General features: G+C 44.9%; 3 protein-coding genes across 13 annotated transcripts in view; 1 reads left to right on the top strand and 2 right to left on the bottom strand.

The window, feature by feature from the left end:
• LOC121543902 (serine/threonine-protein kinase ULK4-like) overlaps positions 1–12,858 on the bottom strand; it is a 142,450-nt gene extending 129,592 nt beyond the window's left edge. The window contains 13 exon segments of the mRNA XM_045225985.1: positions 2,689–2,793; positions 3,877–3,943; positions 4,915–4,984; positions 5,085–5,254; positions 6,327–6,428; positions 8,898–8,973; positions 9,026–9,109; positions 9,331–9,432; positions 10,565–10,730; positions 11,826–11,965; positions 12,107–12,206; positions 12,291–12,428; positions 12,782–12,858. Of these exon segments, the coding sequence (XP_045081920.1) occupies positions 2,689–2,793; positions 3,877–3,943; positions 4,915–4,984; positions 5,085–5,254; positions 6,327–6,428; positions 8,898–8,973; positions 9,026–9,109; positions 9,331–9,432; positions 10,565–10,730; positions 11,826–11,965; positions 12,107–12,206; positions 12,291–12,428 (1,320 nt within the window). The 5' untranslated portion in view covers positions 12,782–12,858.
• Positions 12,859–36,672: 23,814 nt separating this feature from the next.
• Positions 36,673–97,021, top strand: LOC121543298 (trafficking kinesin-binding protein 1). 11 transcript variants are annotated; one of them, XM_041853073.2, is made up of 18 exons: positions 45,590–47,044; positions 49,630–49,824; positions 76,098–76,174; positions 76,415–76,531; positions 76,739–76,839; positions 78,354–78,462; positions 79,033–79,111; positions 79,442–79,572; positions 79,852–79,926; positions 80,772–80,909; positions 81,898–81,933; positions 83,153–83,229; positions 83,369–83,602; positions 85,561–85,868; positions 89,101–89,565; positions 91,246–91,348; positions 91,811–91,901; positions 95,955–96,042. In XM_041853073.2, exons 1-17 carry the CDS (start codon positions 47,029–47,031, stop codon positions 91,860–91,862), a joined length of 2,313 nt encoding a protein of 770 aa, XP_041709007.2. In that variant the 5' UTR covers positions 45,590–47,028; the 3' UTR covers positions 91,863–91,901; positions 95,955–96,042. The 11 variants fall into 11 exon arrangements, with proteins under 11 accessions (XP_041709006.2, XP_045082196.1, XP_041708999.2 ...); XM_041853072.2 differs by lacking the exons at positions 45,590–47,044; positions 91,811–91,901 and adding an exon at positions 36,673–36,861 and having other exon boundaries at positions 95,955–97,021; XM_045226261.1 differs by lacking the exons at positions 45,590–47,044; positions 91,811–91,901 and adding an exon at positions 42,433–42,455 and having other exon boundaries at positions 95,955–97,021.
• A 5,638-nt stretch (positions 97,022–102,659) lies between these two features.
• On the bottom strand, positions 102,660–109,256 carry ccka (cholecystokinin a). Its single transcript, XM_041851826.2, has 3 exons — positions 108,982–109,256; positions 107,763–108,023; positions 102,660–103,094 (listed from the first exon to the last, which is right to left on the bottom strand). The coding sequence occupies exons 2-3, from the start codon at positions 108,019–108,021 to the stop codon at positions 102,955–102,957; spliced, it is 399 nt and encodes a 132-aa protein (XP_041707760.2). The 5' UTR covers positions 108,022–108,023; positions 108,982–109,256; the 3' UTR covers positions 102,660–102,954.
• Between the last annotated feature and the right edge of the window lie 34,923 nt (positions 109,257–144,179).

Here is a 144,179-nt window from a genome sequence, read left to right on the forward strand (position 1 = left end):
AAGATGGAGGTTGACCGTGTAGTGGCCGTGCGTAATTGGCAAACTCCAACCACTGTTAAAGAGGTGCAGCGGTTCTTGGGCTTTGCGAATTACTACAGGAGGTTTATCCGGGGTTTTGGACAGGTGGCAGCTCCCATAACGTCTCTTCTAAAGGGAGGTCCGGTGCGCTTGCAGTGGTCTGCTGAGGCTGATAGGGCTTTTGGGAGACTGAAGGACCTGTTTACCTCGGCGCCGGTGCTGGCGCATCCGGATCCCGCGCTACCATTCCAGGTCGAGGTAGACGCGTCTGAAGCCGGTATAGGGGCCGTGCTCTCGCAACGGTCTGGCACGCCACCGAAACTCCGCCCCTGTGCTTTTTACTCTAAAAAGCTCAGTCCGGCGGAGCAAAATTATGCCGTGGGGGACAGGGAGCTGCTAGCCGTGGTCCAGGCCCTAAATGTGTGGAGGCATTGGCTTGAGGGGGCTCAACACCCTTTCCTCATTTTGACTGACCACCGAAACCTGGAGTACATCTGGGCAGCTAGGAGACTGAACCCTCGCCAGGCTAGGTGGAACATGTTTCTGGCCCGGTTCGTTTTTAAGATCACGCACATCCCTGGGTCCCAGAACGGTAAGGCAGATGCCCTGTCCCGGCGGTATGACACGGAGGAGAGGTCTGTTGAGCCCACGCCCATACTACCGCCGTCTTGCCTGGTGGCACCGGTGGTGTGGGAGGTCGATTCCGAAATCGAGCGGGCGTTGCGTACCGATCCTAGCCCTCCACAGTGTCCTGTGGGTCGGACGTACGTTCCGCTCGAGGTTCGGGATCGACTTATATATTGGGCTCACACATCACCCTCCTCTGGACATCCAGGGATTGGCCGGACGGTGCACTGCCTTACCACTAAATACTGGTGGCCAACGTTAGCCAGGGATGTGAGGGTTTATGTTTCCTCCTGCTCGGTGTGTGCCCAGTGTAAGGCACCCAGACACCTGCCCCGGGGTAAGCTACAACCCCTGCCCGTTCCACAACGACCCTGGTCTCACCTCTCGGTGGATTTTGTTACTGACCTTCCCCCCTCCCAGGGAAATACCACCATCCTGGTCGTTGTGGATCGGTTCTCGAAGGCCTGTCGTCTCCTTCCCATGCCGGGTCTCCCCACTGCCCTACAGACCGCTGAGGCACTATTCACTCACGTCTTCCGGCATTACGGGGTACCCGAGGATATAGTGTCTGATCGAGGCCCCCAGTTTACCTCTCGAGTCTGGAGAGCGTTCATGGAGCGCTTGGGGGTCTCGGTGAGCCTTACCTCAGGGTACCACCCGGAAAGCAATGGGCAGGTTGAACGGGTAAACCAGGATGTGGGTAGGTTTCTGAGGTCGTATTGCCAGGGCCGGCCGGAGGAGTGGGCGAGGTATGTTTCCTGGGTCGAGATGGCCCAGAACTCCCTTCGCCACTCCTCCACCAGACTAACTCCTTTCCAATGTGTATTAGAGTACCAGCCGGCTCTGGCACCTTGGCATCAGAGCCAGATCGAGGCCCCTGCGGTGGATGAGTGGGTGTGGCGCTCGGAGGAGACGTGGAACGCTGCTCACGTACATCTGCAGCGGGCCATCAGTCGACACAAGGCGAGCGCCGATCTCCACCGCAGTGAGGGACCGGTGTACGCACCGGGAGTTCGAGTCTGGCTCTCGACCAGAAACCTGCCCCTCCGCCTGCCCTGCCGGAAGCTAGGTCGGCGGTTTGTGGGGCCTTTTAAAGTCCTGAGGAGGTTGAACGAGGTGTGTTACAGATTACAACTACCTATTGATTATAAGAATATTAACCCCTCGTTCCATGTGTCTCTCCTCAGGCCGGTGGTAGCTGGTCCACTCCAGGACTGTGAGATAGCAGAGACTCCTCCGCCCCCGCTGGATATCGAGGGGGCTCCGGCGTACACAGTTCGGTCCATCCTGGATTCGAGACGCCGGATGGGGGGTCTCCAATATCTCGTGGAGTGGGAGGGGTACGGTCCGGAGGAGCGTGTTGGGTGCGGTGTTGGGTGCCGAGGAGAGATATCTTAGACCCGTCCCTTCTGACTGAGTTCCATCGTGGTCATCCCACGCGCCCTGCTCCGCGTCCTCCTGGTCGTCCCCGAGGCCGGGGTCGGCGCACGGCTGGAGCCGCGCGTCAAGGGGGGGGTACTGTCACGTTTTCTGCCGAGGCTGCTCCTTCTCCTTGTTCGGGTAGGCTTTGGCGGTCGTCGTCCCCGGAGTACTAGCTGCCACCGTTCGTTGTTTCTGTGTTTGTTTGGTCTGGTCTGTTTTGGTACACCTGTTTCTCATTTTGTCTTGATTATGTGTCCTTTAAGTTCTCGTTGTTTCTGTCTTGTGGTTGTGTGTAGTTGTTCCTTGTCAGCAGGTGTTTCCAGTCAGTTTGTGCTCTATTTCTGTTTTAGATAGAGAGTCCGCACTTGTTGTGCGTGTTTTGCATTTATACGCTGAGTGCGTTATTTTTCTCGTGCCTCCGGCTCTGTTTGTAGCCGTTCATTCTGTGGACTTTACTAAAGTATTTTGGACTAGCATCTGTGTCCTGCATCTGATTCCTACACCACACCTACGCCCGCTCTGACAAAACCCAACAATGCAATAATTAATAACAATGTATTACTAGAAAGAAAACTAGAAAAAAAACACGAGAAATAAGAGCAGTTACATGATTTATGGTACCTTTGGGTTGTCCATAATAGGTGTGACTGCCAGGTCAGAGTCAGTGTACACCAGGTCCTTTATACAGTAACTGACGTCATTCAGACCACTGACCACCACACTGTCCTGAAGATGACAACAACCAGAGTGATGTCATCATTACAAATGAGCACAATTACAGTATGTGATAATTATTAACATCAAATCAAATTGTATTTGTCACATGCTTCGTAAACAACAGGTGTAGACTAACAGTGAAATGCTTACTTACGGGCCCTTCCCAACAATGCAGAGACATGTTTTGAAATAATATAAAAATAATAACACAAGGAATAAATACACAATTAACCAATAGCTACCCGGACTAACTATTTAGCAGTCTTATGGCTTGGGGGTAGAAGCTGTTCAGGGTCCTGTTGGTTCCAGACTTGGTGCATCGGTACCGCTTGCCGTGCGGTAGCAGAGAGAACAGTCTATGACTTGTGTGGCTGGAGTCTTTGACAATTTCTAGGGCCTTCCTCTGACACTGCCTGGTATAGAGGTCCTGGATAGCAGGGAGCTTGGCCCCAGTGATGTACTGGGTCGTACGCACTACCCTCTGTAGCGCCTTGCGGTTGGATGCCAAGCAGTTGCCATACCAAGCGGTGAACTTTTTGAGGATCTGAGGGCCCATGCCGAATATTTTCAGCCTCGAGGGGGAAGAGGCATTGTCGTGCCTTCTTCACGACTGTGTTGGTGTGTGTGTCATTCCTTCGCAATGTGGACACCGAGGTACTTGAAGCTCTTGACCCGCTCCACTACAGCCCAATAATCGAACATCATTCACACACCAGACTTGCAGAGATCTCATAAATGAAAGTGGCTAAAGCGGCTAAATGAAAGTGAAGTTTATAATACATAAGAATGTCCAATGTCCTTATGTATACAGTCAATTCACCTGGGAAAAAATGATAAGTGAAAAGTGGCACTTCACTGAGAATGTTGTAGAGGGCGCCAAAGGTTAACAAACAACTGTAACTGAGAATAACCTTTGAAAACAATGAATTCTTAACTACCAGTTTCTGCAGTGTACAGGCGCGCCGTGGTAATAGTCTATGTTTCTGACTAAAGACAGCTCACAGAAAGATTACACTTAAAATGTAATTGTGGAGAAAGTTGCAGAGGTATGGGAGTGCTCTCCTTTGGCTCTTTGATAAGAGAAGAACTCACTTGAGGTAATGGTGTCCTGTTGGGTGTATCTCTTGCAGTGCAACTCATTCTTGGAGATGGACGAGAGCTGATTGATGAAAAATATCACATAAAACATGCTTCATTTTGAGATTTAAAAAACATTCAGGAAAAAAAAAAATATATATATATATATATATATTAGGGCTGTCAAAAATAGCACGTTAACGACGTTAATTAGTTGTTTGCTGTTAATTACGTCAATTTTTTTAACGCATTTCACGCATGCGCAGTGTGACAAATTATTCAGGTCAGGAAAGTGGTTGGGAGCTAGAGGCGAGATGGAGCAAGGTGAGCAAAGTGGGCCTATTGACGGATTCAAATATAAAAAGAATGATGATGGTACAGTTAACAAGTACAAGGTTATTTGCAAGATTTGTAAGAAGGAGTTTCAATTTCACCGGAGCTGTTCAAGCTTGAAGTACCATGTCAACGCCAAACATGCGTTTGCTGGGCCGTCAGATTCAGCAAGTGGTTTGCGCCAGACCACGCTGAATGTTTGCAGGCAATTAACAAAATCAACCTCAGATAATTTGACCAACACAATAGCAAAATGGATTGCAAAGGATTGTAGACCCATTAGCATTGTAGAAGACTCAGGTTTCCTTGATGTTTTGCAAGTGGCGTCTCAAGACTCATTCTATAAGCCACCGTCAAGAGCCACAGCCAAAGACAAATATTATGGTGTGTAGTATGTTTCAGCTTGATTTAAAACACCATTATTTGGCTGTGTTAATAAACAGACATAATATGAAAATTATGTATCTGTGTCCTGTTATTTATCTTTTGGTATGCATTTCAGAAAAAAAATGGTTAGGATTCAGGTGTAATTGCAAATAGTGATTAATCATGATTAATCCACTGAAAATTCTGATTAATTTGATTAAAAATTTTAATCATTTGACAGCCCTAATATATATATATGAAATTAGTATTTTCCAGTTTTACTTACTCAAGCTGTTGATCCAACACAATGTTTAGTAAATGATCAGAACAACTGGAGTTGAACACTGATCGTACCTGAGGAGGAATATGGACTCCCTGGTATCTTTGTCCAGCGCAATCTTTGGTCTAAGCTCTGTCACGTTGTCTAGAAGAAGAAGAAGAAGAAGACTATGTTCAGACACACCACCTACACTGTCATCAACTGTCATCAACATGTCTGCTTCCACCTTCCCAGAAAGCATTACCTAATCGGAATGATTTGTTGGGGTGCATGCAGACAGGCTCCTCTGCCCCGGCGGCCCCTGCTGCCTCTCCCTGTACGATTCTGTGTCCCCCTCCTGGTCCCTGGGAGGTCACTGAGACAGGTGTCACTGCTGATGACTGGCTAGAGGAACAGACACCACTCCTCCCCACACTGCAGCCAAAAGACAGGTCAGATATCAGTTAGTGCGCATCAACTACATTAAAACATCACCAGACTACAAACAGAAAGGAAACATGACCTTCTACCTATGTAACTACACAGTAATATGACACCTGTAGTAGCAACACTGTAGTTACATAGAACCTGTTGTCTTATTAAATAGTTATAGAGTTTAGAGGTATAGGTTATTACACAATTGAAACAAGGACTGTTATCTTATTCTCATATTGCAGTTAGTAAATCATATTCAACTTCAGCTCTGTGAAGGCCTTGTCTTCCTCCCACTAACACCTCACAGCACAACCCATCTGATTGGACAGGTCCCAGGCTCCATCCTGAACACACAGGTATGGTTTATGATAACATCAGACCAACATGCATTCTCAAGAAGTTATGTCATGAGAAAAGGCCGGGGAGGGAGATATGCAATTCCAAAACAGTGTTTGGCATTGAAACAGGTGAGACAGAGCTTCTCAAACAGTTTATAAATGACCTGTCTATGTACATTAAACTAACATTGGCAGACACATGCTTGCTGTACAAGTCCATTTGTCCATTTCCTACAATTGCAGAACAAAGGTTAAGACTTTAAAGGGATACTTTGGGATTTTGGCAATGAGGCCCTTTACTGTCTACTTTCCCAGAGTCAGATGAACTTGTGGATACCATTTTATTGTGTCGGCGTCCAGTATGAAGGAAGTTAGAGGTAGTTTCGCGAACCAATGCTAACAAGCAATGACTCTAAGTCTATGGTGTCTGCTAGCATGCTAGCAGATACCATAGACTTCCAGTCATTGCGCTAACGCTAGTTAGCAATTGCGCTAGCGCTAGTTAGTAACTTCCTTCAAACTTCCTAAAGTATCCCTTTAAGGGGATCAATAAAAAGCTCAAATATTCACAAAGCATCTCAGAATAAGTGTACTGACCTAGGACCAGGTCCCTGCTGTCCACGTAATCTTATTCATTGTGATTTAAAAAGGCAAAACAGATCCTATATCAGCACTCCTTCTCTGATACGCTTTTGAATAAAGGCCCTGATTGTAATATGAAACATAAACATTACCTGGAGCTGGATGAGATATCTTCTTCTTCCTCCTTGCTGGTGTAGACCTCAGAGAACACTCCTCTCCAGAATGGGTGGGCCAGTAACTGAGTCCAGTTTATCCTGAGGAGAACAGTTCAATGCTGAAGTCTAATAAAGCACTCTCTTTCTGACCAAACTTATGTCGGCCTACTTGTCCTACACAGGTAGCCTAGCGGTTATGAGCGTTGGGCCGGTCACCGAAAGGTCGATGGTTTGAATGCCCGAGCCAGCAAGGTGGAAAAATCTGCCGTTCTGCTCTTGAGCAAGGCAATTAAACCCCAACAACAACTGCTCCTCGGGCTCTGATGACGTCGATTAAGGCAGCCCCCTACACCTCTCTAATTTAAAGGGGTTTGGTTAAATGGGCTCCCAAGTGGCACAGCGGTCTAAGGCACTGCATCTCAGTGCTTGAGGCGTCACTACAGACCCCCTGGTTCGATTCCAGGCTGTATCACAACGGGCCGTGATTGGGAGTCCCATAGGGCAGCGCACAATTGGCCCAGCGTCGTCTGGGTTTGGCCGGTGTAGGCCGTCATTGTAAATAAGAATTTGTTCTTAACTGACTTGCCTAGTTAAATAAAGGTTAAATAAATAAATAAATGCGGAAAACACAATTCTGTTGAAGGCATTCAGTTGTGCAACTGACTAGGTATCCCCCTTTTCATAGGTTATACAGTGGGGGGAAAAAAGTATTTAGTCAGCCACCAATTGTGCAAGTTCTCCCACTTAAAAAGATGAGAGAGGCCTGTAATTTTCATCATAGGTACACGTCAACTATGACAGACAAAAGGAGAAAAAATAATCCAGAAAATCACATTGTAGGATTTTTAATTAATTTATTTGCAAACTATGGTGGAAAATAAGTATTTGGTCACCTACAAACAAGCAAGATTTTTGGCTCTCACAGACCTGTAACTTCTTCTTTAAGAGGCTCCTCTGTCCTTAAATAATTAAATAAATAATTAGTCATTTAGCAGACGCTCTTATCCAGAGCGACTTACAGGAGCAATTAGGGTTAAGTGCCTTGCTCAAGGGCACATCGACAGATTTTTCACCTAGTCGGTTCGGGGATTAGAACCAGCGACCTTTCGGTTACTGGCACAACGCTCTTAACCACTAAGCTACCTGCCGTCCTTCACTCGTTACCTGTATTAATGGCACCTGTTTGAACTTGTTATCAGTATAAAAAGACACCTGTCCACAACCTCAAACAGTCACACTCCAAACTCCACTATGGCCAAGACCAAAGAGCTGTCAAAGGACACCAGAAACAAAAGTGTAGACCTGCACCAGGCTGGGAAGACTGAATCTGCAATAGGTAAGCAGCTTGGTTTGAAGAAATCAACTGTGGGAGCAATTATTAGGAAATGGAAGACATACAAGACCACTGATAATCTCCCTCGATCTGGGGCTCCACGCAAGATCTCACCCCGTGGGGTCAAAATGATCACAAGAACGGTGAGCAAAAATCCCATAACCACACGGGGGGACCTAGTGAATGACCTGCAGAGAGCTGGGACCAAAGTAACAAAGCCTACCATCAGTAACACACTACGCCGCCAAGGACTCAAATCCTGCAGTGCCAGATGTGTCCCCCTGCTTAAGCCAGTACATGTCCAGGCCCGTCTGAAGTTTGCTAGAGTGCATTTGGATGATCCAGAAGAGGATTGGGAGAATGTCATATGGTCAGATGAAACCAAATATAACTTTTTGGTAAAAACTCAACTCTCGTTTTGGAGGACAAAGAATGCTGAGTTGCATCCAAAGAACACCATACCTACTGTGAAGCATGGGGGTGGAAACATCATGCTTTGGGGCTGTTTTTCTGCAAAGGGACCAGGACGACTGATCCGTGTAAAGGAAATAATGAATGGGGCCATGTATCGTGAGATTTTGAGTGAAAACCTCCTTCCATCAGCAAGGGCATTGAAGATGAAACGTGGCTGGGTCTTTCAGCATGACAATGATCCCAAACACACCGCCCGGCAACGAAGGAGTGGCTTCGTAAGAAGCATTTCAAGGTCCTGGAGTGGCCTAGCCAGTCTCCAGATCTCAACCCCATAGAAAATCTTTGGAGGGAGTTGAAAGTCTGTGTTGGCCAGCGACAGCCCCAAAACATCACTGCTCTAGAGGAGATCTGCATGGAGGAATGGGCCAAAATACCAGCAACAGTGTGTGAAAACCTTGTGAAGACTTACAGAAAACGTTTGACCTGTGTCATTGCCAACAAAGGGTATATAACAAAGTATTGAGAAACTTTTGTTATTGACCAAATACTTATTTTCCACCATAATTTGCAAATATATTCATTAAAAATCCTACAATGTGATATTCTGGAGAAAAAAAAATCTCATTTTGTCTGTCATAGTTCACGTGTACCTGTGATGAAAATTACAGGCCTCTCTCATCTTTTTAAGTGGGAGAACTTGCACAATTGGTGGCTGACTAAATACTTTTTTTCCCCACTGTATGTCAAACGGATAATATTAATTATCCGTCATGGAAACTTCAAACCAAGAACCTGATTTGGTGCAGGGAGTACGGACGTACCTCTTCTGAGGGTCTTTCTGAAGCAAACCTTTAAGCAGGCTTTGGAACTCTTGTGTAGGCTTGCAGGAAGAAGTCCCTTTAACAACAAAGACGATATGGACTATAAGCAATAGAAATGACTGTTTTACCCCTTTGCCTTGGAGATGGAGGATCTTCAAGTAATATCAGCTCAATCAACTCAGAGAAGGTCTCGGAGAAGAATGGTGGTTTTCCTGAGAAATGACCGCAAAACAAGACAGAAGTATTTATGTATGAGATGAGTACTGTTATTCTGTAATCAATGTCAATAAATCAAGTGATTTGATAGCCTGAGTGCCAGTCTGTTTGTGCTACAGTGCCAACTACTTGTCACTAATTGAAAATGGCAATGAGCAAAGGAGTTGGCAAGAGGACAAACAGATCTGGTCCACAGCCCAAGTGATTTGATGAGTACCTGAAAACATCTCATAGAATATACAGCCCAGGGCCCACAGATCACTACTGGTACTGGGGTCTCCTCCTTTGACCACCTCTGGTGCACAGTATACTGGAGACCCTGAAGAAAGACAAAGACATCTCCATTACTGCAATATATTGAAAACCATGATATGATATAACATGATATGATATATAACATTTACATTTTACATTTACATTTTAGTCATTTAGCAGACGCTCTTATCCAGAGCGACTTACAGGAGCAATTAGGGTTAAGTGCCTTGCTCATAATGTGATAATGTAGCGACCCTGTTTTTTGTGTGTTTCTTTTGGGGGGTAAATCAGCTTTAATATTGCAGATTGATTATAGTTTCCATCAATGCATCATTACCAATCCCCCATATATTTTCTGGGGGGGTAAATACATATATAGCGACCCTGTGTTTATGCGCGGATATCGACTCTGCCACTTGAGCATGCTTTTGTGGCTTTGGGCCAGAAGGTTGAGGGTTCATCGACCACTGAGGACAAGCTCACTCTCCCTGCCTGTTCCATTACACTGGTGTCAGAAGTTGGACCCCACTTCTCTTCTGACACCAGTGTAATGAAACAGGCAGGGAGAGTGAGTTTGTCCGCGGTGGTCTGCGAACAATGTCGCTACACAGGGTCGTTACAATAGGATATGTGATATAACTTTCTGGTATACATCCAATAAGTAAGGGATAATCAACGAGGGGCTATGCATTCTATAGAAAATAATGAACAACGTGGAACTGACCTTCCACGGAGTTGCATTATTTTCCAGAGAACACATAGAGCCCCAAGTTGATTATCCCTTTTATACCATGGCTATAATTTAACATATTTGCCACTAGAAATGTGTTCATTTGCCAGTAGAAATGTGTTCAACATACACTGAAGTAGCTAGCAGGTTTACTAGATAGCTACAGTAGTTGCCTTGGAAACCAAACAAACAGACTTCCTAGTTTAGCTAACCAACCCATCAGTCCTAGCTTGCTATTATGAAAATCGAATACAACAATGCCAATAATGTTTTCAATTTGACTTTTGCTTTCAAAAGCAGCTCAAACATAGAACATGTAAGAATAAACTATAGCCATTGAATTGTACCATGTGGCTATACCATGCGTTATAGGCAAATTAGGCACGCTCTAAAATGCCCTTCAAGCCAATCAGATACGAGTATTCAATAATGCCATGGTATAGCAATATTATCTGTAAAGGATCACCTTGGATTCTGTTCTTGATATTTCTTCTTGATGTGTTTTCTTTGCCATCCCCTCCACCTGTTTCCTCTGCTGTGACTAAAGTGAAAAACTCCTCCAGATTCTCCCCCTCAGCTTTAGACAGGCAGAAGTTAGAGTACTTCAATGTGCCAGGGCCATACAGCAAGATCTATAGGGGGAAAAAAACAAAAGTCATAATCAAATGACATTGATTTCATGAAATCAAAACTGAGACAGAGAATAAATGTTGGCTAGAAATATGTCTCTAAGGCGTGGTCTAAGGCACTGCATCGCTGTCGTAGCCGGCCGTGACCGGGAGACCCATGGGGCGGCGCGCAATTGGCCCAGCGTCGTCCAGGGTAGGGGAGGGAATGGCCGGCAGGGATGTAGCTCAGTTGATAGAGCATGGCGTTTGCAACGCCAGGGTTGTGGGTTCGATTCCCACAGGGGGTATGAAAAATAATAATAATAATGTAAGTCGCTCTGGATAAGAGCGTCTGCTAAATGACGTAAATGTAAATGTAAATAATCAGCATTGCTTAGTTGACAAAAGGAGCTCATTGGATGTAATGTGTTAGGTTGGTTTGATCTATAGAGTGTGTTAAATGTCAGATGTGCCTCGATATATAGAGTTTGTTGATTTTTTAAATTAAATCAAACTTTATTTGTCACATGCGCCGAATACAACAGGTGTATACCTTACATTGAAATGCTTACTTACAAGCCCTTAACCAACAATGAATTCAAGAAAGAGTTAAGAAAATATTTACCTAATCAAATAAAAAATAGTCAATGTAAATAGTCCAGGTGGCCATTTGATTAATTGTTCAGCAGTCATATGGCTTAGGGGTAGAAGCTGTTAAGGAGCCTTTTGGTCCTAGACTTGGCGCTCCGGTACCGCTTGCCGTGCGGTAGCAGAGAGAACAGTCTATGACTAGGGTGACTGGAGACTTTGACAATTTTTTGGCCTTTCCTCTGACACCGCCTAGTACAAGGTTCTTCAACTCCGGTCCTGGAGGGCCGAAACACCTCTGTTTTTCATCCTCTCCTTCTAATCAGGGGCTAATTCAGACCTGGGACACCAGGTGAGTGCAATTAACTACCAGGTAGAAATAAAAAACAGAAGTGTTTCGGCCCTCCAGGACCGGAATTGAAGAACCCTGGCCTAGTATATAGGTCCTGGATGGCAGGAAGCTTGGCCCTAGTGATGTACTGGGCCGTACGCACTAAATTATAGAGTCAGGACATCTATACTGTACCGCACCTTGGAGGGAGTGAGATCGGAGAACACGATACCAGCATCATGGATGTATCTCAAGCCTTTGACCAGATCAATGGCAAATTCCCTCACTACATCTTCTGACAGGCACTCATCCTGGGTGATGACTGACTCCAGTGAACCCCCTAAAATCTAGAGAAATTATGAATGATTATTATTATCCTACCATTATACACTATCAAATCACATTCATACTTTGTGAAACGTAAAGGTAAAAGGTTGACATACGGTAACAATGGTATTGTATATATAAATAAGCATCTCACCTGTGCACAGTTCCACTACAAGCCAAAGATGGTTGCTGGTTTCATACCACTCATAGAAGGTTACCACATTCTCATGTTTTATGTCGTGAGTTAGCCGTACCTGCGGATACACCAGTCAGTGTTACTCAGTCAAATCAGTTGAAAGGGATGTGTGTACTACTAGGAAGTGATGCTGGATACTTACGTGGTTTGTAATTTCAGGTCTTTTTGATTTGTCACTGCAAATAATTGCAACAAAATGTATGCTCCCTTTCCTCCTGCCCTTATAAACCACTGACTTGCGTCCTGTTCCAATTTCCTCATACAGGACGAAGTTTTCCATCTGCACAGAAGGTTCTCAAGTTAGGGACTGTGGTTGGTCACTTGCTGGGGGTGAATAGCACATTTGTATAGGTTGAAACTAGAAAGTAGTAAATGGCATTTGCATGTAGCTAGTTAAACTAGGTCGCTAACTGCTAGCTAATTTGCTAGCTAACTGTTTTACTGACAGAAGCAAGCTGTGCAGACCAACAACTGTCCTGTCCATGCAAGTTCAATCACAAAACCTAACAGCCAATTCCAATATAAACAGGTTAATACATGCAAGAATCCACAGACTAACTGTAACCATATCACGAATTAGTGAAATTGCTTCATAATTTAAAAAAATATATTATTAAAAATCGCTGTTTTTACCTTCAAATCCCCCCACGAACAAACTCAAAGCGCGAAGTTTGTTACCGCATATCACATTTGGATCATTTCATTCCGACTGTAGGGGGGTAGTAATACATGCTTTTAAGAAAAATGTAGCTAATAATAAAACTAAAAAAAGGTTTTACATTTGATACATGTTACATTTTTTTATATGACTAAAGGTTGAATGAAAGAGATCCATAACAAGCATGTACATGTGTCTTATTGTATTTCATTATTTTGCTTGAATACCTCTGACTGTGAGCTATTCCTTGGTTACTAGGATACAAGGAAAGACGCGGCAGTGGTACACACACACACACTCAGTGCAAGGTACAGGGTCTTCTTGTGCGCAGAGACGGACAAAGTTTTCGTACTAAAACATCTTTGGACAGAGCAGGCCCACATAATGTTGACTGCCTACTCAAACTGTGAATATAGGTCTAGCTAGCATTCGCACATATGGTGATAATTATTGGATCCATCCCTCCAACCTGGGTTAAACCCGTAGCCTAAAATATGCTATTCTATTCTATATTACTTGTATATTTTATTTTATTATATTCTGTTATATTATATCCTGTGTAAAATAAATCCATGGAATATGATAGATTGTATATCGTAGCTAACTCTCCGTCTCCCTTTCTTTCTCTAGCACTCTGTCTGTTTGTCTGTCTGTCTGTCTGCCTGTCCCCACCCACTTGCTGCCCCCTCCCTTGTTCCCAGAAAACTCCAAAACGTGGCTTTGATAGCTATTGAGGGAAAACTGTAGAGGGGCAAGCATGGTTAAATGCACAGGGCAGTGCAATTCAATCTGAACTGTTACTGAAGTGGTGTGAAGACATTAAGTGAAGCTTGTTGCAGGGCAGAGCAAGCAGATAAAGGGCAGATTTTCTTTTGAGTGGTCAAAGGGCCTTTTATTCTCTTGTGTTTTCAGACAAAACACATAGGCATACTCTCTCTCCTCTTTGTGTGTGTGTGTGTGAGTGAGTGAGTGAGTGAGTGAGTGAGTGAGTGAGTGAGTGAGTGAGTGAGAGAGAGAGAATGCACATGCTTGCATGTGTGACAGATACAGATGAGATCAATGAAATCAAAATATTGTCACATGCATATAATCTAATGTCAGGTGAATGTCAGGTGCCACTGCCAACAAGGCATGACAGTAGCTAACATGCTCTAACATGCTCCAGGTAGGGCCTACGCTGCTCTATGGTTGACCCCTGTGTGTGTGAGAATGTGAGTATGAGCGTGAGTGTGTGATATAAGAAGTTATGATCTATTCTATTCTACTCTGTCTTCAAGGTCTAGTCTGGTCCCATACTATACAGATGGAATGTAGAAGTTTAATTTGATAGGCCTACCACCCTGCCATTAGCCAGAGAACTAGTCTGTAGCCGCCTCCCTTCACTCCAGCACATAACCATTCATAGATGCTAGCTGCTTTAGCGCCTATTGATGATAGTATCTTCTGGTCAGGGGAGTTTTGTTAAGATCCTCGACACTCGTTAGGACATAAGAAACTTATATTTCATATCAGCGAGAAATAATAGTAATAATAATAAAGGTTAAATTACTACACACCTTTATAGGGTTAGGTTTCGTGTTCCCACACGACCATATCTCCATGTTACATTGCTTGTTTACGGAAGACAGATGGAAGACATAGCCGGCCACCTGTGCTAATTAGCTATCTAGAGTGCTCTGAACACCTGTGTGTAAGTGTAACTGTGGGGGAAGTGTAGTTCGTCAACTGGCACACACATCTTATGGATCTGTGCAGTAGGCTGTGTTTCTTTTTTTATTTGAAAGATTATTTCTCGCTGATATAAAAGATAAGGGGCATATCAGCATATGTTTTGAAAACCGTTTTGCAAGAAATGATTAGTGATGCTTCTAAACGTTAAAACACAGTGTCGGAATTGTAGTTCACACACAGCCAACCATGTGCGAAGCTAACTGCTGAAAGGCCTACAGATAATAAAAAGGGTTTTCGAGAGCTATAGCACCCTCCAGCTGTGAGAAAAGTGATGTCATCATGTTCGATGCATTCAAGTGGAGTGTGACACCGTAGCGAGCGAGCAGCGTGGATGTTGAACACACTCACACCCGGCTTTCTGTACAACAGTTCCAAATTGATTAAATCTACTCGAATCCGATTCTGTGTTATCGTACTGCACTCTTCTTATTATTTCGCCGTAACTTGTAGGCTTCTCTGAGACAGTGTAGTCTAAACGCGGATGCTGAACGAACCAAGAGGAAACGTAGCATGCTGCGTGCGCTACTTTTCTTTCATCCATAGGCTACATTTGCTTCAGAAGTTTTCTCGCCAAAATTAAGCGACGGCAACAGCTTTTTTTTGTACGTTTCTTTGGTTGTTCATGCACTTTAATTGTTTGTGCTATTTAGTCTTTTTTTCTACAAAATAGACCAACCGTTCCATTGACAATATTTTAGAAAAGCGGATGGTCTCCACGACGGAATACAATTGGCGACTGAATGAATTGAGGCCATACGACTGAAAGGAAAGTTGATTCTGCACCACGACCTGAATGAATTAGGATTCTTTATCGCTATTCACGTGGTAAGTGTCATCGCAGCTCATTGAGTATCAGCTACAAGTGGAAACATTGTATCAATGTAAATAAATACTGATTATTATGTAGCATATGCACATCTTATGTTACACCCCTCGCTCACTGACCGACATTCTGACAAGTTACTTTACCTGCACGAGAGTGCCCTATCTTCGTTATCAGTAGAACGTGATGATGTGAAATTGATTCCCATCTCTCTCCCTCCTTAAATCAAAGCCGTGTATTTAGAGACAGGGTTTAAGCTTTCTTATACCAAGCAGATTAATGTGGTTCGATTACATTAAAGCTTTCTTAACGTTTAACTGAACCAAACACTTAGGCCTATTGACATGCTGTCTTCAAGGTGTATTTGGTCAGTTTCTCACGCTGTGGCTGGTGGACTGGGATCCTCTTCTTGGCCACAATTACAATTTAGTCATTTAGCAGACGCTCTTATCCATAGCAATTAGGGTTAAGTGCCTTGCTCAAGGGCACGTCGACAGATTTTTCACCTAGTCGGCTCGGGGATTAGAACCAGCGACCTTTCGGTTACTGGCACTACGCTCTTAACCACTAAGCTACCTGCCGCCCTATGGACTATAAATGAAGTAATGGACTATAAATGAAGTAATTGAGAAGGCACATGATCTGCCTGTTAACATAGGCCATCACAAATTCCCTATTAGGCAATTTCATTCCTAACGTGTTTTTAAACATTTGGAACATTGTGTTTTGTATCACAATGACACCTTCCTTTATCACAAACACACACTTCAAATCAAATCAAATTGTATTTGTCACATGCGCCGAATACAACCGGTATAGACCTTACTGTGAAATGCATACTTACAAGCCCTTAACCAACAATGCAGTTCAAGAAAGAGTTAAGAAAATATTTACTAAATAAACTAAAGTAAAAAATAAAAAGTAACACAGTAAAGTAACAGTAACGAGGCTATATACCGGGGGTACCGAGTCAATGAGCTGGGGTGCAGGTTTGTCGAGGTAATTTGTACATGTAGGTAGGGGTAAAGAGACTAAGCACTTGGGTCTGTGGTGGCGTTTCCATCTGATACGCTGGCACTTTGAGATCTAATATTCAAGGCTACATTAAATTCAAACATAATCATGTGTGTCATAATCCTAATCATGCTCTATTGCCCTTTGTGCTGCTGAGTGTGACTCAGGCCAGCTGTGTGAAACACGTGTCACGTAGGTGCCCTTACTAAAGCATCCTGGTGTCTGAAAGTGAAAGCAGCCTATACTCTAGTGACTGTGTGTGTGTCTATTCAGGATCAGCCGGGGCCATGCTATCCATGCGTGATTTATAATCCCTGTGTTTTAACAGATTGCATCCGAGCAGCTCAATAATTGCGCCATCCCATTCCCTGCAGCAGAGAGAGAGAGAGATGTTGGGTTGAATAACCAACCATACTGCTGAGCATTAGGATGGGGTTATATATTGTTCTTAGACATAGTTTGTTGATCCCACTATGATTTATTTTATTTATTTTTCACTGGAGAGGCTTTCGAGGGACACATGGGTCCATTGCTTTCCTACTAATTTCACAATCTCTGGGGAAAAGTGACGGCCTTATTACGGTTTCTTGCATTTTCTCATCCTGTTGATGCATGAGTGATTTCTTCTGCTCTGCTCTTCTGTGTGTTTTGGTCTGAACGCCTGGAGAGCTTGGTCATGTTCCCCTGCTCAGACGTTGCATGCATCAACCAATGGTTGCGTACCACATCATCCACTGTGCTGTTGGGCACCAGATTGCTATAACATATGTGGTAAGCTGATGCCTATCCAGGCGTTGTAAGATCTGGCATGCTTCAGCAACACCTGGGCAGAGCAACGCTCCCCTTATCTCTCACTCGCTCTCTTGCTCTCTCTCTTTTAACCCCTCTCCCCTAACCTCTCCTCTCTCTCGCTCATCCCTAACCCCCCTCTCTCGCTACTCCTCTTTATGGCAACCAGTATCACTCACTATAATTAGGTGGTTGATGTTGTGTCCGTTTGTACAGTCCAATCCTGCTAATGCAAATGTGTTGGGCTAGATTTGTGTGGCCTATCCTATTCTAACCTGCCTACAGCTGAGGCATAGACATGGTTAATGGACTGATGAAAATAAGAGGATCCACTCTCGCTCTTGCAGTCACTTCTCTCTAATCTTACATACAGTAATTATGAAGCATGTTTTACTAGTTGAACACCTACTACCTACGTAACCTACACTTACTGTGCCTTTACAGTTCATATCTATTTCTGCTGTCAATCAAGCACTACATCCGCTTCATTCTGCCTAATAACATCAATATCCTGTCCCTCTTTTTTCACCAGTTGTGCAACATGCATAAAGGGGCAGTTTCGTCATTAAAAGAAGTGAAGCAAAGCAACCCCCCCAGATGACCACATATTTTGTAACAATTCACTCATCCCTAGTATAAATGTTTTCTACAGTTGAAGTTGAAGTGTTTTTTTGTTTTTTTAATCAAATGAGATCACATTTTCTGTCTAATCTGACAAGCATTCACGTGGGAAATATAAATGCATGCTTTTCTAATGTTGATAGTTGATATCCTGAAGAACACTAGCTAGCATTAGCCATGGCAGAAAGACATGGAGACTCCTCCTTTCAGTAACTCCAGATAACTGCCTGCCTCACAATAGTGTGTCTGAGTGTCCTGCTGGAATGAGGCATGCAGGGGCTCTGAGCTCCGCTCCATTCTTTGGCCTCTCCTTTGTAAATAAAGCTTTTGTTTTGTTGGAGCAATGGGCATCCCACTTTCTGCCTTTCTACCCAATCACAGCTACAGACAGCAGCTTCAAATATTGCTCAACACACAGATGACTGCTAGAACAGGAGGGACAACCTTTTTCCTCTAGTTGTTGGGAAATGTAGGCCCAGTGTCGTAGTAGTTGGCTGCTGGCAGCATAACACTGTCTGAGGGCCCAATTAGAATTAGCAGGTATAATTTCTAGTTGACCTCTTCCCCCACTTGTGTAAAACAGATTCAGCGCAACATTTATTCCATGCCAAACAAGGTAGGGGGACAAGTGGGGGACACAAAGTGATTATTAATCATAGCAGAATGAGCAGTTTGTTCACTGTAAGACTCTACACAGCCACAGATAAAGGTGTGCCCCATCCCATCCCACCACCATTCCTCAGAAAGTGTTTGTGTGTGACTGAGGCGGTCAACAGAAACAGGGCTCTGAGGTGATCCCATAATGCCGCCACTCTCCACTGTGCTCTCCTTTGTTCAGTTAGTTTAAGGGGGACTTTTAACAAAGAGTTGCATTACTTTGGAGACGTGCCCTGAAATATAATGGGAGAGAGAGCAGACCAGAGTTCCTGTGGAAAGTGTGAGACCTCGGAATGAGCTGGCGGAGGAAAGAAAAACATTGAAGAAACTACGTATGGCCATTTTGAGTTCAGCTAGCTATTAATAGTCAGGCAGGGTAATGGTGTCTAGCTCAATGTATTGTTTTTCTGGTGATATAAGTAGCTCTAGGCTACTTGGTCATCAGGTCAGACCGGTGTCCCTGTTGAGGTACAGACCGGTGTCTCAAATGGCACCCTTTTCCCTATAGGGCCCATAGTGCTCTGGTCAAAAGTAGTGCACTATATAGGGAATAGGGTGCCATTTGGAACGCAACCCAGGTGCTAGTAGGAAAAGCAATTGATTGTTAGTGTCTGACTATGGGTCAGTATGTGTTTGTTTGTTTGTTTCCAGTGAGGGTCAGTGGAAGACATTATTGGATTTAGGCCTACTGTAGACGTGACAGTAAATTGAATAGATTGTGCTGACCTCAGGTGGTCCTGTAGTGTTGCTAGAGGGAGTCCACTTTACTCGTAAGGTAATTATACTGAAAGGCTGTTAGGTGCATAGTCAGGTTCAGATAGAGACCTCTGGTATGTATGTATATCATTTATCAAGTGAATGTCTGTTAATCAAGATAACTGGTGTTTATTAGTGGAATGGTCTCAGGGTAGCCTTGTTCTAGATAATGCTGGTGTTTATTAGTGGAATGGTCTCAGGGTAGCCTTGTTCTAGATAATGCTGGTGTTTATTAGTGGAATGGTCTCAGGGTAGCCTTGTTCTAGATAATGCTGGTGTTTATTAGTGGAATGGTCTCAGGGTAGCCTTGTTCTAGATGTGCTTTTCTATTCAGCCAACTTCTCTGACTATCGTTCCATCAGATATGGGACCAGGCTAGTCTCAGAGTGCATTTAAAACGTATAGATCAGGGGTGTCAAACGTCCAGCCCGCAAACGGGTTTAATCCGGCCCGCGAGATGATAAAAAAAAAAATATATATATTAATAATTTTGTAAAGTATAAAAATGCGCTGCAATTTTTCAATAAAATAAACTGCTGTTCCAATTGCGTCCACTGGATGGCGCAATAGCAATTGTGTTAAGCAAGCAAACTGTTTATACCGGGGCAGAGCAAGTAGGTCAAGCACGTGCAGCCAATGAGCTACTTTGTTTTGCCCGCGATATTTATTACGGCTTCTACTTTTAACATTATGTGCTTTGGCACCCTCATTGCCCCAATATGTCTCTGTCAAAAAAGAGAAAAGTGGACGCAGAGTGCAGAGTGTTCCAAGAAAAATGGTCATCCTATTTATTCACTGAATTGAATGGGAAAGCTGTATGTTTGGTGTGTTCAGAGCATGTTGCAGTGCTGAAAGAATATAACCTTCGTCGCCACTATGTGAGTCTTCATGCTGACAAATATGACAACTTTCAAGGACAGCGGAGATGAGAGAAGGTGAATGAACTGTTGGCGGGTCTGAAGAAACAGCAGTCTGTGTTTACTCACAGCTAGCTACCTCATTGCTAATGAAATCGCAGTGGCTTCAAAACCATTTAGTGAGGGTGAATTTGTAAAAACATGCATGATGAAGGCAGCGGAGATTGTGTGCCCTGAAAAGCGGCAGGCTTTTGCAAATATCAGCCTGACAAGAAACACAGTTGCAGACAGGATTTCCGATCTTTCAGTGGATTTGGACAGCCAGTTGAAGCAAAAAGTAAAGTCATTTATTGCGTTTTCGGTTGCAATTGATGAAAGCACGGACATTACAGATGTTTCACAACTGGCCATTTTCATCCGCGGAGTTGATGACACATTGACCGTCACCGAGGAGTTCGTGGAGTTGGTGCCGATGACAGATACAACGACAGCAGCTGATATTTTTACCGCACTCGTCGGCGCGCTGGACAGGGTCGGAGTGGACTGGTCCCGCGCTGTCAGCCTGGCTACAGATGGTGCGCCCTCAATGATCGGGAAAAAAGCAGGCGTTGTGAGAAAGTGCAATCTGCAAATGGAGGACGTGATTTTTTGACTTTTCACTGTATTTTGCACCAGGAGGCTTTGTGTTGCAAGTCATTAAAGATGGATAACGTCATGAAGGTGGTCATCCAAACTGTTAATTTCATCCGATCCAGAAGCCTGAATCACCGTCAGTTTGACAGCCTTCTCAGAGAGAAAGACCACATCTATGGCCTGCCATACCACACTGAGGTAAGATGGTTAAGCCGAGGTGCTGTGCTGAGGCGTTTCTTTGATTTACGAGAAGAAATTGAACAGTTCATGGAAGAAAAGGGCAAACCAGTGTTAGAATTTCATTCCGCAGAAACGATGCAGGACCTTGCATTTATGGTGGATGTTACAGAGCACCTGAATAACTTGAACAAACAGCTGCAAGGGCGCAACAAAGTTGTCACGCAGTATTATGACAGCATACGTTCTTTCAAGTTGAAGCTGTCATTGTGGGAGACGCAACTTGCCGGTGGTGATGCAGCTCACTTCCTCTGTCTGAAAAATGTGTGCGCGACCCAACATGTGGCAGACATGAAGCGGTTCAAAGATAAAATAACGGGACTGTTACGGGAGTTTGAGCAACGCTTTCAGATTTATGTTTATATGTTTTTATGTTGATGTGCTATTGTTTTTAATTGATTTTATTTTATTTGTATATTTAACCTATTCTTGACTCTGTGGTTCTTGCACTTGTTTGGGGAACAGGATTTCATTATTTTTATCTACATTTCTGCCTGAGAAATGACACCCTGATATAGTTCTGTGATCTGTGAAACAGTTCTGTTAATCACTGAGGCATTGTGTGTTTGTGTGTTCTTTGTCCTCAGAACTTTCAAATAACTTGAGGTGTTTTATGATTAATAGTGATGTTGTGCTTTTGGACACTGTCCTCAGGCTCCAGCTTTATGTTTTTATGTTTTTATGTTGATGTGCTATTGTTTTTAATTGATTTTATTTTATTTGTATATTTAACCTATTCTTGACTCTGTGGTTCTTGCACTTGTTTGGGGAACAGGATTTCATTATTTTTATCTACATTTCTGCCTGAGAAATGACACCCTGATATAGTTCTGTGATCTGTGAAACAGTTCTGTTAATCACTGAGGCATTGTGTGTTTGTGTGTTCTTTTTCTTTAGAATTTTCAAATAAACTTGACGTGTTTTATGATTAATAGTGATGTTGTGCTTGTACTATTTTGGACACACTGTCCTCAGGCTCCAGCTTTATGTTGTATGTTGATCGTATTAAAACAAAGAAAACAATCTGAAGTTGTTGTTTTTAAGTTATATATACCATGATTTTTCCGGTCCGGCCCACTTGGGAATATATTTTCCTCCATGTGGCCCCTGAGCTAAAATGAGTTTGACACCCCTGTTCTAGATGATCATTTTAGGAACTCATTATGTTCTATCCTTCTAGTTGCCAGTGTCTGTCTCATTTGAGGACCGGTAGGCACATTTAGTCCTGAAAGACGAACACAAGTGGTATCAGAAGAGGTCAATAACGTTGTCACAATGTGTTGTGAGTGTGTTCAAATCAAATGTATTTATAAATCCCTTTTTACATCAGCAGTTGTCACAAAGTGCTTATATAGAAACCCAGCCTAAAACCACAAACAGCAAGCAATGCAGATGTAGAAGCACGGTGGCTAGAAAAAAATCCCTAGAAAGGCAGAAACCTAGAGAGGAACCAGGCTCTAAGGGGTGGCCAGTTCTTTTCTGGCTGTGCCAGGTGGAGATTATAAGTGTACATGGCCATTAAGGCCAGATCGTTCTTCAAGATGTTCAAACGTATAGATGACCAGCAGGGCCAAATAATAATCACAGTGGTTGTGACTGTGTTCAGCTGTTCTCTAGTGTGTTGTGACCCTTGTTTAGATAAAACACAATGCCCTTGTGACACTTTGGAGAGTTTCCCCTACAGTGCACTCAGGACCTGGTTGGCTGCCAGGTAGTGTCCTGCACGGGTCAGTTTTTTGGAGCCGCACCCGCCCTACGCCGGCCACATCAATTCCTAGCCCCACCCGATATCCGACATAAGGTGGTCCTCTGTAGCTCAGCTGGTAGAGCACGGTGCTTGTAACGCCAAGGTAGTGGGTTCGATCCCCGGGACCACCCATACACAAAAAATGTATGCACGCATGACTGTAAGTCGCTTTGGATAAAAGCGTCTGCTAAATGGCATATTATTATTATTATTATTATTATTATTATTATTATTATTATTATTATTATTATAAGGATAGATTTGTCTCCGCAACACGACCCACATGCATAGAATTGTTCCGAGAGCTGATCCATGACCCGCCAAATAACATCCATTTATTTCATTGTTTTTATTACTCCAGAGTAGTAGGTTATTGTTCCCTTCCCTGCATGAAATGAATTTGTGTGCATGTCTATTCAACATTTGGATAAAAGGAAACCATGCCATGCCAGGTACATAGTCCAAAATCAGTTCCCTGACAGGCAGTGCTGATGTCTTGATCCTGATCCTGTATCTCTAGAACTGACACAATCCGATTCATTCAGAATCACTAGGAGACTTTGCAGCATGACTTAAAGCAACAGCTGACAGTGTCCTCAGGGGGTGTGGTTTCTATGAGTGTAATTCCTCCATGAAATAGCCTGCTGTGTCTTTGAGTCCACAGCAGGGTTGAGCTCAATTTGAATTGAAGGCAGTCAATTCAGGAAGTAAACTGAAATTCCAATTCAATGATTGAAAAAGGGGCATCTAATTTTAATGACCTCAGTAAGTTGAAAAGGAGAAGCTATTTATGTCAAAAGTTTTTTCAATTTTGGGTTTTAAACTCAAATCACTGAAATGACTGCCTTCGATTCGAATTGACCCCAACCCTGGTCCACAGTGCAATTTACGAGAGGGTTGAAGGGAAATATATTTTGTGATCACGAGACCTTTCTGAGAAGCTCTGTCTATGGATTTGTATTGATTTTATGTCTAGGGAGTGTCATGGGGGCAGGGTGTAACCACTCGGCACCAGATGGGAGATGGTCATTGGTTATCATATGACATATGACCCATTTAAGGTCATAAAACACAATACAACCCCTGGTGGGGAGGAAGCCTTTGTCTCCCGGACCTTCATTTTAGTGTTGTCACGATACCAGTATCGCGATCCTCGGAAGTATTGTGGCAAGGAAACAAAGCATGAAGCGTATTTAATTTCTTGGGAAAACAGTCCTAATGTTAGAAACAAACAGCATGATGTTGTCACCAATAGTCACATTTTGTTTATTTTGCAAGCTATAGCACCCACAATTTACATAAAGTAGGGTTTTATAGGACCATAGAGTTTAGTCTAATTTCTGTTTTATTTTTTGCCATAGAAAATCTGGTATCGTAGTACCACCCTACTTAATTTCACCTTCTAGATTTATCTCAGGGATGTTTGCTGTGTCTACATAAACCATCTGTCTGGACTAGATCAATCCAGGTATGGGGGAGGGCACAGCCATAGAAATAAACTCAGCAAAAAAAGAAACGTCCCTTTTTCAGGACCCTGATAATTCGTAAAATTTCAAATAACTTCACAGATCTTCATTGTAAAGGGTTTGAACACTGTTTCCCATGCTTGTTCAATGAACCATAAACAATTAATGAACATGCACCTGTGGAACGGTCGTTAAGACACTAACAGCTTACAGACGGTAGGTAATTAAGGTTACAGTTATGAAAATGTAGGACACTAAAGAGGCCTTTCTACTGACTCTGAAAAACATCAAAAGAAAGATGCCCAGTGTCCCTGCTCATCTGCGTGAACGTGCCGTAGGCATACTGCAAGGAGGCATGAGGACTGCAGATGTGGCCAGGGCAATAAAAGTAGTAGCCAACTGTCTACTACTCAGAATATATATCCTCCTCCAGTCATGTTGGTGTGTCATGGTGTGAGCAGCATTCTGTCATGGGTCATAGCCTAAGGAACCTTATGGGTGGGGTTTTAGACACACTTCCGTGTTCTAGTTGAATCACCGTCATTGGACTGGTTGAGCTAAAAAGAGAATGATTGTTCAGCCGCTGTATCTAGTTGGTGTGAGAGACCCATCTATTTTCAGACATGTTTTATAAAGTCTTATACACCAGATGAAAGGGTTAGCTGGGCATGGTGTGAAGACCTGGGTTGGTGTGCTGTGAAGACCTGGGTTGGTGTGGTGTGGTGTGAAGACCTGGGTTGGTGTGGTGTGGTGTGAAGACCTGGGTTGGTGTGGTGTGGTGTGAAGACCTGGGTTGGTGTGGTGTGGTGTGGTGTGAAGACCTGGGCTGGTGTGGTGTGGTGTGGTGTGAAGACCTGGGTTGGTGTGGTGTGGTGTGGTGTGGTGTGAAGACCTGGGTTGGTGTGGTGTGGTGTGGTGTGGTGTGAAGACCTGGGTTGGTGTGGTGTGAAGACCTGGGTTGGTGTGGTGTGAAGACCTGGGTTGGTGTGGTGTGAAGACCTGGGTTGGTGTGGTGTGGTGTGAAGACCTGGGTTGGTGTGGTGTGAAGACCTGGGTTGGTGTGGTGTGAAGACCTGGGTTGGTGTGGTGTGGTGTGAAGACCTGGGTTGCAAATACTTTATCTGTGTCTATTAGAGCTTTCCTGGCTTAATGAACCAACAGAAAAAGTCCCAGAACTGCAAACCCCGCCCTCGTGGCACTCCAGGCAGAACCCAGGTCTTAACTTTAGGGCTAAATGGTGATGTCAAAGACTGGGCTTGGGTTTACGTCCCAAATGGTACAATGCCCTGGTCAAGGTGCCATTTGGGACGCACACATGTGGATTAGAATGGACTGGGCCAGATCATCAGTTTTTTATTTACTCTGTAATCTAAAGATATTGGACCCTTCTGTTTTCATTATTTAGACACACAGTGGTGTGGATCCTGAGCAATGGCCTCAGGTGACGTGTCTGCCATCATTAGTAAGCTCTTTATTTAGCCATATGAAAAGTACCAGGATGTAACTGAACTGGCAAATGGAAGGCAAAAATGGCCCATGATTATGTCTACTTTACAAAACGTATATTATAAGCCTAATTAGTGTTACATAGTAGTAACAATTAAATGAAAACACTTGAAAGATGCTTGCGTGTCTTCCATTGGAATGCATACACTATAATAATTATAATTACCTGTGGATGACATTTACTTTACAGATGAATGTCTATTTTTAGCAGCTGAGGCCACATATATAAACAATCTCAACATGAAGAGAAGACTCACTCTGGAGTCTGCGTGCTGTGGGCTGTTTCATAAGATGAGAAGATGAAAAATGTTGGATTATGAGACAATGAATGGATGATGAAAATCATCTCTTCCCACTCAGTTTTGACCTCTCTTGTTCTCCAAACAACACATAGGAATGGTGTGCCTGTGTCAGAAAACAAGAATATCTCATGTGCCATTCTTCCTCCATATACTGAAACATTTACCTGTCAGGTGTTCGCTGGGCTTAATGCAGTAAGTGCAGCTGTGTCAGCAGCAGCAGCTATAGCTATTAGAAAGTGATGCTGCCTTGGAGTAGGCCCAGGGGTCATGACCTGACACATGACATGGGCCCTGAACCTAATGGGTTATCTCAGGTGTTCCAGAGTCAGTGGGGAATATGAGTGACTGAGGCCTGTCTCTTCTTGGGTTTCAGTTCTACCACTGATATCTCAAAAACCTCAGGCTAGAGTTCAGCATAGGGAACAGGTTACTGACACCGGTTATGTCCCAAATGGCACCCTGTTCCCTATGTGGTGCACTACTTTTGACCAGTGCACTATATAGGGAATAGGGTGCCATTTGGGACACAGCCCTAGTTTCCTCCCCAGCAGCGCTACATGTCACCACTCTCACTAGGGGTCATCAGGGTGTTCTTAATGCATATCTGTGTCTCTTATGTTACTAAGTGTGCTCTGAGGTAACAGTCAAAAAAGTACGGCCTTGCAACTCCCAATGTGCTTTTCAGCTATTGCTAAGTGGTGCCGGGCTGGTCAATGGAATGCTAATGTGGAGCACTTAGTTTCTGTAACACAGAGAAGTGAAGTCAGTGTACTTTATGGGCCGTGTGTCCTGTTGGTGAGTTATTGGGTGGGTGCTGATGTTCCAGAATCATCAGACTGGAACAAATCCTCTCACTAAAGAAACAGCACGGTGTGGAACACACTTTTTCTGAGAGAATTCCTGTACTGATCTCTATCTCTCTGCACTCTTGATAACAATCCTGACCTTGAGTCTGTGATCTGAGCTGCCTGACCCATGTCCTGAGAGTCAGTCAGTCACAGTAACTGACAGAGAGGTCTCTTTAAAGTGCCAGGCTTGGCCATCCAACTGTGTAATGTCCCTGGGGTTGTCATAAAAGGTAATGGACTGGGAGAATGTGACAATGTGTTTACAGGTGAGTAGATGGGGTGCTGGCACCACCACATGAAAACAGGGCATTGAGTTGAATATTGATTCATTGAGCAGAGCAGACCTTTCCCCCTGTGTTTTGTGTGTGTACCACTGTGTTTTGTTGATGACGTCTACACTAAAGAGGCAGCTGCAAGATCGTTTTGCTGTGCACAAACGCTCTCACGTGTGTGTGTGTGTGTGTGTGTGTGTGTGTGTGTGTGTGTATAGTGTGTGTACAGCTATAGCAGCAGCAGGAACGCCTGGCACAGCAGCACCCGCCCTCTGAGCTCACGGCCCCCTAGCCTACAGGCTGATGATGCCATGGTGATGTGATCAGTGTGCGCTTGGCTTGGCTTTCCCCACGTGGAGCCTGGTCTCAGTGTGGCTGATGACGAGGGGAGGGGAACAGGGTGTGCATCCCAGATAGCACCCTATTCACTATGTAGTACACTACTTTTGACCAGAGCCCTATGGACCCTACATGCACTACTATGATTAAATGGGGAATAGAGTGCTATTGGGGACAGTTGTACATTACATCGCCCTCCAACCAAGTTGTGTGTGGTATGGTATGGTGTGTTTGGTATGGTGTTTGGTATGGTGTGTGTGGTATGATGTTTGATATGGTGTGTGTGGTGTGGTGTGTGGTACGGTGTGTGGTACGTTGTGTGGTATGGTGTGTGTGGTACGTTGTGTGGTAAGGTGTTTGGAATGGTATGGTGTGGTGTGTGGTACGTTGTGTGGTATGGTGTTTGGTATGGTGTGTGTGTGTCCATTCCCCCTCCCCGGCACGTGTAAATATCCTCCTGTAGATGAGTTTGAGTGCCTCCCTGTATTTATATTTCGGGTAAATTTACTGATTTTATTTCATTATTTATTTTTCTTATTATGCAGCATTGTCAAGAGTGAACCTGCAAGTAAGCATTTCATTGTACTGTGTACCATGTTTATCCTGTGCATATGACAAATAGACTTGACGTGTGTGAAGTGCGCACAGGGGCAGATCATCTCTCCTGTTATTGGTGGTCTCTTGGGGATCTATTCAGAGGTTTCTTAGGTTGTACTCTTGTCTGGCACTAGGTCAGTAACCTAAGCCACCACGCTGACTCCACAGTTCGATCAGGTCAGTAACCTAACCCACCACGCTGACTCCACAATTCGATCAGGTCAGTAACCTAAGCCACCACGCTGACTCCACAGTTCGATCAGGTCAGTAACCTAAGCCACCACGCTGACTCCACGGTTCGATCAGGTCAATAACCTAAGCCACCACGCTGACTCCACAGTTCGATCAGGTCAGTAACCTAACCCACCACGCTGACTCCACAATTCGATCAGGTCAGTAACCTAAGCCACCACGCTGACTCCACAGTTCGATCAGGTCAGTAACCTAAGCCACCACGCTGACTCCACAGTTCGATCAGGTCAGTAACATAAGCCACCACGCTGACTCCACAGTTCGATCAGGTCAGTAACCTAAGCCACCACGCTGACTCCACAGTTCGATCAGGTCAGTAACCTAAGCCACCACGCTGACTCCACAGTTCGATCAGGTCAGTAACCTAAGCCACCACGCTGACTCCACGGTTCGATCAGGTCAGTAACCTAAGCCACCACGCTGACTCCACAGTTCGATCAGGTCAGTAACCTAAGCCACCACGCTGACTCCACAATTCGATCAGGTCAGTAACCTAAGCCACCACGCTGACTCCACAGTTCGATCAGGTCAGTAACCTAAGCCACCACTCTGACTCCACAGTTCTATCAGTTCCAGGTCAGCTTCTCAGACATCTGCTATGGGAACACTGTGAATATACACAGCGCCAATATGACCCACCCATCACTCGTGTGGACCCTGGATGCCAGACATCTACATCAAAGACTAATCAGAGCTGTGCTTTTATTGGTCACATTGTTAGGTTAATGGCTCTATAACCAAATGGTCTTAAAGAGGTAATAAACATACAGTAGGATTTTAATGTGAATTATATTGAAAAAAGGCCCTCCAACTGTCATGTGTTGTCCAGTATGTTAGATGTGTAATGTATTATGACTGGTGTGTCCATTAGTAACGCTCAGGCACTTCAACCTATTGTAGTAGGTTTTTTGTGATGTTGCGTCATATCACGTGACATGTGAGATGTAGAATAAAATAAATAAATAAAAATAAATTGGTCATTTAGCAGACGCTCTTATCCAGAGCGACTTACAGGAGCAATTAGGGTTAAGTGCCTTGCTCAAGGGCACATCGACAGATTTTTCACCTAGTCGGCTCGGGGATTAGAACCAGCGGCGACCTTTCGGTTACTGGCACAATGCTCTTAACCATTAAGCTACCTGCCGCCCTTAATAATATTGCATGCTTTCTAGAGGTCACGTTACAATGGCAAGTGCCCTTTAGGGGTAGTTTTAAGTGCTTTCTGTTTTCTTTTGGGGTGTGTGTGTGTGTGTGTGTGTGTGTGTGTGTGTGTGTGAGAGAGAGAGATCTGCTTTCACATACACACCTGGATGATGATGACCTCAGTTAACCCTTTGTTCAGGTGTAGCAGCTGTAAAAAAGGATGTCAATTTACAGCAAAAAATAGTGACAATGAACGGCACACAGCCTTGTGTGCTGTATAAACCAGGGCTGTCCTCAAACAGTACAACTATAGCAAGATGTAGACTGGATACATACTATATTTAACACATCTCAGTGTTAACATTGAAATAACTTACATTTCTCAAGTAAGCTCCCGTGTCTATGCTTGTTTTCTTTGGCAGAGCTCACAAAGCCCAGCAGTTCATGGTGAACATGAGTACCTGGGAGAGGCTGACCTATCGCTGTGCATCACTGTTGCAGTGTGGGCCGATGCAAGCTGTAATGAAGTCCGTAAGGAAATGAACAGCACTGCAGCATAGAATGGAAAACTAACGGCACTCTTGGGTGGGGTTGGGATAAGAAAACAAACATCGTAATCCATGATATTAATTGGTCGATATATTTATTGGTTTTATAAACTTATCCCCCCCCAAAAAAAAGCAAGCAACGTATTTGGTCGAATCATCACAGCAGTTCAAGTGAATAGAAATGGTGGTCACTCAATGTAGTCTTGATACCCAGCAGGAGTAGAAACAGACGGCACCTCCTGCTTTAACCTTTAACAGGGAGAAATAGAGGAGCGAAGGAAAGAAAGAGGGAAGTAAAAAGCAAAGTGGTCTGTTATTTCTAGCAAGCCTTTCAACGTCACTGGTCTTGAGTTCAGTCTGGGATATGATGTGTAATATTGTCTGTAATGTCCCCTAGCTAGCCAGTAACCTCTTACTGTATGGTGGTAGATATTGTGTGTAATACGAACGTGTTGATGTGTACTGTATATATCTGTGAAAGAGACCTTGGTGTCAGCATGACTCCCTGTTAAAGTAAAGGTTAAATTAATTGATCAGCTATTTGATCCTTTGCGATGTTTAAGCAGTGGCGGCTGGTGAAAAATATTCTCGGTGGGGCTGTGCCATACTTTTTTTTTCCTGTAACCATCGCGATATATTTTAACACAAACTGCAGGACAGCAGTGCTCAGTGAAACATTCAGTAATTATTTAATGTCAATATTAAAAAGTTGAGGCATTCTTACACAAAAACATATTACACAAACCCAAGCCTTTCATTTGCATTTAAAGTGAACTTTTCACCATTGGTAGTAAACAGGCAACGCAACAGGCATGCTGTCAGAACAGAGTGGAAAGTGGACAATAACATGAAATTATTATAAAGTTTATAGGAAATCTTACACTGTATAAAAGGATGTATAATATAGAAATGGATATCAAGTGGATGAACTCAAACCTTTGACTGGAAGAATAGCATACAGTATTTTATGATCATACTAAATGTGACTAATTGTTAATGTGCTCCAGAACTGCAACAATTAATTGATACAAAACAACATATATACAGTAATATTAGCAAAGACACTATTAAGACTTTCTAGAGTACCATATATAACTGGATTTTTTATGCTAAGGTCAACTATATACAAAGAAACATGCGGCCAGAGCTGCTCTGTGTGTGTGTGTCTGTCATCTTATTTGTACAGGAATTTTGCCCGTCTGTCCTTCTGAGTGGCAAACCTCTCAATGACCCTTTGATTAAAGTCAGGAATGTCCCTGACAAGTTTCTTCTCCATGGAGAGCATGGCCAGAGCGTTCAGGCGATCCTGTGTCATGCTGTTTCTCAGGAAGGTCTTGATCCTTTTCAGTGTAGAGAAGCACCTTTCTGACTCAGCAGTTGTCATGGGTGTGGTGATGAGGATCTTGAGGAGGCTGGCAGTCTCTGTGAAAGTGCTTTGAAGGTTGTTCTCCATGAAGAACTGGTACAGGGGCACTGCACCACTACAAGCCTTGAACTCACTGTTCTCATAGATGAGGGACAGTTCGGTTTTGAGCTTGGCCTTGTTCAACATGGGGTACGCCTCCACGGTTGTTTCAAGCGCTGTATCGGGGAACTTCACACTGTGTTGTGGGAACAACTCTCCGTGCAATAGTGTTGCGCTGATGAGGTGCTGGGTGAAGGAGAACCTCTCTTTGGCATGACTCAGGATGGTATCACATACCTGTAAAAGATACATCATCAGCTTTAATTTGCAATTAAGCTATTTTGATGCAAGTGATCCTGACTGACACATGCCTATGTCCAACTCAAGTATATGATTACCAAGGTGCTGATTGTTCAGGGTTTTGGCTACATACTACCAGGCCTGAAAAAAGTTCTAGGGGGAAACACTGACAATTACATCACAACTTACCTCTATAGCCAACCTCTGTTGTTCTCCTGGTCCCAGCATCCTCCGTCGCTTGATGGGCTGTTGCTGCTCGTCAGATGCGCTGTCCCCACACAAAGAGGGAATTGAGGCCCTGGGTCCAAAAAATAAAGTTTAATTTGATAACTTGCAATCAGACTTCTTAACTCACTGTAATTCCCCCTCAACACACAACCAGTGACTTTATATATATATATATAGACAGACAGACAGACAGACAGACAGACAGATAGTGTGTATATACACACAAACTATGTCTAGTAACTGCTTTTAACCTGTGATGTACATAATTAACTGATGTTATTACGTTTTAAAGCCTTTTTCTATTACATTTGTGAGAGGGATGCAACATCATTTTGTTCTGCTGTGCACTTAGCAATAAAGTTCATCTTCAATAACAACTAGGCCTCTTCTAGAAATTGACCTGGTGGACACCTGAATAATTATTACAAACTGTGTAGTACTTTCCTGCATTATTATCAACGTCTGATTGTGTCTTCTCTTTCCTTTTAAAATACTAAAACAAATATAATTGTGACGGCTCTATGATAATCACTCACTTTGATGACCAGACACATTTAGGCTTTTAAACTGTTGTAAGTGAACTATTCATCTTTCTAACAACATCTTTATCAGCCAATAGTAAATATAGTTATTTACCTGATTGTTAGCATGCTGTCTGTGAACCTCTGGACAAGTGCTTTAATGAAGACAGGGTCGATGTTCCTCTTCTGCAGCTGGCTGAAAAGCATGTCCACATTTGGCATGATCTTGTGGAACAGTGCCAGGAAAAAACAGAAAGCCTCGTCTTCGAGCATCCTCACAAAGCCCCCGCCTCTCTGACAGTCGGGGCATCAAAGTTCCCAGAGTCTCTGATGGTCTGGAAACACGTTAGGAGGTCATCCCTGTACTCGTACACAGTGTTTACAGCGTGACTGTGGAAGTTCCACTGTGTTGTAGAGGCTCTGGGAGTCTATGCGCAACCACTTCGTCAAGCACGGTGGTTCGCTTGGGAGACCTGGAGAAGAAAGCAGAAAATCCTGCAAGGTCGGAAAAGAAAGTGCCGATCCTGGGGATGCGTGAAGTAGCCTGCTGCATGATGAGGTTCAGCTGATGTGCATAGCAGTGGACGTAGTGCGCATTTTCGTACACATCCACTATTTTACGCTGCACTCCGCCGGTGGCTCCCCTCATCACACTTGCTCCGTCGTAAGCCTGGGCAATAAGTTTGGCCTTTTGTCCATGTGAGAGTATGGTGCTGAGCCTCTCCAGCAGCGCTGTAGCGATGGTGTCGGCGGTTGCGTTCTCGATCAAAATGAACTCGAAAAACGCTCTTGGACGTTACTTTTAGCATCGATGTAGCGTATCACAAGCACCAACTGGCAGTGGGTGGAAACGTCAGTCGTCTCGTCAGCTTGAATGGCGATAAAATCAGCACTCTTTACTTCCTCCAGGATGTAATCCTTAAGCACTGACAGCATACAGTCCAACAGCTCGTTCTGTATCGTCTTTGACGTGCCCTTAAAAACGGTAGCTGTCTTCAGGTGCTCCTCCAGCACACTGTCGAGGGAGGCAACAAAATCCACTAAGCCCCGGAAAATGCCGGGGTTGTCCGAGGAGTCAGTCTCCTCGTGCCCACGCAAGGCCAACTCAAAAGCCCCACAGAACTTCAAACAATCGATAATTTTGGATAGAATGTGCCTGTTTTTATCCACCTCCTCATTGTGTTTCCTCACCGCAATCCTGTGGCCGTCATCCAGCTGCGTAGCAATGTTCACCCTTCCTAATACAGCTAGCTTTACAGAGTTGTCCATGTGTGCCCTGGTGTTCTCATGTTTCTTTACCTTCTCTGACAGGTGCTTCATATCCCTCACTCCGGTACCTGTCCATGCTGAATCTGACCCCGTCGTTTTAAAAAGCAAGCACGGAAAGCAAAATAAAGCATTAGCATCAGTGCACCCAGCTAGCCAAGCCTTCCTGGTGTACCAGCTACGGGAGAAGCCGCGCATATACTGCTTCCCTTTCTCGCTAGCCTGCTGTCTGATTGAGAGGTCAGGTTGATCTGGGCCCAGCTCTTTCACCCGAACTTTCTCTGACAAAGTTCTCCTCTCAAACGGATCTTGGAGGAGAGATTTCACCGAGTTAGGGTTGGGTCTTGGAGGAGTAACGTTTGCGCTCGCCATTGTCGTCTAGTAAAAATGGCGCCACTGGAGCCCGGTCCTTATTTTATCAGGGGCGAGCTTGGGGCGATAAAATAATCGCCCTCCTTGGATTCGAATTAAAATCGCTGATTAGCTACATTTTATGTCATACATTCATATCTTAAATTAGCAATTGGCTTAACTGCTACGTAGACCCGCCTCCTCGGGGCACTTTCTGTATCGCCCAGAGCTGACGAGGCGTTTGACAGGCAGAGGAAAGGTTGCGAATATGATTTTCTATCATATCTTACACATATTACTGTGTGCATTCCATATTTCAAACACACAAATATTGACATACTGATGTTTTTATTATTATTATTATTATTATTTTTATTTATTTTTTATTTTATTTTTTTAAATTATTTTATTTAAGGGGGCGGCGCCCTAGCGCCCTCTATCGGCCAGCCGCCACTGTGTTTAAGAGCTCATTGTCAAAGACTTACGAGGTTTTCTTTATTTCATTTCATCGCTTTTCATTTTCAAGTGTGTTTGCTTGTTTGTTTTACTGTGCTTCCACCGGCCGGTCCTGTGATCAGCTGTGTGTTCTAGTGCGCGCGCAAACACGTGCCAGTATTTAGCGGGCACAGGTAATACAACATTAAAGTTGACCAAAAAAGACTGACAAAACAAGCAAAACACTGTAAGGGTACAAAACCTAAAAAGGACAAACACAGGTCTAGGCATAATTGAAATCGGAATAGGCCTAAGCAGGCATTCCTGCCAATACAACTCACTTGGCTCAGGTGGGGTCTACAAGACTCTGTCCAGCCTCTCCATGAGCATTACCAACACTGGCTAAAGTTACAGCACAGTCCTTACATGGGTGTATAGGACCTGCTCCATGGTCACGTCACCTTGGAGCATACCTATGGCAACGTTTAGACACAGCGTATGTAGCCCACAATGAATATAGGAGAACAAATCTGATTTATACAGGCAAAAAGATAGAAACTGGCACAAAACCATAATACACTATTCTCATAATGACTTGTCTAAAGCAGACACCAACCTGGGTAAACACCCTTTTAAAATATATACCTTAGACTACTAGCTAGTATCAGCAATATATTTTCTAATTACATGCATAGGCCTCATTCCAAACCAAACAATACAAGGTGCTCTATGTGCCCAAAAACCCATTCTACCTGATTCTGCACTTTTTACTTGATTTCCTGTTGTGTCATGGTCTATCTAAAGGCGTCCTCATGCTTCCCAGCTGAAACAGTTCGGAAGAGTTTCTGCATATATTTAACATTTTGTGACGTATGTTAGTTTTGTACTTCGGTAAGGTTTTTTTTCCGGCTGTTTGGGCACAAAAAATATTTTTCTCGTGCCCAATACGATCTTCGGGAGCCGACGTGTACGCCCCTTCTTCCATGATTGGTCAATTGTAGGGATTCTTCGATAAAGTATTTTTTGTCATTCAACGATAGACGACTAGTTTTCATGCAAAAAATGTAATTGAGAAATACTGCACCAAACTTGTGCGACTAAGATCTCCTCGTCAAAAACGTCAAAATTAATGACCGATTTTTCTTGAGTTGTCTTAGATTAATTCTGACTATTTTGAGGAAGTGTCTACTGGCTACGGCATCTAAAAATGGCCAAATAGTACTATTGCCACTTTTTTCTTGTTTTTCAAGCGAAGTTCTTTTAAGGGAGTATGCGAGCACACTTGTTCATTTCGCCTAGCCGACTTCGGCTAGTCGCCACCCGAACTGAAGCATGCTGACACCTTAAGACCAACAGACGACCTTAAGACCACAATGTGGCTTTAAGTTTCTAATAATTACCCACATTTTATGAAGCATTTTCTAATTTCACACTGTTGATGTTCTGTTTCTCAGTACTAGAAAAACTGGGACAGGGAGGTTCAAACTCTTTTCTGCATCACTGTATCCTAAGATGAATAGAAATGCTTATTTATTTATTTACTGTCCCACTTTATCTTGACATTCTCACAGCTTAATATAAGTCTTGTTGTAACTTCTCCTGAAGTGTGAAAAGGACATCAACACTTTTACTGTTGTTGAAATGTCTTACCAGTCTGCCAATACTATTGGTGGTTTGATAGGGCTATAAATACTCTTAACAGACTTCTGCAAGCACCAGGCAGTGAAAGAGAAAGTTGAGGCCCACCCAACATTCATGTTCTGAGTGCAAAACAGTTCCTTACCCTCCTTCACCCCTCCCATAGTACATTCTGCTGGCTGCTACCTGTCTTACATGGGCCCGTTCCAGAAACAAACCCTAGGCCCTAACTCCTAGGCCCATACTCTGTTTCTGAACAGAGCCTTGATAGAGGCTGGTTATTTTCCCTCCTGAACCAGGGGATACAGTGGCCTGGTGTGACCTGCTTTCCTATTGATTATGTCAACGTCTGTCCTGTGGGTCCTTTTGAATTTGCCTGGCAACCCAATCCATGTTTCTCCTCTCTCTTCTCCCAGGTTCCCTCTACAGGAAGTGATCTGGTCTGGTGGTGTGGTGTAGTCAGGTGTGGTGTGGTCCAGGGTGTGTAGCTGTTGCTGCTTCTCTCCCTCCGCCTGACGCCCTCTGTCCGCTGCTGGCCCTGCCCATGGCACATACTGCTCTCCTGTGAAACTCATCCAGCAAGCTGGACACCGCAGCTTCGCACCACAACACGTCTGCCTCTGCCTCCACCTCCGCCCCTCCCCCCAGGGAACCCTCCAATCCGCAGCCAGACCTCCCCAGCGCCCCCAGCCCCCACGAAGATCAGTATGTGAGTGAGGTCGCGCCCCCCGATGATGTCACCACCGTCTACAGAGATGCCGGGACCATCACTGGTACGTACCATACATCCCTGACAGTAGAAGACTAAATTCGTTTCTGATTGAGAGAAAATGGTTCTGTCTTGAATTCAGTATAACTGAAAGCCATAAACAGCCTCCACTGCACTGATTTTGGATTTCACTGAATTCTAGACTCAAGCTGTAGCCTTCCTCTCAGTTCATTCAGTAACCTTTTGATACTTGTTGTGTATCTTACTGAAGCAAAGCAGCTCTCCCTATTCCCTCTGAACTGGATCCAGTTTCTAACAGTTTGTGATATAGCTTGCTGTACCTACCTGCACACGCATCTGGTGCTTCAGTGTTCTACTCAACACTACAGCAGAGCTCTACACAAATACTTCTTCTCAGAACTTCAGAGTAGCTCCATCTGGAATGGAACACATGTTCCAAAGAGCAGTTGTAGTCTTATTCCAGAACACCTTTATGTCCTGAGAGTGTTGCTGCTTCTGTAATTAAAAGTTTGATGGAACACGAACCACAAATTGGTTCTTTCATTTGTGTGGTCAGTGGGTATGTTATTAAGATGGGATGTACAACAGAAGCACTTAAAAACAAGCTATAGTAGAGGAACAGCTGCCAATAATTTGTGTTATTCCTCATCAGAATGGTTCTCCACAGCACAGTGAATATGTTCTGTCTCTCTCTTCCCGCTCTCTCTCCTCTCTTCGCGCTCTCTCTTCGCTCTCTCTCTTCCCACTCTCTCTCACTCTTCCCGCTCTCTCTCACTCTTCCCGCTCTCTCTCACTAATCCCGCTCTCTCTTTCCCCGCTCTCTCTTTCCCGCTCTCTCTCTTCCCGCTCTCTTTCCTTGCTCTCTCCCTCTCACGCCTTGCTCTCGCTCTCTTCCCTCGCTCTCTCTCGCCCTCTCTTCTCTCGCTCTCTCTTCCCTCGCTCTCTCTCGCTCTCTCTTCCCTCGCTCTCTCTCGCTCTCTCTTCCCTCGCTCTCTCTCGCTCTCTCTTCCCTCGCTCTCTCTTCCCTCGCTCTCTCTCGCTCTCTCTTCCCTCGCTCTCTCCCGCTCTCTCTTCCCTCGCTCTCTCCCGCTCTCTCTTCCCTCGCTCTCTCCCGCTCTCTCTTCCCTCGCTCTCTCCCGCTCTCTCTTCCCTCGCTCTCTCTCGCTCGCTCTCTCTTCCCTCGCTCTCTCTCGCTCTCTCTCTCTCTCTTCCCTCGCTCTCTCTCGCTCTCTCGCTCTCTCTCGCTCTCTCTCTCTCTCTCTTCCCTCGCTCTCTCTCTCTTCCCTCGCTCTCTCTTCCCTCGCTCTCTCTCTCTTCCCTCGCTCTCTCTCTCTTCCCTCGCTCTCTCTCTCTTCCCTCGCTCTCTCTTCCCTCGCTCTCTCTCTCTTCCCTCGCTCTCTCTCGCTCTCTCTCTGTCTCTCTCTGTCTCTCTGTCTCTCTCTCTGTCTCTCTCTCGCTCTCTCTCTGTCTCTCTCTCTCTGTCTCTCTCTCCCCCTCTCCCTCTTCTTACCCTCCTTGTTTCTCTCTAGAAGATGGACATAGATAGACCGTGTACTCATCCCTGTTCAGGTAGAGAACTGTTGCAGTAGTTCTAGGTCAGGCTCTCTGCGGTGCATCAATCAAGCCATTATTCAAACACCCAGGATGACTTTCTGCATCCTAAATGACACCCTATTCCCTTTCTAGTGCACTACTCCCTAATGGCAAAGGGCCCTGGTCAACATTAGTGCACTATATAGGGAATAGGGTGCCATTTGGGATGCAGCCCCTTCTCTGTATGGTCTGTATAAACTACACTGCAGGAAGAGAGAGCGAGAGAGGGCGGTATCCATTAAACTGAAGCCTGGTATTGACAGTTATAATGCAGCTGCAAGGCAAACAACACGTTAATGTAAACCGTCTCAATGCTTCCGTCTGTGAATATAAAATGGTGAACTGTGAAAATACATTCTATGGATGTTTGGAAAGAAGTTCATGCATTACTGCCCAAATGTTTTTAGTTGTTTTTGAATTGGCTGGACCGGCTGGACTGTCTTGATACGTTTTTCCCAGGCTGGGCCAGAGAGCCGGGCTAGAGTTCTAAATAAAAGTGGCTTCTCAAGATGTAAGAATAAAGTTGTGGCGTCAGTGTTTCAGTCACAGGGGACTGGCAGGGATAGAGCCCAGCAGACAGAGCACAGCGCTTCACTGGGCAGAGCCAGCAGACAGCATGGTACTTGCCTACGGAACAACAAGAGGAACTGCCCCACCTTACCTTCAGGCTATGCTCAAACCCTACACCCCAACCCGAGCAGTCCTTTCTGCCACCTCAGGTTTCTTGGCCCTCCCACCCCTACGGGAGGGCAGCTCCCGCTCAGCCCAGTCCAAGCTGTTCTCTGTCCTGGCACCCCAATGGTGGAACCAGCTTCCCCCTGAAGCTAGGACCCCAGAGTCCATGCCCATCTTCCAAAAACATCTGAAACCCTACCTCTTCGAAGAGTATCTTAAATAATCCCACAGCACCAGCAGTCCCTTTTCTGTGGGTATCAGGGAACAAACCCAGCAGTCCCTTTTGTGTGGGTATCAGGGAACAAACCCAGCAGTCCCGTTTGTGTGGGTATCAGGGAATAAACCCAGCAGTCCCTTTTGTGTGGGTATCAGGGAACAAACCCAGCAGTCCCTTTTGTGTGGGTATCAGGGAATAAACCCAGCAGTCCCTTTTGTGTGGGTATCAGGGAACAAACCCAGCAGTCCCTTTTGTGTGGGTATCAGGGAACAAACCCAGCAGTCCCTTTTGTGTGGGTATCAGGGAACAAACCCAGCAGTCCCTTTTGTGTGGGTATCAGGGAACAAACCCAGCAGTCCCTTTTGTGTGGGTATCAGGGAATAAACCCAGCAGTCCCTTTTGTGTGGGTATCAGGGAACAAACCCAGCAGTCCCTTTTGTGTGGGTGTCAGGGGAACAAACCCAGCAGTCCCTCTTGTGTGGGTATCAGGGAACAAACCCAGCAGTCCCTCTTGTGTGGGTGTCAGGGGAGTGTCGAAGTCACTGGAGAGATCCGCTTGTTCACCACAACCAGACCATGCTCCTGTGCTCTATTATTTGCCTGTACCCATCTCACTTTTTTATGGCCTAGCTTTGTAAGGCTAAAATCATAGAATTACATATAGAACCAGTGAATTATAAGATCATCGTGGGTTAAATCATATGCTCTGGGTGGTGTTTCAACAGCATTTCTGTTGAACAGTACCAGTATTGGCAACCTGACAAAAAGAGCCCATGGGGAAATTAATATTCCAATTCACTGTGATGACGGTTTCATCTAACTAACGGCTGCATTATTGTGGCTTCTGCGGAGTACTTTAAAATCTCAGGAGGGAATTACAGAGGGCCTCGTCACAAATGGCACCCTGTTCCCTTTATAGTGCACTACTTTTGACCAGGGCCCATAGCGTCAAACGTAGTGCACTATATAGAGAGTAGGATGTCATTTGGGACTGTATCCCAGGAAATGCAGGGTGCTGGGGGGGAGGGAGGGCTTAGCGGGCCGTAGTGGGGGAGAAACCAAACTCGATTGTGCCCCTGACTGTCACTTCCTGTCATGAGGCCAATCAGGGGACCAGACTATGCTGCTGGCTCAGGCTGCACATCCCAAATGCCACCCTGTTCCCTATATAGTGCACTACTTTTGACCAGAGCCGTATGGGCCTTAGTGAAAAGAAGTGCATTAAATAGGGAATAGGGTGTAATTTGGGACACAACCTCAGTGTGCACTCAGCAAACTCCCAGGGGGGCAGTGCGACTGCATTTCTCATTCTGCTAGGTCCTGTTCAATAGAGAAGAAACGTTTTGAAACTGACTGAAACAGGGAGGTGCTATGCTGTATCCAAACTTGTTCAATGAGCACACAAACCGTATTTCAGCTGAACACAGCCAAGCTGAAATGCATACAGAGACTGACTGCAGTGTATGGCAGTGACACTGACTGCAACTTCCCCAAACTGTTGGAAGCAGCTCTAAGAGTTACCCATACGGAAACGTTTGTTGTACCCTTTACCTCTATTCTGATGAAAAATGTCAACCTGTAGTCTCTGGAGTTGGACTCTTGCTATGAGTACAGGAAGAAGCTCAATGTCATTGAAGGACTGAGAGCTGTGCTGCTGTGGTACAGTGCTGCCCCCTGGTGGGGTTAGGTCCCTGGCATTGTTCTGTTAGGTGTAGGGTGAAGTTTCCCCTAGGTACAGATCTAGGATTAACTTCCCCTCCCCCAATCCTAACCTTAACCATTATTTGGGAAAATGCAAAACTGACTCAAGATCAGCAGCTAGGGGTAACTTTCCCTTCTGTTGTTCTGTTCCTCATCAGACATACAGTCTCACCACCAGGCCAGTTGATTGTCTAAGGAGATGAAATACTTTCCTCATGTTTGTTTTCTAGGCATGGATTCACAATATGATATATTCCATGGCTGGATTAGCTGATTGTTTTGCCTTTTATTGTAGTAAGGCTTATCCAATCAGAATCATATGTCCTATAATTCTGTCTCTTTTACTTAGTTTCATACCATGCTGATTTCATTTATTGGTACAGTGCTGTATTCTTCCAGTTGTAATAGCAACATACACCAGTGGATGCTACTGAACCAAGCCCTCCTTTGTTCACTCCCAAACCCATCTCTCCCAATGTGTGTCCCAAATGGGTGTAATTTGGGATACAGCCTCAGTCCATTCTGAAGCCTCCACAACCTTCATAAGCCACTTCCTCTTCCTGTACTGTGACTCATCCATGATGTCATTGTGTAGGGCGTGCCTCTCTGCTGATTGGCTACACTCAGAGAATCAATGAGTACAAAAGACCTCAGTGGGTTTCCCTGCTCCCCATGTGTCCCAGTGGTTGCCATAGGAGCCGTGGATTTGCAATGCTTCTGAATGTGGTGATGTAGAGTATTAAGTAACATCAAACCCCACACTGGGTTCATTATCATTCATTAGGCTGTTTGTAGCCTCTGTCTCAGGCTTTCACCTCTTGAGTGAAGCCAGGGTGTCTGAGACTAACTAGGCTGTCTGAAATAATGCTGATGGGCAATGTAGTACATATCCAGGCTATGGTAGGTTGGGTTCAGTAAGGTTGTAGTGTGAAGAGATGTATTGTAACTATAGTAGGTACCCAGGCTATGGTAGGTTGGGTTCAGTAAGGTTGTAGTGTGAAGAGATGTATTGTAAATATAGTAGGTACCCAGGCTATGGTAGGTTGGGTTCAGTAAGGTTGTAGTGAATAGAGGAGATGTATTGTAAATATAGTAGGTACCCAGGCTATGGTAGGTTGGGTTCAGTAAGGTTGTAGTGTGAAGAGATGTATTGTAACTCCATCTTGTGGCTAAGCATGCTATTTTCTCTGAGACCTCTTTCAAAGACCATAGAAAAAAAGGCTATTCACATGATATGATGTTACTAAAGGTCATGGGATGTTTTCAATGCTTAGGGCTCTTCTTGGGCTGTTCTCAAAAGAACATTAGTGTTCATCTAGCTAATCAAATCGTCTGGAAGCACCTCAACAATATCATGCTAACTTTAGTCTATATTACAAGCAGCATACTCAGTCTAGAACATGGTGATACTCTGCACCAGTGTGCATCCTTTTCCCACTGGCAAAATATGGGTAAATATGAATTTTGTTCAACATGTGTATACCATTTTTTATCTTCTCCAGTAGTGGCATTAGAAGGCTATTTTATTGATCCAGATATGGCGTATTGAGGTACACACACACACTGAGGTAAAAATACCATGCAAATACAGCTACTATATTACTGCCCAGAAGATATAGATAGGAAGTTGAAGTCATTAACACATATATGCGGTACTGTTAGCTGTTGATAACGGATGCTATATCGTAGTTCAGTTTTGGACTTTAGATGCTTTAGATATTAACCTTTTGTCATGTGAACTGAACCCAAAGTTCATGTCAGGGGGCTGTGTGAGTGTTGATGACTAGCTCGGTGGACTTTGTTTGTTTGTCATTACGTCTGTCAGTGCCATTGTTGCTATAATCTCTCGTGGGGAGACTACGTAAACATAGCAGCTGACCAGTTACGCAAGACTTTAGTTCCGGGTTAACTGAGATTGTTGCTCCCCACAGTCACTCTGCTCACAGGTAAGATTGAACCTAGATCTGTGCTGTGTTCATCTTGTGGTGTATTTTGATAATATGCTATAATGCTTCAGAATTATCATGCAGCATTTTTGTATTTTGAGTTTGTAGGGGTTTGTAAGACAGGCTGTGTTTTGATATCACCTCATACAGTGTGTTTTTCATCACTCCTTTAGTTTCAGTCAGCACAGATTTCTGTACATCACTGTTCTGGACTGGTTTTACTGAACAGGACATATTCTGTCCTTTCTTTACTTATGAAAAGTGTTAAGGTCTTCCCATGATGTCATGGACTTCTCTTTTGACTTCTCTTTCTGTCAGATATGCAGTTTTAGCCAAACCACAGATATTCCCACAGCATGATGTATCCATGGGAACAGTTTGTCGGTGGACAAAACAGTTGGAATCAGCCAGAGCTACTTTTCCATTAGTCCAGTGAGCAGTGGTCAGGCCAGCTGAATAGAACGGACTGAGACTGACTCATAGCCTGGCCCTGCACTATTCACCAGGTTCTGGTTTTCCTCTGGTACAGATCAACACACACACTGAGTTTCTGTTTTTCTTTGGGACAGACCAACACACACTACAGCACAGTTTCTGGCCCCAGGCCGTTGCCATGGCGTCAGGAGCAGTTGAGCAGTGTGATCCGTCTGTGGTGGATCTGTGACAGACCCAGCCTCTTGGCAAGAGCACATGAATTACAACCATAGCCAGGGTAATGTAGGGGGCTTATTAAGTGCAGCGGGCAGACGTTCAATAGCTGAAGGACCCGACTGGGGGGAAAAAAGGTGGAAAAATAGTCATTTCTAATCATACATGTGGACATGTTGCTACTCTACCACAGCGGTGGATGGATAGATGGAGAACAGTGGTTGTCCTGATGTAGAGGAAAGAGGGAAAGAACAATCGGTCACATTTCATTTCAGCAGCTGTTCTGCTCTGTTGTGTCTGCAGCCTTCTGACTCCCTCCCTGCCCACCTTGAGCTCACTGAATCACATGCTGCTCTCTGCCTCTGTCCCTCCCTTCAGCACTGTTGACGTGTGGAATAGCATGTTTACATCTGTATCTTAGCTGGCCCAGATCCTACAGAAGAGTTTTATACTTTAATATGCTTTATTCATTCGGGTTTAATTCAGATTTCTAGGGTTCTCACAAATGTTAATTGGCTTTAGCCCCGGTGGGTGCGAGTGTTGGCTGGATCTCGCTGGAGATGTGTTGAGGTAGCACAGCGTACAGTAGTGTTCCTCTAATGGAGATGGAGAAAGTACTGTATGTGTGAGGCTAGCTAGCATAGCTCAGCTGTTGTCACTGCAGCGGGGCCAGAGCCAGGGCCAGGCAGTTCCATTCCTCCTCTCAACTCTTATTTCATGTCAGCCTGCTGGAGAATGGGACATTTGTCCACCTTGACATTATGACTACCGTAGTCCAGCGGCTGCTTTAAACACTAGCTCCCAAGTTCAACAGCCTGGAGAAACGTAGTCAGCTAGTAGTGGCTTGGCTCAAGATGTTTTAAATGTTTTTGATATACAGCCAGGGCTCTGAATATACAGCCAGGGCTCTGAATATACAGCCAGGGCTCTGAATATACAGCCAGGGCTCTGAATATACAGCCAGGGCTCTGAATATACAGCCAGGGCTCTGAATATACAGCCAGGGCTCTGAATATACAGCCAGGGCTCTGAATATACAGCCAGGGCTCTAAATATACAGCCAGGGCTCTGAATATAGGGCTCTGGCTAACGATCTGAATTTGTACTTATAAATAAATCATAATAATCATTTGTTTTATTCCTAATTGTAGAGGGAAAAGTTCCCAGAGTGCCTACAGTGGATCTTTGCTGTTGTTATGATCTGTGGTCTGTGCTGGATGTCATCCTGTCTGAGGAGGCCATCTTCTCCCCTGCTGGCTTCCAGCTGCAGTACAGTATATCCTGCCTGTTGTTAGTCTCACTTGTCAGACTCCTGGAGATCCAGCAGCTGTGGGAAGAGACCAGCCTGTAGTATGGAGGACAATGAGTGGTCCAGTCCACTGCACTCTCTGGGCCAACAGTAATCCAGTTAGTCTATGTTTAGGTAGCTGGGTGGGGTGGGGTGGGGGGGGGCTGGGGTGCTGGGGCTAGCTACAGTATGGGGAGGTTGTGGGGGCTGGGGCCCCATGTGACCACCGTCAGTGGCATGCCAGGCATGGTAAAGCAGAGTAGCTGTGGTCTCTTTCCTACGACTACCTCTCTTATTCCCTCTCTCTCCTTCTGATTTCCCTCCCCTCTCTCTCTTTTTTCTCTCCCACTCCTCTTCGCCCTGCCCTTTCCTGGAGAAACGGAAAATGTAAGTCTGGGTGAGAGGACACGGAGCAAGGGGCAGAGGCGCCATGAGTGAGTACTGGACACCGTGACTTTGGGTTGGATCTATGGGGTTGTTTGGTGTTTAAAACTACTGGGATTCCTCACTTTATTTGGACTTTAGTTTTTGTTTGTTCATGGCAGCAAAGTTATTTTTATGATTTAGTTTCGTACTTAATGTCTGATTTCTTTAACATTTTATGGAATAGTAAGAATAATTGTTCCTATGGAAATTATTGAATTGTTGTTAAGCATGTTTTTATGAAGGGGATGGTTATAATTTCCCCTTCATAAAAACATGCTCTGGATAAGAGCGTCTGCTAAATGTAAAATGTTATGTAGCCTGGTTTTTAATGAGGAGTACTAGGACAATAGGAGGTCACCAACTGATTTACATTATCTTAGTGGTATAGATTATCCAAATAGATCCTATTCAAGTACACACATTATTTTAGTCATCTCTTAGTAAACATGATAGGGTTGGATATGAAGACTAGAACGTGAACCAGACTAGAGTTAGACACAGTTTGTAGTTGTCCTGCCCCCATGTCGGTCTGTCTCTCGCTCTCGCTCGCTCGCTCTCTCTGTCTGTCTGTCTGTCTGTCTGTCTAACGTTTGTCACCATGGGGTGTAGCTTTCTGTGTAGTTGGATGTAGGTTCAGCCAGTATTGACTCTGAGCTACAGTAGGGTACTGTGGCCTGGGGATTTGAAGTGAATGCCAGAGAGGTAGAGGGGACAGGAAGGACAGGAAGGACAGTGGGCCAGCGGGCGCAGAGCAGAGCGCCTTACAGATCTGACTATAAATATAATACAGTCCAGGAATAATCAACAGCAAATGGTCTAGCAGCTATCAGCACTCAGAGGCTCTCTGCAACCTTCATACAACATTTATGCAATCTTCATACAACATCCCTTAGTTCCAGCTGTTGCATAGTGACAAGGAAGGCATGACACGTTGGTTTTGTCATACTGTATCAGTTCATGTTGTTGTGATGTATAGTAGAGACTATTTAATGCCTGTGATGATACAGTATGTCTGGCTGCCCTTATCTGCTTCATCTGACACTTCCAGACATTGTTGTTATTTTGGTTAACATTGGCCTGGGTGTTGAGTGTTGTTCAGGAGCTTTTTATAGCTCAGAGTATCGTCCCTGTTACTCTTTGGAGATCTGAGCTGAATATGAAGAATAGGTCTATAATCTGCTCTATTTAACAAAAATATTAGATTTAAGGAGTTAACAATGAATTTGCATGTTTTTACTACTTTTTAATTGATAGCAATGGACAATAACAGTAGTGTGTGTCCCACGTGTTGTAGTCTGTGTGTGACTGTCTGTGACAGACTCCCTTGCTGTAGTCTTCTAATGCTGCTAGGTTTTGCTGGTGACAGTCAGTACCATGGTGTCTGTCAGTTTAGCCTGTTTCACAGCCTGCCAACCCATTCTGTCTGGATTAAGGCTATCTGGGACACCATTGTCTGCTGGAGCGTCTTCACTACCTCAGATATACAGGCCTTATGTATGCAGCTGTTGAACAAATGGATTGGAAACACGCCTGCTCACATAAACTGAGATGTTCCATTCCATTCTCACAACTCAGTCACTTCTTACTGTGATTCTGGTGAAGTTATCGTCGTGACTGTTGGAGATTTTCTTAGGAGCTTTACAGTGATGAGCTGTAAAAGTCTTTGGATGGGAGTTTGGTGGACATCTGGATCAGCTGAGGGAAGGAGTAAATCCCATGGCAGGAAGTGCTGGTAAGATGACTTCACTATGTTCCAGTGAAGCACAGAGTTGACTGTCGCAAACTACACTGCTCAAAAAAATATATGGAACACTTAAACAACACATCCTAGATCTGAATGAATGAAATAATCTTATTAAATACTTTTTTCTTTACATAGTTGAATGTGCTGACAACAAAATCACACAAAAATTATCAATGGAAATCAAATTTATCAACCCATGGAGGTCTGGATTTGGAGTCACCCTCAAAATTAAAGTGGAAACCACACTACAGGCTGATCCAACTTTGATGTAATGTCCTTAAAACAAGTCAAAATGAGGCTCAGTAGTGTGTGTGGCCTCCACGTGCCTGTATGACCTCCCTACAACGCCTGGGCATGCTCCTGATGAGGTGGCGGATGGTCTCCTGAGGGATCTCCTCCCAGACCTGGACTAAAGCATCCGCCAACTGCTGGACAGTCTGTGGTGCAACGTGGCGTTGGTGGATGGAGCGAGACATGATGTCCCAGATGTGCTCAATTGGATTCAGGTCTGGGGAATGGGCGGGCCAGTCTATAGCATCAATGCCTTCCTCTTGCAGGAACTGCTGACACACTCCAGCCACATGAGGTCTAGCATTGTCTTGCATTAGGAGGAACCCAGGGCCAACCGCACCAGCATATGGTCTCACAAGGGGTCTGAGGATCTCATCTCGGTACCTAATGGCAGTCAGGCTACCTCTGGCGAGCACATGGAGGGCTGTGCGGCCCCCCAAAGAAATGCCACCCCACACCATGACTGACCCACCGCCAAACCGGTCATGCTGGAGGATGTTGCAGGCAGCAGAACGTTCTCCACGGCGTCTCCAGACTCTGTCACGTCTGTCACAAGTGCTCAGTGTGAACCTGCTTTCATCTGTGAAGAGCACAGGGCGCCAGTGGCGAATTTGCCAATCTTGGTGTTCTCTGGCAAATGCCAAACGTCCTGCACGGTGTTGGGCTGTAAGCACAACCCCCCACCTGTGGACGTTGGGCCCTCATACCACCCTCATGGAGTCTGTTTCTGACCGTTTGAGCAGACACATGCACATTTGTGGCCTGCTGGAGGTTATTTTGCAGGGCTCTGGCAGTGCTCCTCCTGCTCCTCCTTGCACAAAGGCGGAGGTAGCAGTCCTGCTGCTGGGTTGTTGCCCTCCTACGGCCTCCTCCACGTCTCCTGATGTACTGGCCTGTCTCCTGGTAGCGCCTCCATGCTCTGGACACTACGCTGACAGACACAGCAAACCTTCTTGCCACAGCTCGCATTGATGTGCCATCCTGGATGAGCTGCACTACCTGAGCCACTTGTGTAGGGTGTAGACTCCGTCTCATGCTACCACTAGAGTGAAAGCACCGCCAGCATTCAAAAGTGACCAAAACATCAGCCAGGAAGCATAGGAACTGAGAAGTGGTCTGTGGTCACCACCTGCAGAACCACTTCTTTATTGGGGGTGTCTTGCTAATTGCCTATAATTTCCACCTGTTGTCTATTCCATTTGCACAACAGCATGTGAAATGTATTGTCAATCAGTGTTGCTTCCTAAGTGGACAGTTTGATTTCACAGAAGTGTGATTGACTTGGAGTTACATTGTGTTGTTTAAGTGTTCCCTTTATTTTTTTGAGCAGTGTAGTTCCTCGATGGAGAACTTCTTCCCAGTTCCCATGCCAATATGTTCCGCTGTCTGTGGTTTGTTATGCAGATTCCCCTTGTTTATATAGTGTACTGTATGCCCTCTCTTCCTCTTCATTGTCATAAAGCAGCTCCAGTATCAGTTATTCTGTAAATCACTGTCATATCTTGTTTTTCTGTAGCACTATTGTGATACATAGACATCAGCAGGATTGTAGTTCATCAATGTGCCAGAAGAGGTCCTCCTACACTGCTTTCCGTAGCTGTTGCTGCACTCCCTTTATGTAAACAGACTGCTAAGATGATTCTGATGTGTAAACAAGATACAATGACATATCATCACTTATGACCATAGTTCCGAGGTTGTTGTTTGATTATGGTTTAGAAAAGCAGATTGTTCAGAGGGAAAGCCTACTGAGGAGCTGAAAATGCTTTTTCTAAAGCTACGTCTTGATGAGCAAGACTGTTGTTGTTCTCACTCTAGATCAGGGATCATTAACTAGATTCAGCCGCGGGACAATGTTTTGGGTCAGGGGGCCGGAACATAATTACAAATAATTTGTAGACTGCAAATTGACCATAAGAAGCCAAAACGGATATAACATTTCACTAAAACATAATCATTTCAAACCTTGCTTACATTTGTATTCGATCACATACATTGAGTGTACAAAACATTAAGAACACCTTCCCAATATTGAGTTGCCCGCGGGCCGCCAGTTGGGGAACCCTGCTCTAGATGATGAAGTTTAAACATAAACAGCCATTGTTCTGGTGTTTTTCAACCACGCACCTGTTACAAAACCTCCTGCTGCTGTAGGGGGCTAAAACAAACCTCTTGTCTCTCCCGCTCCTCTCCCTCTCCTCTCCCTCTTCCTCTCCTCCTCTCTTCCTTTCCCCTCTCTCCTCCTCCTCCCCTCTCCTCCTCCTTTCCCCTCTCCTCTCCAGATGTGTGTAACAGTACTGATCTTCCAGAGGTGGAGATCATCAGTCTACTGCAGGAGCAGCTACCCCACTACAAGCTGAGAGCAGACACCATCTACGGGTATGACCACGACGACTGGCTCCACACCCCTCTCCTCTCCCCCGATACCAACCTGGACCTAACCGTCGAGCAGATCGAGGAGACTCTGAAGTATTTCCGTAAGCGCAGTGTTTGTATTTGGTTGTTTTGTTAAGATTATGCAGGCAGGGGGGCGAGGGCTCCCACCCTCCCTCTGCTGTTCACTACTCTGCTTTCTGTTCAGCCTTTTATGTGGTCTGTTGTACGCTGGACAGAACTGGTTCATCTCTTTCACCTTGACATTAGTAGTAATTGTATTGAGCTCATATTGCAGTGCCTTTTTGGAAATGGTGCAGGTTAGAGCCAAGATCAACGATTTAGAAAATGTGGGTGATGGGGGTGGAAGACAAACAGCTGAGATTTTGGTGCAGTAGTGAGACGGAGAGAGACTGAGGAAGTGTGTCTGAGATATATACAGCGGGCGAGACAGACAGACAGACAGACAAGTGTGTGAGAGAGAGGGAGAGGAAGATAGTGATACAAACACAGAGAGACAGAAAGAGATTGAGAGAAAGAAAGAAAGAAAGGGCGAAGGAGAATGAAAGATAGAGACAGACAGAGAGCAAGGCCTTTTTAATATGGCCCTGCGCCCATATGGGTCAACGACAGACAGCTGGGCCTGGTTGCCACAGCAAACATACCCGCTGGGCCGTGGGTGCCAGGCAGGCTGAAGCGCCACGCTCTGCCCTCTGCCAGTCTGCTCTGCTGCTGGTCCTATCAGCTCAGTGCTGGACGTCTGTTCTAACGTCTGTCTGTGTCTCAAGCAGACATGACGCGCGAGGCTGGACAGACACAAGGCTGTGTGTGTGTCATAGCCTGGTCTGATCTAATCACATACTAATCTGTCCTTGTGTATGACCTTTATGTCAACTGGTTGTCAGCAGCCGTCTTGTGAATGTAGGTCATACTGTAGAGCTCAGGAACTTTGACATCATCAGTCAGCAGATATGTGTTCTGTGTTGCGTTGATACAGTATCTGTACTGTTGTCTGTAAGACGGCACAGTAGGATGCTGTTATAACACATGCTGTGGCTGTTTAATTCTCTGACTACGTTGTGGCAGATCTAGACTACAATGACACAGTACTTTATTCTCACATTTGGGCAGCGTAACACAAATCTCTGTTCCGAAACTGATTTTCTTTGATAGAGGGTTTTAGATATTGTACTCTACTCCTTGCTTAAAACTAGGCTATAGTGACTAGGCTATAGTGATTTATATGACCAATCTTGTTTTGTCATTTCCGGTCTTGTCACCCAGGATTGCATCTGTGATTGTGATGTCACCAGGAGGATAGGCAGCAGGGTGGTTCATTGGTCATCTGGCTAGTCAGCTGATCCCTGATATGCCACTCCTACTCTGATGATGCATCTTCTATCACAGACACATTACTCTCCATATGATGCAATACTGATGGAATTATACACCGTTGAATCAGTCAGTAGCCAGGTTGATGAAGTGTGTTTCTATAATCGCTGGAATAATAATCCTCATTGTTTAATCTCTAAAATGACATCTATCCTTTTTTTGTGGTGTTAGAATTAGTCATTGTGCACTTTGTCAAGGGGATATGATGTTAAAGAAGTAGAAGCATCTCTGTTATTATCCTGCTGGAAATCCGTGTGGGGGAGAGAACTATATTCCCCACTATAAACCTATTGAATGATTTCTTAATATCATTCAGCAAGGTGAACTCCCTGCCCTGTAGTAGAGGTGCTGTACCAGACGAGGCAGACATGAACAGAGAGTTGGTCGCATACAGAGGCAGCAGCAGTAGCAACACTAGCCTGCATTCAGATGCTACTCAGTGCTGGAGTAGGGAGCCAGTCTCCATGGCAACCTCACAGAAGGACGTACTGTTGGAGAAAGGGAGGGTGAGCCGAGGAGAGAGAGGAGGGGCGAAAGCAGGTTGCTATTGACGAAACAGCTCAGAGCCAGGAGGATGCCTCTGACATAGCCCTTCCTCATTCGCTCGTGGCCCTCCCCAGGCCCCTCCCTCATCTGTGATACAACCTTGACTCACCACCAGACAGCAATACATCCCTACTGCATAACTGTGTTTTGGGCTGCGTTGTTTTTTGGGAAATCTCTCTTTCTCTCTCTCATTCCTCTCCTCTACTCCTCTCCAACCCATCCTTCTGCTCTGGTACCAGTGATAAAATGTGCTGTTCCACGTCGTCTCCTCATCATGGTAGACTCCTAGAGAACTCAGAGTATGTAATGAAAGGATGGGCAGGTGTTCTCGTGACCTCCGCAGCAGGACGGGAGAAGATGATGCTCCTCTCAACTGAAGGGGACTGAGTATGCAGAAATTTGTGGAGGCGGATTACTATGAGCTAGACTGGTACTATGAGGAATGCACAGATGGTAAGCCTGAAGGGGACGGTTATCTATCTAGCTGTTATCTAACTGTGTGTGTGTGTGTGTGTGTGTGTGTGTGTGTGTGTGTGTGTGTGTGTGTGTGTGTGAGAGAGAGAATTGACTGTCTAAATCTGCCGGTCTCTCTCTTCGCTCCAGTATGTATTGCGTCAGTCACATGATGGTGGAACCACTGAGCCAGGGGCTGCTGTGTTGCTTCACTCTGGTCTGTCTGATAACAGGTGCATCTAACAAAGTTTACCTCAGCCAAGGAGGCCATGGCTGTAGGATGAGGCTATAGTTTCTTCTCTTACCATCAGTTTGTTCTGTTGGATGTGATACCAGCTTCTGTTGATTGGAACCAGGGTGAATTAGGGACAACAGAAACCGTGGCACCACAAAACAAGGCTACTATGTAAATGTAGCAATGAAGGGGAATGACAAGGTGGTTTTTCATAGAGCGGACTGACTACCCATGGAGCTTTAGAATAGTGAATCCTGTACAGTCAGAATAACAGTCCTATAGATCTGAGTCCTGTACAGTCAGAATAACAGTCCTATAGATCTGAGTCCTGTACAGTCAGAATAACTGTCCTATAGATCTGAGTCCTGTACAGTCAGAATAACAGTCCTATAGATCTGAGTCCTGTACAGTCAGCGTGAGTAACAGTCCTATAGATCTGAGTCCTGTACAGTCAGTGTGAGTAACAGTCCTATAGATCTGAGTCCTGTACAGTCAGCGTGAGTAACAGTCCTATAGATCTGAGTCCTGTACAGTCAGCGTGAGTAACAGTCCTATAGATCTGAGTCCTGTACAGTCAGCGTGAGTAACAGTCCTATAGATCTGAGTCCTATACAGTCAGTAGGTGTCAGCAACCCTGGTGAAGCTGTTGGGTGAGTCATGTGATCAGCTTGGAAAGCAGCAGCACATTGCATCACAGAGCAGTATAATATGGAAATGTGTTACAGCAGCTTCACCTAGCAGACTATAGATATGCCTTCATCCCCTGATGCTTTTATTGAGCCATCATAGATGATCAGTGGCTCTATATATGTAACCCCCGACTAGGCCTATGCCCTTGGCTGAAGATATGTTTTGATTGATGATGGTCATATAAGATGGCCATATACACTGCTCAAAAAAATAAAGGGAACACTAAAATAACACATCCTAGATCTGAATGAATGAAATAATCTTATTAAATACTTTTTTCTTTACATAGTTGAATGTGCTGACAACAAAATCACACAAAAATTATCAATGGAAATCAAATGTATCAACCCATGGAGGTCTGGATTTGGAGTCACCCTCAAAATTAAAGTGGAAAACCACACTACAGGCTGATCCAACTTTGATGTAATGTCCTTAAAACAAGTCAAAATGAGGCTCAGTAGTGTGTGTGGCCTCCACGTGCCTGTATGACCTCCCTACAATGCCTGGGCATGCTCCTGATGAGGTGGCGGATGGTCTCCTGATGGATCTCCTCCCAGTCCTGGACTAAAGCATCCGCCAACTCCTGGACAGTCTGTGGTGCAACGTGGCGTTGGTGGATGGAGTGAGACATGATGTCCCAGATGTGCTCAATTGGATTCAGGTCTGGGGAGCCGGGCGGGCCAGTCCATAGCATCAATGCCTTCCTCTTGCAGGAACTGCTGACACACTCCAGCCACATGAGGTCTAGCATTGTCTTGCATTAGGAGGAACCCAGGGCCAACCGCACCAGCATATGGTCTCACAAGGGGTCTGAGGATCTCATCTCGGTACCTAATGGCAGTCAGGCTACCTCTGGCGAGCACATGGAGGGCTGTGCGGCCCCCAAAGAAATGCCACCCCACACCATGACTGACCCACCGCCAAACCGGTCATGCTGGAGGATGTTGCAGGCAGCAGAACGTTCTCCACGGCGTCTCCAGACTCTGTCACGTCTGTCACATGTGCTCAGTGTGAACCTGCTTTCATCTGTGAAGAGCACAGGGCGCCAGTGGCGAATTTGCCAATCTTGGTGTTCTCTGGCAAATGCCAAACGTCCTGCACGTGTTGGGCTGTAAGCACAACCCCCACCTGTGGACATCGGGCCCTCATACCACCCTCATGGAGTCTGTTTCTGACCGTTTGAGCAGACACATGCGCATTTGTGGCCTGCTGGAGGTCATTTTGCAGGGCTCTGGCAGTGCTCCTCCTGCTCCTCCTTGCACAAAGGCGGCGGTAGCAGTCCTGCTGCTGGGTTGTTGCCCTCCTACGGCCTCCTCCACGTCTCCTGATGTACTGGCCTGTCTCCTGGTAGCGCCTCCATGCTCTGGACACTACGCTGACAGACACAGCAAACCTTCTTGCCACAGCTCGCATTGATGTGCCATACTGGATGAGCTGCACTACCTGAGCCACTTGTGTGGGTTGTAGACTCCGTCTCATGCTACCACTAGAGTGAAAGCACCGCCAGCATTCAAAAGTGACCAAAACATCAGCCAGGAAGCATAGGAACTGAGAAGTGGTCTGTGGTCACCAACTGCAAAACCACTCCTTTATTGGGGGTGTCTTGCTAATTGCCTATATTTTCCACCTGTTGTCTATTCCATTTGCACAACAGCATGTGACATTTATTGTCAATCAGTGTTGCTTCCTAAGTGGACAGTTTGATTTCACAGAAGTGTGATTGACTTGGAGTTACATTGTGTTGTTTAAGTGTTCCCTTTATTTTTTTGAGCAGTGTATTATGAGACGAGGCCTGTTCTGTTGGATAAGATCTCTTTTGTTAATGGTGTTATGTAATGCTGTTATAGATTATGTTCAATGACACAGTTACTACAGTAGATTGTCTTGCGAGGGCCTCTTGACATTTAATATACACCTCACCTACTGCCGGTCTATTCTAACAGTTCCAACAAGTCTAAATGAAATGGTTTTATATTCAGATCATTGATAAACATGCTGCAGTGCTGTAGTGTGGATGTCTCTTTACAACTATCCACACGTCTAGAGATCTCCTCCAACATCATGATCGGACAGCCAGCCAGAGATGGCCTAGCCACTAGACTGGTCCCATACTCATAATGAAGCAGACAGTACATGTAAGCAGGGGAAGGTTTGGAAGGGAGGGTGTGCTGTGGAGACTGGCGGCTCAGTGGGCTACAGCTCCCTAAACCTGGCGCTGCAGAGAGCCAGAAGAGTGCTCCAGAAGGCCAGGGGCAGCCATGGTCAGCCTGGCCATGCTCAGAGCCTGCTGGTTGGGCCTAGCTCCATGATCACATGGCTGGGAGTCTGGCAGGGACACAGCCCTGGGTGATGCTCAGAATATTGATCACTTCGGCAGTGGGGAGGGCATGGACCATGTACATCTCCCCACTGGAGCGGGGAGGGAAGGCTGCCAGCCAATCCTTCCCTCTCCTCCTCCTACAGTACCCCTCTCCTCCTCCCTCTCTGCTACCCCCTCCATCTCTCCCCCTCCATCTCCACCCTGCTCACAAAGCCCAGGGCTTACAGTTCTGTTGGCCTGGGAGGGGGGGTTGGAGGGAGGTGAGCGGGGCTGTCCTCCTCCACTCTCCTCATGCTGGGAACTTTACCAGTGCACACAAAAAGGGCCTCTGAGGCTGTGAGGTGGGGGGTTATTCACAAGCTATTGTGGATGCTGTATTGTTTCAATAGGAATGTGTGGGTGCATTCAGTATGCCCACACTAGCATACAGTACTGCCCAGGATATTACCAGAAGTGAAATGAGATGAATGAAAATGATTTGGACATGGGATAATTGAAGGAAACATGTTTAATTGGAGAGTTATGTGAAATATTTGCTGTAACTGTTCTAGTTTCTATGAATGGGCATCACAATTGTTTTTTGTCAACTGTTTTTATCAGCCGTTATGGGCATAACGATTATTTTTTTTGTCACCGGTTAACTGACAAACCAGCTTGCACATCCATAATAGTTTGTCTAGCCGTTAGCATTTGTCACTGGAATGTTGATGATTTGTTTACTGTTGCATTGCTCTCAATGTGACTAGTTTGCTAAAGCCAGTGCATGTCGATTGATTAGAATTTGTGGTCCGTATTGTTTGGGGTCTAATGTGTAACATTGAGTGTCAAATGTTATTTTCTATAGGATGGAATAACCCATACTGGTTCATAAACTAGATTCCTCCTCTATTTTCATATGCTAAACTAGCATTAGTTAGTGTACTCATTTTACTACATACAGTTCTTCCTATACGCTATTTCATCAAGCTCTGTATTTCCTGATGGGTCCTATTCTGTTATTTGACTCTCAGTATATAGCGTCTGCTTTGAATAAGTATGCGTGTGCAAATTGAGTCACCTGTGCATTTGACTGTGGCGAGGCAGGCTGGGGCCCCACCTTTACAACAGGTGTATGTGTATTGTGGTGCGCCCCACCTTGCACTGTTTCCATGGAGAGTCCGGTGGAAGATACCATTTAAACTCCTGAAAAGGAGGGTGAGCAAATGGACGCATTTATATTTAAGCTTCAGCATTATATGGATAAAACGTCAACTTACTATATGGTTATATTAGTCCTTGTCATATATCTGACATTTTGAATTGACGCCATGCTCTAATCTAAACATTCAAAGTCCTGTCAGTCTGAGAATAGTTCAGTGCCACTCCCCTGCTCCGGTTCCACAGTGAGCTGTCCTCTAGTCATGGACCAGAGAGAGCAGGAGGAGGGAGGGAGTGTCTGACTGGGTGACAGACGTGCCTTGCTGTCCTCACACAAACACACACACTGACTTAGACACACACACTCTCTCGCTGACTGAGACTGACACACACACACACACTGAGAAATGGCTTTGGACTTGAGACAGCTGGGCTCTGCTGGGCCCCACTAGCCACTAGCCTAGTGTTGGTGTTGGTGTTAGCATGTCACTGCCCTGTCACAGCACCCCAGAGGACAGCTTGGAGTATGTCTGTTCACCTGACCACTGTGATGGAGAGGAGGAGGAGGAGGATGAAGAGCAGCGTACTCTGGAAGAAGGTATACTAACTGGAATTATGGGAGCTTTGCTACTCCTGTCATTCACGTAGTGGTTTTGAACCACATTGTTAGACTGCTGTCTGCTTCTCCTGCTCCCTGTCTATACTACATTGATTGGTTTTAGGTCTTTATGTGAAAGGTTTTCATGTGAATTTGTATTATACCAGGAGAACCAGCGAGGACATTTAGTACGTTGTTTGTATTCAGAGTAAACATGGAATGCAGGTCATCAGGCTTCTGATAGCATCAACAGAACAGGCAGCCGGCATGTCATCAGGCTTCTGATAGCATCAACAGAACAAAGGCAGCCAGCAGGTCAGATCAGTCTTCTGATGTTTACTACTGCTGTTAATTGCTGTTATTTAACATGAGCAGTATCACCGTGGGAGCAGAGAGCAGCTGTCTGCCTATACCCTACCCAGTAACATGGGGCCTGGGTTAGGGGAGTAGAGAGCAGCTGTCTGCCTATACCCTACCCAGTAACATGGGGCCTGGGTTAGGGGAGCAGAGAGCAGCTGTCTGCCTATACCCTACCCAGTAACATGGGGCCTGGGTTAGGGGAGCAGAGAGCAGCTGTCTGCCTATACCCTACCCAGTAACATGGGGCCTGGGTTAGGGGAGTAGAGAGCAGCTGTCTGCCTATACCCTACCCAGTAACATGGGGCCTGGGTTAGCTCTGATGTGTGGTGCGCCGCTGGATCTATATCTATTCTATCACATCCCCGATCTATGCTATGTGTGTGCTGTTGATTAGTCTCTGGTTGGTCGGTTGGTTTCCGTGGTTGCAGTCCACCTCAAAATGTTGACACCACACCCTGGTTATTTGTTGTTCTTTTGTTGTGCTCATTAGGATATTAGAATATCGCATTTTCAGTGGTGGTGATGGAATGTGTTTTGTAATGTAACATGACTTTGTATACATGTCTGCCTTTCAGTTTAAATGCACCTGTCACAGAGTAAATTACTCTACATTGTTTTTTTATCATCCAATAACCCTTTCTTATACTGTAGTGGCCATTCGCTATCATGCCTGCACACTGATGCTGCAGGCTGCACATGTATGTAAATATGTACTTTGCATCTAACTCATTTACATTCATTTCCACCATTGGAGTTCAAAACCTGTGTTTGCTGCCCTACAGAAACCTATCTGAGATTAGAACAACTCTCCCTTAAAGGGATACTTTGGGATTTTGGCAATGAGGCCCTTTATCTACTTTCCCAGAGTCAGATGAACTTGTGGATACAATTTTTATGTGTCTGTCTGCAGTTTGAAGAAGTTGCTAACTAGCGCAATTGCTAACTAGCGTTAGCACAGTGACTGGAAGTCTATGGGTATCTGCTAGCTAGTTAGCAATTGCGCTTGCGCTAGTTAGCGACTTCCTTCAAACTGCACGCAGACACATAAAAATGGTGTCCACTAGTTCATCTGACTCTGGGGAAGTAGATAAAGGGTCTCATTGCCAAAATCCCAAAGTATCCCTTCAACCCCAAAGAAATAACACATAGGAGTTGTCTGAAGAAACAAGTCTTCCTATTGTCAACATCCACAAGGTTAGTTAGGAGTAACCACAGATTAAAGTTGGACTCTGTTGTTCCTAGCTCTGTGTTGCCTCTGTTGACGTTTTGGGAACCTGATATGACTTGCTCATTAGTAGACTAGAAACTGTGGATGGAGAGATTGAGTGAGAAATGAAAAGGGCAGGAGTGAGTTCAAGGTTTCTTCTTAGAATATGCCTTTAGATTACAGTTGAAGTTCAACAATCATTTTAATATACAGTATAGTTCTTCTTTGTTTTATAATTGTTTTTGTTCTATATCGTGGAGCTCCGCCCCATAGGGGAGCTCTGCTCCTAGTGGTTTACCCTCTGCCCTACGGCAGCAGCAGCCTGAGACAAAATTATGCACACACCTACAGCCAATAGGAGTACAGGTGTCCCTATAACAGGGGATGCCTCCCCTCAATCAGCCTCCCTTTTTCTTCAGCGACTGGATGACTAGACTGAAGAGCCAAGAAGAGACGAAGCACGAAGACTCAGGGCCCAAAACGCCGTTGATATTCCAGTCATCAACGTCGTCTAAATGAGCACACCGGGAGATTTTCCACCCCCCAAAAGCTCTTTTCAGAGCTCAGTGCAGATGCACTTCCATGGCGGCCGGTGACCACCACGACCTATGTTTCGTGTGTTTGGGATCCCAGCATGCCAAGGAAGGCGTCTGCAGTCCCCCGAATTGCGCCTCCTGCGCCCTCCTTTCTTTAAAGGAGAGGAAGCAGCGTTGGCGTTTTCGGGAGGACATCCCCCTTGAGGATGTGCTGTCGATACTAGCCTCTGCTTCAGAGGCGTCGTCCGACGGCGCAGACTCGGGGGAAGATAGGGACTTTGAGGAAGGGTCTGGCATTCCAATGGAACAGTCGGACCCCGTCCCTCATACTTTCAAGCCCTCCTTTCCTTTGGAGAGCGAGAGGGCTTGTAGTCCCTATAGCGAAGGGGATACGAGCTCTGAGAGATCAGAAGCTCTCTCTTTCGCTGCAGCCTCTCTGAGATCGGACTTTCCGGGCCTCATTGAGAGAGCTGCTCAACGGCTGGTAATAAGGCTGCCCCCTCTTCCCTCCGCACCGGAGGTTGATATGATGGAGGGCGGTCCTTATTCCAGGCCAAGGAAGGCGGCAGAGCCAGTGGCTCCTGCCATGCCTTCTTTGGCTAGGCACGTTGAGGGCTCGTGGGAGGCACCTTTAGCGGCGCGTTCGCCTGTAAAAGCGTATCTCCCATTCACGAGAGTGGAAGGAAGGTTTCAGGGTCAGGGAATCCCCAGGTTAGAGAGCGCCATGGCGGCGTATCTCGTACCGGGTTCGAGCCCTTGGCCCTCTTCCAAGAAGGCCACGTTGCCATCCCAGAAGGACCGACTCACAGCACAGCTGTTAGAGAAGTCTTTTGGATTGGGAGCCCAAGCTGTAGCAGCAGCTAACAACATTGCCCTCTTTTGGCGGCCTCTCTGTCCCGTTTAACCACGGGTAAGACAGAGATGGCACCGGAGGAGGTGGAGGAGGCGTCCAGAATTTCTGGCGCCATACTCCACCTGACACAGGCGTCCGCAGTCTGCGCGGGGAGATCCATGGCCACTTCGGTGGTCGGGGAACGACACCTCTGGTTGTCATTGACATCCATGAAAGAGGCAGACAGGACGTCTCTCTTGAACGCCCCCCTCTCTGGACGACGGCCTCTTTGGGGTCGCAGTCAAAGAGGCGACGGAGCGTTTCTCTAAGTTAGAGGAGGAGAAGAAGCAGTTGGCCAAGCACCTGCCGTTGGCAGGGACGACTCGGCCCCCTCCTCCCCAAAGGCCATCTACCTCCGCCCCTCTAAGTAGACCGGGGTCTGACGAGGCGGCGTATCGGCGTCATCCGGCGGCCACGAGCAGCAAGGGAACGGGCCCGGCCCTCCCAGCAGCTACGGTAGCCCCACTACAGCCGGCGAGGGAGGTGACGAAGGACGCCGACCTGGCCCTCCAAGGGAGGCAAGAGGAGGCGTACGTGACGGGACGCGGGGGAGAGGATGGAGGACGCATCGATGGTGTCGAACGTGCCCACTGTTCCCCCCCACCCTTCGGTTGAAGGGATGGGTGTTGATGTTAATGCCTTTGTTGATGTGTTTAATAAAGAGTTGGCTCCACCTGACTTTGTCAAAAAAGAGCCTCTTTTCCATAATACGTCCGAGAGCGTTCAAATCTCACCCTCTCTTCCTTACCACTCTAAGAGCCGTTCAGCCCACCGAGGATGCGTTGCTGAACAGGCCCTAAGAGTAGGTATCCAGAAGACCTCAATCAGGTCGTCACATCACACTTCACGTATAAGAAGTGCTTTACATAGAAGGCAGCAGTCCCGGTCAGATTCTGACATGAGGACGCAGCCGCTATTTGGGGATGGCGCACTAGCACAGACCTAAGGTCTCCACTAGTACGAGCCAGACCCATGCTGCGTTCACGGAGGGCCCGATTACCGCGGTCACCAAGGTGCCCAGAGTATCGGCGCCCCCAGGCATTGTAACACAGCAGCTATCTGGGGACGGCGCATTATCGCAGACCAAGGTCTCGGTTAATGCGATTCAGACCCATGCTACGTTCACGGAGGGCAGGATTACTAGCGTTATGGGTATAACCAAAGTATCAGCTCCCCTGACAGAACGAGCCAGTACTCACCACACTGAGCGTGAATCAACCCACCAGGGGTGCAGTGTTGAACACACACAGAAGGTGAAAGTCAAGAAGGTATCAAGGCGCCGCCTTGTTTTACCTCATAGAGACCTCATACTACAGACTTCTAGGAGTACTCTAGTGAAGGGCTCTGATAGCGAATTGCAGTCCCCTAAGATGACGCAATCGCTTGCTGGGGATGGTGCCCTGCCGCAGGCTGTGGCCTCGGTCAGCGCAATTCAGACCCGCGATGCGTTCAAGGAGGGCAGGAATACGACAGTTACGGGTTTAACCGACGTCCCTACTCCTCTTTCTTTCTCAGAACGCATCGATAGTTCCTCTCCCTTTCACGGGAGGCCCACCTTGGGCTGTTCCACCACTTCAATGTTGGGGAACAGTGGCGGTAAGGGCCATAGAGGAATACAGGTCCTTCCTACTGGATGCACCACAGCTTCGCGCCCAGCCGCTTTCTCTGCATTGCTGGCAGTGGCGAAGAAGCTGCACCCTCTCACGCTGGCTAGAACAGACGTTGCAGAAGGGTTATGCCCTCCAATTCCACCAGACCCCACCCCCGTTCAGGGGAGTGGTGGAGACGGTGATGAAAACGCCAGACAAAGTGGCCGCTCTGATGACAGAGATTACGGAACTTTTGGCGAAGGAGGCGGTGACAGTAGTTCCCCAGGAGCAAAGGAACAAAGGGCTATATTCGCCTTATTTCCTAGTGCCCAAAAAGACGGGGGGAGTGAGGCCGATTTTGGATTTACGCATTCTCAACGAGAGCATAACCAAACGGCCCTTCCGAATGCCAACGACAAAACGTCTGCTGGAATGTGTCCAGAGAGGGGACTTTTGTACGAGCATAGACCTAAAGGACGCGTACTTTCATGTGCCGGTTCAGCCGTGTCACAGGAAGTTTCTGCGGTTCTCCTTTCAAGGGGTGGCGTACGAATACACGAGGATGCCATTTGGGTACGCCCTGGCACCTCGCACATTTTCCAAGTGTGTGGAGGCGGCATTGGAACCGTTGCGTCGTCAGGGAATACGGCTACTAGCCTACCTGGACGACCTACTGGTTCTCGCCCCGTCAGCAGAGCTGGCGATCACTCACACAACACAGACAGTGATGCATCTCACAAGTCTGGGGTTTGCTGTGAATTGGAAAAAGAGCGCGCCCTGGCCCACTCATCAGATTGTCTACCTGGGGATACAGCTAGACACTGTGAGGATGAGGGCCCGAATCTCGGACCCCCGAAGGGTAGCCTTGTTGCTAGCCCTAAGGAAGTGTCGTCCGAATCACACGGTGACGGCGCTGTCGATCATGTCACTTTTGGGTCTCATGTCGTCAGCCCACTTTGTGGTTCCGCTGGGACTCCTGCATATGGTTCGCCCAACTAAGACTAGACCCATTGCGTCAACGTCATCGGTTGGTCACATCTGCCACACTGATCCTCAACATGGGGGCCCCTCAGGGGTGCGTGCTCAGTCCCCTCCTGTACTCACTGTTCACCCATGACTGCATGGCCAGGCACGACTCCAACACCATCATTAAGTTTGCAGACGACACAACAGTGGTAGGCCTGATCACCGACAACGATGAGACCCCTACGGGCGTAGGGAGGAAGTCAGAGATCTGGCCGTGTGGTGCCAGGACAACAACCTCTCCCTCAACGTGACCAAGACAAAGGAGATGATTGTGGACTACAGGAAAAAAAATAGGACTGAGCACGCCCCCATTCTCATCGACGGGGCTGTAGTGGAACAGGTTGAGAGCTTTAAGTTCCTTGGTGTCCACATCGCCAACGAACTATCATGGTCCAAACACACCAAGACAGTCGTGAAGAGGGCACGACAAAGCCTATTCCCCCTCAGGAGACTAAAAAGATTTGGCATGGGTCCTCAGATCCTCAAAAAATTCTACAGCTGCACCATCGAGAGCATCCTGACTGGTTGCATCACCGCCTGGTATGGCAACTGCTTGGCCTCCGACCGCAAGGCACTACAGAGGGTAGTGCGTACGGCCCAGTACATCACTGGGGCAAAGCTTCCTGCCATCCAGGACCTCTATACCAGGCGGTGTCAGAGGAAGGCCCTCAAAATTGTCAAAGACTCCAGCCACCCTAGTCATAGACTGTTCTCTCTGCTACCGCACGGCAAGCGGTACCGGAGTGCCAAGTCTAGGTCCAAAAGACTTCTCAACAGCTTCTACCCCCAAGCCATAAGACTCCTGAACAGCTAATCATGGCTACCCGGACTATTTGCACTGCCCCCCACCCCATCCTTTTTTACGCTGCTGCTACTCTGTTAAGTATTTATGCATAGTCACTTTAACGCTACCCACATGTACATATTACCTCAACTACCTCAACTAGCCGGTGCCCCCGCACATTGACTCTGCAACGGTACCCCCCTGTATATATAGCCTCCCTACTGTCACTTTATTTTACTTCTGCTCTTTTTTTCTCAACACTTTTTATTTTTATTTTTTATTCTTACTTTTTTGTTTAAAATAAATGCACTGTTGGTTAAGGGCTGTAAGTAAGCGTTTCACTGTAATGTCTGCACCTGTTGTATTCGGCGCATGTGACCAATAAAATTTGATTTGATTTGATTTGGTGGTGGTTCCCCTCTCGCTCAGTGCAGACCTAAACTATTGGAGAAACTCGCGCGTTCTCACGCACGGAGTCCCGATAGGAAAGGTGTCCTCTCACATCCCAGTATTCACGGATGCGTCCCTGACGGGATGGGGAGGGACATGTCAGACACAAGCGATAGGAGGTGTGTGGCCTCAATCAGGTCGTCACATCAACCTCCTGGAGTTGGAAACGGTTCGACTGGTTCTGACCCACTTCGCGTCTACCCTTCGGGGTCGCGATGTGCTGGTCTGGTCAGACAACCGGACCACAGTAGCCCACATAAATCGCCAGGGAGGAGTCAGGTCTCCTGCTCTCCATCGGGCGGCAGAGGAATTGTGGCTGTGGGCTCACGAGCACCTTCGCTCATTGAGAGCAGCACACATTCCGGGCTACTTGAACGTAGGAGCAGACCTCATGTCAAGAGGGGGTCCTCGAGACGACGAGTGGTGTCTGCATCCAGACATTGTTCTCCAGATTTGGGAACAATTCGGGAGAGCCGAGGTGGACCTATTCGCGTCACGTGTGAACGCGCAATGTCCTCTGTGGTTCTCTCTGAGGGAACAGGGACGAACCGCCACTGGGAAGGGGACGCCTTTGCGCACCAACCGTGGCCGAGAGTTCTCCTGTATGCATTCCCTCCGCTGTCCTGCATTCTCCCACTGCTAGCCAGGGTGAGGTCAGGGGGGCTGTCAGTGATACTGATAGCGCCCGATCGCCCGGGGGCTCCTTGGTTTGCGGAGATGAGTCAGATGTTGATTGCGCCACCTTGGCCAATTCCACATCGACGGGACGCGTTGTCTCAGGCGGCTGGCACGATAGGGAAATTGCCCATAATCGGCCAACCACTGAAGGCCTGGCTGCTGAGAGGGACAGGCTAGAGCGCCGTGGGTTATCTGATGCAGTGATCAGGACCATACAGGGTTCACGTGCCAGTTCCACTTCTAAGATGTATGCCAGTAGATGGAACGTGTTTTCACGATGGTGTGTCACACAAGGTGTAGACCCCATGAGCTGTCAGGTGGAGAGTATTCTCTCTTTTCTACAGCTCATGTTTGATAAGCAAAAATCGCCTGCCACGATTAGAGTGTTTGCAGCAGCGATTTCAGCTTGTCATGAGGGTTTTGGCAGAGACAATGTCTTTAGCCACCCTCTAGTGAAACGCTTCCTATTAGGAACGCGGCGACTTAGGCCAACACCTAGAGTCACGCTTCCTCAGTGGGATTTGGCTTTGGTACTCGAAGCGCTATGTAAGTCGCCGTTCGAGCCATTGAATCAAATACCCCTCAAGATGCTGTCTATAAAGACAGCACTGTTGCTCGCTTTGACTACAGCTAAGCGGGTCAGTGATTTGTGTGCTCTTTCGACGAGACCTGACTGCTTGGCCATCAATGGTGACCTGAGCAGAGCAGTGTTACGTCCTAACCCGGCATTTGTGCCGAAGGTTATTAAGAGTTCATATAGGTCACAGACCGTGGAGCTGTGGGCTTTTTTCTCCTCCTCCTCATAGAGAGAGGAGTGAGGAAAAGCTCCATCGCCTGTGCCCGGTACGCGCTTTGGCGTGTTACGTCGAGCGCACAGCAGCGATTAGGTCATCGCCTCAGTTGTTTGTGTGTCACGGTGCGGCTGCACTAGGTAGACCACTTTCAAAACAGAGGTTGTCTCATTGGCTTTGTGAAGGCATTGAGACAGCTTATGAGGCAGCGGGCGGCAATTGCCTCAGGGTATCAGAGCTCACTCCACTCGTGGAGTAGCGGCTTCTACTGCCCTTTTCAGAGGAACAGGAGTAGAGGATATCTGTAGAGCAGCATCCTGGTCGACGCCGTCTCCATTTATCCGTTTCTATCTCTTAGATATGTCTTCTAATTCTCTGGCTCGATCTGTACTCAGCGTGGCTGAAGGGAGATCTTGAGCAAGAAAGAGAGGAGAAGCAGGACTGTGGACACAGGTTTCCATCAGGTCCGCTTTGGTTAGGAAGACGTGTTTTTGACAGATGTGTTTTCTAACTCTTTGGCTCGGTCTGTACTCAGCATAGCTGAAGGGAGATCTTGAGCTAGGAAGAGAGGGAAAAGCAGGACTATGGACAGGGTTTCCATCAGGTCCGCTTTGGATAGGAAAACATATTTTGTGGCATGAATCCTGACTGACAGGGTCAGTACAGTAGAGGCATGCGTTGATTAACAGAATGTGAGGTCATCTATCTGCTTGTTCAGTTAGTATGACTCATGTTTTTGTTCCTGCCCACTAATCTCTGGGATTCCATTGAGTGAGTGAGGCGGTCTACCGCGTTTACAATGTAGAGTGACACTTGGTGTCATTCCATTAGTGGTCGGTAGTGTTTTCACAGGATATTGAGGCACATCTATCTGCTAGTACAGATTAGTATGGCTTCTATTCTGGTGATCTGCCCACTAGTCATTGGCATTGCCATTGGACTAGGTGGGGCGGGTCTTTAACCGATGACACGGTATATTGTGACGCCCGTAGGGGTTTTTAGTTGCAGTACTCGGTTTCAGCCATTGCTAGGTCTGACTTTCTCGTTTCGATGGGAAGTGTTAGGCTCGGCAGGGAGTACATTTTGGAGCACTACGCTCCGCCTTAAACCACTAGGAGCAGAGCTCCCCTATGGGGCGGAGCGCCACGATATAGAACGATTAGTTACCGGAGTGTAACTCCAGTTCTATGAGTGGAGCGGAGCCCCATAGGACTTAAGGCCCTGCCGACCCTCTCTAGTCTCGCTGAATAAAAATATATCGGGAGGCTGATTGAGGGGAGGCATCCCCTCTTATAGGGACACCTGTACTCCTATTGGCTGTAGGTGTGTGCATAATTTTGTCTCAGGCTGCTGCTGCCGTAGGGCAGAGGGTAAACCACTAGGAGCAGAGCTCCCCTATGGGGCTCCGCTCCACTCATAGAACTGGAGTTACACTCCGGTAACTAATCGTTACGTTACAGCCTTGTTCTAAAATTGATTATATTGTTTTTTTCCCTGATCAATCTACACACAATAGCTCATAATGACAAAGCAAAAACAGGTTTTCAGATTTTTTTTGCAAATGTATACAGAATAAAAAACCGAAATACATTTACATAAGTATTCAGACCCTTTAGTCAGTACTTTGTTAAAGCACCTTTGGAAGAGATTACAGCCTCGTGTCTTCTTGGGTATGGCGCTACAAGCTTGGCACACCTGTATTTGGGGAGTTTCTCCCATTCTTCTCTGCAGATCCTCTCAAGCCCTGTCAGGTTGGATGGGGAGCGTCGCTACACAGCTATTTTCAAGTCTCTCCAGAGATGTTAGATCGGGTTCAAGTCCGGCCTCAGGCTGAGGCACTCAAGGACATTCAGAGACTTGTCCCAAAGCCACTCCTGCATTGTCTTGGCTGTGTGCTTAGGGTCGTTGTCCTGTTGGAAGGTGAACCTTCGCCCCAGTCTGAGGTCCGGAGCGCTCTGAAGCAGGTGTTCATCAAGGATCTCTCTGTACTTTGCTCCGTTTGTCTTTTCCTCGATCCTGACTGGTCTCCCAGTCCCTGCCGCTGAAAAACATCCCCACAGCATGATGCTGCCACCACCATGCTTCACCGTAGGGATGGTATTGGCCAGGTGATGAGCGGTGCCTGGTTTCCTCCAGACGTGACGCTTGGCATTCAGGCCAAAGAGTTCAATCTTGGTTTCATCAGACCAGAGAATCTTGTTTCTCATGGTCTGAGAATCCTTTAGGTGCCTTTTGGCAAACTCCAAGCAGGCTGTCATGCCTTTTACTGAGGAGTGGCTTCCTTCTGGCCAGTCTACCATAAAGGCCTGCATAGATGGTTGTGTGTTACCAATTGTTTTCTTGGTGACTATGGTCCCAGCTGCCTTGAGATCATTGACAAGATCCTCCCATGTAGTTCTGGGCTGATTCCTCACCTTTCTCATGATCATTGCAACTCCACGAGGTGAGATCTTGCATGGAGCCCCAGGCCGAGGGAGATTCACAGTTCTTTTGTGCTTCTTCCATTTGCGAATAATCGCACCAACTGTTGTCACCTTCTCACCAAGCTGCTTGGCAATGATCTTGTAGCCCATTTCAGCCTTGTGTAGGTCTACAATCTTGTCCCTGACATCCTTGGAGAGCTCTTTGGTCTTGGCCATGGTGGAGAGTTTGGAATCTGATTGCTTCTGTGGACAGGTGTCTTTTATACAGGTAACAAGCTGAGATTAGGAGCACTCCTTTTAAGAGTGTGCTCCTAATCTCAGCTTGTTACCTGTATAAAAGACACCTGGGAGCCAGAAATCTTTCTGATTGAGATGGGGGTCAAATACTTATTTCCCTCATTTAAAATGCAAATCAATTTATAACATTTTTGACATGCGTTTTTCTGGATTTTTTTGTTGTTATTCTGTCTCTCACTGTTCAAATAAACCTACCATTAAAATGATAGACTGATCATTTCTTTGTCAGTGGGCAAACGTACAAAATCAGCAGGGGATCAAATACTTTTTTCCCTCACTGTATGTATGTATGTATGTATGTATGTATGTACAGTGGGGGGGAAAAAGTATTTAGTCAGCCACCAATTGTGCAAGTTCTCCCACTTAAAAAGATGAGAGAGGCCTGTAATTTTCATCATAGGTACACGTCAACTATGACAGACAAATTGAGAATTTATTTCTCCAGAAAATCACATTGTAGGATTTGTAATGAATTTTTTTGCAAATTATGGTGGAAAATAAGTATTTGGTCACCTACAAACAAGCAAGATTTCTGGCTCTCACAGACCTGTAACTTCTTCTTTAAGAGGCTCCTCTGTCCGCCACTCGTTACCTGTATTAATGGCACCTGTTTGAACTTGTTATCAGTATAAAAGACACCTGTCCACAACCTCAAACAGTCACACTCCAAACTCAACTATGGCCAAGACCAAAGAGCTGTCAAAGGACACCAGAAACAAAATTGTAGACCTGCACCAGGCTGGGAAGACTGAATCTGCAATAGGTAAGCAGCTTGGTTTGAATAAATCAACTGTGGGAGCAATTATTAGGAAATGGAAGACATACAAGACCACTGATAATCTCCCTCGATCTGGGGCTCCACGCAAGATCTCACCCCGTGGGGTCAAAATGATCACAAGAACGGTGAGCAAAAATCCCAGAACCACACGGGGGGACCTAGTGAATGACCTGCAGAGAGCTGGGACCAAAGTAACAAAGCCTACCATCAGTAACACACTACGCCGCCAGGGACTCAAATCCTGCAGTGCCAGACGTGTCCCCCTGCTTAAGCCAGTACATGTCCATGCCCGTCTGAAGTTTGCTAGAGTGCATTTGGATGATCCAGAAGAGGATTGGGAGAATGTCATATGGTCAGATGAAACCAAAATATAACTTTTTGGTAAAAACTCAACTCGTCGTGTTTGGAGGACAAAGAATGCTGAGTTGCATCCAAAGAACACCATACCTACTGTGAAGCATGGGGGGTGGAAACATCATGCTTTGGGGCTGTTTTTCTGCAAAGGGACCAGGACGACTGATCCGTGTAAAGGAAAGAATGAATGGGGCCATGTATCGTGAGATTTTGAGTGAAAACCTCCTTCCATCAGCAAGGGCATTGAAGATGAAACGTGGCTGGGTCTTTCAGCATGACAATGATCCCAAACACACCGCCCGGGCAACGAAGGAGTGGCTTCGTAAGAAGAAGCATTTCAAGGTCCTGGAGTGGCCTAGCCAGTCTCCAGATCTCAACCCCATAGAAAATATTTGGAGGGAGTTGAAAGTCTGTGTTGCCCAGCGACAGCCCCAAAACATCACTGCATGGAGGAATGGGCCAAAATACCAGCAACAGTGTGTGAAAACCTTGTGAAGACTTACAGAAAACGTTTGACCTGTGTCATTGCCAACTGTCTGGGTTGGCGCCCCCCCTTGGTTTGTGCTGTGGTGGAGACCTCTGTGGGCTATACTCGGCCTTGTCTCAGGATTGTAAGTTGGTGGTTGAGGATATCCCTCTAGTGGTGCGGGGGCTGTGCTTTGGCAGAGTGGGTGGGGTTATATCCTTCCTGTTTGGCCCTGTCCGGGGGTTTCTTCGGATGGGGCCACAGTGTCTCCGGACCGCTCCTGTCTCAGCCTCCAGTATTTATGCTGCAGTAGTTTATGTGTCGGGGGGCTGGGGTTAGTTGGTTATACCTGGAGTACTTCTCCTGTCTTATCCAGTGTCCTGTGTGAATTTAAGTATGCTCTCTCTAATTCTCTCGTTCTCTCTTTCTCTCTGAGAACCTGAGCCCTAGGACCATACGTCAGGACTACCGGGCATGCTGACACCTTGCTGTCCCCAGTCCGCCTGGCCTTGCTGCTATTCCAGTTTCAACTGTTCTGCCTGCGGTTACGAAACCCCTACCTGTCCCAGACCTGCTGTTTTCAACTCTTAATGATCGGCTATGAAAAGCCAACTGAGAGACCTGAGCCCTAGGACCATACGTCGGGACTACCGGCCGTGGTGACTCCTTGCTGTCCCCAGTCCGCCTGGCCTTGCTGCTATTCCAGTTTCAACTGTTCTGCCTGCGGTTATAGAACCCCTACCTGTCCCAGACCTGCTGTTTTCAACTCTTAATGATCGGCTATGAAAAGCCAACTGAGATTTATTCCTGATTATTATTTGACCATGCTTGTCACTTATGAACATTTTTGAACATCTTGGCATGGTTCTGTTATAATCTCCACCCGGCACAGCCAGAAGAGGACTGGCCACCCCTCATAGCCTGGTTCCTCTCTAGGTTTCTTCCTAGGTTTTGGCCTTTCTAGGGAGTTTTTCCTAGCCACCGTGCTTCTACACCTGCATTACTAGCTGTTTGGGGTTTTAGGCTGGGTTTCTGTACAGCACTTCGAGATATTAGCTGATGTACGAAGGGCTATATAAAATAAGATTGATTGATTGATTGAAAGGGTATATAACAAAGTATTGAGAAACTGTTGTTATTGACCAAATACTTATTTTCCACCATAATTTACAAATAAATTCATTAAAAATCCTACAATGTGATTTTTTTTCTCATTTTGTCTGTCATAGTTGACGTGTACCTATGATGAAAATTACAGGCCTCTCTCATCTTTTTAAGTGGGAGAACTTGCACAATTGGTGGCTGACTAAATAGTTTTTTTCCCCACTGTACGTACGTACATACATACATACATACATACATACATACATACATACATACATACAGTACCAGTCCAAAGTTTGGACACACCTACTCATTCAAGGGTTTTTCTTTATTTTTACTATTTTCTACATTTCAAAACTATGAAATAACACATATGGAATCATGTAGTAACCAGAAAAGTGCTAAACAAATCCAAATATATTTTATATTTGAGATTCTTCAAATAGCCACCATTTGCCTTGATGACAGATTTGCACACTCTTGGCATTCTCTCAACCAGCTTCACCTGGAATGCTTTTCCAACAGTCTTGAAGGAGTTCCCACATATGCTGAGCACTTGTTGGCTGCTTTTCCTTCACTCTGCAGTCTGACTCATCCCAAACATCTCAATTTGATTGAGGGGGATTGTGGAGGCCAGATCATCTGATGCAGCACTCCATCACTCTCCTTCTTGGTAAAATAGCCCTTACATAGCCTGGAGGTGTGTTGGGTCATTTTCCTGTTGAAAAACAAATTATAGTCCCACTAAGCCCAAACCAGATGGGATGGCGTATCGCTGCAGAATGCTATGGTAGTCATGCTGGTTAAATGTGCCTTGAATTCTAAATAAATCACAGACGGTGTCACCAGAAAAGCACCCCCACACCATAACACCACCTCCTCCATTCTTTATGGTGGGAAACAAGCATGCAGAGATCATCCGTTCACCCACACCGCATCTCACAAAGACACGGCAGTTGGAACCAAAAATCTCCAATTTGGACTCCAGACCAAAGGACACATTTCCACCGGTCTAATGTCCATTGCTCGTGTTTCTTGGCCCAAACAAGTCTCTTCTACTTATTGGTGTCCTTTAGTAGTGGTTTCTTTGCACAATTCGACCTGATTCACACAGTCTCCTCTGAACAGTTGATGTTGAGATGTGTCTGTTACTTCAACACTGTGAAGCATTTATTTGGGCTGCAATTTCTGAGTCTGGTAACTCTAATGAACTTATCCTCTGCAGCAGCGGTAACTCTGGGTCTTCCATTCATGTGGTGGTCCTCATGAGAGCCAGTTTCATCATAGCGCTTGATGGTTTTTGCGACTGCACTTGAAGAAACTTTCAAAGGTCTTAATGTTCCGTATTGACTTACCTTCATCTCTTAAAGTAATGATGGACTGTCGTTTCTCTTTGCTTATTTGAGCTGTTCTTGCCATAATATGGTCTTTTACCAAATAGGGCTATCTTCTGTATACCCCCCTACCTTGTCACAACACAACTAATTGGCTCAAACACATTAAGAAGGAAAGAAATTCCACAAATGAACTTTTAAGAAGGCACACCTGCTAATTGAAATACATTCCAGGTGACTACCTCATTAAGCTGGCTGAGAGAATTCCAAGAGTGTGCAAAGCTGTCATCAAGGCAAAGGGTGGCTATTTTGAAGAATCTCAAATATAAAATATATTTGGATTTGTTTAACACTTTTTTTGGTTACTACATGATTCCATATGTGTTATTTCATAGTTTTGATGTCTTCACTATTATTCTACAATGTAGGAAATAGTAAAAATAAAGAAAAACCCTTGAATGAGTAGGTGTGTCCAAACTTTTGACTGGTATTGTATATGTAGAAATATAAGCAGTTTGCTTAGAAATAGGCTCAGGGTTGAGTGCTATATATGGATATAGAAAACACTTTTAGTCATGTTTTTGCAGTGGATCAGCTGGGAATAGCATAGCATTATGTTAACAGAGAATGACACTGCCCCTTGGCAACGTGCTGTTATCAGCTCAGCTGTGGTGGGGTGGGGTTCAGGTGAGGTCAGAGTCCGAACCATCTCACTTGTCACTTCCTCTCCTGTCGTCTTTCCGATTTCTCAAAACCTCAGAGGGAAACGAGGAGAGGGTTTTGAGGAACCTTACGAACACGTTTCCTCTCCTCGAATCCTTTCCTGGCTTTCATCTGGTGTTTTGAGAAAGAGACGAGGAGAGGAAGGGTTGAGAGGACACAAGGAAATGAGGAATCAAGGAAACACTATTGAGACAGAGCCAGTGTGTCAGTCTTCCTGATAAGAACAACTTGCTAAAGGTCTGATGTCATCAGGCAGGGCTGTGTGATGTGTACAGTAGGTGGCCCTCTGATAGCTATTTCTAATATCCGTCTGTCTGCCCTGCCCCAGCTGTTTAGCAGTCAGGCATACATACTCTAAAAAGTAAAGGTTTCTGGAGGATCCTGTAGGGGTTCTTCAATTTGAAACTGTGGGGGAACCCCTATAACTTATTTGAAAAATTATTTTAAAGGGTTCTTCAAATAACCCATTTCATTGGATCCTCAAAGAACCTTTTGGGGTTAATTTTTTAACTACTCCCCCCTCCCCTATTATTGTTATTATTATTATTAGTAATATGCTTAACAATAACACAATATTTTAGATGTCAGTGTTTATTAGGATTTTAGTGGCAAAGCAGAATAAAAAAATCCAAATATAAAGTAAACTCCCAGCAGAGCCCGAAGTCCAATGGGTATATCCTCTGGCATGTTGATGTTAATGTGTTGATGTTCTCCGTATCCATAACCAGAATGATTTTGCAGTGCATGGTGATCGAACAGTTTTCCTTTTGTATTCATCAGAGGTGTAGGGAGGGTGAAGTCTGTGAATCCCAAAAATGTTAATTCTACAGATGATTAACAAAACATGCACACGACAGTATTCATACCTTGGCTTTTGTGGTAAATGTGGATGAATAAAACTATTTTGATAATGGTTTTCATACACATACCTTGTCCATAATGTAGAGGCCTATGGGATTTTCCTTGAAGAGGTAAGAGAGGAGGATGGTACATGTGATCTGCATAACATACCAATACCAATTGACATATCTTTGTATACCTCATCTGTAAACCTGCAGACACAGACACAAAAGTGAGCAGTTCAGTCATCTGCACCCAATACAGCTAGCCTTCAACATATTCTTATAGCATACATATTCTTACCTCTTTGTTGATTGATATCCATTGAATTGTATCCATTTTCTGTTTTAGAAAGATTTGCACAAATATGAAAAGAAGATGGTATCATCATAAAACAATATCAATCTAGATCATACAAGGGACAAACCTTACCTTAAATTGTGGCGATCTTTACATTTTTCAGTTACAGTGAGGGAAAAAAGTATTTGATCCCCTGCTGATTTTGTACGTTTGCCCACTGACAAAGAAATGATCAGTCTATCATTTTAATGGTAGGTTTATTTGAACAGTGAGAGACAGAATAACAACAAAAAAATCCAGAAAAACGCATGTCAAAAATGTTATAAATTGATTTGCATTTTAATGAGGGAAATAAGTATTTGACCCCCTCTCAATCAGAAAGATTTCTGGCGCTCAGGTGTCTTTTATACAGGTAGCGAGCTGAGATTAGGAGCACACTCTTAAAGGGAGTGCTCCTAATCTCAGCTTGTTACCTGTATAAAAGACACCTGTCCACAGAAGCAATCAATCAATCAGATTCCAAACTCTCCACCATGGCCAAGACCAAAGAGCTCTCCAAGGATGTCAGGGACAAGATTGTAGACCTACACACGGCTGGAATGGGCTACAAGACCATCGCCAAGCAGCTTGGTGAGAAGGTGACAACAGTTGGTGCGATTATTTGCAAATGGAAGAAACACAAAATATCTGTCAATCTCCCTCGGCCTGGGGTTCCATGCAAGTTCTCACCTCGTGGAGTTGCAATGATCATGAGAACAATGAGGAATCAGCCCAGAACTACACGGGAGGATCTTGTCAATGATCTCAAGGCAGCTGGGACCATAGTCACCAAGAAAACAATTGGTAACACACTACGCCGTGAAAGACTGAAATCCTGCAGCGCCCGCAAGGTCCCCCTGCTCAAGAAAGCACATATACAGGCCCGTCTGAAGTTTGCCAATGAACATCTGAATGATTCAGAGGAGAACTGGGTGAAAGTGTTGTGGTCAGATGAGACCAAAATGGAGCTCTTTGGCATCAACTCAACTTGCCGTGTTTGGAGGAGGAGGAATGCTGCCTATGACCCCAAGAACACCATCCCCACCGTCAAACATGGAGATGGAAACATTATGCTTTGGGGGTGTTTTTCTGCTAAGGGGACAGGACAACTTCACCGCATCAAAGGGACGATGGACAGGGCCATGTACCGTCAAATCTTGGGTAAGAACCTCCTTCCCTCAGCCAGGGCATTGAAAATGGGTTGTGGATGGGTATTCCAGCATGACAATGACCCAAAACACACGGCCAAGGCAACAAAGGAGTGGCTCAAGAAGAAGCACATTAAGGTCCTGGAGTGGCCTAGTCAGTCTCCAGACCTTAATCCCATAGAAAATCTGTGGAGGGAGCTGAAGGTTCAAGTTGCCAAACGTCAGCCTCGAAACCTTAATGACTTGGAGAAGATCTGCAAAGAGGAGTGGAACAAATTCCCTCCTGAGATGTGTGCAAACCTGGTGGCCAACTACAAAAAACGTCTGACCTCTGTGATTGCCAACAAGGGTTTTGCCACCAAGTACTAAGTCATGTTTTGCAGAGGGGTCAAATACTTATTTCCCTCATTAAAATGCAAATCAATTTATAAAGTTTTTGACAAGCGTTTTTCTTGATTTTTGTTGTTGTTATTCTGTCTCTCACTGTTCAAATAAACCTACCATTAAAATTATAGACTGATCATGTCTTTGTCAGTGGGCAAACGTACAAAATCAGCAGGGGATCAAATACTTTTTTCCTTCACTGTAAGTGCCTGCACCTGCAGTTAGGTTCCTGCAAGAACCCCCACCAGCTAATGAGGTTCCTCGATGAACCCCACCTCCTATGGGGTTCTTGGAAGAACCTTTTGGGGGCAATTTTCAGTGCCAAGAACCCTAAGGATCTTAGAAGAACCCTTGTTGAACCCCTAATTTTTACATTGTTCAGTACATGGCTGAACTCAGATAAAGCCCAGCTGTTACCTGTGTTTCTCCTCTCTGTTCTCTCTCTATAGCTGTTAACTGTTTCTCCTCTCTCTCTCTCTCTATCCTCTCTGTTCTCTTTACAGTTCTATGTGCTGAAAGAGTGGGCCAGATGACTAAGACATACAGTGACATAGATGCTGTTACACGTCTGCTTGAAGAGGTAAGAAAACATGGCTTATCACTTAGAGCACCTTCATTTACAATGCTCTCTCTGTTTGGATGATAGTCAAATCTGATCTGACAATATTCAGACATATCTCTCTGCCATGCCAAGTTAACCACATCATAGAACAAGTCAAACATTGTCATACAGTAGCAACTGTTTCCCTTTTACCTGATTCCTAGATCATGATGCATGATACTCAGACCCTCTAACCAGCCTACTCTGCCTCCCCTGCAGAAAGAACGGGACTTGGAGCTCGCCGCCCGCATCGGCCAGTCACTGCTGAAGAAGAACAAAACCCTCAGTGAGAGAAATGAATTCCTGGAGGAGCAAGTGGAGCACATTCGAGAAGAGGTGTGTGTGCATCTTGTGCATGTGCACTTTTCTCTCTCAGGACCAGGAGAATGTTTTATCTCTCTCCTCTCTCTCCATCTATCTCTCATTTCTCTCCCTCTCTGTCCCCCTCTATCCCTCTCTCATCTCTCATCTCTCTCCCTTCTCACCCTCTCTGTCCCCCTCTCTCCCTTCTCACCCTCTCTGTCCCCCTCGCTCCCTCTGCAGGTTTCTCAGCTGCGCCATGATCTGTCTATGAAAGATGAGCTTCTCCAGTTCTACACTAGTGCAGCAGAGGAGAGTGAAGGAGATTCGTCCACCTCTACCCCGTGAGTCTATCTGTCATCCCGGCCTACGCTCTTCCTCTCCCACTTCACCTGGTCTGATATAAACAGTCATAGCCTGGTCCCAGATCTGTTTGGACTGTATAGCCTGTGAGATTAGCCTGGTTCCGAGAGCTGTTTGTGGTTTATAGCCAACTCCTATGGTTGTTATTATGCTAAAGGCTAGAACTGGCCCTGTTCCCCTCCACTCATCTCATTCACTTTTTCCTCTTAAAGCAAAACTCCTTCATTTTGCTGTTGTCAGTATACCCTCACTATGCTCTATTGCTCAGGTTACTCAGGAGAAAGCATTTAGCTAGAGGAGGTGACTGTATGTGGTCCTGGGGGGGTTAGTCCCTACAGTACTGGAAGGTCTCGCTTCCCTTATTTCTCCCAATTGTAGCTACACCCCTTTTACACTGGTATAACAATTCAAGTTAAAGGTCCAATGCAGCCGTTTTTTATCTCGATATCAAATCATTTCTGGGTAACAGTTAAGTACCTTACTGTGATTTGTTTTCAATTGAAATGGTCAAAAGAAACAAAAATAGATACCTTAGCGAAGAGCAGTTTCTCAGGCAAGAATTTAGCTAGGACTGTCTAGGAGTGGTCTGAGTGGGGAGGGAGAAACTGAAAACGATCTGTTATGGGCAGAAGGTTTGGATCTCTCTTATTGGTCTATTAACAAATGTGAAACTTCATCCCACCAAAACAAGCTGAAATTTCAGGCGGTCTTTTCAAACAGCTTTTACACTAAAATGGCATTATCATAATTTTCACAATTTCACAGTATTATTCCAACGTAGTGTGGAAATATATATAAAACACAAGAAAATCATGTTTTTGACTGCACTGGGCCTTTAAGCTCTTATTTCACTGGTCTCACAAGTCCATCCAAAGGGTAGCTACTTGATATGTTTTGTGTCTCCTGCTTAAGGACGTCTTCAAGCCTCTTTTCTCAGACAGAGGTACTGTGACCCTGTGTGACAGACTGAGGCAGTAGGCAGGGGTTGGTTTGTTGTGTTCTCTCAGGAGGAAAATACACAAACTGACCTGTTTCACTTACCCCTCAAATAGAGCAGTCGGGTGAAAACCAAGACAGTGGCGTTCCCACTAGCGTCATAATGGCAGACACTACCGGGCGTCCTGTTACACTGGTGGTAAAACATTGATTGACTGTTCCATATATCCTTGTTGTCTAAATTATGCAGATGGTCCCAGTCTGGTCTGTATATCATGTTAAACCTCTGCCAGCTCTGCCCAGTCATTTCTCCTTAGGCGATATGATGCCCTGTTCTTACAAATGTATGGCTTTGTCCCAAATGGCACCCTATTCCCTATGTAATCCACTACGTTTGACCAGGGCCAATAGGGCTCTGGTCAAACGTAGTGCACTACATGTTGAACTACGGGCCCTGGTGGTCAAAAGTAGTTCAATTCGTAAGGAGTAGGTTGCCATTTGGGACGTAGACTATGTCTCTTGTCACTGACCGACCGGCCACCGTGTCTTGTCCACACAGCATCCGCCACAATGACTCCACACTGTTGGTGCCAAGTTACTTCCCCCTGGACTCACTGCAGAAGAAACTCAAAGACCTGGAGGCAGAGAACATATCTCTTAGATCAGAGGTAAAGTCATGTAGCTAACTAACCCTCTGTGTCATTCTGTGTCCTACTGACCATACTGTGAAGGAGAGCTCATCAGATATTAATGTCACTGCTATGGGGACCGATCATGGCTCTGAACCCTGGGGTTAAGATCACACAGTCTGGTGGATTTATTTTATACAGTTCAATCAACACTGTACCTTGCTATACATTGACTAAACCTTAAAGACAGTGAAGAGATGGAAACTTGGTAACACTTTATTTTATAGTCTCCTAATAATATGGAATAAAAAAAAACTACATAACAGCATAATTAAATACTTATTACCTGGTCACATGGGAGTTCATTGTAACAAATACCATAATGTTAGCAAGAATGAGCTAATTTGATTGAATAACTTCAGACGGTTACCAGAAAGATTCAGTAGAGTATTTTCATAGTAAACCAGAGGTACCAGTGGTAACAGGACTGGAATAAGTAGTGCTGCCAGTACTTTACACCCAGCTCTCCTGCTGTGTGATGATGATGATGATGTTAATGATGATGATGTTGATGATGACGCATGGCTGCATCCTGTCATCCCCCACCAGGCCAGTCACCTGGAGACGGAGACAGAGGAGTACGAGGAGAAGGAACAGCAGCTGGTCAACGACGTCGTCAAAGAGCTGAGTGAGTAACACACACACACACACACGGTTCACACACACACGGTTCACATCTCACCTCCCCTGTCCCCTGGGCTCCCTGAGAGAAAGCAAAACAGGGTTGTGTTTCATTCCAATAAGGATGTTCCCTCTGCCCTCGTTCACTCCACTTCACACATCTGATAGGACTGGTATGTAAAAGCAATATGGAGGGAACTAGGCAGTTAACCTCATGTATCTCAGTGGAGCTAAATTTAGCCGCTAAGTGTTGCCACGGAGGAGGCCTAGGAGAGGTCAACAACATTGATTCATGGTGGATGCTCATGTCATTTATTTCGCCCCGTGTGCCCACTAGGAGATGCCAACCACCAGATGTCCACCCTGGCGGAGGAGCTGGCGAGGAAGACGGATGACGCATCTCGCCAGCAGGAGGAGATCACACACCTCCTGTCCCAGATCGTAGACCTGCAGAAGAAGTCCAAGTCTGTGAGTGGCCAGGCCAGTAATAACCCAGACTGCCTGATACGGTCCAAGCCAATGGACACGTTCCAGGTTGCCTTTCTTACAGTCCAGCTCTGCAGATTTTTCTGATATCACAACGCCTGGAGAAGTAGAACCATATTCATAATATAGCTATCTTCAGAGATGCACAGCTGCAAAGAAGACGACCTGGAACACAACTAGTCTCATAGCTGTTATCTGTGTGTCTATGATGACGTGTGTGAGCCTATAACCCTAAGGGACTAAGTCATTTATGTTCCTCAGTATGCAGTGGAAAACGAGGAGCTCACCCAGCATCTAGGAGCTGCCAAAGATGCCCAGCGCCAGCTCACTGCTGAGGTACAGTAAGGCCTCATTAATCAATTACCCAGTGGACAGTAAACACTGCCTAACGAGACCCAATTACCACGCTAGTGATGTTTTCCATTATTTCAGGGGTGTCAACTCATTCCATGGAGGGCCTAGTGTCTGCTGCTATTTGTTTTTCCTTTCAATTAAATCTAGACAACCAGGTGAGGGGAGTTCCTAACTAATCAGTGACCTTAAGGGAGGAGCGAAAACCCGCAGACACTCGGCCCTCCGTGGAATGAGTTTGACACGTGCATTATTGCGTCAGCTGGTGGAAGTTGGGTTATATAATTCATTACATTACATTTACATTTACGTCATTTAGCAGACGCTCTTATCCAGAGCGACTTACAGTTAGTGAATACATATATATTTTTTTTATACTGGCCCCCCGTGGGAATTGAACCCACAACCCTGGCGTTGCAAACGCCATGCTCTATCAACTGAGCTACATCCCTGCCGGCCATTCCCTCCCCTACCCTGGACGACGCTGGGCCAATTGTGCGCTGCCCATGAGTCTCCCGGTCGCGGCCGGCTGCGACAGAGCCTGGATTCGAACCAGGATCTCTAGTGGCACAGTTAGCACTGCGATGCAGTGCCTTAGGCCACTGCGCCACTCAGGAGTAATTCAATACAATACAATCTCTAACCACATTTAAATATAATAGTGTTTGATGTCCCCCTGTTGTTTCAACAGCATATGATTTCCACTGTCACTAACATTATCTAGAATGGTGATAGAGTCCATGTCGTTTTCTGAGCATTTCCTCATCTCTCTCGCTCCTCTTCTCTCGCTCTCTCTCCTCTCTCTCTCTCCTCTCTCTCCCCTCCTCTAGCTGAGGGAGTTGGAGGATAAATATGCAGAGTGTATGGAGATGCTCCATGAGGCCCAGGAAGAGCTGAAGAACCTCCGGAATAAATCACTGCCTCTCAGTACACCCCGACGCTTCCACTCCCTGGGCCTGTTCCCTATGGTGAGACACATATACACACAGGGGGTCAGAGTAATAAAACGCTGCCCCTCAGTACACTTCAACACTTCCTGTTCCCTATGGTGAGACGAGGGAGGGAGAGGGAGAGAGGGAGGGAGAGATGGAGGGAGGGAGAGATGGAGGGAGGGAGAGATGGAGGGAGGGAGGGAGGGAGATGGAGGGAGAGAGATGGAGGGAGGGAGGGAGGGGGGAGGGAGGGAGAGAGATGGAGGGAGGGAGGGGGAGAGAGGGAGGGAGAGAGGGATGGAGGGGGAGAGAGGGAGGGGGAGGGATGGAGGGGGAGAGAGGGAGGGGGAGGGAGGGAGGGAGAGAGAGAGAGGGATGGAGGGGGAGGGAGGGAGGGAGGGAGAGAGAGGGAGGGAGAGAGAGGGGGAGGGATGGAGGGAGGGAGGGGGGAGGGATGGAGGGAGGGAGGGGGAGAGAGGGAGGGAGGGAGGGGGAGAGAGGGAGGGAGGGAGGGGGAGAGAGGGAGGGAGGGAGGGGGGAGAGAGGGAGGGAGGGAGGGGAGAATGAGGGAGAGGGGGGAGGGAGGGAGGGGAGGGAGAGGGGGAGGGAGGGAGGGGGGAGGGAGGGAGGGAGAGGGAGGGAGGGAGGGGGAGGGAGGGAGAGGGGGGAGGGAGGGAGGGGGAGAATGAGGGAGAGAGGGGGAGAGGGAGGGAGAGGGGGAGGGAGGGAGGGAGGGAGGGAGAGGGGGGAGAGAGGGGGAGAGGGAGGGAGAGGGGAGGGGGGGAGAGGGAGGGAGAGGGGAGGGGGAGGGAGGGAGAGGGGGAGGGAGGGAGAGGGAGAGGGGGAGGGAGGGAGAGGGGGGAGGGAGGGAGGGAGAGGGGGGAGGGAGGGAGAGAGGGAGGGAGAGAGAGAGAGAGAGAGAGGGAGGGAGAGAGAGAGGGAGGGAGGGAGGGAGGGCTAGAACTGGTATAGAGGTGAAAGGGATTTCCTTTCATCAGGTTTTGTTTTCAACCCCGTTCCTCAGGTGTCAGATGTTAACAGCATAGTTTATGCCGACGGGGTGAGTGGAGAACCTGTCTATTGCATCTCTGACTGCATGATGTGTTGCCACTCACCACCAGTGAGGAGCAGGGAGGTAACCCTGATGTCCTGGCCCCAGGCCCAGCCTTGGCCACGTCGTAACTGCCGTGCCCTGCCCCAGAACTGTGACGTAACTGTAACATAAAGACAGTCACAGAGAGCAGTAGACACCTTATCTGTGTTAGCGTCTAGCTGTCGGGAGAAGGAGATGGCTGGTATTGACCCTGTAGAGAGAAGTCATGTTTTGAGGTGTTTACAGTAGGATTAACAGGTTGGGGTTGGTTCCCATAGTAAACCTGTTATGTCTGTGTGATGGAGCCTGTCTTGTTTTGTTTGTCCCAAATCGATTGGCTGTGTTTTGGGACCCAGAAGATTCTCTAACAATTTAACCCATGTGTGTCTAGATTCAATTCAGTCACATAGTCTCTCTAGAACATGGGTCTCCAATCCTGTTCCTGGAGAGATACCCTCCTGTAGGTTTTCACTCCAACCATGTTCCTGGAGAGATACCCTCCTGTAGGTTTCCACTCCAACCCCAGTTGTAACTAACCTGCTTCAGCTTATCAACCAGATAATTATTAGAATCAGGTGTGATAGATTAGGGTTGGAATGAAAACCTACAGGAAGGTAGCTCTCCAAGAACAGGGTTGGAGTGAAAACCTACAGGGTTGGAGTGAAAACCTACAGGGCGGTAGCTCTCCAGGAACGGGGTTGGAGAGCCCTGCTCTAGAATGCACCAATGTTCCAGCTTAACACGGCTGGACATATACAACGTCAGTTTGGCATAGAGAGAAGGGCAGAGTTGGGACATCCAGCTTTCTTACGTCACTGCCTTATCCGCTTGTTGTCCTAGCGTAAACATCCCCCGGACACAAATAAGTAGCTTGAAAGATGGTGATTTTTAATGAGTGCATTTATGCAAGTGGTTAGTTTGCATAAAAACTACCTTCACTTGAACCACTGCAAAGGTTTTGCCTGCAAACTTTGGTTTCCAATCGTGACATTCTGGCATGTCTGCCTCGTGATTTGTTGGGAGAGTGGTCTGTCTGAAGAGGACTCCCCCCTTTTCGAAGTTACCAAGAGAATCCGTCATTAATCGCAGACCTAACCTCGTGCTGTTGCTGCCCTAGGTCTGGGGCTTCAGAGACTAGTCACATAGTACTCATTATTATTGTCTGTCTGTCTGTCTGTCCTCCCAGGACTCTCTAGCTGCTGAGATTGAGGGCACCATGAGGAAGGAGCTGGCTATGGATGACCCGGAAGTGGAAGAGCAGAAGTAGACCCTCATCCAATACTAATATCTCTATTCAATAACAATATCTGCTGTAGTACATCTAACCCTAACCCCATTTTAGAGCTACGCTGATATTGTGTGTGTGTGTCCGTGTCCATGTCCATGGTATGTGTGTGTGTAGGTTGCACCCCAAGCGTGTGTTTGAGACCGTGAAAAACGTTAACCTGATGCGTCAGCACTCCTCTCTGGCCCCGTCTCCCATGAACATCCCCGGCTCCAACCGGTCGTCCTGTCTGAACTCGGGCCACTCCAGCTGCCTGTCCACGCCCCACTCCAGCCTGTACGGAGGAGATATGGGGAGCATCCTCAGAGACAACCGCAGCAACAGCTTCATACTGGAGACGCCTGACCACAGGTGCTGGGACTGACCCATGACTCTACTGGCTGGCTGGCTGGCTGGCTGGCTCTTTCACTTTGAAATCTCTCTCTTTCTCTCTCTCTAAATGTGAACACTCTCGCTGAATGTGAACACTCTCGCTGAATGTGAACACTCTCGCTGAATGTGAACACTCTCGCTGAATGTGAACTCTCTCGCTGAATGTGAACTCTCTCGCTGAATGTGAACTCTCTCGCTGAATGTGAACTCTCTCTGAATGTGAACTAACTCTCTCTCTCTCTCTCTCTGTGAATGTGAACTCTTTCTCGCTGAACATGAAGTCTTTCTCTCTCCCTACCAGTCTATCTCTCTCTCTCCCTGCCCTCTGTACTTCTCTCTCTCCCTACCTGTCTCTCTCTCTCCCTGCCCTCTGTACTTCTCTCTCCCTACCTGTCTCTCTCTCTCCCTGCCCTCTGTACGTCTCCCTCTCTCTCCCTACCTGTCTCACTCTCTCCCTGCCCTCTGTACTTCTCCCTCTCTCTCCCTACCTGTCTGTCTCTCTCTCCCTGCCCTCTGTACTTCTCTCTCTCTCTCCCTGTCTGTCTGTCTCTCTCCCTGCCCTCTGTACTTCTCTCTCTCCCTACCTGTCTGTCTGTCGCTCTCTCCCTGCCCTCTGTACTTCTCTCTCTCCCTACCTATCTCTCTCTCTCCCTGCCCTCTGTACTTCTCTCTCCCTACCTGTCTCTCTCTCTCCCTGCCCTCTGTACGTCTCCCTCTCTCTCCCTACCTGTCTCACTCTCTCCCTGCCCTCTGTACTTCTCTCTCTCCCTACCTGTCTGTCTCTCTCTCCCTGCCCTCTGTACTTCTCTCTCTCTCTCCCTACCTGTCTGTCTGTCTCTCTCCCTGCCCTCTGTACTTCTCTCTCTCCCTACCTGTCTGTCTGTCTCTCTCTCCCTGCCCTCTGTACTTCTCTCTCTCCCTACCTATCTCTCTCTCTCCCTGCCCTCTGTACTTCTCTCTCCCTACCTATCTCTCTCTCTCCCTGCCCTCTGTACTTCTCTCTCTCCCTACCTATCTCTCTCTCTCCCTGCCCTCTGTACTTCTCTCTCCCTACCTGTCTCTCTCTCTCCCTGCCCTCTGTACGTCTCCCTCTCTCTCCCTACCTGTCTCACTCTCTCCCTGCCCTCTGTACTTCTCTCTCTCCCTACCTGTCTCACTCTCTCCCTGCCCTCTGTACTTCTCTCTCTCCCTACCTGTCTCTCTGTCTCTCTCCCTGCCCTCTGTACTTCTCTCTCTCCCTGCCTATCTGTCTCTCTCTCCCTGCCCTCTGTACTTCTTTCTCTCTATCCCGCATTCTCTCTCTTCTTGATCTAGTAAAGTTCTGGCTGTAACAACAGCTCATAGGTCTTCCCATCCATGTAGTTGTCCAGTAAAGTCTTATCAGAGTGTAAAACAAGATGGCGCACATGGTTTCCTGAATGCATGTCTGCTATCGTTGTATTTTGAATAGAGTCAGGGTTAGGGTTACTAAGCACTTTGCAGGCTATACAACAACACTGCCAGCAATGTCATGGCTTTGCTAGGTAAACCAAGAGGGAGAGGAGGAAGTGTGCCTTTTCTAGTTCCCAATAGCAACCACGGTACAATAAAGCCAAACAGTACTTTCTCATGTAACTGCAGTTGAACTGATTATGTTGTGGCACTGCACAAAATGCTAGGAAAGTGAAAACGTCTTGTGTTGATGTCAAGTGACCATTGGTGATTTTTGTTATTAGGAATGCCAACCACAAATAACAACGGTTTACTCTTTTTTTGCTTTGTTGATGTCATCAGCATGTCTTGTTGCGATGCACGCACGTTGTTATGTAAAGGACCAGTGCCTGTCATTGAGTACAGCAGACCAGTTATAGGACCTTTTGTTAGACTTGTACCATTGAATAGGACTAATGCAGGTTGATGGCCAAGACTCATGTCGGCTTCTGCTTTATTCCCCCCAGTGTGGATGACTCCAACAAGAAACCAGGGACCCCTGGAACGCCGGGCTCTCAGGATCTGGAAGCAGCCCTCCGACGTCTCTCCCTGCGGCGGGACAACTACCTGAGCGAGCGCCGCTTCTTCGAGGAGGAGAGGGATCGGAAGCTCCAGGGGCTGGTGGAGAAGGGAGAGGTGTACAGCGGCAGTATGACCCCCACAGAGAGCATCATGTCCCTGGGAGGAACCCACTCCTCTTCCGTCTGGTCTGGGTACTCCTTCAGCTCCCGCTCCTACCTGCCGGAGAAGCTGCAGATCGTCAAGCCACTGGAAGGTGACTCCCCCCGCCACCACCCCCGCGACCTCTCACCCTGCTGCTGGTTGACACGCTGTGGGAGCTAATGCACCATGACGAGTGCAGCCTCTCAGTACTCCTCCTACTTCAGACACACCCAGCGCCGCTGCTGGTTCCAGATCTACAGTTAGAGTTGAGGCTCACATACATCGTACTTAATGTGGATCTAGCTTTCGTATGCCGATCGTTCAGCGTGCTGTGTTTTAGGGACCACCCGCTGTAGATGTCTGACTGACGAAAATTCTACATGTAAAATCGGTGCGCACTCGGTTCGCAAATTATTTCAGAGGAGCCAAGTTCCAGCAAACTGTATTGGTGTGTCTGAGCCCTTAGACTCAGACTTAGTCAGACTTAGAGTTAGAACAGCCCACTGCCACTAGCCCTGCCTGACACATTAGTTTAGCCTACAATGTTATCATGCAAAGCAAATCTAGACCTGTCGCTGGTCTTTTCCACAACAACATTGAGGCCATGTGCTACTCATCCTATGTTTTATCAAGGAGGGATCACATTAAGCACAGCTGTACAGCCTGTTACTCTATGTCCATGTGAAATGATCTCCAAACATGTCAGGCATCTGCAAAAAGCAGTTAAAAAGAGATTTGCTGCATATTTGTGTTATCTCCTGAAAGAACCTGAATGAAACTGTTTGAAATACAAGTTTGAAACTGTGTTATTTTGAATCGATAGACGCAGTTATATTATAGGTATGAAGCACACGTTTAACCAAATAAAAGATAAGTTCCTCACATTTTTATCAAAATGTTTCTTACGTAGAGTATTTTCCTTTGCTAAAATACTAAATATATTTCTTTTCCTAATGTTGTTTTTGACATGTTTTTCTATTTTTTAGTCAGATTTAATGGTTGATTGAAATATCACCAGAGATCAAGGGGCCCTGGTCAAAAGTAGTGCACCATATAGGGATGTAGGGTGCCATTTGGGACGTGGCCACGGTCAGGTTATACAGTAGTACAGTATCTAATCTGGGTCTCTAGTGCCACCTGGGGACAACACCATTAACATGCACAATGAATCAATATTTACATTTACATTTTAGTCATTTAGCAGAAGCTCTTATCCAGAGCGACTTACATGAGCAATTAGGGTTAAGTGCCTTGCTCAAGGGCACATCGACATATTTTTCACCTAGTCGGCTCGGGGAATAGAACCAGCGACCTTTCGGTTACTGGCACAACGCTCTTAACCACTAAGCTACCTGCCGCCCCATAAATCAACACTTGCCTGTTCATTACATTATTACACTGTTATTACATTATCATTACACTATAATAATATACACTAAGATTTATTTCAAGTCTAATTATTGCTTATTTTTGCTACCTGTTTTACGCATCTTTTGAAGCCAGTCAGTCATTTGCATGGCATTATCAGTCTGTTTGGAATTGAGACGTAAGGTACAGTGCATCTTATTACATTATCAATCTGTTTGGACTTGAGACGTTAGGTACAGTGCATCTTATTACATTATCAATCTGTTTGGACTTGAGACGTGAGGTACAGTGCATCTTATTACATTATCAGTTTGTTTGGACTTGAGACGTAAGGTACAGTGCATCTTATGACATTATCAATCTGTTTGGACTTGAGACGTAAGGTACAGTGCATCTTATTACATTATCAATCTGTTTGGACTTGAGACGTTAGGTACAGTGCATCTTATTACATTATCAGTCTGTTTGGACTCGAGACATTAGGTACAGTGCATCTTATTACATTATCAATCTGTTTGGACTTGAGACGTGAGGTACAGTGCATCTTATTACATTATCAGTTTGTTTGGACTTGAGACGTAAGGTACAGTGCATCTTATGACATTATCAATCTGTTTGGACTTGAGACGTAAGGTACAGTGCATCTTATTACATTATCAATCTGTTTGGACTTGAGACGTTAGGTACAGTGCATCTTATTACATTATCAGTCTGTTTGGACTCGAGACATTAGGTACAGTGCATCTTATTACATTATCAATCTGTTTGGACTTGAGACGTGAGGTACAGTGCATCTTATTACATTATCAGTTTGTTTGGACTTGAGACGTAAGGTACAGTGCATCTTATGACATTATCAGTCTGTTTGGACTTGAGACGTTAGGTACAGTGCATCTTATTACATTATTAGCTCTTCCAATAAAATCTACATATTTGCCTGTACCTAACCTTTGAAAGACTTTACTCCTCTATCTGATAAGGGACGGGGAGAACCACAGATTTGACTTGAAATAAAGGTACATTTCAGAAACCACTGCTAGAAGTGGCCATACACACTGATATCTTACTTGCAAGTGAGATAATATAACTTGGTGTAAACACCCTAGAACTGGGTGAAAGCTGGGTGAAGGCAACCTCTTCCACAAGTCCCATCAATGCATGTTGAAGTCCAAATCGTCGCCCCTCTCCACACATAGACCAGACCTACTGTATAGTTACACTGCCTTTCCCTTAACTGTTCTTCTCAGGCTTTCCCCTGAGATTTAGCTCAATTCAACCCAATGTTGAATGGTGATGTCACTTGGTTTACGACCTACAGGATGAACTGCCATACAAAGGCAGCTCTGTCTGTTAGAAAGGAGGGAACGCTACTACTAAAGTAGAGTAATGTTGTTGGACATGGATACCCCTGACCTCCCTGGATTCATAGAGTATGCATGTGGATATGTAGAGAGCAATGTAAAGGGGCTATATTTAGATGCCCTTAAACACCCTTCATGTTCTACCGTATCTGTTCACATCCAGATTTATATCAGTGGTCTAGAGAGGGAAGGCCATTTCTGTTACGTTTCTCCAGCCATCTTATGATGTATGATGGCAGCTGATATATTATGATGCATTACCATAGAAACCCATTTAACATAGAAGCCTATATTATTATGCATTACCATAGAAACCAATTTAACATAGAAGCCTATATTGTGATGCATTACCATAGAAACCCATTTAACATAGAAGCTTATATTATGACGCATTACCATAGAAACCCATTTAAGATATAAGCCTATATTATGATGCATTACCATATAAGCCTATATTATGATGCATTACCATAGAAACCCATTTAACATAGAAGCCTATATTATGATGCATTACCATAGAAACCCATTTAAGATAGAAGCCTATATAGAAATGCAGCAAAAACAAATGCAGATGTGTGTGTTTAACGTTTTATATTTTCCCTCCCTCCCTCCCAGGCTCGGCCACCCTGCACCAGTGGCAGCAGCTGGCCCAGCCCAACCTGGGTGGGATCCTGGACACGCGGCCTGGTGTGGTCACCAAGGGCTTCCGTCCTCTGGAACTAGACCTGGAGCACATCTACCAGTTCACTGACTTTGAGGAGGAGGACTTTGAGGTAGTGGAGGACTCAGACGACCTGTCTGTCCACAACCTCTCTACCTCAGGCTCTACCTCAGACTGTAGTGGCATCGCCATCCTCAGCCGGCAGGGCCTCCGTACCCGCTCCACCTCCTGCTCCTCCACCTGCAGCGGCAGAGCCATCAACAACAACCTTCCAGAGGGTGGGGTTGGAGGTGATGGAGAAGCCAAGGAAGAGGGCGAGACATTGGGCCCAGGCAGCACACCACTGTTGTCGCCCGCACCTCCAGACAGCGAGAAGCAGGAGAACCAGGATCAGGCTGCAGCCGCTGACGGGTTGTCCGGTGAGGGAGCCTTCTAAATGGGTCACACAGGCACCAGACGTCCCTAATCCACCCTTCTACCACAGGATGTTGGGGCATTCATTGGCCATTGCCTTCCCCTCCCTGCCTGTCCGTCGGTCCCCGATCCCTCCATGCTCATGCACACATCTCCAGGCACACCCACCTCATCCTGACGTGTCCAGACACACCCACCTCATCCTGACGTGTCCAGGCACACCCACCTCATCCTGACGTGTCCAGGCACACCCACCTCATCCTGACGTGTCCAGACACACCCACCTCATCCCAACGTGTCCAGACACACCCACCTCATCCAGACGTGTCCTGACACACCCACCTCATCCAGACGAGTCCAGACACACCCACCTCATCCTGAGGTGTCCTACTGTCAAGCCCCTTTTGAGTATATTGAGTTGTATTTATTTCAGTGTCATCTTTAATCTCCAACTCTCTCACACATTCACACTTTTCCTAAAATCTCAAGATCCTTCCTTCCTTACGAATTCAGATTAATTTAAATCATCCAGTTCTGATCACCTCTTCTATCCACTCAAGTAATTTGTGTCCAATCTGGTGTCAAATCATCATTGTCACTCCTGAGAAAGTTGTGATTTTGTTCATGTCTTCCATCACAGCATTCTTAATCTCAAAGGCATGAAGTTCACTCAAAAAGCCAATTATTAGAGATGTCGTGTGTTAGTGTAAACCTACATAGTAATGTAGTGACGTAGTATAAACCTACATATACGAATGTCACACACTCCAGATTGAGTATGTACAACCTATGGCCAGTGTCCAGGTCACTGTGGTTTGGGTGTCGTGGTATCAGATGACCGTGATCTATTAACAACACCATGCTCTCACAGCTGCCCAGAAACTCACATGACACTACTGCCGTCAAAGATAGGGACTCTGGGGCTGTGTCCCAAATGGCACCCTATTCCCTATATAGTGCACTACTTTTGACCTTGGACCATAGTGCTCTGGTTAAAAGTAGTATACTATGTAGCAAATAGGGTGCCATTTGGGACAAATGTTCTGTCCATGACCCTGTTTCCTAGGAATCATTATGGGGTGAAGTGGTGTGAATGTCACCTCAGCTCCTGCCTTTGACATTGAGCTGCGGAGTCCACACACAGCTCCAAACAGTCAACACTGCAGAGTCCACACACAGCTCCAAACTGTCAACACTGTCCACACACATCTCCAAACAGTCAACAATGCAGAGTCCACACACAGCTCCAAACAGTCAACACACCACTGCAGAGTCCACACACAGCTCCAAACAGTCAACACACCACTTATCTGCAGTGTTTTTAGTTTAACCCTGCATTGTGTTCCCTATGGAGAATCCCTATGTTAGAGTGGAACACTAATTCATGCCTGGGATGTTAGGAATCTGCTGAAATCATTGTTCATTAACTGTCATTATATGTCATTCCTTTATCTGCCTATCAAATGTTTTCAATGGTTTAAAACGGCATCTACAGGCAAAAATACAGCGGTTTCATCTTTGCAATTGATGCAGCTTTAAACCATCCACTCTGTGTCTTTGAGTGTTGGATTTTAAGTTTTGTGTAAAGAAAAATGTTGGTACCTCTGTGCCCAGTAATAACCCTCCCTCCCTCCCTCCACTCTCCCCCCTTCTCTCCCTCTCTCCCCTTCTCTCCCTGTCTACAGCCCACTACCCTGGTAAATGTATGTCCAACACCAGCTCCACCTATACCTTCACCACCTGTCGGATCATGCACCCCTCAGACGAGCTGACCAGAGTCACCCCCAGGTTAGACAACCCTCCGACCCCACACTGGTGGAGTCCCAAATGGCTTCTCTATCCACTATGGGCCCTGGTCAAAAGAAGTGCACTACAGTGTATATAGGGAATAGGTTGCCATTTGGGATGTATCCTGACACTGCAGTGCACCCCTGTAGCCACTAGGTGGCAGTGTCTGTCTGAACCGCTATCACTGCAGACAATGGAAACCTTGGCTTTCAGCGTTGGGCTGAGGGTGATAATACAGAGAGGATAATAATCAGTCCATATTGCTGAAGGAAATACTGACTCAGATTTAAAAAATGAATTAATAATGATGTATAAAGTAAGTTAGTCATGATTTCATTCACAAGTACGTTTTCCTTTGCCCTGGCTGAGCCAAACTGTGTTCAGCACATACCCGCTGTCTGACAGCTATTATTGCCCCTCTTGGATAAATAAAGTTGGTTGAATTGCCCCCCTCCCCTCCAGGTCATGTGATGAGGAAGAGGAAGCCGCTCTATCATGTTGTTCTGAGGGCTGACTTAGGGCTGACTGAGCCACGCCCCCTCCCGCTCCGTGGGTGAGACCTGTCACATGACTAGTAGCATGGCCTCGTTGTAGGGGGTCCAGGGTCTGACTCAGTAGTTTGGGGATGTTCCTGCCTCGCTGTCTCCTTCTAACTATCCTGCTTCCTTCGATCTCTAAGCCCTCTAACCTCCCTCCTGTCAACTGTCAGTCAAACAAATCTAGAACAGCTCCTCACCAAAGGGCTGAGACTCTCTAATCAATGACAATCAGATCAAAATGTCTTGCATAATATAATGATTGGTCCTGACCCTGGCATTGATTCATACAATACAACTTGATTGTGGTCTGATGATTGATGCTAAGCTTGTGGGTGTTCATTGCTTACTTAACTTTGTTTGGAACAGTGTTCATGACACTGGTTTGTATAAGTGTGTTAGCACTGCGTCTCTGATACTAATTGATTAGCAAATTTCCTTTGGTGGTTTTCCAGGAAATGGTATCTGGGGTTGAAATTGCATGTGTTTGGGTTAACATTCAGATAACCTTGTCAGTGTCTTATTGATTTGTCTGTTTATTAATTAAATTGTCAGTGAGATTTCGATATTAATATTATAAAATTAGATTTTGTATTTGATCTGATATTGATATAGACAGTGATTGATTAGTTTATGTACATTGTAGCAGGAAGTCCCTCTCTATTGTACTAGTCTGCATCAGTGTGTGTACTAAAAAAGGGAACTAACATTGATGATCAGTGATGATCATACTAAAATCAACCTATTGTATAGCTATTGTGTGGCCAAGGCTCTAGAAGGAGCTATTGAGTGGTCTTTTAACTCCATCTGTGTTGACTCTTATAAAATATTGTCATGTGGATGTTATCAATAGCAAGTAATATTAAAGCTTGAATCATCAGTATAGCTTGACTGGCTGTGTCTGTCATAGCTGAGGAGTATGGCTGACTGTATAGCTGACTGTATATCTGACTGTATAGCAGTACAGCTGACTGTATAGCAGTATAGCTGACTGCATAGCTGACTGTATAGCAGTATAGCTGACTGTACAGCTGACTGTATAGCAGTATGGCTGACTGTATAGCAGTACAGCTGACTGTATAGCTGACTGTGTAGCAGTATAGCTGACTGAGTAGCAGTATGGCTGACTGTATAGCTGACTGTATATCTGACTATAGCAGTATAGCTGACTGTATAGCTGACTGTATAGCAGTGTAGCTGACTGTATATCAGTGTAGCTGACTGTATAGCAGTATAGCTGACTGTATAGCAGTATAGCTGACTGTATATCCGTATAGCTGACTATAGCTGTATAGCTGACAGTATGGCTGACTGTATAGCTGACTGTATATCTGACTATAGCAGTATAGCTGACTGTATAGCTGACTGTATAGCAGTGTAGCTGACTGTATAGCAGTATAGCTGACTGTATAGCAGTATAGCTGACTGTATATCCGTATAGCTGACTATATAGCTGTATAGCTGACAGTATAGCTGACTGTATTGCTGTATGACTGACTTTATGGCTGACTGTATAGCAGTATAGCTGACTGTATAGCAGTATAACTGACTGTATAGCTGACTGCATAGCTGACTGTATAGCAGTATAGCTGACTGTACAGCTGACTGTATAGCAGTATGGCTGACTGTATAGCAGTACAGCTGACTGTATAGCTGACTGTGTAGCAGTATAGCTGACTGAGTAGCAGTATGGCTGACTGTATAGCTGACTGTATATCTGACTATAGCAGTATAGCTGACTGTATAGCAGTGTAGCTGACTGTATAGCAGTGTAGCTGACTGTATAGCAGTATAGCTGACTGTATATCCATATAGCTGACTATATAGCTGTATAGCTGACAGTATGGCTGACTGTATAGCTGACTGTATATCTGACTATAGCAGTATAGCTGACTGTATAGCTGACTGTATAGCAGTGTAGCTGACTGTATAGCAGTATAGCTGACTGTATAGCAGTATAGCTGACTGTATATCCGTATAGCTGACTATATAGCTGTATAGCTGACAGTATAGCTGACTGTATTGCTGTATGACTGACTTTATGGCTGACTGTATAGCAGTATAGCTGACTGTATAGCAGTATAACTGACTGTATAGCTGACTGTATAGCTGACTGTATAGCTGACTGTATAGCAGAATATCTGACTGTATACCAGTATAGCTGACTGTATATCTGACTGTATAGCAGTGTAGCTGACTGTATAGCAGTGTAGCTGACTGTATAGCAGTATAGCTGACTGTATAGCAGTATAGCTGACTGTATATCCGTATAGCTGACTATATAGCTGTATGGCTGACAGTATGGATGACTGTATAGCTGACTGTATATCTGACTATAGCAGTATAGCTGACTGTATAGCAGTGTAGCTGACTGTATAGCAGTATAGCTGACTGTATAGCAGTATAGCTGACTGTATATCCGTATAGCTGACTATATAGCTGTATAGCTGACAGTATAGCTGACTGTATTGCTGTATGGCTGACATTATGGCTGACTGTATAGCAGTATAGCTGACTATAGCAGTATAACTGACTGTATAGCTGACTGTATAGCAGTATAGCTGACTGTATAGCTGACTGTATAGCAGAATATCTGACTGTATACCAGTATAGCTGACTGTATATCTGACTGTATAGCAGTATAGCTGACTGTATAGCAGTATAGCTGACTGTATATCTGACTGTATAGAAGTATAGCTGACTGTATTTCTGGCTGTATAGCAGTATAGCTGACTGTTGAGCTGACTGTATAGCTGATGGTATGGCAGTATAGCTGACTGTATAGCTGATGGTATAGCACTATAACAGACTGTATATCTGACTGTAGCAGTATAGCTGACTGTATAGTTGACTGTATAGCTGACTGTATAGCAGAATATCTGACTGTATACCAGTATAGCTGACTGTATATCTGACTGTATAGCAGTGTAGCTGACTGTATAGCAGTGTAGCTGACTGTATAGCAGTGTAGCTGACTGTATAGCAGTGTAGCTGACTGTATAGCAGTATAGCTGACTGTATAGCAGTATAGCTGACAGTATAGCTGACTGTATTGCTGTATGGCTGACTTTATGGCTGACTGTATAGCAGTATAGCTGACTATAGCAGTATAACGGACTGTATAGCTGACTGTAGAGCAGTATAGCTGACTGTATAGCTGACTGTATAGCTGACTGTATAGCAGAATATCTGACTGTATACCAGTATAGCTGACTGTATATCTGACTGTACAGCTGACTGTATAGCAGTATAGCTGACTATAGCAGTATATCTGACTGTATAGCTGACTGTATAGCAGTATAGATGACTGTATATCTGACTGTATAGAAGTATAGCTGACTGTATTTCTGGCTGTATAGCAGTATAGCTGACTGTTGAGCTGACTGTATAGCTGATGGTATAGCAGTATAACAGACTGTATATCTGACTGTAGCAGTATAGCTGACTGTATAGCTGACTGTATAGTTAGTTAGTTGGCTGTGTAGCTGGCAGTATAGCTGACTGTGTAGCAGTATAGCTCACTGTATAGCTGACTGTATAGCAGTATAGCTGACTGTGTAGCAGTATAGCTGACTGTATAGCTGACTGTGTAGCAGTATAGCTGACTGTGTAGCTGGCAGTATAGCTGACTGTGTAGCTGGCAGTATAGCTGACTGTCTAGCTGACTGTGTAGCTGGCAGTATAGCTGACTGTGTAGCTGGCAGTATAGCTGACTGTGTAGCTGGCAGTATAGCTGACTGTGTAGCTGGCAGTATAGCTGACTGTGTAGCTGGCAGTATAGCTGACTGTATGGCTGACTGTATCGCAGTATGTCTGACTGTGTTGTTGACTGTATAGCAGTATAGCTTACTGTATAGCTTACTGTATAGCTGACTTTATAGCTGACTTTATAGCTGACTGTCGAGCAGTATAGTTGACTGTGTAGCAGTATAACTGACTGTATAGCTGTATAGATGACTGTATAGCAGTATAGCTGACTGTATAGAAGTATAGCTGACTGTATAGCTAACTGTATAGCAGTATGTGTGTGTGACTGTCTGTCTGTGTGCTTCTCCATCTCCCTCTTTCAGCCTTATGTCGGGCCCTACTGCCTCCTGCGTCATGACCAGCAGCAACAGCGTCAGATCCACCCCCTGCTCCACCCCCTGCACCCCGCGCCGCCTCAGCCTGGCGGCCGAGTCCTTCACCAACCTGAGAGACTCCACCAAGACCATGAGCACTAGTGGAGGTCTGGTGCGGCTCCTCCATGAGCGAGGCATCTCTGCAGCAGTCTACAACCCTCAGAGCTGGGACCGGGCAGACTGTAGCACCTCCATCCCCACTGGGGGGGCACCGTTGCTCCTACCGCCTCGGCCCCCCGATACCCTACCCTCCACGCCGCCCAACTCCCCAACCCACCACTCCCTCCGCTCCAAACCCAGCGGCCCCTTCGACCTCAGCCCCAGTGCCCCGCCCTATGACAACTTCCTGGCGTCAAAGCCGGCCAGCTCCATCCTGAAGGAGGTGAGGGCGGAGGCCCGGAGCAGTGAGTCAGCGGACAGCGAGTGTCAGATTGACGTCAGCGTCCACAACCTGAAGCTGGTGGACAAGCTGAAGCGCTTCAGCGTGGCTGGGGCCGGCCCCTCTTTATCAGGGGCCACGGGGCCCACCATGCTGGGGCCCCTCAGCGGCCTCCACTGCCCTTCCCACTTCGGCCCCTCTGTGGTGGCCAGTCCAATAGGGGGCCTCGGCCCCGCTCTGAACGCAGGCATCCGCCGCAACCGCAGCTACCCAGCCATGGTAGGGGCCGGCATGGCGATGAAGGGCCCGGGGCCCCACAGCCCCACAGACATGCTCCTGGCTTCTTCCTCCAAGCTCCCCAGACAGACTAGTCTCAATGATGAGTGAATGAAGGTTTCCTTTTCTCTTCTGTATGTCACATGTCAGATGAGTTGAATGTGTATATATATAGCTGCTGTATGAGGCCCCCGTTTCCGTGACAAATCAACTCTGTGCCTGAAAGAGATGCCCTTTCTTTGTACAGTTTATTTTGTATCAATGATAATTATTTTGTCTTCCGTTATCTCTCTTTTTCTTTCTCTCTCTCTTCTGCTTCTCTTTCTCTCTCTCTCTTCTGCTTCTTTCTCTCTCTCTTCTGCTTCTTTCTCTCTCTCTCTCTCTCTTCTGCTTCTCTTTCTCTCTCTGTGTCTCTCTCTCTTTCTCTCTCTGTGTCTCTCTCTCTTTCTCTCTCTTTGTCTCTCTCCTTACAACTCTCAGTAAATAGTACCATGATGTATTATTCTTTCTGTTTCTGATTGGCCAGGCAGATCGGTAGGCTGAAGAACATGTACTGTAGCACCTGTTATCTGTTTAGAAAAAGGAGCGGTTCCAAGCCCAGGTAAACTCATTTTAAAAATCTCTTTTTTTTATTCCCAGGTCTAAACGTATACATGTAGACAAAAAAAACATTATCTTCCTGTTAATTAGCCAATGAGTGGCAAGCAGTACCAACGAACGCACCTTAAGTGGTATTTAAGGGTTTTCAGTGGCATCCATGACAATATGCACATAACTAAAACCTTTATTGAGGAAATGAAATGTTGGAGGTACGGTATGCAAACCACTAGCTAGCACAATACTGGGCAACAACACATCATGTTATTCACCTCAAAGTTTTATCAAAATAAAGACTGGGAAGGAGCCACACTTGAAGCTAAGAGGGATGCATGAATGTTTGCCGTGAATGAATAGGCTATGGTTTGAACTTGAAAACAAAATCACTTTATTGTAACAGACCAACATGATTTATAGACGTTTGTGTGCAGTGCGAGTATGTGAACTTGTGTGTATAAAGTTGTTGAAAGATTGACCTATAGGCCTAGATAGTCTAAGAAAGACTTGAGTCATTTGGTTAAAGTGATAATCAGATATACAGGACATTTCAACCAGAGCCCACTAACTGCTGTCTCCCAATACAAAACCAGTGTACGAGAGTTCTCTGGGAGGGACGCCATAATTATACAAGTTTGAATTGTTTTTCTTTGTGATAAAAAGCTTTGGTGGCTGAACTGTTAGCTTTAAACTAAAGCCACTGTACTGTAAATGAAGTTGTGAAACGCAGAGACGGAGGGATACGTCCTAGTGCCTCATACTTTACATAGTTTCATTGTTGTTTGACTGACTGACCTGTCTGTCCATTGTGTGGTCTGCCTTCCTCTAATAGATTCCACCCTGGTATGAGCAGTTTAACTACAAATGTGTTTTGAGGATATCCTCCTCGTAGGGGTTTTAACTTGAACTGCAGAGAAGATGAGATATCGTTAGATCTTGGATATCTGTATTTTGAGAGAGCTGCAGTGTATGTGTTGAAATGATGAAGACACACCTGTTATTTATCATTTACTTCTGACAAAAGTAGAGATTTGTCCTCGCTGACATTGTGTGTAACCTGAATATCTTTTGAATGTATTGATTAACAGCAGAAAATATTATGTCCATATGTCTATGTTGATTTAAATGATGGGTTTTACTGCATTTCAACCACAAAGGGAACTATTATTATAGTACTTGTACATTGTAAATGGTATGTATGCAATGAATTTAGCCATGTTAACTATTTTTTTAATAAACTAGAATATATATATATAAGGGACAAAAATGTTGTTCAGGCAATGAAGTGGTCAGAACACTGGTCTAAAAACAAGCTGGGTTTTTGTGTTCTGGATTTTCAAGAGCACCTATTTGCAGAAAAGGTGTATCAATAAAACAATTGATATGACCTGCTTGCTTTCATGTCTTTTATTTATCCATCTATTTATTGTTGGTTGGAGTTCACTAAAGACAAAGTAATAACACAATGCTTGGAGCACTAATCATTTAAAGTCAGGATAATGAACAATTTTTTAAGAAATGTACTTGACAACAGTAGCGTACATACTGTTTCACCATACTGGTGCCCACACAGCCATATGAGGACAATATGGACCTAGCTACAGCACGTGTTCACATGTGAAAGATCTTGGCCTCCGTTTCATGCAATTAGATGACTATTTGAGCATTTCAGCATTGTTGGAACAAAGTGCATTGTGTTGAGGGTCTATTACGGCAGACGAGCAGCAGAAATAAACCCACTACTCATTCAGCTGGCAATGTTCCCCTAAGTGCTCTTTCAGTGCCTTTTTCTCCATGTTCAAGGAAGTCCTCTCTTTTGTTCGTAATGAGTGGGCACATATGGCATGATCACACCACGGGGAAAAACAATCCACTTGATATTCATAAATGGAGAGAACGTAACTGGTAGCCTCGAGGTTAAAGCGTTGGGCCAGTAACCGAAAGGTTGTTGGTTCGAATAACGGAGCCGACAAGGTGAGAAGAATTATCTGCCACTGTGCCCTTGAACAAGGCACTTACCCCTAATTGCTCTAGGGGCGCTGTACAATGACAACCCTGGCCAGGATCCCACTCCCTGCAGGTGTCTTAGGGGGAGTTGGGATATGCAACAACAAAAAAACATCTCCATTACCCACTTGTGTGTAACAGGACAAATACAAGCACCCCCCCAAATTAATTAATTATTTATGTAAATTTGCATTATTATAAGGTCGTTCAATTAAATATGCTGGAGCTGTCATTCTGTTCAACCTGTTCACATTTTCTTTGTTATATTTTTGATGTCTTACAAACCGACTGATGATCAAATTGACCTTTGACTTACAGTACCAGTCAAAAGTTTGGACACACCTACTCTTCTACATTGTAGAATAATAGTGAAGACATCAAAACTATGAAATAACACATATGGAATCATGTAGTAACCAAAAATGTGTTAAACACATCAAAATATATTTATATTTGAGATTCTTCAAAGTAGCCACCCTTTGTCTTGATGACAGCTTTGCACACTCTTGGCACTCTCTCAACCAGCTTCATGAGGTAGTCACCTAGAATGCATTTCAAATAACAGGTGTGCCTTCTTAAGTTAATTTGTGGAATTTATTTCCTTCTTAATGCATTTGAGCCAATTCGTTGTGTTGTGACAAGGTAGGGGGGGGTATACAGAATATAGCCCTATTTGGTAAAAGACCAAGTCCATATTATGGCAAGAACAGCTCAAATAAGCAAAGAGAAACGACAGTCCATCATTACTTAAAGACATGAAGGTCAGTCAATACGGAACATTTCAAGAACTTTTAAAGTTTGTTCAAGTGCATTCGCAAAAAACATCAAGCGCTATGATGAAACTGGCTCTCATGAGGACCGCCACAAGAATGGAAGACCCAGAGTTACCTCTGCTGCAGAGGATAAGTTCAATAGAGTTACCAGTCTCAGAAATTGCAGCCCAAATAAATGCTTCAGAGAGTTCAAGTAACAGACACATCTCAACATCAACTGTTCAGAGGGGACTGTGAATCAGGCCTTCATGGTTGATTTGCTGCAAAGAAACCACTACTAAAGGACACCAATAAGAAGAAGAGACCTGCTTGGGCCAAGAAACATGAGCAATGGACATTAGACCGGTGGAAATTTGTCCTTTGGTCTGGAGTCCAAATTGGAGATTTTTGGTTCCAACCGCCGTGTCTTTGTGAGACGTGGTGTGGGTGAACGGATAATCTCTGCATGTGTATTTCCCACTGTAAAGCATGGAGGAGGAGGTGTTATGGTGTGGGGGTGCTTTGCTGGTGACATTGTATGTGATTTATTTAGAATTCAAGGCACACTTAACCAGCATGGCTACCGCAGCATTCTGCAGCGATACGCCATCCCATCTGGTGTGAGCTTAGTGGGACTATCATTTGTTTTTCAACAGGACAATGACCCAACATACCTCCAGGCTATGTAAGGGCTATTTTACCAAGAAGGAGAGTGATGGAGTGCTGCATCAGATGACCTGGCCTCCACAATCCCCTGACCTCAACCCAATTGAGATGGTTTGGGATGAGTCGGACAGCAGAGTGAAGGAAAAGCAGCCAACAAGTGCTCAGCATATGTGGGAACCCCTTTAAGACTGTTGGAAAATAATTCCAGGTGAAGCTGGTTGAGAGAATGCCAAGAGTGTGCAAAGCTGTCATCAAGGCAAAGGGTGGATATTTGAAGAATCTCAAATATAAAATATATTTTGATTTGTTTAACACTTTTTTGGTTACTACATGATTACATATGTGTTATTTCGTAGTTTTGATGTCTTCAGTATTATTCTACAATGTAGAAAATAGTAAAAAATAAAGAAAAACCATTGAATGAGTAGGTGTGTCCAAACTTTTGACTGTTACTGTACATTTATCGTAGTTTTCAAAAGACAATGTTGATGCGAAAACATTTTTGATTGACATACCTACTGAAATGATTAATCCTTTTTGTGCTCTACACAAGTTTTCAAAAATGTTTAATGGTCCTACATAATCTGCAGTAGCCTAAATCCCCCGTACCTGCCATCTCTCTCTAGGTCTGTCAAATCACTGTCTCCCTGTGGGGCCTCACCATCACCAGTTCAACCTTCTAACATCTCATTGAGCCTAATGTGGACCCAGCAGTCAGCCACGGTCTGTTGTAAATGGGCAACAATACATGTAATTTCCCCAGCAGCAGCAGACATTTCATGTTTTTCTGTATTTTATTGCAATGCTTTATTGTGCAACAGATCCCTCCCTACTCCCACCTCATCCTCCACCTCCCCTCATCCTCTCCTCCTCCCCTCATCCTCCACCTCCCCTCATCCTCTCCTCCTCCCCTCATCCTCCACCTCCCCTCATCCTCTCCTCCTCCCCTCATCCTCCCCTCATCCTCCTCCTCCCCTCATCCTCCACCTCCCCTCATCCTCTCCTCCTCCCCTCATCCTCCACCTCCCCTCATCCTCTCCTCCTCCCCTCCTTCTCCCCTCATCCCCTCATCCTCCCCTCATCCTCATCCTCCACCTCCCATTATCCTCTCCTCCTCCCCTCCTTCTCCCCTCATCCTCCGCCTCCGCCTCCCCTCATCCTCCTCCTCTCCTCATCCCCTCATCCTCCCCTCATCCTCTCCTCCCCCTCCCCTTCGCCTCCCCTCCTGCCTCCCATCCCACAACAAACACCTGTCACAGATAATTAAATCAGCTCATTGAGGGACACCTGTGCTAGCATTAGTGCAGCTCTAGCCAAGCTTTATGCTCACAACAGTGCAATCCAAGCCATGCCATTGTCTCTCCAGTACACCCAAGTGGTACTCCATCCAATATTTGTTAAGCTGCGTGCGTTGTCTGATGTAAAAACCCAAGCTTTATTTGTCTCCTCTGTGTTCTGGTTTTTCTATTTAGTGACTGAGATGTGATATTGCCTCTGTTATTGCCGCTACAATCACCCCCTAAGGCCGTGTGTCTGAAAAAGTAGATTTTGGAGGACGGCTCGTTAAGAAAAATGCTCTTGCTCTTTAATGCAGTCAGAGTGATGTGCTCGGCTGCTGTAGGTACAGTGGGTCTATAAGAAGACAATATGCTCAGGGAGGTATAACTTTCAGACCTAAATTTCATTAAGTGCTGCTAATACACCCACTGTAGTCTCTCACTGTCTAACCTCTCTGTACCTTCTGCATTAAGAGGAAGATCTTGCTGCAGTGATGACTAGAGCTGTAAACAATGTGTGGCAACTGTGATCCAGCATAATAGGAGAGCAAATATGAGTCAGATGAGCTGTTATCTAACATTATTTGTAAGTGACAAATAGAGCAAGCCGTGAGCCCACTGAATACACTAAACGGCATGGCACTTAGGACTAAAATGAACCCAAGGCCTTAGTGTTTGGAAACACTATGGAAAAGGATGTGTGTGTATTATTCAGGCTTGGTTTATTCTACTACAAAATCTGTCTGATTAGATCTCTCTCTGTTTTAAAGGACATCGGTCTTTGTGTAGGGTACATGTAAGAAAAGCATGAAACTTTTGTTTGTTTTCTTCAAAAATCTGTATACGTACTGTATATATATATTGCTTCATATCAGTTTTACAAACACATTTACATCAAATACGTCATAATAAATATAGCTTTTGGGGACAATGATTTTTTGTTTTCCAATGATGACATTCTGATAATTGAGATGAATTTAGTAGTGGTGCATCTGTTTCTATGAGGAGTATTCCTCGTACTCCTCTGCACTGCGGCGTCCGAAGTCCATCCAGCCCAGGTAGTCTCTGTCCTTTATCTTGTGGCTGGGACCCGGACCGCTGGCTCTGCTGCTCAGGGACGAGCTCCTCTGGAATGATCCTGGAACCAGAGAATTTGAGTGGTTACATTTCTCCAGCCCAATCCCTCAGCTGTTTACCAAAGAAGTGGCGGTTTTGCATTGTTTGAATCCCAGATTGCCCCTTTAAATACAGAACATTATATTCTAATGTAATTTATGTGTATAATATAAATATTCTAATGTATATGGGTATAATATATATATTTATTCTGTGTGTGTATATATATATATATATATATATTCTAATGTGTGTGTGTGTGTGTGTGTGTGTGTGTATATATTATAATGTACAGTTGGAGTCGGAAGTTTACAACACCATAGCCAAATACATTTAAAAACTCAGTTTTTCACAATTCCTGACATTTAATCCTAGTAAAAATTCCCTGTCTTAGGTTAGTTAGGATCACCACTTTATTTTAAGAATGTGAAATGTCAGAATAATAGTAGCGAGAATTATTTATTTCAGCTTTTATTTCTTTCATCACATTCCCAGTGGGTCAGAAGTTTACATACACTCAATTAGTATTTGGTAGCATTGCCTTTAAATTGTGTAACTTGGGTCAAACGTTGCGGGTAGCCTTCCACAAGCTTCCCACAATAAGTTTGGTGAATTTTGGCCCATTCCTCCTGACAGAGCTGGTGTAACTGAATCAGGTTTGTAGGCCTCCTTGCTCACACACGCTTTTTCAGTTCTGCCCACACATTTTCTATAGGATTGAGGTCAGGGCTTTGTGATGGCCACTCCAATACCTTGATTTTGTTGTCCTTAAGCCATTTTGCAACAACTTTGGAAGTATGCTTGGGGTCATTGTCCATTTGGAAGACCCATTTGCGACCAAGCTTTAACTTCCTGACTGATGTCTTGAGATGTTGCTTCAATATATCCACATAATTGTCCTTCCTCATGATGCCATCTATTTTGTGAAGTGCACCAGTCCCTCCTGCAGCAAAGCACCCCAACAGTATGATGCTGCCACCCCCGTGCTTCACGGTTGGGATGGTGTTCTTCGGCTTGCAAGGACCCCCTTTTTCCTCCAAACATAACGATGGTCATTATGGCCAAACAGTTCTATTTTTGTTTCATCAGACCAGAGGACATTTCTCCAAAAAGTACGATCTTTGTCCCTATGTGCAGTTGCAAACCGTAGTCTGGCTTTTTTATGGTGGTTTTGGAGCAGTGGCTTCTTCCTTGCTGAGCGGCCTTTCAGGTTATGTCGATATAGGACTCGTTTTACTGTGGATATACAGTGGGGGAAAAAAGTATTTAGTCAGCCACCAATTGTGCAAGTTCTCCCACTTAAAAAGATGAGAGAGGCCTGTACTTTTCATCATAGGTACACGTCAACTATGACAGACAAATTGAGGAAAAAAATTCCAGAAAATCACATTGTAGGATTTTTTATGAATGTATTTGCAAATTATGGTGGAAAATAAGTATTTGGTCACCTACAAACAAGCAAGATTTCTGGCTCTCACAGACCTGTAACTTCTTCTCTAAGAGGCTCCTCTGTCCTCCACTCGTTACCTGTATTAATGGCACCTGTTTGAACTTGTTATCAGTATAAAAGACACCTGTCCACAACCTCAAACAGTCACACTCCAAACTCCACTATGGCCAAGACCAAAGAGCTGTCAAAGGACACCAGAAACAAAAGTGTAGACCTGCACCAGGCTGGGAAGACTGAATCTGCAATAGGTAAGCAGCTTGGTTTGAAGAAATCAACTGTGGGAGCAATTATTAGGAAATGGAAGACATACAAGACCACTGATAATCTCCCTCGATCTGGGGCTCCACGCAAGATCTCACCCCGTGGGGTCAAAATGATCACAAGAACGGTGAGCAAAAATCCCGGAACCACACGGGGGGACCTAGTGAATGACCTGCAGAGAGCTGGGACCAAAGTAACAAAGCCTACCATCAGTAACACACTACGCCGCCAGGGACTCAAATCCTGCAGTGCCAGACGTGTCCCCCTGCTTAAGCCAGTACATGTCCAGGCCCGTCTGAAGTTTGCTAGAGTGCATTTGGATGATCCAGAAGAGGATTGGGAGAATGTCATATGGTCAGATGAAACCAAAATATAACTTTTTGGTAAAAACTCAACTCGTCGTGTTTGGAGGACAAAGAATGCAGAGTTGCATCCAAAGAACACCATACCTACTGTGAAGCATGGGGGTGGAAACATCATGCTTTGGGGCTGTTTTTCTGCAAAGGGACCAGGACGACTGATCCGTGTAAAGGAAAGAATGAATGGGGCCATGTATCGTGAGATTTTGAGTGAAAACCTCCTTCCATCAGCAAGGGCATTGAAGATGAAACGTGGCTGGGTCTTTCAGCATGACAATGATCCCAAACACACCGCCCGGGCAACGAAGGAGTGGCTTCGTAAGAAGCATTTCAAGGTCCTGGAGTGGCCTAGCCAGTCTCCAGATCTCAACCCCATAGAAAATCTTTGGAGGGAGTTGAAAGTCCGTGTTGCCCAGCGACAGCCCCAAAACATCACTGCTCTAGAGGAGATCTGCATGGAGGAATGGGCCAAAATACCAGCAACAGTGTGTGAAAACCTTGTGAAGACTTACAGAAAACGTTTGACCTGTGTCATTGCCAACAAAGGGTATATAACAAAGTATTGAGAAACTTTTGTTATTGACCAAATACTTATTTTCCACCATAATTTGCAAATAAATTCATTAAAAATCCTACAATGTGATTTTCTGGATTTTTTTTCTCATTTTGTCTGTCATAGTTGACGTGTACCTATGATGAAAATTACAGGCCTCTCTCATCTTTTTAAGTGGGAGAAATTGCACAATTGGTGGCTGACTAAATACTTTTTTTCCCCACTGTAGATACTTTGTACCTGTTTCCTCCAGCATCTTCACAAGGTCCTTTGCTGTTGTTCTGGGATTGATTTGCACTTTTCACACCAAAGTACGTTTATCTCTAGGAAACAGAACGCATCTCCTTCCTGAGCGGTATGATGACTGCATGGTCCCATGGTGTTTATACTTGCGTACTATTGTTTGTACAGATAAACGTGGTACCTTCAGGCATTTGGAAATTGCTCCCAAGGATGAACCAGACTTGTGGAGGTCTCCAGTTGACTCAAATGATGTCAACTAGGCTATCAGAAGCTTCTAAAGCCATGACATCATTTTCTGGAATTTTCCAAGCTGTTTAAAGGCACAGTCAACTTAGTGTATGTAAACTTCTGACCCACTGGAATTGTGATACAGTGAATTATAAGTGAAATAATCTGTCTGTAAACAATTGTTGGAAAAATGACTTGTGTCATGCACAAAGTAGATGTCCTAACCGACTTGCCAAAACTATAGTTTGTTAACCAGAAATTTGTGGAGTTGTTGAAAAACAAGTTTTAATGACTCCAACCTAAGTGTATGTAAACCTCCGACTTCAACTGTATATATATATTCTAATGTATATATATTCTAATGTATATGGGTATAATGTATATCTCTATGTCTGGAACAGAGACAGACATCACATCATCTGTACTATATCGGGCACTGGAGTCTTTCTGTTGGTTTAAAATGATTATCATTAGATGAAAGAATATAATATAATTATTCCTGGAATGCATCCCGTCCTTCTGACTGATCAGGATCATGATAACACAACTTCTTGATATGTTGGATCAGAACATAACATGGAAAGTGTATTGATGATACATGTTACGTATGGCTGACTAAGACAGTGTTTCTTAACCATTTTTTGTTTCAGGGTTCAGGGAAGACCTATTGGATTGAAACAAAGTAACACTTGTTAATTGACTAAATCAGCGTCAGCTAGCTATCTAATGGAACCATTCAGCAACATCCGCTCAGCATCATCCCAGGGACTGATGCCGGTCAGTCATTAGCAATCCACTGGAGATACTGACTGTTCCATGCTTTGGCATTTACTTCTCTGTTTGTAAATGTTTATTCTTATATGTGTGTAAATGTTCTGGCACTCTTCAGACTAGTTAATGATATCATCTACAAACCGCATTAACCCACACTCAACTTTTGTGGAGGTCCTTTAAAAATGGCAATATATAGCAATTAATTTGATTCTTTATAAAACTCAAAAACTCCAGTTTGAGCAGAGCAGGGCAGGACAACAGCAGCGTGACAAAGCCATCAGTAGATTGTGACAACAGCCAGAGAGATGGATGATGACAGAGGAGGAAGCACGGAGAGAGAGGAAGGATGGGGGGAGGCTTTCTTTCTCTAACGATGTCATGTTTTTTCATCTCTGTTACATGATGAAAACCACTGGAGGGAAGGTCTCCTCTCAGTCTGGATAATTCCCTCTATCGACTATCTCCTCCCTGGCTGTCTGTCTCCTACTGTGGGACTTCTCTTCCCTCTCAGAGGAAAAGTGTTTTTAACTATAGAGATGGGAAAGCTATCAGAGTGGAGATGATGCCAATCCAAAACCCATACAATGTCACTGTCCTGTGCACTACTTTTGATCAGAGCCCTATGTGCCCTGTTCAAAGTAGTGCACTACATAGAGAATAAGGTGCCTTAATAGATGACTTAATAGAATTGGTGACTTAGTTCATGAGTGAGGGATACTGGGATTGTGATAACATACAATCCTAGAATATGACATTTATTCACCTTTAACAATGTTCTATTTTACTTTAATTAACAAACGTTTAACAGATCTTACGTCTTACCTTTCCTGGATACCAATCTTGCCAGTAGTTCACGCAGATTGGTGCGGCTGTCCTCTGCCTCGTCCTCTGCCGGTTTGGAGAAGGGGGTGAGCTGTCCACTGGGGGGCGCTGAGCGGGTGTGGCGTGTGTGTTGGGGAGACATAACGCTGTCGAGCTGGGGGGGCTCAGGCTTGCCCTCATCCTGCGAGTGCGACGGGCGCCCCAAACTGCTGCCAGAGAGCGCAGACAGCAGTACACATACACAGATAACTGCATTCATTGCTGAGGGAGGAGGCACAGAGAGAGAGATTCACATTTAATACAGATCTATGCAGAGGTGTTAATGTTCTCTTTTAATGCTAATCTTTTCTGATGTTCCATCCATCTCTCTCTATCTAATTTTCATGTAAAACGGTAACAATGCCAGCATATGGAATACCTTGTGATATTTTTCTCATGACACAACTGAAACCTTTTTGTTGCATTACTCAGCACAGGGGTAGAAGGAAATTGTCCAAAACAATACATTTTGTTAAAACAAAGTGCCCTTTCCCACTCAATATGGATTGACCATCCATCTAAGTTGTGGGGTAGTAGTACTGATGGATTAGTCTTTCCTGTCGAAATATAATCCTGGAGGAAAGGACCAACACAATTATGCTTCTTCAGCTTCCAGTCAGGAGAATTTACTTTTCTACCTCAAGATGCCTCAGAGCAGAACAAAACAGACTCTTCTCTGTTTAAAGAGCCATGGAAAAGTACTCTCCAGGGTGAAGGAGTCTGTGATTTCACACCACCACACCACCAACGGACTAGTGAATAATTCATGTAGATTCAACAAACAAGAACTCTCTGGGTTGTATAGAATTAAAACAAATCTAGAGGGACGTCAATCAGAAGTAAAGCATCTCCAGCAGCGATAATACACCAGATATTAAACAGGAGTCAGTACACCATCAATTCTCAAACTGTATGTACAGTGAATGAACGTCAATAAATTAATTCAAGACAGATTTCATATGAAAAACACAATTACATCCTCACATAATTGACTGGAACCCAATCTAATTATTCCACTCATTGACCTGAACTTAAACCCAGTACTTCAATTGTAGAGAACCCATTGTTACATGGAATTAGTACCGTGCTCCAAGTGTCCATTAAGCTTATTTACCGATAACCACAGCGAACTCACAGCAGACAAATTAGAAAAATAAATAGCCACGCAAAGTTCTCTTACCTTCAGTCAGTCCACACAGGCTGAGCTCAACAGTCGGAGAGCAGTAGAGGAGAAGAGGAGTAGTGTAGGAAACAGTAGAGGGCGTACAGGCTGAACACACAGAGGGAAACTTCTCCTGAAGGTGCAGGAGTGACCCTTATATACCTGGAGTGGGAGGGCCGGCCCCTTGGTCCCCACAGCGGAGCTTTCGCATCCTGTCGTGTGATTGTGCATCGATGACGCAGTAAAGGGATAGACGCACTCACCGCCTCCCTCAGAGAGGGACAGGGCACCACCCTGGACCCACTACGCTCCCCACGCTCCTCTCTCCTCTACTCTGATGCTGACGCAATAGGGAACAAAAGGGGGAGGGTGTCAAAGGTCATACCAACCAACCCCCACACCCCACTCCCCCCAAAACAAGGAACCCATGGTTGTATTCATTAGAAGAAGAAAAATAGAGTTTCTTATTGGGTATGTTCAGGCATAATCCCTCATAGTTTCAGTCAATTTTTTTCCGTTTGGTTCCTAATGAAGATGACCCAGACGTAAGCCCCTCTCCTAGACCCGTCAGCAGCCTCACCACAGCACCCACATCATCCGCCTCAGTCTCCAGACAGTGATAGGTTAATCCTTCTCCCTCATAAGAGAGGCTGCTGCCTGATTAATATGGGGATGCATGTCTGGCTGTGTGCCTGGGAATGAAACACAAGGCACGATCTCTTAAAGGTCTTTTAAAGTTGTCTAACTGAAGGACATGGAGATAGTTTTTTCTTGATTACATTCATACCACAATAGGTTGGTGGGGAGGACAGGCTCGTGGTAATGGCTAGAGCGGTATATGTGGAATGGTATGAAATACATCTGACACATTGTTTCCATGTGTTTGATGCCATTCCATTCTCTCTGTTCCAGCCATTATTATGAGCCGGCCTCCCCTCAGCAGCCTCCTGTGGTTCTTACACTGTATCGTTAGAGAGTTAAACACTCTTCCTTTTGGTTCTCCTCCTGTCTCGCGTCTCGAATATCTATAATCTGAATTAGTGTCTTTGTTCAATCAAATCCTGTGTCCAGCTTCTACGATTAGTCGAGGAAACACGCTTCCTGTGCTTTGAATTAATATACGGTATTCAGAGTATCTAATAATTCAGATTATATTTAATTTCACACTGTGAACACTATTTTATAGGAATGTAGTTTAATCTTACCATTATACATCCAGACAGTGGTTTTAAATATAGGGTCTTTTAATATTTTAATAATTAACACATTACTCCCAGTTTTTGTAACATTATTTAATGAATTGTTCTTAAGCCAATTGACGTTTCTTAACGAGGGAAATTAGAATACCACTGTACACCAATTAGCTGTCCCATGGGGATCTGTGATTCAATCTCAGATAAAGAGAGGTAGTGGTATATCTAGACTCTCCCTTGTGTTTTTTAAGCATGGTCCTCTATGTAAATGGACTAACATTAGTGATCCAGTGCTCTTCAGAATGTAATCGGCAGGTGGTTGTCCTCTTGGAGTGATATGGCTGTCACACGGAACAAGCTGCCAATCAGCTCTGCACGCACAGAGACCGAGAGAGAACAGACCCGTGTTGTTATAACAACAACAACATGAAGGAGAAAGACAGCATCTAGAAGAACATCAGTAACGTCACTTACACCACTTAAAGAGCTGATACTGCCTGTGTCCCAAATGGCACCCTATTCCCTATATAGTGCACTACTTTTGACCAGGGCCCATAGGACTCTGGTCAAAAGTAGTGCACTATAGGGCAGGGGTATTCAACTCTTACCCTATGAGGTCTGGAGCCTGCTGTTTTTCTGTTCTACCTGATAATTAATTGCACCCACCTGGTGTCCCAGGTCTAAATCAGTCCCTGATTAGAGGGGAAGAATGAAATAAATGCTGTGGAACTGGCTTTGAGGTCCGGAGTTGAGTTTGAGGGCTATAGGGAACAGGATTCCATTTGAGATGCACCCAGACTCTCTGAAGGCAGAGGGGCCAGGTGGGCTATCACTGGCCAGCAGGGGGTCCCCAAACACCCTATCAGATCAGCCTGGCGGAGCTAAGCAGGTCCCCATACACCCTATCAGATCAGCCTGGCAGAGCTAAGCAGGTCCCCATACACCCTATCAGATCAGCCTGGCAGAGATAAGCAGGTCCCCAAACACCCTATCAGATCAGCCTGGCAGAGCTAACCCTATCAGATCAGGCTGGCAGAGCTAAGCAGGTCCCCAAACACCCTATCAGATCAGCCTGGCAGAGTTTAGCAGATCCCCAAACACCCTATCAGATCAGCCTGGCAGAGTTTAGCAGATCCCCAAACACCCTATCAGATCAGCCTGGCAGAGCTTAGCAGGTCCCCAAACACCCTATCAGATCAGCCTGGCAGAGCTAAGCAGGTCCCCAAACACCCTATCAGATCAGCCTGGCAGAGTTTAGCAGATCCCCAAACACCCTATCCGATCAGCCTGGCAGAGTTTAACAGATCCCCAAACACCCTATCAGATCAGCCTGGCAGAGCTTAGCAGGTCCCCAAACACCCTATCAGATCGGCCTGGCAGAGCTAAGCAGGTCCCCAAACACCCTATCAGATCAGGCTGGCAGAGCTAAGCAGGTCCCCAAACACCCTATCAGATCAGCCTGGCAGAGTTTAGCAGATCCCCAAACACCCTATCAGATCAGCCTGGCAGAGCTTAGCAGATCCCCAAACACCCTATCAGATCAGCCTGGCAGAGCGAAGCAGGTCCCCAAACACCCTATCAGATCAGCCTGGCAGAGCTAAGCAGGTCCCCAAACACCCTATCAGATTAGGCTGGCAGAGCTAAGCAGGTCCCCAAACACCCTATCAGATCAGCCTGGCAGAGCTAAGCAGGTCCTCAAACACCCTATCAGATCAGCCTGGCAGAGCTAAGCAGGTCCCCAAACACCCTATCAGATCAGCCTGGCAGAGCCAAGCAGGTCCTCAAACACCCTATCAGATCAGCCTGGCAGAGCTAAGCAGGTCCCCAAACACCCTATCAGATCAGCCTGGCAGAGCTAAGCCAGGGACAATAGGTGGCAAATTAAATGAGGATAAGATAAGAAGTTCCCGGTAAGCTTTGAATTGTTTCCTGGGCACGTTGGCATCAGTTGGCATTTCGTAAGCATATGGAAACCACATGTTTGACTACGTTCCATTTATTCCATTCCAGTCATTACAATGAGCCCATCCTCCTATAGCTTCTCCCATCAGCCTCCACTGGTTGGCATTATCCGTGCACTAACATCCGATAAAGAGAGGTCTCACTCTCAATTCAGAGCTTCCAGCCAAACGTCTGGATGGGTTAGAGTGGGATAAATCTGATCTGATTCCCTTTCAGCAGCAGTGATGAAAACATAGCAGCTAGACAGAGGGTGTGTCCCAAATGACTCCCTATATAGTGCACTGCTTTTGACCAGGGCCCATAAGGCTATGGTCAAAAGTAGTGCACTATCTAGGAAATAGGGTGCCACGTGACGCAGCCACAGAGTTGTCTTGCCCATGATGACTCCATCCCCTTCTCACAACACATTCCCTTCATCATCACCACATCTTCCTCTTCTTTCTTTCTTTGGAAAAAAAGCGGTTGACCCCGTAGGCCGCATCACCTTCCCTTTATATACCCATGTGATTTGTCTCAACAATAGTTTTAAAACGTCAGGTTCTCTCAGAGGCGGGTGAATACTGGGATGCAGTGACATCGGCGACTTGCATCACAGACTGGAGAGTGTGAGCGACTCTGACAAACTGAATGTCATCATTGTTGAATTAGCTGAATGTTATACAGCAGGGGAATTCAAATCCGAGCCTGGAGGTCCCGAGTACTGCTGTTTTTCTGTTCTACCTGATGATTAACTCCATCCAACTGGTGTCCCAGGTCTAAATCAGTCCTTGATTAGAGAGGACAAATTAAAATCAGCAGTGGAACTAGCTCTGAGGTCCAGCATTGAGTTAGTCTGCTATGCTGAATGTTAATTCAGAGTAGCCTACTGCAGCTATTCCTTTCTCCTGTAGTATTTAGCTATAATTGACCTTTTAGTATCCATATGCTTTACAATATTGTAATGAGACCACAGGACAACAATGGAGATGCTCTTGAAACACAACAGATAAAGATAGCTTAATCAATGACCAACGTGGGGGGCATAAACAGTAGAAGTGTTTTGATTCAAAGCTTTGTTAAAATGACAAAGACCGCAGTACATTTTAGCAATGATAAATTGGTTTTATCTTTGTTGTATTGTTACGGTACTTCTGAAAACAACAGCTGGGTGTGTTTCCATCAAAATTATCTTAATAACCAAGTCTTCCCACCTAAATCCCGCAATAGAGAGGATTACACTCATGCAGCTAGAGGTGAGAACCTCCACTTCAATGGCTGACCCTTTAAAAACCTGTACACACGCACACGTTTGTTCATGGAATACTACAGTTAATGTATTTTCCACTGAATTGGCCAGTCTTTCTCTTCCTATAGTTGTGCATGGACAATGTACTGCATAGAACCAAGGCTTGGTCCACAATGAGAAACAAAATAAGCAAATTTGTTAAAGAATTTGGCTGCCATCTTCTCGGTTCACATTATGCAGATACAGATGGAGTTTGCTGATTGCTGATTGCAGTCCAACAGACCTCTACTACAGAGAGCAATTAAGGCTTGGATTTGTCTCTCTAAGTATCTCTAGAGCATCAGTACCAGGCAGTAAATATATCATTACAGCGTCAATAAATTAAAATAAATCTAAATCTAAATAAATAAATAAAATTCTCTTTCATTTTGTTCTTTTTAGAATTCAAATATAAAGCGAGGGCAGCTCTCATTCTGTAACAGCGATTAAAGACTGCCCCCAACGCAGATATTGAACAAAGCCTCATGCACCACCGCTCAGCAGGCCAGCAACCCATCAGAAGCCTAACTATAATAACACTGCAGTATAGCGACAAGTACTTAAAAAAACACCCAAACGGTCTCGATCACGGAGGAAAATCCAGATTCATTAAAATCCTGATGCCAGGCAGGATACATCTTTTTCAAGTGGGTACAAAATGCTGGAACATGAACGTTGCCAATTACCTGGAGTGTGTGACTCAGTATAATAATTGAACTTCATATTTGGCAGACATCACAGATACATTTAGGACTCTTTACAAGATTAATTTGTGTGGCAGGGAACTAGGAGAGCAATCAGTCCCCAAGATACTCAAGAGATGAGAGAAAGGGTTAAGAGCGCTGAGAAAAAGAACAAGATGGAGAGATGAGAGGAACAAGAGGACGTATTTTAGGATGTGGACGTAAAATGGGTGAAAGGACTGAGTTCAAGAGTGAAGTGAGTGATCTTGAGAATAGGTTGAGTGTCCAGTCTTCACACCACTAACCAGACTCATCCCTAGTACTGGCAATTCTCTGTCCATTTAAAAAATAACTATTTTATTTATTTATTTTATAGAATTACTTTCCAGAAATTACATAAAGCTCCTCCAGGAGCGACCCACCTCACTGACTAGCCCTCCATAAACACAGACTTTAAGGCTAAATTCCCCAGGGAAATGAATTCACTCAAACGCACAAGCAGCAAGATGCATCATTCTGGATGGAGATTACATTATCAATATTGACTAATGCATTTCAAAGTGGGAGAAATATCCTCTAATAACACCAAACAAATTACCGGTGAGGCCACTGGTGAAACAAAGAAATTGAATGTCTGTGGAAGACTCTGCAGAATGTGGTAATTAAGAGACATTGATCATGAATAGTGTTGCAACGGGAGGGTATATTACTGGAAACGTTCAAAGTTTACCAGTAAACTACCAAATTATCCAACAGGACTTCCCAACTAACACATGACTTTGTCACAACGTCACAAGTAAGTTGTGAGAAGGTTGGTCATGACATTACCATGTGACAACGCTGTGACAACCTGTTTGGTTAGTAGCATTATGGTATTTTTCCCAAGATTCCTCCCAAATGGCACCCTATTCCTTATATAGTGGACTACACTCTTAGAAAGAAGGTGCTATCTAGAACCAAAAAGGGGGTTTCAGCTGTCCCCATAGGAGAACCGTTTGAAGAATCCTTTTGGTTCCAGGTAGAACCCTTTTGGTTCCAGGCAGAACTCTTTTGGGTTCCATGTAGAACCCTTTCCACAGAGGACAGCCGCAGAACCCTTTGGAAACCTCTTTCCTACATAGTGCACTACTTGTTCCCTGGTCAAACGTATAGTACATAAGGAATAGGGTGCCATTTGGGACGCAGGCATAACGACGCAATATGAAGACCTGGCTGAATTCCCCTCAGTTCCAGTTTTTAACATTCACAGGAACGCTACAGTGGACTTTCATCAGGACGATGACGTTCCCTCCGACTGGTAACTTTCTCATATACCACTTATTCCTCTAATCCCCCAGACTCAGAGTCAGAATATAAACTTTAAATCACCTCACTCCATGTTTTTATTCTTCAAAGAAACAGGAAGACAAAAGCTCTACAAAGGAAAAGCTGGAGGAAGATTAATCTTATTTTATAGGACTAAGAGTTATTTGAAGCCGTATCATAACATTGTGTGAAATTATTTTTAAAAATAGGGCAAAGCCTATCAATTTTCATGAGGGAACTCTTAAGAGATATCTGACTGTAGTTTCTGAGATTCTGAGATTTCAGGGGCTTTTCTCTGTAAGCCCCATATTATTGAAGGTTACATTATACTGCCCAAACTTTATAGAAGAGGCTTATTTGAAAGAATGAATGCACATAGAGGAAAGGATTGTCAATGATTCCATTATGATGAAGTTTACTGTAATTATTAACACTTTACAGTAAGCTACCGTCTATGAGGGGTTAAATGGGTTTACAAACCAGCGCAGGTTATAAACGGCAATAAGACAATATTCCCCAATGACATCCTCCGAGGGCCAGAAGTGACACATATATTACATGCCAAAAGGCATTTTGTCACTTCCCTCAAACAGGAATAGAACGGCTTGCCGCTTGACTGGAGTACATGCCTATTCTACCTCTAAGATTATTTCTGCACAGCGAGCATGAACACACACACAGCATGCACACACCAGTGTCTTCCATCATGGTTACAGCTCACACTTAAAGACCAACCTATTCTTAGTGATGCATCTGGATAAATAGAGACTGAGACCGTTGTTTTCATTGTGTCTTAACACACAATGCTTGCTTCCTACAGCCAAAGGCTTGTATTGTACTGATTCTCCCTGAGCCTGTTTTGCTTCAGGACATATGATCGTCTCACACTTCAGCAGATTGATCAGAGAAATCATCCAGCCTGCTGACTTGGGCCGGTGATAGGTCGCCTAACCTGCTATATGATCGACCACCACTTACAGGTCGACCACACAGCCCTACGGAAGTTTAACAGAAAGCACCAATTAGGAAACAGTAGAGCAATACAAGACTAAGGCCTTCAATGATGGAGCCACACAAAAAACTGCCTTTATACAGTAATGGTGTCTGTGTGTGTATGTAGCCCACCCAACTAGCTATAATAAAACAGCTTTATATGCTGGGACACTAAAGACAACTGTATTGTTCGAACAATTATGCCATCAGAATGGAGCTGCTAATTATCCAGCAGCTGTTGAATGCTTGTGATTCATCCAGTGCTTAATTTGAGCCGGATCCTGCCGGAACAGGATCCTGCCGGAACAGGATCCAGCCGGAACAGGATCCAGCTGGTACAGTGTCACGACTTCCGCCGAGGCTGCCCCCCCTCCTGGTTCGGGCAGGCTTCGGCGTTCGTCGTCACCGGAGTACTAGCTACTGCCGATCCCATTCTCATCACTCCACTTGTCATGTCTTGTCAATCACACACACCTGGTGCTCATTCCCCTATTTAGTATGTGTATAAGTGTTCCCTCTGTTCCCCTTGTCTTTGTGAGTGATTGTTTTGTTGTGAGAGCGTGTAGCGCGATTGAGCTACATTTCACTGTGTTATTTGCCAAGGTGGAGGTTTATCTTGTACAGTGTCGTTTGACGCTTGGGGCGTTTGATTTATGCAAACTGATTAAACTCTGGACTCGGTATTTTACCTCCTGCGCCTGACTCCTTCTTTCACACCTCGTCACATACAGGATCCTGCCGGAACAGAATCCGGCAGGAACAGGATCCAGCACCTCTCAGTTTTGTACTCTTTCATTCTGGAACCCATTTGCCAGGATCAGGTACCTCTTGTGGCATGAAAAATTATGTTCACTGTTTGCAATGTAAAAATCCTAATAAAAGCAATCAGAGTAATACAATTTTGATTCCTCTGTAATTGTCATGCCCACTAAAAAATGTAATGTGAAAATGTGCCTGATATTCTAAGAATGTATTAATGTTGGGCCGTCCCGGGTTAAGGGTTTGCGCAACATTGTAGCTTGTATACTGTAGACCAACTCTGGCCATTGCTGTTGTGAGAGAGAGAAGCACGCCTGTATCTCTCACAGAACTAAAATGAGATTCACTTTCTATGATCTCTCTCCCTCTCTGTGCTGTTATAGACATGAGCCTGCAACTCTCATCTCTCCAGCATTGCACTTCATCATTTATTTCCTTACAGAATAATAGCAGCAGGAAGTGTGCTGGAGGTGCTTCAGCACTCTGCTGTCTGTTCAGAAATAAATGAAATCATTCCCAATACTACACCAGGAGTAAGTAATTTAGCCACAGAGGATCAATAGCTTCTTTTTTTTTTAAATAGCCTAGCTGTGGATTGTGTGTAGCGAAATCACAAGGCAAGCCTACAGTTGGGAACGTGTGGCAAATCTGTCAGTGAATAGCCTTTCGCAATATTTCGAATACAATTGCTGGCCAACACAGGTTGGAAAGCAAATGGATCCTTCTGAAAAGAAAGTACTAATCTGTCTGTATGTTACCAAGTTATCAACTCCCAAATAGGCCTATTGAGCGAACAGCATTGTTTTACTAAGTAAAGCAAGAGAGAGATGCACTTTTGGCGGGTGAGTGAGCTACACATCATTGGGTGAGTCAGTGAAACTGGAAAGCTTTTTTAGGACTACAATTTCCTCCTCATATTGTACAATATGTGGGTCTCCTCCACACACCTAGGCCTAGGCTATTGATGGATTCAAGACAAGGTGTTTTTTTTACTGATCTCAGTTTGTCAGTGTCAAAGTAGCCTGTCATTTTGATCATTTGTGAGGTATTAAAAAAGATTCAGCGAAAGTCTCCAGTCATCTAAAATGATGTAGAATTGCATGAAAGCCATTTATAAAACGCCAAATTTTTCCCGGACTCCAGGCTACAGAAAATGTACTCCATGTGTGCAACTTCTGCAAGCGGCTCCACACCACTGCTTTATGCCACTACCCAGAAGCGATGATAATGCATGCAATGCTTTATTATAAAGGTGATTTTGTTCTTCATGCGTTACAGTACCTCAGAGCCCCCCAGGTCACCCCCCTCTCGGGCTCACTTTCTGTTCCGGCACCTCCCAATTTACAAATTAAGCACTGGATTCATCCTCATGAATCATACTACCTACTGAAAGTGACTGTAGGTTACTATCTATCCTAAACATCTTACAATAAAGACTGCATGTATAAAGACTGACCAGCCGACCAAACAATTATAAATTATAAATCAAAATGTGAAAGAACAAGTGTTTTTATTAAGTGTTAAAGCACCATATGCCATGGGTGTAGTCGAGAGGTTTGATGATTGCACATTTTTGTAACGCTTTCAAAAAAAAAATCTAATCACAAAACAGTTGATACACACACTTCTAATAAAGAATTCTCAATATCTTCATAGAGAGAGAAAAAACCCTGGAACAGTAGTATTTAACAGTTCAGATACCAGTACCGTTTATCATTGCTCCAGTACTGTAGAGATGTACAGATGTAGGATCTTAATTTGAGCCAGCCTTCTACAGCAGGAAAAGAATCCTGCAGGAACAGGAAATGTGAATTATTATGTGGAGTATATAATTAATGGACATTTTCGTAGCGGTTGGTAAGTTTTTCGTAAGGGGAAATCAAGTCTGAAATTTCCCAAGTGGAAATTACAAACTTTAGAAGCCTTTTTAAACCTCAAATACACTACAAGTTTTACATTTCCTGCGTTTAAGTTCTCCTGCAACAGGGTGATCAAATTAAGATGCTACATCTATACAGGTAGCTGCAGGTGATCCGTCACAAGTGTAGTGATGAGAGCGCAGTGTAAGTGCTAATATCATCCCTACAGTCGACCTCTCTATCACTCACTCTCTACAGCCCCTCTGGCAACATGACACCAATAAAGAGTGAAGAGGAGAATCAATTGCAGGTGTACCAGTAACAAGAGGTGTTTATGGCCATATTTGACACCAGGGAGACAGTGATAGCACTCTATTGCTTCAGGGGGTTGTAGCATTGTCATTGTAGACATCAACCCTCTATATAACTTCCTCTTTCTAATGTACTGTGGAAGGAGCATTAAAAAATGATTTTAAAAAAGGTTATTAAAGGGATACTTCACCCATATGTCATTTTGTAATTTGGTTGAACTATCCCTTTAACTACTTATAAGCCCTTAATTGTCTAGATGTAAAATCATGCTGCATCCATAATAACTAGGTATCCCTCCCATGGTGGCCTGGCTCTAATTTGGGAGTATTGGGACACTGGTACAGTCAGATGACAGACAGGTTGATGTGAATGGCATCGCGTGATAAATTATCTCTATTGGTTAAAGCTGGAAACCTTAATGATGAAACATCCGTGTGAGACATTACAACAACAAAGAAGTTACTGTAAATAACCAACACAGTTTTTTCCCCTCAGACATTGCAGGTGCGATAGAAGAGCACAATATGTACTGCAAATGTTTTTTTACCGTGATGCTCCTCAGCTGGGCATCTAAAACAATGACAATGGTGATGGGGCGGCCAGTGGCTCTGTTTCCCCCTATTGTGGATTCCATCTTTAAGGTTCATGTAATATCCATTTCAGTCCCCTCACAGCCAATGCTGTGACAGAGTAGACATTAGACTGATGGATGATGTCATTGTTGCTGCCATCAATGATCCCCAAACACCCATTAAGCACATCTCCACATGATCCACTCACAAACAATACACAATAGAGGCTGTTTGCTTTGATAAAGTCCCCAGTCAATATGAGGCCTTACCTTTTACCTATGAATCACTAAACAAATAGTGGCTGTAACTTCAGACGAGACAGCTGGATTACAGTAGGGGTAGGTAAATATAGTGCCTGCCAAAACAACTGCTAATTTCTATTTTACAAAGAAATTGTCTACAGTGGTGGAAAAAGTACCCAATTGTCATACTTGAGTAAAAATAAAGATACCTTAATAGAAAATTACTCAAGTAAAAGTGGAAGTCACCCAGTAAAATACTACTTGAGTAAAAGTCTAAAGGTATTTGGTTTTAATTATACTTAAGTATCAAACGTAAAAGTAAAAGTATAAATAATTTCAAATTCATAAAAAAACTAAAAAATGTATGGATAGCCAGGGGCACACTCCAACACTCAGACATAATTTACAAACGAAGCATGTGTGTTTAGTGAGTCCGCCAGATCAGCAGCAGTAGGGATGACCAAAGATGTTCTCTCGATAAGTGCGTGAATTGGACCATTTTCCTGTCCTGCTAAGCATTCAAAATGTAAGAAGTACTTTTGGGTGTCAGGGAAATGTATGTAGTAAAAAGTACATAATTTTCTTTAGGAATTTAGTGAAGTAAAAGTAAAAGTTGTCCAAAATATAAATAGTCAAGTAAAGTACAGATACCAAAAAAACTACTTAAGTAGTACTTTAAAGTATTTTGACTAAAATACTTTACACCACAGCTTAGCACAGTGCACATTAACAGAACACTATAATGGAGTTTTAAAGGTAATTCACGCTTGAGCCGACATGCGCAGCATTAATTATGCGATCTGCGAAAATTGGGGAAAATAAATTAGATTGTCTATTATACTAATAGTGTTTCATAAGTTTCATTTTCAGATATTTACTACAACTCTGTTTGTAAGGAGACAAAAATGGACTTGAATGATCAGAATAACATCACACAAGCCATATGGCATTTATCTCGATATGCCAACAAATCGCTTGATAAGGGCAAATAAGGCAATATTAACATATGACTGTATTGACCGATGGATTTTCATATTTCAGTCACGCTCCGCTTGCCCTGAGCTTCCTATAGTCAAGTGAAACCTGGGATTGTCTGTTGTAATCCAGAGCATTAAAGAGAATACAGTTCCACTCTTTGATTTAAGAAAAGAGCAGAACATTTTAATTGGTCACGTCTCTCTCTGCACTTGTCTTTCCTTATTCTCAAGTTGTCTGATAATTATGTTCAGAAAGGCTCCATACTCAAAATAAACAGCAAGATACGTAAAATGACGTAAAACTAGACTTTGACATTGATTTGATGTCTTTCAAATACTTTTGGTCACCAACTGGATATGTGTTCATTTATGACCTGTTTGATTCAAGGGGTCTATGTAAAATCACCACTTGGTAACACAGGGGACAAGAACGTGGGTGCCATTCCCAAATCCTCAAAACTCAATTAAATTACAAGATGTTTACAGCAATCAGACTGTGGATTAAAGTGGATTTGAAGTGGTGTTTGCATCACACTGACACTGGACTAGCTATAGTCCTCTCAAGCTGGAGAGTTGCGACTTGCAAAGGTTGGCTACAGCAGGCTGGTCTGTCGGTGACGTGGTCATTGGCTGGCCATTGTGCATGATGCACACAGTATGAGCCCCGAAGAGGTAGGCAGAGGCAATCAAACATCTCAGAGCTTAGATCTCAGCTCTACACATAATGGCTATCTGAGTGAGGATGGCTCGTCTGTGCTCGTCTAGAGTGGTCTGAAATGACTAATGGTCGGACAGACTGGCACAGAGACCTATTTCCAACATAACCCTGACCCAACCCTGTGCCGTTGCCAGCAAGAGTTGTATGTCATAAACAGACATGTAAACAAGTCTGGCATGAGCTATTTCTCTGCCCGGTGACTGCTATCGTCTGCCTAATGCGGCTGCTATCGTCTGCCCGGTGACTGCTATCGTCTGCCTAATGCGGCTGCTATCGTCTGCCCGGAGATTGTTATCGTCTGCCTAATGCGGCTGCTATCGCCTGCCCGGAGACTGCTATCGTCTGCCTAATGCGGCTGCTATCGTCTGTACATGTTGGTTGTTTTTCTCTAAGACGCCCACAGGCCTCACAAGACTCATCTGAAAGTCCCCCGGTACCAGTTGAAAAAATGAATGGAAGTACAGTATACTGTACATGGAGACAAAAATAAGGACATTTTCACTTAGGGGTGTACTCACTTCTGTTGCCAGCAGTGTAGACATCAATGGCTGTGTGTTGAGTTATTTTGAGGGGACAGCAAATTTACACTGTTATACAAGCTGCACACTCACTACTTTACATTGTAGCAAAGTGTCATTTCTTCAGTGTTGTCACATGAAAAGATATACTCAAATATTTACAAAAATGTGAGGGGTGTACTCACTTTTGTGAGATACTGTATATACACTACCATTTGGGGTCACTTAGAAATGTCCTTGTTTTCGAAAGAAAAGCAATTTTTTTGTCCATTAAAATAACATCAAATTGATCTGAAATACAGTGTAGACATTGTTAATGTTGTAAATGGCTATTGTAGCTGGAAACGGCTGATTTTTAATGGAATATCTACATAGGCGTACAGAGGCCCATTATCAGCAACCAACAGTCCTGTGTTCCAATGGCACGTTGTGTTTGCTAATCCAAGTTGATCATTTTAAAAGGCTAATTGATCATTAGAAAACCCTTTTGCAATTATGTTAGCACAGCTGAAAACTGTTGTGCTGATTAAAGAAGCAATAAAACTGGCCGTCTTGAGACTAGTTGAGTATCTGGAGCATCAGCAATTGTGGGTTCGATTACAGGCTCAAAATGGCCAGAAACAAATAACTTTCTTCTGAAACTCTCAGTCTATTCTTGTTCTGAGATATGAAGGCTATTCCATGTGAGAAATTGCCAAGAAACTGAAGATCTCGTACAACGCTGTGCACTACTCCCTTCACAGAACAGTGCAAACGGGCTCTAACCAGAATAGAAAGAGGACTGGGAGGCCCCGGTGCACAACTGAGCAAGAGGACAAATACATTAGAGTGTCTAGTTTGAGAAACGGGCGCCTCACAGGTCCTCAACTGGCAGCTTCATTAAATAGTACCCGCAAAACACCAGTCTCAACGTCAACAGTGAAGAGGCGACTCTGGGATGTTGACCTTCTAGGCAGAGTTGCAAAGAAAAAGCCATATCTCAGGCTGCCCATCTTAATCTTTTCTTTTTATTGGCCAGTCTGAGATATGGCTTTTTCTTTGCAACTCTGCCTAGAAGGTCAAAAAATGATAAACTTGGATTAGCAAACACAACGTGCCATTGGAACATAGCTAAAAGATCCTTGGTATGACCTTCTTAAAACTATTCCATATACAACAGCTTAATAGAAACCCCACCCCCTCCCCCGGCTGTAGAGGGTTAAAATATACAATCTTTAAGCAATGCTCTCTCATTGTGTTACTGGTATACATTCTAAAAATACATAAAGAAAAATCTGGAACATATACTGAACAAAAATATAAACATAACATGCAAAGTGTTGGTTCCATGTTTCATGAGCTGAAATTAAAATATACCAGAAATGTTCCATACGCACAAAAAGCTTATTTCTCTCAAATGTCATGCACAAATTTGTTTACATCCCTGTTAGTGAGCATTTCTCCTTTGCCAAGATAATCCATCCACCTGACAGGTGTGGCATATCAAGAAGCTGATTAAACAGCATGATCATTACACAGGTGCACCTTGTGCTGTAGACAATTTTGATACACAACACAATGCCATAGATGTCTCAAGTTTCAAGGGATTGTGCAATTTACATGCTGACTGCAGGAATGTCCACCAGAGCTGTTGCCAGAGAATGTAATGTTAATTTCTCTACCATAAGCTGCCTCCAATGTTGTTTTAGAGAATTTGGCACTACGTCCAACCGACCTCACAACCACAGACCACGTATAACCACGCCAGACCAGGACCTCCACACAACGGTCAGAAACCGTTTTAGGGAAGCTCATCGGCGTGATCGTCATCCTCACCAAGGTCGTAACCGACTTCAGTGAGCAAATACACACATTAGATGGCCACTGGCACGCTGGAGAAGTGTACTCTTCACGGATGAATCCCAGTTTCAACTGTACTGGGTAGATGGCAGACAGCGTGTATGGCGTCGTGTGCGTGACCTGGTTTGCTGATTTCAACATTGTGCACAGAGTGCCCCATGGTGGCGGTGGAGTTATGGTATGAGCAGGCATAAGCTACGGACAACGAACACAATTGCATTTTATTGATGGCAATTTGAATGCACAGAGATACCGTGATGAGATCCTGAGGCCCATTGGTGTGCCATTCATCAGCATGGTAAATCATGGCCCCATGTCGCAAGGCCTCTGTGCACAATTCCTGGAAGCTGAAAATGTCCCAGTTCTTCCATGGCCTGCATACTCACCAGACATGTCACCCATTAAGGATGTTTGTGATGCTCTGGGTCGACGTGTACGACAGCATGTTCCAGTTCCCGCCAATATCCAGCAACTTCGCACAGCCATTGAAGAGGAGTGGGACAACATTCCACAGGCCACAATCAAAAGCCTGCGAAGGAGATGTGTTGCGCTGCATGGTCACACCAGATACTGACTGGTTTTCTGATCCACGCCCTTACCTTTTCTTAAGGTATCTGTGACCAACAGATGCATATCTGTATTCCCAGTCATGTGAAATCCATAGATTAGGGCCTAATTTATTTATTTAAATTGACTGATTTCCTTATATGAACTGTAACTCAGTCCAATCGTGGAAATTGTTGCATGTTGCGCTTATATTTTTGTTCAGTGTAATATGTCCTCATTGCATGAAGTCTACCCAGATATTTGACATAAAGGGATATCGCTCAGAAATACAATTAGCTAATAGGGTGTTAGAACATGCTGAATATTAACATAATGATCAAGCGATTTGCCTCAATGTAGCCTACAGCTGCCCCTACAAATCCCCCTTATCCATAGGCCAATTAGATTGACAAATACCTCACATCCCATCTATGTACAGCTCTGTATCTCCCCAGTGATTGGTGTACAGCTTGGAGCCAATTCCCTCAATGGCAACGAATCATTGCCTTGGTGAAGTAAAGTACAGACCAGAGCAGAGCACATGGTGTTAAATGTAAATGCCTGTTGGTGCGTGTATGTGTGTGTGTGCATGTAAGCGTGTGTGTGTGTAAGTGTGTGTGTGCGTTAATCACCTCCCTGATCAGCACTGGGAAGATTTTCCCAGAACAGAGGAGACGTTTGCATGGCTAACAGGGAGAGACTGATCCTCGGTTTGAGTTTCTAGTCTCAGCCAGCTATCAGTGACACAGACACAGATGCATTGTGGATGTGGATGTGGATTTGGTTGGCCAGTGCCGCTGTCAGTGACAGTCTAGATACTGTGTGTGTGTCTCAAATGGCACCCTATTCACTTCATAGTACACTACTTCTGATTAGGGCCCTAGGGAGACTCCTGACCTATGGGCCCTTCTGGCTCAGATAAGGCTTCTACAGTATGTAGGGAATAGGGTGCCATTTGGGATGTAACCAGAGGCTCTGTGGCTATGGATGGCCTCTGACTAGACAGACAATGCTCTGTGGATGCAGATGGCCAGTGTCAGTGGTGCAGACTAAATAGGCAGAGGCAGGGCATTATTAACTAGGGAGGAGACGTGACATTTTCCTGCCCTTGTCCTCCGCTGTCTCTCCTGCTGAGTGTTGTGGCAGTGTGGATGAGTCTGGATGAGTCTGGATCAGTCTGGATGAGTCTGGATGAGTCTGGATAAGTCTGGATGAGTCTGGATGAGTCTGGATCAGTCTGGATGAGTCTGGATCAGCCTGGATCAGTCTGGATGAGTCTGGATGAGTCTGGATGAGTCTGGATGAGTCTGGATCAGTCTGGATGAGTCTGGATCAGTCTGGATGAGTCTGGATCAGTCTGGATGAGTCTGGATGAGTGTCAGCCAGCCATGACTTACATAGCACAGGAGGTTGGTGGCACGTTAATTGGGGAGGATGGACTAGTGGTAATGTCTGGAGCAGAATGAGTGAAATGGTATCAAACACATGGTTTCCATGGTTTCCATGTGTTTGATGCCATTCTATTGGCTCTGTTCCGGCCATTATTATGAGCCGTCCTCCCCTCAGCAGACTCCTGTGCTACATAGTCAACATTGCAGAGCTGGCAAAACATTAGAGCCACTACTATTAAAAACGTTCTTTATGGTTTATCAATGTTTTACAAAACCCTTTAAAGAACTCTACACACAGGAAATATGTCTATGAATGTACCACCGAAATGAAATGGTTAGGAGAATGTCTTCTGAGCACACCTGCTCTACCAAAAGTGGACGAGTGATTGTGATGACATAACGCTCTGTGGCTGAGGCAACTGAGTTGTGTGATGCACAAACCATCACTGGTTATGTGCAGAAACTGTTTTTGGTTCAAAGAGCAGAGGACATAGCTGAACTGCAGAACTGAGTAGGAAATTCAATTAGAAATACATGTATTGGTCATTGAAGTTTCATAATACAGAAATGAATGGTGTTTTGAGAGCTTTACATCTAGACTGATGAAGAAGGCAAACCACTTAGCCTGGAGTCTGACCGATATTCAGGCAGTTTGGATTCCAGGCTACAAAACACTTAAAGTCAATTACTGTTGTCTGACACTATGATACAATAACAGTGCTCATTACACAGGACAGCTCATTACACAGGACAGCTCATTACACAGGACAGCTCATTACACAGGACAGCTCATTACACAGGACAGCTCATTACACAGGACAGCTCATTACACAGGACAGCTCATTACACAGGACAGCTCATTACACAGGACAGCTCATTACACAGGACAGCTCATTACACAGGACAGCTCATTACACAGGACAGCTCATTACACAGGACAGCTCATTACACAGGACAGCTCATTACACAGGACAGCTCATTACACAGGACAGCTCATTACACAGGACAGCTCATTACACAGGACAGCTCATTACACAGGACAGCTCATTACACAGGACAGCTCATTACACAGGACAGCTCATTACACAGGACAGCTCATTACACAGGACAGCTCATTACACAGGACAGCTCATTACACAGGACAGCTCATTACACAGGACAGCTCATTACACAGGACAGCTCATTACACAGGACAGCTCATTACACAGGACAGCTCATTACACAGGACAGCTCATTACACAGGACAGCTCATTACACAGGACAGCTCATTACACAGGACAGCTCATTACACAGGACAGCTCATTACACAGGACAGCTCATTACACAGGACAGCTCATTACACAGGACAGCTCATTACACAGGACAGCTCATTACACAGGACAGCTCATTACACAGGACAGCTCATTACACAGGACAGCTCATTACACAGGACAGCTCATTACACAGGACAGCTCATTACACAGGACAGCTCATTACACAGGACAGCTCATTACACAGGACAGCTCATTACACAGGACAGCTCATTACACAGGACAGCTCATTACACAGGACAGCTCATTACACAGGACAGCTCATTACACAGGACAGCTCATTACACAGGACAGCTCATTACACAGGACAGCTCATTACACAGGACAGCTCATTACACAGGACAGCTCATTACACAGGACAGCTCATTACACAGGACAGCTCATTACACAGGACAGCTCATTACACAGGACAGCTCATTACACAGGACAGCTCATTACACAGGACAGCTCATTACACAGGACAGCTCATTACACAGGACAGCTTAGAAACAATAAACAGCTGGTCTCTAGTCATTACTTGACAAAAAAATAGCATTTACATTTTTACACACAAATTAAACATAGTGTAATAGTGAAATGCAATGTATGCATGGCCGGTCAAATGCAGCTGGCATTTGAAAATACTGTAATCATGAATACGTACTACAAATAACCATTTATATTTATTGCTTAGCTGAGAGGACATTCTTATCAACGGTGACAATAATGAATAAATATTGCCATCACGCTAATGATCACACTCATGCATTGTATCGATCGAAGCATGAGGGTCTTGGCGAAGCCTCCATGTCATTATCATCTTAACTACTTCCTGGAACAATGAAGAAATGCATTCTGGTAATATCGGGAGCAGTCTAGAGGGTAAATGTAATCAATCACATTTCCACTGACGCTGAACATACAGGATCATTCTGTGCTTAAAAAGTCATTATTCTGTCTGATAGCTACCATGCCTCCATGATGCTGTCTGCATCTAAGAATAGAAAGATACTGTATGATATGAATCGGTCACACTTTATTTGGATAGTCCCATATAGATGATCTACAGATGGTCATACTATCAACAAACTATCTGTTGATAAGCAACTGTTTGCTAAGTTTAGGGTTAGGGTTAGGTTTGGAATAAAGGTTAGGATTAGGGTTAAGGTTAGGTTTATGGCTAGGGTTAGGGTTAGGGTTAGTGGATAGTTAGTTGAAATGTTGTTGACAATTATTGAACATCTACAAACCATCTACTAGGGACTATCCCAATAAAGTGTTACCTATGAATGTACACCTCATGACTTATCCACATTTTACATCCTAACTAACTGAATGTCTTGTGGGCTCTCTAAATGAACTGTACATTAATTGTACAAATTATTTCATTCAGGCCATATGAGTGAAATCGTTAAGAAACATAAACAGCTATAATCATTATCACTGTGATATAATTGCTATTAATGTGATCCTAAATCTGATGATCTAGCTCTGGTTTTGTTTTGCAGTAAAATACAATACAATACAATGTACACATTTGCCTTTTTACGTACAACACATGCAGTAGGTCTTTTTTTCTCACCATACGTGTCTAAAACATCTGTCTGTGTCAGCTTGAACAACTGAAGAATACATTTAACCTTATGACACATTGGATTTTATTGTGGATGACACGTTGACATTTGTAAGCCACTGTAGAAATGGCTAGCCTGATCCTCAGCGACAGGTTTTCCACACTTTAGGTTCACACATGGCCGAATTACCTCCACTGTTTTTGTTATAATGTTTGAGTCACTCAGATAGCATAAGAACACGACATAAAGCCATGGCCTAAATGTGTAGAACTGTAGAAAATGTGTTTGAAAAGGGCAAAATAAGAGCCTGTGAGGCAGCATTCTCTTATTGTGAGTGTCACATCCATTTAGCACCATCTTGCTTGGAAGCTCTGATATACAGATTTTATTATTTTATTCTCAAACCTTAGAGAATAGTTATGGATGCTTCAGAGCATGTTTCTCAGTTTTGACAAAGCACAAGTCTAGCACTTGTACCTCTAGATCTATGTAATCTAATCTGTGAAACACTAAAACACTCAGCCAAGAATAAAGAGAGAAGAGAGAGAGAGAGAGAGAGAGAGAGAGAGAGAGAGAGAGAGAGAGAGAGAGAGAGAGAGAGAGAGAGAGAGAGAGAGAGAGAGAGAGAGAGAGAGAGAGAGTGAGAGAAGAGGCCTTAGGCCAGGCGTGTTTTGTCAGTAGATTTCTAATGTCTGCTGATGTCACGCATCTCATTATGGCACCCTTGAACTCGAAGAATGGTAAAGTGGCAACCTGCAGGTGTCTGTCTTCATCAGTGTAATGTTTGTAACATAATTCTTCCACTTACATCCTGTATGAATAATACCGTTTCAAATTACGGTTCAACCAAATGTTATTGTTAATAATAGTGCCAAAGTTCATCACACATCACACACTGGCTTCAGGACACAATTAAAGAAGCCCTGGATCCAGCTAATCTTTGTGAGTGGTCAATTAAATCATAATCTCTAGCCAAAAGCTACGGCAGAAACTGTCCTCATTCAAGTCACGCAGATGAAAAGGCACAGAATTCAAATGTCACATTTTTGAATGAGTGTTTATCATTTTTGTTGTGTGAATTTGGATCCCAAAGCTGTCTGGTTGGATCCCAAGCTGTCTGGTTGAATCCCGAGCTGTCTGGTTGGATCCCGAGCTGTCTGGTTGGATCCCGAGCTGTCTGGTTGGATCCCGAGCTGTCTGGTTGGATCCCGAGCTGTCTGGTTGGATCCCGAGCTGTCTGGTTGGATCCCGAGCTGTCTGGTTGGATCCCGAGCTGTCAGGTTGGATCCCGAGCTGTCTGGTTGGATCCCGAGCTGTCTGGTTGGATCCTGAGCTGTCTGGTTGTTTCTGTCATGTAATGAGAGGGAGAAATTAATCAATGAAGATGTTCTGTATACCTCAGATCAGTTTGAATTGCCTGTTAGATTTACGAGACACTGACACATTGTTTTCCGGTCTCCAATAAGGCTCCTGTGTCTCCTCCATTCTATTTGCTTCAGTGACATTCTCATTGGTGATCAAATAGTTATAAAACCATTAGAGGGGCAGCTCAGTCATAAACCTGACTAATTAAACTACCCTCAATCATAGATTAGTCATGATATCAAAATAGAACCATTAATGATTGCCACCTGATTTCTGTTAACAAATCTTAAACTTACATTTAAGTCATTTAGCAGACGCTCTTATCCAGAGCGACTTACAAATTGGTGCAATAAGTATATCTTTCCATAGGTTTACATCCCAAATGGAACCCAATTCCCTACATAGTGCACTATTTTTTACAAGGATTCTAGACAAAAATAGTGCGCTATATAGGGAATAGGGTGCCATTTGGGACAGGTACCAAGTATATTTCCATAACAGGTGCTCTCTGAGGGTAAAGGTAATAACACATAAAAAATGAATGTAATTAATTGTGACATAAACTGAATAAATCCAAATATAGCTTGAAGGAAGGAGGAGGATGAGCCTCAGAAATGTAATTAATTTCATATTTCATGTAAAATATAATCTCCAATTTATAACTGTCATAGACCTGATGTTTATAACACACACAGTTAGTTCTATGGTTACATTTTCACATCATTCTATAGTTTATCATGAGTGTTATAGTTTATCATGAGTGTTATAGTTTATCATGAGTGTTATAGTTTATCATGAGTGTTATAGTTTATCATGAGTGTTATAGTTTATCATGAGTGTTATAGATTATCATGAGTGTTATAGTGATATAATATTTTGTGAGTAGTATACAGTTTACTACAATAGTACACCATTTATAAATCCTAACTATGGTTAAAGTATCCCTCTAAAATAAAGATGTACCTTTTAAACTTCCTCATACGTGTTCGTAACTGTCTTTGTGTGACCCCCGGTTGCAAAAATACAACAGGTCCTGAACTCATGTCAAACACTACTTACAGTCATTCATCTCCTCAGACCCAGATACATCTCATAGTAGCACATCTTGTGTGTCCTGTCTTCTCTAAGATGTATTATATTTATTTATGTATTTATTTTTATTTAACCTTTATTTAATTAGGCAAGTCAGTTAAGAACAAATTCATATTTACAATGACGGCCTACCAAAAGGCAAAAGGCCATGTAGTGATTATGTAGTAAAACGAATGGAGAAACAAACATTCTGAGCCAGAGCTAGAGGTATTTTTGCTACAAAAACGCATTTGCAAAAATGCTTGGGTCTCACAGGGTCAATAATCATCTTAAAAAGTAATCTTCTTGTAGAACTGGGAAAAGGAGGGTAAATATGATTAATATTAATGAAATAATGAGTATTCAACAACTAAGTTGACCCATTTAATCTTTGCTGTTGTACGTGACAGTTCTTCCAAAAGACTGCTTAGAGCAGCAGAGAGCAAGGCAGTGAATGAGTGAGTTTTGCTCAGTTTTGCTCATTGCTTTAAGTCTATGAGGCTATACTGGGGGTGGCAATTATTATAATATGTGATGGAAAAGTTATTTACAGCTTTCAGAGTGACGCACTTGAAATATTTGTATGCCTTGTCCTGAGCAAATATGATCTCTAGCTGATCTCTTTCTTCATATGTCTTTATGTAATTCAGAAAACAGCATAAACGTAGCTCATTTTAAAGATGACAATATAAAATTAGCTGTAGGCCTCAGTCAAAACACTGACAAGGGTGCTTTTGGAATGGTGATTCTTTGTTTACATTGCCTCAACGTAATGTGACAAATCAGATCATATTCTGTGTCGCTCAACAAGCAATTATTGTCTAACTCTTGGCAAATAATTAGTGTTTGTAGAACAAGCCTTAATTAACCATGTTTAATGTCACCTAAATCAGTCTTATTTTGTGCATATCTTCATTAGGAATATTGCTCATCTAATTGGTTTTGTAATGAAGGTAACAATATCCTGAATTAGTAGCATCTTCAGATTCAAAATCAAGCTTCTCACATTGATGAATACCTGCCTAGAGAGGCAACCTACGGGTGAGTCTGGAACAATTAGAGCTAGTCCTTTCCCTGTCTAATTATAGCCTGTGTCTTACATACATACCCACACAAACAAGGTGCAGTGATGGTGAACAGTACATGTCAAACCCAGAAGGTAGATGATATGTAATGTCAGTGCTGTGACACAGAGGTGGGAGGTAGATGATATGTAATGTCAGTGCTGTGTCACAGAGGTGGGAGGTAGATGATATGTAATGTCAGTGCTGTGACACAGAGGTGGGAGGTAGATGATATGTAATGTCAGTGCTGTGTCACAGAGGTGGGAGGTAGATGATATGTAATGTCAGTGCTGTGACACAGAGGTGGGAGGTAGATGATATGTAATGTCAGTGCTGTGTCCCAGAGGTGGGAGGTAGATGATATGTAATGTCAGTGCTGTGACACAGAGGTGGGTGGTAGATTATATGTAATGTCAGTGCTGTGACACAGAGGTGGGAGGTAGATGATATGTAATGTCAGTGCTGTGACACAGAGGTTGGAGGTAGATGATATGTAATGTCAGTGCTGTGTCATAGAGGTGGGAGGTAGATGATATGTAATGTCAGTGCTGTGTCACAGAGGTGGGAGGTAGATGATATGTAATGTCAGTGCTGTGTCCCAGAGGTGGGAGGTAGATGATATGTAATGTCAGTGCTGTGACACAGAGGTGGGTGGTAGATTATATGTAATGTCAGTGCTGTGACACAGAGGTGGGAGGTAGATGATATGTAATGTCAGTGCTGTGACACAGAGGTGGGAGGTAGATTATATGTAATGTCAGTGCTGTGTCACAGAGGTGGGAGGTAGATGATATGTAATGTCAGTGCTGTGACACAGAGGTGGGAGGTAGATGATATGTAATGTCAGTGCTGTGTCACAGAGGTGGGAGGTAGATGATATGTAATGTCAGTGCTGTGACACAGAGGTGGGAGGTAGATGATATGTAATATCAGTGCTGTGTCCCAGAGGTGGGAGGTAGATGATATGTAATGTCAGTGCTGTGACACAGAGGTGGGTGGTAGATTATATGTAATGTCAGTGCTGTGACACAGAAGTGGGAGGTAGATGATATGTAATGTCAGTGCTGTGACACAGAGGTTGGAGGTAGATGATATGTAATGTCAGTGCTGTGTCATAGAGGTGGGAGGTAGATGATATGTAATGTCAGTGCTGTGTCACAGAGGTGGGAGGTAGATGATATGTAATGTCAGTGCTGTGTCCCAGAGGTGGGAGGTAGATGATATGTAATGTCAGTGCTGTGACACAGAGGTGGGTGGTAGATTATATGTAATGTCAGTGCTGTGACACAGAGGTGGGAGGTAGATGATATGTAATGTCAGTGCTGTGACACAGAGGTTGGAGGTAGATGATATGTAATGTCAGTGCTGTGTCACAGAGGTGGGAGGTAGATGATATGTAATGTCAGTGCTGTGTCACAGAGGTGGGAGGTAGATGATATGTAATGTCAGTGCTGTCACAGAGGTGGGAGGTAGATTATATGTAATGTCAGTGCTGTCACAGAGGTGGGAGGTAGATGATATGTAATGTCAGTGCTGTTACAGAGGTGGGAGGTAGATCAATCAATCAATCAATTTTATTTTATATAGCCCTTCATACATCAGCTAATATCTCGAAGTGCTGTACAGAAACCCAGCCTAAAACCCCAAACAGCTAGTAATGCAGGTGTAGAAGCACGGTGGCTAGGAAAAACTCCCTAGAAAGGCCAAAACCTAGGAAGAAACCTAGAGAGGAACCAGGCTATGAGGGGTGGCCAGTCCTCTTCTGGCTGTGCCGGGTGGAGATTATAACAGAACCATGCTAAGATGTTCAAAAATGTTCATAAGTGACAAGCATGGTCAAATAATAATCAGGAATAAATCTCAGTTGGCTTTTCATAGCCGATCATTAAGAGTTGAAAACAGCAGGTCTGGGACAGGTAGGGGTTCCATAACCGCAGGCAGAACAGTTGAAACTGGAATAGCAGCAAGGCCAGGCGGACTGGGGACAGCAAGGAGTCACCACGGCCGGTAGTCCCGACGTATGGTCCTAGGGCTCAGGTCTCTCAGTTGGCTTTTCATAGCCGATCATTAAGAGTTGAAAACAGCAGGTCTGGGACAGGTAGGGGTTTCGTAACCGCAGGCAGAACAGTTGAAACTGGAATAGCAGCAAGGCCAGGCGGACTGGGGACAGCAAGGTGTCAGCATGCCCGGTAGTCCTGACGTATGGTCCTAGGGCTCAGGTTCTCAGAGAGAAAGAGAGAACGAGAGAATTAGAGAGAGCATACTTAAATTCACACAGGACACTGGATAAGACAGGAGAAGTACTCCAGGTATAACCAACTAACCCCAGCCCCCGACACATAAACTACTGCAGCATAAATACTGGAGGCTGAGACAGGAGCGGTCCGGAGACACTGTGGCCCCATCCGAAGAAACCCCCGGACAGGGCCAAACAGGAAGGATATAACCCCACCCACTCTGCCAAAGCACAGCCCCCGCACCACTAGAGGGATATCCTCAACCACCAACTTACAATCCTGAGACAAGGCCGAGTATAGCCCACAGAGGTCTCCACCACAGCACAAACCAAGGGGGGGGCGCCAACCCAGACAGGAAGATCACGTCAGTAACTCAACCCACTCAAGTGACGCACCCCTCCTAGGGACGGCATGAAAGAGCACCAGCAAGCCAGTGACTCAGCCCCTGTAACAGGGTTAGAGGCAGAGAACCCCAGTGGAGAGAGGGGAACCGGCCTGGCAGAGACAGCAAGGGCTGTTCGTTGCTCCAGAGCCTTTCCGTTCACCTTCACACTCCTGGGCCAGACTACACTCAATCATAAGACCTACTGAAGAGATAAGTCTTCAGTAAAGACTTAAAGGTTGAGACCGAGTCTGCGTCTCTCACATGGGTAGGCAAACTGTTCCATAAAAATGGAGATCTATAGGAGAAAGCCCTGCCTCCCGCTGTTTGCTTAGAAATTCTAGGGACAATTAGGAGGCCTGCGTCTTGTGACCGTAGCGTACGTATTGGTATGTACGGCAGGACCAACTCGGAAAGATAGGTAGGAGCAAGCCCATGTAACGCTTTATAGGTTAACAGTAAAACCTTGAAATCAGCCCTTGCCTTAACAGGAAGCCAGTGTAGGGAAGCTAGCACTGGAGTAATATGATCAAATTTCTTGGTTCTAGTCAGGATTCTAGCAGCCGTATTTAGCACTAACTGAAGTTTATTTAGTGCTTTATCCGGGTAGCCGGAAAGTAGAGCATTGCAGTAGTCTAACCTAGAAGTAACAAATGCATGGATTAATTTTTCTGCATCATTTTTGGACAGAAAATTTCTGATTTTTGCAATGTTACGTAGATGGAAAAAAGCTGTCCTTGAAACAGTCTTGATATGTTCGTCAAAAGAGAGATCAGGGTCAAGAGTAACGCCGAGGTCCTTCACAGTTTTATAGATGATATGTAATGTCAGTGCTGTGTCACAGAGGTGGGAGGTAGATGATATGTAATGTCAGTGCTGTCACAGAGGTGGGAGGTAGATGATATGTAATGTCAGTGCTGTCACAGAGGTGGGAGGTAGATGATATGTAATGTCAGTGCTGTGACACAGAGGTGGGAGGTAGATGATATGTAATGTCAGTCCTATGACACAGAGGTGGGAGGTAGATAATATGTAATGTCAGTGCTGTGACAAAGAGGTGGGTGGTAGATGATATTTAATGCCAGTGCTGTGACACAGAGGTGGGAGGTAGATTATATGTAATGTCAGTGCTGTGACACAGAGGTGGGAGGTAGATGATATGTAATGTCAGTGCTGTGACACAGAGGTGGGAGGTAGATGATATGTAATGTCAGTGCTGTGACACAGAGGTGGGAGGTAGATGATATGTAATGTCAGTGCTGTGACACAGAGGTGGGAGGTAGATGATATGTAATATCCGTGCTGTGACACAGAGGTGGGTGGTAGATGATATGTAATGTCAGTGCTGTGTCACAGAGGTGGGTGGTCGGATGTGGGCCGGGTCAACACAAGAACAGCCAGGTTACGCTCTGAGAAACACCATTTACAGGGAGAGCAAAACAGCTGGTCTCAGATGGGAAGGAAGGATGTATTACATTCTCCTCCTCCAGACATTAACTCTCTGTGATGAGTGTGATAGAAGGAGTCAGGCGCAGGAGGGTAAATCACCGAATGCAGAGTTTATTCCGTTGTACACAAATAGCGCTGGATAGCAACAAACGAAACAGGCACAGGGGAAAATCTACCCTGGCAATACAAGGTAACGGTAGCTTCAACAATAACATGCACAGGGGAAATATATACCCCGGCAATAACAAGGTACGAGTAGCTCCACCGAGCTACACTACTCTCACAATTAAACAATCACCCACAAGGACAAGGGGGGCAGAGGGAACACGTATACACGGACTAATGAGGGGATAAGAACCAGGTGTGTGTAATTGACAAGACAAGACAAATGGAATGATGATATATGGAGCGGCAGTGGCTAGTAAGCCGGTGACGACGAACGCCGAAGCCTGCCCGAACAAGGAGGGGAGGCAGCCTGGGCAGAAGTCGTTACACTCTCCCTTGTTTTCTCTCCATCTGAGTAGCCTTTCGTTGTGGGGAAATACTACTGACTTAGGGCTCTATTCAATCCGTAGCGTGGAAGATCCGTGGTCGCGGAGACTGCATTCACGGTAACCGCTGCATATGTCGGCTCAATCGGGAAAATGACCTTTATATTTTAATGCGGATCTTTCGCGATACTTGGGCGATACGGGTTGAATCCAGGCCTGACTTCTAACCTATCCTCTTCACTTCTTTCTTCACTCTTTTCTTTTTCACTCCATCTCAGTGGCCCTTTATAAAGGGTCGTTCTACTGTCTATCCTCTCAGTGCCTTCTGGGGTATAAGGCATAATTTGTGAGGAAATGCTCTGGCTTTAATGCTCTGGTTTGATCAAACTCAGAGACCACAGACTTAGTAACAACAGGAAAGATGGAATCTCCCATTATTAGCCATATACTTATAGAATTAACGTTACTGATGCACTTCCTCTATGGCTGATAATTTCCCTGACCATAGTCATTAGTTAGATACTTCAAGACAAGCAAGCACACACATTCTCAAGATGTAATTCTATTTTTCACATAACATACTTTTTGCTGTTTGAATATACAGTATGATTCCATCAAACACGTCCAAGATAACATCAAGCAAAGCCAGTGTAACATGAATACAGAGCCACACTGCCACAGCATGAACAACGCTCACCAACGAGCATGTACTTAAAACAAAACTGTTGTTCACTCATCTGCCTTTATAAACAAATTACATGTCAGACAGGAAACACCAAGTATTCCTGGAATCTCTCTACCTGGTTGGAGGGCCCTGTTTATTACAGGAGGATTAGTAGTGTTGGAGCTTTGACTAGAGGGGGAGGGAGGGGAGGTGAAGGTGGGGCTGAGCAAGAGGGACCCCTCTCTCTTGTTCTGTAACATGTGTCCTATACACTTCAATCAAGTGCTGTTTTCATGTTTTCCATCATGGCTTATTCAAGTCAGGTTGTTCTAAGAAAATGGGGTGATTGAGCTCCTCCAGACTGAAGACATGTATTCATGAGATGACATGTATGGATCTAGTGCAGCAGATTAATGCTAAGAACTGTGTCAGAACCCCTGCTTGAATTAAGTACATCAATCTAAATTGGAACTGTCCTCCAATGCATCATGCATGACTGGCATGACTACCATGACTTACGCACATTACATGAAGTAGCCTACATACAATTCAGTTGGACGATGTAGCTTGCTTGGGTATGATACAGTCTACCCTCTCTGATGGAGTATCAAATGTGGATATTCTACTGTTCACACAGTGATTTATAGATCACTTACATTGGGTAACCCACATATAGAAAAACTTTCATAATATCCCACACAAAGTGGTGTGAAGTACAGGTAACTGCCAAAATAAAGGAAACAGTTGAGTAAATGAGGGACACAAAGTATATTGAAAGCAGGTGCTTCCACACAGGTGTGGATCCTGAGTTAATTAAGCAATTAACATCCCATCATGCTTGAGGTCGTGTATAAAAATGCCCAGTTGCTACCATGGCTAGAAGAAGAGATTTCAGTGACTTTGAAAGAGGGGTCTCAAAGGAGCATAGGGGGTTTTAACGTGTGTGTGTGTGTGTGTGTGTGTGTGTGTGTGTGTGTGTGTGTGTGTGTGTTTGTGTGTGTCTCAGTCACCAGATCTCAACCCAATTGAACACTTATGGGAGATTCTGTAGCGGCGCCTGAGACTGAGTGTTTTCCACCACCATCAACAAAACACAAAATGATGGAATTTCTTGTGGAAGAATGGTGTCGCATCTCTCCAATTGAGTTCCAGACACTTGTAGAATCTATGCCAAGGTGCATTGATGCTGTTCTGGCTCGTGGTGGCCCAACGCCCTATTAAGACACTTTATGTTGGGGTTTCCTTTATTTTTGGCAGTTACCTGTATATTTTAATGGACACATCACACTAGATGTTCGAATAAGGTACAGCAGGATAGTGTCAGGATCAGGATCAATCAACAGTGAAAGCAGCTCCACATGTGGAAATCCTCTGTATCCATGATTTCGATGCATTGGGGATTAAAGTGGGAGGTTGATGCCGTGAGTGACTCCATTGAAGGCATGCCATAAAATCCCATTAGAGAATTGAGATAGCTACAATAGTAAATCACAAGGATGCACTGTCACAAATTTGCAGCAATATTGTATGTAATATGTCAACTCATTCACAGTCCCGTTTTATAGTCCCTGCAATAGACTAGCATCCTGTCCAGGGGGTGTACTTGTACATCAAGCTGGACTCACGCTACAGAAACCAGAGATACAGTATGCTCCTGCTCCTATGAGCCGTTCCAGTTCACGCCAGCCAAGGCTACTTACTATGAATTTGAGTGTGGGTTGTGTGCTGTGGCATTCCAACACCTCTGGGTAGAGCAGACCAAACTCAAAAGGATTAGGCTGGCACAGAGCGTCATAGAGAACGACAGTGGAAGAAAAATGTCTAACCTCCGATTCCTACAAAAATGACCATGAATTATAATCCACATAATAATTCACATTTCCTGTTGCTGCAGGATTATTTTCCTGCTGTGAGAAGCAGGGTCATAATGTCTGTAGCTGGCAACATTCCCTTTGGGCACACTGCTCATTGCATGGCACCACTCTGCAATACAAACAGAAATGGACTCCTCCACTTCTCCACTTCCGCTGTCTGCTGTGTAGTGCCAACCTCCCTCATACCCTCTCAGTCAGGGTAACAGAATGCAGAGCGATGGGGAGGGGTGGTATCAAACGAACCAGAACATTCAAGGTTCCTCTTTGATGGTTATTTCCGAGCGTATACTTCTGTCAATACTCCAGGGGACACGTGGCACAGGTTGCTTATTAGTGGCTCTGGGCTCCCAAAGTTCAATAAAACATCAGCTGCTAGGGAGGACCCTACAGGCCCCTACAGATTGTCAGTCCCCTGGCGCTGCCCCTGTTCAAAACACACTCATCAGGCATTCCTCTCTTTCTTTTCTTCTCTCTCTCTCTCTCTTTTTCTCTTTCTCGCTCTCTCTCTCTCCTACCTCGAGGCACACTAGGAAGATGTCAGTGAAATGGGCATTTCAGGCATTTCTATTCAGTCCTCCAAGGGTAAACTCAATCTCTCAGAACAGTGGAGCACCTTCAATGCCTCACTGGCTTCGCTCCCCCACACAATGGCACCTTCAATGTTCCTTCTCTCTTTACTTGAATAATAAAGTTGGAGAAGTGGAGAAGCAGCTTCAATAGCATAAGTCTACTTTCTAGTCAACTGTCTTGACTCCTATGTTGATGTGTGGGAGCCTTTCTCCTTCCTGTCTCCTACCTGTAACATGCAGTAGAGCAGTGTTTGACTTGGACTGAAATAGGTACCGCTACTCATTTTGGGTGCTGCTACTGTTTATATTTAGGTGCAAGAGCTCCACAATACTTTTGAGTTAATATTCTATAAGAGGAACAGGAGCTCAAGCAGTAGAACATTTGAGGTGCCGGTACTCAGCTTCGGTGAGCTCCTGCCCAAGTCCTGCAGTAGAGCAGGGTTCCCCAACAGATGGCCTGAGGGCCAAGTTTTCCCCAAAACATAACAAAATATATATTTATTTTTTAATTGTTGGACATAAAAGACTGTAAAAACACCAGCAAATCAGCTCCAATTGATTTTAATTTTGGAAATCTGTTCCAAAGTATTCCCACGCATAATAGAGAGATATATGTGATCATATACAAATGTAATCAAGGTTTGAAATTATTATGTTTTAGTCAAATATTACATCTGTTTGGGCTTCTTGAGGTCAATTTGCAGTCTACAAATTATTTGTAATTATGTTCCGGCCCCCTGACCATCCGTTCAAGAAAGAAATCGGCCTGTGGCTGAATCTAGTTTATGATCCCTGCAGTAGTGCAACCTCCCTCAATGTTTTTTTTCCCATAATGCCTTTTTTACTTTGCCATGAGCAAAGGTGAGTGGTGACTTCACTTGATATATTAGCAGGTTGTTTTCCAATTTAACCTCAGACTGGTGGTTATTATTTTATTACAAAGCCGCAGTGTAGCTCTGTATTCAACACTACCCCATGTGTGAAGGTGGCAGGGCCCAGCTATTGCCGATAAAAAAACAACTTTATCAAATAATGTTCAAAAAACTATATTTTTCTCTCAAGGAAATGTATTCCTTTACAACTTGCGCTATGGTGAATATTTATTATCAAGAACTAGGACCATGTGTATTTGCAACACCTTATCTCTACAGTATGACCTATGACTTCTCCTCAAATCTCCACAAGCTAATTCAGAACATGAAGAGCTTGTAAATGAGGAGCCATCCGTGCCTATCACTCAATGAATCCCTGAGAATATTCCTCTGTAGGTGTGTGCTTCTTTCTCTTATGGCTCAGCAGGTCACTACAGTGTGCCTTGTTAAAGTTGGACATCCCTGGAAAGTACCATGTGGACACCCTAATGACAATACAGTCAACACGGCAAGAAACAGCCTCTATCAAACAGCAACTGTCAGTGTGTCTACACATCATCAAGTCAACACAGCAGCCATTGCTAGCTAGCCAACACTACCAGATAGCTGTACTGTAGTAGCTAAATACAATATCTTTGTGCTAGCTAGCCAACGTTTAATTATTGCTGCGTTATGAAAGAACTAGACACGGACACGAATTATCTGTTTAGTGTGTTAACACACTATTGGTAGTTTGTTGTAACCAAGTATTGGTGCTAAACTGTGTGTTATTGGATGCTAGCATGCTAGTTAGCTATGGCGTCATAGTTAGCTAGCTGAATAACGTAAGTTGAGTCTATTCCTTGAAACATTGAACCGCTGTAGTTTACAACAATTCTAATTTCTAAAGTGGAAGTTGGGAGAGTTTTATTCGGGTGGTTCAGTGAAACAATTATAGTTTCTGAGGTGGAAGTTGGGAGAGTTATATATATATATATATTTTTTTTTTGGTGAGAGAGGCCCTGCTCTCTCCTTTCCCAGATGTTTAGTTCATTTCATTCCGATCTCCTCTGCATTATTGTAGCCATCTGCTACAGCCTGTCAACTATGCCTCTGCCTATCCCTGTTCTCTCCTCTCCGCACAGGCTACACAAACGCCTCACACCGCGTGGCTGCTGCCTCTCTAACCTGGTGGTCCCTGCACGCACCACACACCTGGAGTTCCAGGTCTCAGGCAGCCTCTGGAACTGCCGTTCTGCTGCCAACAAGGCTGACTTCATCCCAGCCTATGCTACCCTCCAGTCCCTCGACTTCCTGGCGCTGACGGAAACATGGATTACCACTGAAAACACTGCTACTCCTACTGCTCTCTCCTCGTCTGACCATGTGTTCTCGCATACCCCGAGAGCATCTGGTTAGAGGGGTGGTGGCACAGGAATCCTCATCTCTCCCAAGTGGTCATTCTCAATTTTTCCCCTAACCCATCTGTCTATCTCCTCATTTGAATTCCACGCTGTCACAGTCACTAGCCCATTTAAGCTTAATATCCTTGTCATCTATCGCCCTCCAGGTTCCCTTGGAGAGTTCTTCAATGAGCTTGACGCCTTGATAAGTTCCTTTCCTGAGGATGGCTCACCCTTCACAGTTTTGGGGGATTTCAACCTCCCTACGTCTACATTTGACTCATTTCTCTCTGTCTCCTTCTTTCCACTCCTCTCCTCTTTTGACCTCACCCTCTCACCGTCCCCCCTACTCACAAGGCAGGCAATACGCTTGACTTCATCTTTACTAGATGTTGCTCTTCTACTAATCTCACTGCAACTCCCCTCCATGTCTCCGACCACTACTTTGTATCCTTTTCTCTCTCGCTCTCCTCCAACACTACTCACTCTGCCCCTACACAAATGGTAACGCGCCGCCGCAACCTTCGCTCTCTCTCCCACTACTCTCTCCTCTTCCATCCTATCATCTCTTCCCTCTGCTCAATCCTTCTCCCTCCAATCTCCTGATTCTGCCTCCTCAACCCTCCTCTCCTCCCTTTCTGCATCCTTTGACTCCCTGTGTCCCCTATCCTCCCGGCCGGCTCGGTCCTCCCCTCCAGCTCCGTGGCTTGATGACTCATTGCGAGCTCACAGAACGGAGCTCCGGGCAGCTGAGCGGAAATGGAAGAAAACTAAACTCCCTGCCGACCTGGCATCTTTTCACTCCCTCCTCTCTACATTTTCTTCATCTGTTTCTGCTGCTAAGGCCACTTTCTACCACTCTAAATTCCAAGCATCTGCCTCTAACCCTAGGAAGCTATTTGCCACATTCTCCTCACTGCTGAATCCCTCCCCCACCCCCCTCCTCCCTCTCTGTGGATGACTTCGTCAACCACTTTGAAAAGAAGGTTGACGACATCCGATCCTCGTTTGTTATGTCTAATGACACTGCTGGTCCTGCTCACACTGCCCTACCCTATGCTTTGACTTCTTTCTCCCCTCTCTCTCCAGATAAAATCTTGCGACTAGTGACTGCAGGCCGCCCAACAACCTGCCCGCTTGACCCCATCCCCTCCTCTCTTCTCCAGACCATCTCCGGTGACCTTCTCCCCTACCTCACCTCGCTGATCAACTCATCCTTGACCGCTGGCTATGTCCCTTCCGTCTTCAAGAGAGCGAGAGTTGCTCCCCTTCTCAAAAAACCAACACTCGATCCCACTGATGTCAACAACTACAGACCAGTATCCCTTCTTTCTTTTCTTTCCAAAACTATTGAGCGTGCCGTCTTTAGCCAACTCTCTTGCTATCTCTCTCAGAATGACCTTCTTGATCCAAACCAGTCAGGTTTCAGGACTGGTCATTCAACTGAGACTGCTCTTCTCTGTGTCACGGAGGCTCTCCGCACTGCTAAAGCTAACTCTCTCTCCTCTGCTCTTGTCCTTCTAGACCTGTCTGCTGCCTTTGATACTGTGAACCATCAGATCCTCCTCTCCACCCTCTCCGAGCTGGGCATCTCCGGCGCGGCTCACTCCTGGATTGCGTCCTACCTGACCGGTCGCTCCCTACCAAGTGGCGTGGCGAGAAGCTGTCTCCGCACCACGTGCTCTCACCACTGGTGTCCCCCAGGGCTCAGTTCTAGGCCCTCTCCTTTTCTCCCTATACACCAAGTCACTTGGCTCTGTCATATCCTCACATGGCCTCTCCTATCATTGCTACGCTGAC

This window comes from Coregonus clupeaformis, chromosome 17 (genome assembly GCF_020615455.1).
Source record: "Coregonus clupeaformis isolate EN_2021a chromosome 17, ASM2061545v1, whole genome shotgun sequence".
In the NCBI taxonomy this organism is placed as follows: domain Eukaryota; kingdom Metazoa; phylum Chordata; class Actinopteri; order Salmoniformes; family Salmonidae; genus Coregonus; species Coregonus clupeaformis.

Bases quoted from the DNA above. Each gene is read 5' to 3' on its own strand.
- LOC121543298 (XM_041853064.2), top strand. The intron at 79,927-80,771 runs GTACAGTAAGGC...CCCCTCCTCTAG, and splicing joins AGCGCCAGCTCACTGCTGAG to CTGAGGGAGTTGGAGGATAA. The intron at 89,566-91,245 runs GTGAGGGAGCCT...CCCTGTCTACAG, and splicing joins AGCCGCTGACGGGTTGTCCG to CCCACTACCCTGGTAAATGT.
- ccka (XM_041851826.2), bottom strand. From the start codon at position 108,021: ATGAATGCAGTTATCTGTGTATGTGTACTGCTGTCTGCGCTCTCTGGC. The intron at 103,095-107,762 runs GTAAGACGTAAG...CTCTGGTTCCAG, and splicing joins AAGATTGGTATCCAGGAAAG to GATCATTCCAGAGGAGCTCG.